General features: G+C 34.1%; 26 protein-coding genes, 2 long non-coding RNA genes, 2 other non-coding genes and 1 pseudogene across 34 annotated transcripts in view; 11 read left to right on the top strand and 20 right to left on the bottom strand.

Annotated features, from left to right (window-relative positions):
* Positions 1–24,637: 24,637 nt before the first annotated feature.
* Positions 24,638–27,896, bottom strand: LOC125587377. The gene is made up of 2 exons (XR_007323648.1): positions 25,333–27,896; positions 24,638–25,044 (listed from the first exon to the last, which is right to left on the bottom strand). It is a non-coding gene; the product is annotated as an uncharacterized LOC125587377 (long non-coding RNA).
* Positions 27,897–29,825: 1,929 nt separating this feature from the next.
* On the top strand, positions 29,826–31,488 carry LOC106401913 (co-chaperone protein p23-1-like). Its single transcript, XM_013842526.3, has 6 exons — positions 29,826–30,017; positions 30,132–30,318; positions 30,411–30,567; positions 30,671–30,726; positions 30,820–30,997; positions 31,132–31,488. The coding sequence occupies exons 1-6, from the start codon at positions 30,013–30,015 to the stop codon at positions 31,230–31,232; spliced, it is 684 nt and encodes a 227-aa protein (XP_013697980.1). The 5' UTR covers positions 29,826–30,012; the 3' UTR covers positions 31,233–31,488.
* Positions 31,489–31,878: 390 nt separating this feature from the next.
* LOC125587376 (nucleolar protein 16-like) lies at positions 31,879–33,056 on the top strand. Its single transcript, XM_048757663.1, has 3 exons — positions 31,879–32,322; positions 32,600–32,721; positions 32,808–33,056. Exons 1-3 carry the CDS (start codon positions 31,977–31,979, stop codon positions 32,922–32,924), a joined length of 585 nt encoding a protein of 194 aa, XP_048613620.1. The 5' UTR covers positions 31,879–31,976; the 3' UTR covers positions 32,925–33,056.
* On the bottom strand, positions 33,035–35,054 carry LOC106401914 (E3 ubiquitin-protein ligase BAH1). 2 transcript variants are annotated; one of them, XM_022703662.2, is made up of 6 exons: positions 34,579–35,054; positions 34,257–34,504; positions 33,904–34,176; positions 33,495–33,632; positions 33,368–33,445; positions 33,035–33,300 (listed from the first exon to the last, which is right to left on the bottom strand). In XM_022703662.2, the coding sequence occupies exons 1-5, from the start codon at positions 34,751–34,753 to the stop codon at positions 33,413–33,415; spliced, it is 867 nt and encodes a 288-aa protein (XP_022559383.1). In that variant the 5' UTR covers positions 34,754–35,054; the 3' UTR covers positions 33,035–33,300; positions 33,368–33,412. The 2 variants fall into 2 exon arrangements, with proteins under 2 accessions (XP_022559383.1, XP_013697984.1); XM_013842530.3 differs by having other exon boundaries at positions 33,368–33,426; positions 34,579–35,050.
* Positions 35,055–38,191: 3,137 nt separating this feature from the next.
* Positions 38,192–40,996, bottom strand: LOC106397871 (beta-glucosidase 11). 2 transcript variants are annotated; one of them, XM_022703683.2, is made up of 12 exons: positions 40,737–40,996; positions 40,538–40,601; positions 40,390–40,445; positions 40,220–40,295; positions 40,048–40,119; positions 39,880–39,967; positions 39,537–39,792; positions 39,347–39,462; positions 38,967–39,187; positions 38,863–38,891; positions 38,605–38,783; positions 38,192–38,530 (listed from the first exon to the last, which is right to left on the bottom strand). In XM_022703683.2, exons 1-12 carry the CDS (start codon positions 40,965–40,967, stop codon positions 38,317–38,319), a joined length of 1,602 nt encoding a protein of 533 aa, XP_022559404.2. In that variant the 5' UTR covers positions 40,968–40,996; the 3' UTR covers positions 38,192–38,316. The 2 variants fall into 2 exon arrangements, with proteins under 2 accessions (XP_022559404.2, XP_013693951.2); XM_013838497.3 differs by having other exon boundaries at positions 38,192–38,527; positions 40,737–40,995.
* A 1,753-nt stretch (positions 40,997–42,749) lies between these two features.
* On the top strand, positions 42,750–43,565 carry LOC106399304 (60S ribosomal protein L22-3). Its single transcript, XM_013839779.3, has 2 exons — positions 42,750–43,116; positions 43,294–43,565. The coding sequence occupies exons 1-2, from the start codon at positions 42,887–42,889 to the stop codon at positions 43,439–43,441; spliced, it is 378 nt and encodes a 125-aa protein (XP_013695233.1). The 5' UTR covers positions 42,750–42,886; the 3' UTR covers positions 43,442–43,565.
* Positions 43,566–44,464: 899 nt separating this feature from the next.
* LOC106402178 (late embryogenis abundant protein 2) lies at positions 44,465–45,200 on the top strand. Its single transcript, XM_013842859.3, has 2 exons — positions 44,465–44,719; positions 44,803–45,200. Exons 1-2 carry the CDS (start codon positions 44,646–44,648, stop codon positions 45,023–45,025), a joined length of 297 nt encoding a protein of 98 aa, XP_013698313.1. The 5' UTR covers positions 44,465–44,645; the 3' UTR covers positions 45,026–45,200.
* Positions 45,201–47,433: 2,233 nt separating this feature from the next.
* Positions 47,434–48,239, bottom strand: LOC106397098. Its single transcript, XM_013837654.3, has one exon. It carries the CDS (start codon positions 48,086–48,088, stop codon positions 47,582–47,584), a length of 507 nt encoding a protein of 168 aa, XP_013693108.1. The 5' UTR covers positions 48,089–48,239; the 3' UTR covers positions 47,434–47,581.
* Positions 48,240–48,893: 654 nt separating this feature from the next.
* LOC106398033 lies at positions 48,894–49,612 on the bottom strand. Its single transcript, XM_013838634.3, has one exon. It carries the CDS (start codon positions 49,565–49,567, stop codon positions 49,118–49,120), a length of 450 nt encoding a protein of 149 aa, XP_013694088.1. The 5' UTR covers positions 49,568–49,612; the 3' UTR covers positions 48,894–49,117.
* Positions 49,593–51,823, bottom strand: LOC106401621 (probable pectinesterase/pectinesterase inhibitor 7). The gene is made up of 2 exons (XM_013842161.3): positions 50,762–51,823; positions 49,593–50,468 (listed from the first exon to the last, which is right to left on the bottom strand). Exons 1-2 carry the CDS (start codon positions 51,789–51,791, stop codon positions 49,774–49,776), a joined length of 1,725 nt encoding a protein of 574 aa, XP_013697615.1. The 5' UTR covers positions 51,792–51,823; the 3' UTR covers positions 49,593–49,773.
* Positions 51,824–53,548: 1,725 nt separating this feature from the next.
* LOC106401622 (exopolygalacturonase clone GBGE184-like) lies at positions 53,549–55,292 on the top strand. The gene is made up of 4 exons (XM_013842162.3): positions 53,549–53,826; positions 53,912–54,214; positions 54,290–54,793; positions 54,898–55,292. The coding sequence occupies exons 1-4, from the start codon at positions 53,629–53,631 to the stop codon at positions 55,147–55,149; spliced, it is 1,257 nt and encodes a 418-aa protein (XP_013697616.1). The 5' UTR covers positions 53,549–53,628; the 3' UTR covers positions 55,150–55,292.
* A 1,140-nt stretch (positions 55,293–56,432) lies between these two features.
* LOC106401624 lies at positions 56,433–57,625 on the bottom strand. The gene is made up of 2 exons (XR_001280495.3): positions 57,242–57,625; positions 56,433–56,759 (listed from the first exon to the last, which is right to left on the bottom strand). It is a non-coding gene; the product is annotated as an uncharacterized LOC106401624 (long non-coding RNA).
* Positions 57,626–58,659: 1,034 nt separating this feature from the next.
* On the top strand, positions 58,660–60,277 carry LOC106401623 (60S ribosomal protein L19-1). Its single transcript, XM_022703560.2, has 5 exons — positions 58,660–58,904; positions 59,265–59,387; positions 59,465–59,778; positions 59,876–59,952; positions 60,049–60,277. The coding sequence occupies exons 1-5, from the start codon at positions 58,793–58,795 to the stop codon at positions 60,074–60,076; spliced, it is 654 nt and encodes a 217-aa protein (XP_022559281.2). The 5' UTR covers positions 58,660–58,792; the 3' UTR covers positions 60,077–60,277.
* Positions 60,278–60,701: 424 nt separating this feature from the next.
* TRNAK-CUU lies at positions 60,702–60,774 on the bottom strand. Its single transcript has one exon. It is a non-coding gene; the product is annotated as a tRNA-Lys (tRNA).
* Positions 60,775–60,875: 101 nt separating this feature from the next.
* Positions 60,876–62,263, bottom strand: LOC106397126 (protein DEHYDRATION-INDUCED 19 homolog 2). Its single transcript, XM_013837683.3, has 4 exons — positions 61,964–62,263; positions 61,727–61,872; positions 61,469–61,546; positions 60,876–61,366 (listed from the first exon to the last, which is right to left on the bottom strand). The coding sequence occupies exons 1-4, from the start codon at positions 62,046–62,048 to the stop codon at positions 61,028–61,030; spliced, it is 648 nt and encodes a 215-aa protein (XP_013693137.1). The 5' UTR covers positions 62,049–62,263; the 3' UTR covers positions 60,876–61,027.
* A 1,179-nt stretch (positions 62,264–63,442) lies between these two features.
* On the top strand, positions 63,443–67,450 carry LOC106401518 (cellulose synthase-like protein D5). Its single transcript, XM_013842053.3, has 3 exons — positions 63,443–64,475; positions 64,580–65,390; positions 65,464–67,450. Exons 1-3 carry the CDS (start codon positions 63,541–63,543, stop codon positions 67,246–67,248), a joined length of 3,531 nt encoding a protein of 1,176 aa, XP_013697507.1. The 5' UTR covers positions 63,443–63,540; the 3' UTR covers positions 67,249–67,450.
* Positions 67,451–67,549: 99 nt separating this feature from the next.
* LOC106401519 lies at positions 67,550–68,562 on the bottom strand. Its single transcript, XM_013842055.3, has 2 exons — positions 68,293–68,562; positions 67,550–68,153 (listed from the first exon to the last, which is right to left on the bottom strand). The coding sequence occupies exons 1-2, from the start codon at positions 68,461–68,463 to the stop codon at positions 67,602–67,604; spliced, it is 723 nt and encodes a 240-aa protein (XP_013697509.1). The 5' UTR covers positions 68,464–68,562; the 3' UTR covers positions 67,550–67,601.
* Positions 68,563–68,783: 221 nt separating this feature from the next.
* LOC106400112 (importin subunit alpha-6-like) lies at positions 68,784–71,961 on the bottom strand. The gene is made up of 10 exons (XM_013840520.3): positions 71,409–71,961; positions 71,063–71,159; positions 70,878–70,972; positions 70,661–70,792; positions 70,143–70,328; positions 69,892–70,055; positions 69,740–69,818; positions 69,528–69,656; positions 69,319–69,446; positions 68,784–69,239 (listed from the first exon to the last, which is right to left on the bottom strand). The coding sequence occupies exons 1-10, from the start codon at positions 71,613–71,615 to the stop codon at positions 68,873–68,875; spliced, it is 1,584 nt and encodes a 527-aa protein (XP_013695974.1). The 5' UTR covers positions 71,616–71,961; the 3' UTR covers positions 68,784–68,872.
* Positions 71,962–73,397: 1,436 nt separating this feature from the next.
* LOC106398034 lies at positions 73,398–73,991 on the bottom strand. The gene has a single exon (XM_013838635.1). The coding sequence runs from the start codon at positions 73,989–73,991 to the stop codon at positions 73,398–73,400; it is 594 nt and encodes a 197-aa protein (XP_013694089.1).
* A 214-nt stretch (positions 73,992–74,205) lies between these two features.
* Positions 74,206–75,306, bottom strand: LOC106400458 (nonsense-mediated mRNA decay protein 2-like). The gene has a single exon (XM_022702636.2). The coding sequence runs from the start codon at positions 75,061–75,063 to the stop codon at positions 74,446–74,448; it is 618 nt and encodes a 205-aa protein (XP_022558357.1). The 5' UTR covers positions 75,064–75,306; the 3' UTR covers positions 74,206–74,445.
* Positions 75,307–79,585: 4,279 nt separating this feature from the next.
* Positions 79,586–80,327, top strand: BNAC05G01360D. The gene has a single exon (XM_013842443.3). The coding sequence runs from the start codon at positions 79,661–79,663 to the stop codon at positions 80,207–80,209; it is 549 nt and encodes a 182-aa protein (XP_013697897.1). The 5' UTR covers positions 79,586–79,660; the 3' UTR covers positions 80,210–80,327.
* On the bottom strand, positions 80,300–81,711 carry LOC106401839 (transcription initiation factor TFIID subunit 13). The gene is made up of 6 exons (XM_013842444.3): positions 81,500–81,711; positions 81,239–81,400; positions 81,097–81,134; positions 80,860–80,919; positions 80,705–80,779; positions 80,300–80,616 (listed from the first exon to the last, which is right to left on the bottom strand). Exons 2-6 carry the CDS (start codon positions 81,342–81,344, stop codon positions 80,506–80,508), a joined length of 390 nt encoding a protein of 129 aa, XP_013697898.1. The 5' UTR covers positions 81,345–81,400; positions 81,500–81,711; the 3' UTR covers positions 80,300–80,505.
* LOC106401837 (probable beta-D-xylosidase 2) lies at positions 81,699–85,345 on the bottom strand. Its single transcript, XM_013842442.3, has 5 exons — positions 84,855–85,345; positions 83,822–84,100; positions 83,567–83,736; positions 83,383–83,480; positions 81,699–83,265 (listed from the first exon to the last, which is right to left on the bottom strand). The coding sequence occupies exons 1-5, from the start codon at positions 85,254–85,256 to the stop codon at positions 81,911–81,913; spliced, it is 2,304 nt and encodes a 767-aa protein (XP_013697896.1). The 5' UTR covers positions 85,257–85,345; the 3' UTR covers positions 81,699–81,910.
* Positions 85,346–90,182: 4,837 nt separating this feature from the next.
* LOC106400089 lies at positions 90,183–92,305 on the top strand (annotated as a pseudogene).
* A 10,060-nt stretch (positions 92,306–102,365) lies between these two features.
* On the top strand, positions 102,366–106,286 carry LOC106397663. 3 transcript variants are annotated; one of them, XM_022703766.2, is made up of 8 exons: positions 102,366–102,623; positions 102,717–102,788; positions 103,564–103,631; positions 103,832–103,955; positions 104,871–104,948; positions 105,103–105,198; positions 105,444–105,532; positions 105,691–105,874. In XM_022703766.2, the coding sequence occupies exons 1-7, from the start codon at positions 102,492–102,494 to the stop codon at positions 105,510–105,512; spliced, it is 639 nt and encodes a 212-aa protein (XP_022559487.1). In that variant the 5' UTR covers positions 102,366–102,491; the 3' UTR covers positions 105,513–105,532; positions 105,691–105,874. The 3 variants fall into 3 exon arrangements, with proteins under 3 accessions (XP_022559487.1, XP_013693742.1, XP_048613619.1); XM_013838288.3 differs by lacking the exon at positions 105,444–105,532; XM_048757662.1 differs by lacking the exons at positions 105,103–105,198; positions 105,444–105,532 and having other exon boundaries at positions 105,691–106,286.
* Positions 106,287–108,866: 2,580 nt separating this feature from the next.
* Positions 108,867–114,745, bottom strand: LOC106398035 (histone-lysine N-methyltransferase MEDEA-like). Its single transcript, XM_048756626.1, has 16 exons — positions 114,737–114,745; positions 114,068–114,154; positions 113,329–113,597; positions 113,080–113,235; positions 112,329–112,416; positions 112,078–112,188; positions 111,952–111,993; positions 111,788–111,859; positions 111,635–111,716; positions 111,479–111,560; positions 110,237–110,368; positions 110,071–110,152; positions 109,933–109,980; positions 109,363–109,491; positions 109,203–109,280; positions 108,867–108,986 (listed from the first exon to the last, which is right to left on the bottom strand). The coding sequence occupies exons 1-16, from the start codon at positions 114,743–114,745 to the stop codon at positions 108,867–108,869; spliced, it is 1,587 nt and encodes a 528-aa protein (XP_048612583.1).
* A 9,713-nt stretch (positions 114,746–124,458) lies between these two features.
* Positions 124,459–126,469, bottom strand: BNAC05G01300D. The gene has a single exon (XM_013838637.3). The coding sequence runs from the start codon at positions 125,855–125,857 to the stop codon at positions 124,955–124,957; it is 903 nt and encodes a 300-aa protein (XP_013694091.2). The 5' UTR covers positions 125,858–126,469; the 3' UTR covers positions 124,459–124,954.
* A 217-nt stretch (positions 126,470–126,686) lies between these two features.
* On the bottom strand, positions 126,687–128,773 carry LOC106401510 (ATP-dependent Clp protease proteolytic subunit 5, chloroplastic). The gene is made up of 9 exons (XM_013842043.3): positions 128,516–128,773; positions 128,320–128,439; positions 128,115–128,229; positions 127,939–128,031; positions 127,823–127,868; positions 127,644–127,716; positions 127,392–127,426; positions 127,204–127,292; positions 126,687–127,068 (listed from the first exon to the last, which is right to left on the bottom strand). Exons 1-9 carry the CDS (start codon positions 128,644–128,646, stop codon positions 126,874–126,876), a joined length of 897 nt encoding a protein of 298 aa, XP_013697497.1. The 5' UTR covers positions 128,647–128,773; the 3' UTR covers positions 126,687–126,873.
* Positions 128,774–129,239: 466 nt separating this feature from the next.
* On the bottom strand, positions 129,240–134,927 carry LOC106398037 (ABC transporter B family member 11-like). Its single transcript, XM_048757661.1, has 11 exons — positions 134,620–134,927; positions 134,000–134,313; positions 133,847–133,901; positions 133,570–133,745; positions 133,256–133,477; positions 132,928–133,166; positions 130,862–132,533; positions 130,517–130,783; positions 130,170–130,433; positions 129,779–130,078; positions 129,240–129,697 (listed from the first exon to the last, which is right to left on the bottom strand). Exons 2-11 carry the CDS (start codon positions 134,303–134,305, stop codon positions 129,344–129,346), a joined length of 3,855 nt encoding a protein of 1,284 aa, XP_048613618.1. The 5' UTR covers positions 134,306–134,313; positions 134,620–134,927; the 3' UTR covers positions 129,240–129,343.
* Positions 134,928–136,875: 1,948 nt separating this feature from the next.
* TRNAF-GAA lies at positions 136,876–136,950 on the bottom strand. The gene has a single exon. It is a non-coding gene; the product is annotated as a tRNA-Phe (tRNA).
* Positions 136,951–137,020: 70 nt separating this feature from the next.
* LOC106402079 overlaps positions 137,021–137,093 on the top strand; it is a 1,586-nt gene continuing 1,513 nt past the window's right edge. Inside the window, exon 1 of the mRNA XM_013842724.3 lies at positions 137,021–137,093. This exon is cut by the window's right edge and continues 286 nt beyond it. The gene's annotated coding sequence lies outside the window, so the exon portion shown is untranslated.

The following is a 137,093-nucleotide window of genomic DNA, read 5'->3' as shown; positions in this document are numbered from 1 at the left end:
TGTAGGGGTTAACACATAAATTTTGAGAAAAAATTAAAAAATATGAAAATACAGTTTTAATGCATAGTTGCATCCTTCACTGACATATTATGAAGCTCAAAGAGGTTTGGAACCTTTGTTGTCTCTGTTTTAATAGAAAATAATGATTTTATAGTGGTTAATCCACCAATTTAGGGCGTATTATGAAGTTTTACTAAATTAATTGACAAAAAAATTAAAACGATTCTCAGGTACCATGAAAGAGAGTTTAATATACATTAATACAAATATACAATGTGTTTAAAAATTTTAAATAACACTAAAGACAATATGCTTTACTATATAGAGCATTTTCCGAAAAACAAAATATTTTTGTAGGGGTTAACACATAGATTTTGAGAAAAATTGAAAAATATGAAAATACCGTTTTAATGCATAGTTGCATCCTTCACTAACATATGAAGGAGGTTAAAGAGGTTTGGAACCTTTGTTGTCTTCGTTTCTCTACAAAATAGCGATTTTATAGTGGTTATTCCACCTATTTAGGGAGTATTATAAAGATTTTCTAAATTAATTGATAAAAAATTAAAACGGTTCCCAAGTACCATGAAACAGAGTTTAATATACATTAATAAAAATGTAGAATATATTTAAAAAATTTAAATAACACTAAAGACAATATGCTTCACTATATAGAGCATTTACCGAAAAACAAAAAGTTTTCGTAGGGGTTAATATGAAAATACGGTTTTAATGCATATTTGCATCATTCGCTAACATATGAAGGAGGTTAAAGAGTTTTGGAACCTTTGTTATCGCCGTTTCTCTACAAAATAGCGATTTTATAGTGGTTATTCCATCAATTTATGGAGTATTACAAAGATTTACTAAATTAATTGATAAAAAATTAAAACGATGGCCATGTAGAATAAAAGAGAGTTTAATATAAATTAATACAAATATAGAATGTGTTTAGAAATTTTAAAACAACACTAAAGATCATAGGCTTCAGTATATAGAGCATTTACCGAACAATTCAATATTTTCGTACCGGTTAACACATAGATTTTGAGAAAAATTCAAAAATATAAAAAATATTGTTTTAATGCATAGTTGAATCTTTCACTAACATATAATGAAGGTCAAAGAGACTTGAAACCGTTGTTTTCTCCGTTTGTCTATAAAATAACGATTTTATTGTGGTTTGACCATCAATTTAAGGAGTATTATGAAATTTTACTAAATTAATTGACAAAAAAAATTAAACGTTGCCCATGTACAATTAAAGAGACTTTAATATACATTAATAAAAATGTAGAATGTGTTTAGAAATTTTAAAACAACACTAAAGATCATAGACCTCAGTATATAGAGCATTTACGGAACAACTAAATATTTTCGTAGGGGTTAACACATAGATTTTGAGAAAAATTCAAAAATATGAAAATAATGTTTTAATGCATAGTTGCATCTTTCACTAACATATGATAAAGTTTAAAGAGGTTTGAGACCTTTTTTGTCTCCGTTTTTATAGAAAATATGGATTTTATAGTTGTTAGTCCACCAATTTAGGGAGTATTATGAAGTTTTAGTAAATTAATTGACAAAATATTAAAACGATTCTCATGTACCATGAAATAGAGTTTAATATACATTAATACAAATGTAGAATGTGTTTAGAAATTTTAAAACAATACTAAAGATAATAGTCTTCAGTATATAGAGCAATTACGGAAAAAACTAAATATTTTCGTAGAGGTTAACACATAAATTTTGAGAAAAAATTAAAAATATGAAAATACAGTTTTAATACATAGTTTCATCCTTCACTAACATATGATGAAGGTCAAAGAGGTTTGGAACCTTTGTTGTCTCTGTTTTAATAGAAAATAACGATTTTATAGTGGTTAGTCCACTAATTTAGGGAGTATTATGAAGTTTTACTAAATTAATTGACAAAAAATTAAAACGATTCTCATGTATCATGAAACAGAGTTTAATATACATTAACACAAATGTAGAATATGTTTAAAATTTTTAAATAACACTAAAGACAATAGGCTTCACTATATAGAGCATTTACCGAAAAACAAAATATTTTCGTACGGGTTAACACAGAGGTTTTGAGAAAAATTGAAAAATATGAAAATATGGTTTTAATGCATAGTTGCATCCTTCACTAACATATGAAGGAGGTCAAAGAGGTTTGGAACCTTTGTTGTCTTCGTTTCTCTACAAAATAGCTATTTTATATTGGTTATTCCACTAATTTGGGGAGTATTATAAATATTTTCTAAATTAATTGATAAAAATGAAAAATATGCCCATGTACAATGAAATATAGTTTAATATAAATTAATACAAAAGTATAATGTGTTTAGAAATTTTAAAACAACACTAAAGATCATAGGTTTAGTATATCAAGCATTTACCGAAAAACTCAATATTTTCGTAGCGGTTAACACATTGATTTTGAGAAAAATTCAAAAATATAAAAATATTGTTTTAATGCATAGTTGAATCTTTCACTAACATATAATAAAGGTCAAAGAGGTTTGAAACCTTTGTTGTCTCCGTTTGTCTATAAAATAGCGATTTTATAGTGGTTAGTCCACCAATTTAGGGAGTATTATGAAAGTTTACTAAATTAATAGACAAAAAAATTAAAAAGAGGCCCATGTACAATTAAAGAGACTTTAATATACATTAATACAAATGTATAATGTGTTTAGAAATTTTAAAACAACACTAAAGATGATAGACTTCAGTATATAGAACATTTACTGAACAACTAAATATTTTCGTAGGGGTTAACACATAGATTTTGAGAAAAATTCAAAAAAATTAAAATAATGTTTTAATGCATAGTTGCATCATTCACTAACATATGATGAAGGTCAAAGAGGTTTGGGACCTTTGATGTCTCCGTTTTTATAGAAAATAACAATGTTATAGTGGTTAGTCCACCAATTTAGGGAGTATTATGAAGTTTTACTAAATTAATTAACAAAAAAATAAAACGGTTCCCATGTACCATGAAATAGAGTTTAATATACATTAATACAAATGTAGAATGTGTTTAGAAATTTTAAAACAGCACTAAAGATAATAGGCTTCAGTATATAGAGCATTTACGGAAAAACTAAATATTTTCGTAGAGGTTAGTTAACACATAAATTTTGAGAAAAAAAATAAAAATATGAAAATACAAATGCATAGTCACATCCTTACACTAACATATGATGAACGTCAAAGAGGTTTGGAACTTTTGTTGTCTCCGTTTTAATAGAAAATAACGATTTTATAGTGGTTAGTCCACCAATTTAGGGAGTATTATGAAGTTTTACTAAATTAATCGACAAAAAATTAAAACGATTCCATGTACCATGAAAGAGACTTTAATATACATTAATACAAATGTAGAATGTTTTAAGAAATTTTAAAACAATACTAAACATAATAGGTTACAGTATATAGAGCATTTACCGAAAACTAAATATTTTCGTAGGGGTAACACATTGATTTTGTGAAAAAAATCAAAAATATGAAAATATTGTTTTAATGCATAGTTGCATCATTCAGTAACGTATGAAGGAGGTCAAAGAGGTTTGGAACTTTTGTTGTCTCCGTTTCTCTACAAAATAGCGATTTTATAGTGGTTAGTCCACCAATTTAGGGAGTATTATAAAGATTTACTAAATTAATTGATAAAAAATTAAAATGATGCCCATGTAAAATGAAAGAGAGTTTAATATAAAATAATACAAATGTAGAATGTGTTTAGAAATTTTAAAACAACACTAAAGATCATAGGCTTCAGTGCATTTACTCAAAAATTCAATATTTTCGTAGGGGTTGTTAACACATAGATTTTGTGAAAAAATTCAAAAATATGAAAAATACTGTTTTAATTCATAGTTGTATCCTTCACTAACAAATGATGAAGGTCAAAGAGGTTTGGAACCTTTGTTATCTCCGTTAGTCTATAAAATAGCGATTTTATTATGGTTGGTCCACCAATTTAGGGAGTATTATGAAAATTTACTAAATTAATTGACAAAAAAATTAACACGATTCCCATGTACCATGAAATAGAGTTTAATATACATTAATACAAATATAGAATGTGTTTAGAAATTTTAAAACAACACTAAAGTTAATTGGCTTCAGTATGTAGAACATTTACGGAAAAACTAAATATTTTCGTAGGGGTTAACACATAAATTTTGAGAAAAAAACTAAAAATATGAAAATACAGTTTTAATACACAGTTGCATCATTCACTAACATATGATGAAGGTCAAAGAGGTTTGGAACATTTATTGTCTCCGTTTTAATAGAAAATAACGATTTTGTAGTGGTTAGTCCACCAATCTAGGGAGTATTATGAAGTTTTACTAAATTAATTGACAAAAAAATTAAAGCGATTCGCATGTAGAATATGTTTAAAATTTTTAAAACAACACTAAAAATCATAGGCTTCAGTGCATTTACTAAAAAATTCAATATTTTCGTAGGGGCTTTTAACACTTAGATTTTGAGAAAAAAATCAAAAATATGAAAAATACTGTTTTAATTCATAGTTGCATCATTCACTAACATATGATGAATGTCAAAGAGGTTTGAAACCTTTGTTGTCTCCGTTTCTCAATAAAATAGCGATTTTATAGTGGTTGGTCCACCAATTTAGGGAGTATTATGAAATTTACTAAATTAATTGACAAAAAAAATTAAAACAATTCCCATGTACCATGAAATAGAGTTTAATATACATTAATACAAATGTAGAATATGTTTAGAAATTTTTAAATAACACTAAAGATAACATGCTTCAGTATATAGAGCATTTATGGAAAAACTAAATATTTTCGTAGGGGTTAACACATAAACTTTGAGAAAAAATTAAAAATATGAAAATACACTTTTAATGCATAGTTTCATCATTCGCTAACATATAATGAAAGTCAAAGAGGTTTGGAACCTTTGTTGTCTTCGTTTTAATAGAAAATAACGATTTTGTAGTGGTTAGTCCTCCAATTTATGGAGTATTATGAAGTTTTACTAAATTAATTGACAAAAAATTAAAACGATTCCCATGTACCATGAAATAGAGTTTAATATACATTAATACAAATATAGAATGTGTTTAAAAAAATTTAAATAACACTAAAGACAATATGCTTCACTATATAGAGCATTTACCGAAAACAAAATATTTTCGTAGGATTTAATGCATAGTTCATTTTATGGAGCATTATATAGAGCATACACATAGATTTTGAGAAAAATTGAAAAATGTGAAAATATGGTTTTAATGCATAGTTGCATCCTTCACTAACATACGAAGGATGTCAAAGAGGTTGGAACCTTTGTTGTCTCCGTTTCTCAACAAAATAGCGATTTTATAGTGGTTATTCCACTAATTTATGGAGTATTATAAAGATTTACTAAATTAATTGATAAAAAATTAAAATGATATCCATGTACAATGAAATAGCGTTTAATATAGAATGTGTTTAGAAATTTTAAAACAACACTAAATATCATAGGCTTCAGTGCATTTACTGAAAAATTCAGTATTTTCGTAGGGGTTGTTAACACATAGATTTTGAGAAAAATTGAAAAATATGAAAATATTGTTTTAATGCATAGTTGCATATTTCACTAACATATGATGGAGGTCAAAGAGGTTTGGAACATTTGTTGTCTCTGTTTGTCTATAAAATAGCGATTTTATTGTGGTTAATCCACCAATTTAGGGAGTATTATGAAATTTTACTAAATTAACATACAAAAATATTAAAAAGATGCCCATGTACAATTGAAGAGACTTTAATATACATTAATACAAATGTAGAATGTGTTTAGAAATTTTAAAACAACACTAAAGATCATAGACTTCAGTATATAGAGCATTTACTAAGTTAACACATAGATTTTGAGAAAATTTCAAAAATCTGAAAATAATGTCTTAAAGCATAGTTGCATCATTCACTAATATATGATAAAGGTCAAAGAGTTTTGGAACCTTTGTTGTCTCCGTTTTTATTGAAAATATTGATTTTATATTGGTTAGTCCACCAATTTATGGAGTATTATAAAATTTTACTAAATTAATTGACAAAAAAGTAAAACAATTCCCATGTACCATAAAAATAGATTTTAATATACATTAATACAAATGTAGAATTTGTTTAGAAATTTTAAAACAACACTAAAGATAATAGGCTTCAGTATATAGAGCATTTTCGGAAAAACTAAATATTTTCGTAGGGGATTAACACATAAATTTTGAGAAAAAAAACTAAAAATACGAAAAATACAGTTTTAATGCATCATTCACTAACATATGATGAAGTTCAAAGAGGTTTCGAACCTTTGTTGTCTCCGTTTTAATAGAAAATAACGATTTTGTAGCGGTTAGTCCACCAATTTAGGGAGTATTATGAAGTTTTACTAAATTAATTGACAATAAATTAAAACGATTCTCATGTACCATGAAAGAGAGTTTAATATACATTAATACAAATGTAGAATGTGTGTAAAAATTTTAAATATCAATAAAGACAATAGGCTTCACTATATAGAGCATTTACCGAAAATAAAATATTTTCGTAGGGTTAACACATAGATTTTGAGAAAAATTGAAAAATATGAAAATACGGTTTTGATGCATAGTTGCATCCTTCACTAACATATGAAGGATGTCAAAGAGGTTTGGAACCTCTGTTGTCTCCGTTTCTCAACAAAATAGCGATTTTACAGTGGTTATTCCACCAATTTATGGAGTATTATAAAGATTTACTAAATTAATTGATAAAAAATTAAAACGATGTTTATGTACAATGAAAGAGCGTTTAATATAAATTAAAACAAATGTAGAATGTGTTTAGAAATTTTAAAACAACACTAAATATCATAGGCTTCAGTGCATTTACTGAAAAATTCAAAATTCAATATTTTCGTAGTGGTTGTTAACACATAGATTTTGAGAAAAATTGAAAAATATGAAAAATATTGTTTTAATGCATAGTTGCATATTTCACTAACATATGATGAAGGTCAAAGAGGTTTGGAACCTTTGTTGTCTCCGTTTGTCTATAAAATAGCGATTTTATTGTGGTTAGTCCACCAATTTAGGGAGTATTATGAAATTTTACTAAATTAACATACAAAAATATTAAAAAGATGCCCATGTACAATTGAAGAGACTTTAATATACACTAATACAAATTAGAATGTGTTTAAAATTTTAAAACAACACTAAAGATAATAGACTTCAGTATATAGAGCATTTACTGAACAACTAAATATTTTCGTAGGGGTTAACACATAGATTTTGATAAAATTTCAAAAATCTGAAAATAATGTTTTAAAGCATAGTTGCATCCTTCACTAATATATGATAAAGGTCAAAGAGGTTTGGAACCTTTGTTGTCTCCGTTTTTATAGAAAATATTGATTTTATAGTGGTTAGTCCATCAATTTAGGGAGTATTATAAAATTTTACTAAATTAATTGACAAAAAAGTAAAACAATTCCCATGTACCATAAAAATAGATTTTAATATACATTAATACAAATATAGAATTTGTTTAGAAATTTTAAAACAACACTAAAGATAATAGGCTTCAGTATATATAGCATTTTCGGAAAAACTAAATATTTTCGTAGAGGATTAACACATAAATTTTGAGAAAAAAAACTAAAAATACGAAAAATACAGTTTTAATGCATAGTTGCATCATTCACTAACATATGATGAAGTTCGAAGAGGTTTGGAACCTTTGTTGTCTCCGTTTTATTAGAAAATAACGATTTTGTAGTGGTTAGTCCTCCAATTTAGGGAGTATTATGAAGTTTTACTAAATTAATTGACAATAAATTAAAACGATTCTCATGTACCATGAAAGAGAGTTTAATATACATTAATACAAATGTAGAATGTGTGTAAAAATTTTAAATATCAATAAAAACAATAGGCTTCACTATATAGAGCATTTACCGAAGCACAAAATATTTCCGTAGGGGTTAACACGTAGATTTTGAGAAAAATTGAAAAATATGAAAATACGGTTTTAATGCTTAGTTGAATCCTTCACTCACATATGAAGGAGGTCAAAGAGGTTTGGAACCTTTATTGTCTCCGTTTCTCTACAAAATAGCGATTTTATAATGGTTATTCCACCAATTTAGGGAGAAAAAAAAATTACTAAATTAATTGACAAAAAAAATTAAAAAAGATGACCATGTACAATAAAATAGAGTTTAATATACATTAATACAAATGTAGAATGTGTTTAGAAATTTTAAAACAACACTAAAGATCATAGGTTTTAGTATATCAAGCATTTACCGAAAAACTCAATATTTTCGTAGCGGTTAGCACATTGATTTTGAGGAAAATTCAAAAATATAAAAAATATTGTTTTAATGCATAGTTGAATATTTCACTAACATATAATAAAGGTCAAAGAGGTTTGAAACCTTTGTTGTCTCCGTTAGTCTATAAAATAGCGATTTTATAGTAGTTAGTCCACCAATTTAGGGAGTATTATGAAAGTTTACTAAATTAATTGACAAAAAAATTAAAAAGATGCCCATGTACAATTAAAGAGACTTTAATATACATTAATACAGATGTAGAATGTGTTTAGAAATTTTAAAACAACACTAAAGATCATAGACTTCAGTATATAGAGCATTTACTGAAGAACTAAATATTTTCGTAGAGGGTTAACAGATAGATTTTGAGAAAAATTTAAAAATATGAAAATAATGTTTTAATGCATAGTTGCATCATTCACAAACATATGATGAAGGTCAAAGAGGTTTGGGACCTTTGATGTCTCCGTTTTTATAGAAAATAACAATTTTATAGTGGTTAGTCCACCAATTTAGGGAGTATTATGAAGTTTTACTAAATTAATTAACAAAAAAAATAAAACGGTTCGCATGTACCATGAAATATAGTTTAATATACATTAATACAAATGTAGAATGTGTTTAGAAATTTTAAAACAGCACTAAAGATAATAGGCTTCAGTATATAGAGCATTTACGGAAAAACTAAATATTTTCGTAGAGGTTAGTTAACACATAAATTTTGAGGAAAAATTAAAAATATGAAAATACAATTTTAATGCATTGTCGCATCCTTACACTAACATATGATGAAGGTCAATGAGGTTTGAAACTTTTGTTGTCTCCGTTTTAATAGAAAATAACGATTTTATAGTGGTTAGTCCACCAATTTAGGGAGTATTATAAAGTTTTACTAAATTGATCGACAAAAAAAATTAAAACGATTCCCATGTACCTTGAAAGAGAGTTTAATATACATTAGTAACACATTGATTTTGTGAAAAATTCAAAAATATGAAAATATTGTTTTAAGGCATAGTTGCATCTTTCAGTAACGTATGAAGGAAGTCAAAGAGGTTTGGAACTTTTGTTGTCTCCGTTTCTCTACAAAATAGCGATTTTATAGTGGTTAGTCCACCAATTTAGGGAGTATTATAAAGATTTACTAAATTAATTGATAAAAAATTAAAACGATGCCCATGTAAAATGAAAGAGAGTTTAATATAAAATAATACAAATGTAGAATGTGTTTAGAAATTTTAAAACAACACTAAAGATCATAGGCTTCAGTGCATTTACTAAAAAAATTCAATATTTTCGTAGGGGTTGTTAACACATAGATTTTGAGAAAAAATTCAAAAATATGAAAATACTGTTTTAATGCATAGTTGCATCATTCACTAACAAATGATGAAGGTCAAAGAGGTTTGGAACCTTTGTTATCTCCGTTTGTCTATAAAATAGCGATTTTATTGTGGTTGGTCCACCAATTTAGGGAGTATTATGAAATTTACTAAATTAATTGACATAAAAATTAACACGATTCTCATGTACCATGAAATAGAGTTTAATATATATTAATACAAATGTAGAATGTGTTTAGAAATTTTAAAACAACACTAAAGATAATAGGCTTCAGTATATAGAGCATTTACGGAAAAACTAAATATTTTCGTAGGGGTTAACACATAAATTTTGAGAAAAAACTAAAATATGAAAATACAGTTTTAATGCATAGTTGCATCATTCACTAACATATGATGAAGTTCAAAGAGGTTTCGAACCTTTGTTGTCTCCGTTTTAATAGAAAATAACGATTTTGTAGCGGTTAGTCCACCAATTTAGGGAGTATTATGAAGTTTTACTAAATTAATTGACAATAAATTAAAACGATTCTCATGTACCATGAAAGAGAGTTTAATATACATTAATACAAATGTAGAATGTGTGTAAAAATTTTAAATAGCAATAAAGACAATAGGCTTCACTATATAGAGCATTTACCGAAAATAAAATATTTTCGTAGGGTTAACACATAGATTTTGAGAAAAATTGAAAAATATGAAAATACGGTTTTGATGCATAGTTGCATCCTTCACTAACATATGAAGGATGTCAAAGAGGTTTGGAACCTCTGTTGTCTCCGTTTCTCAACAAAATAGCGATTTTACAGTGGTTATTCCACCAATTTATGGAGTATTATAAAGATTTACTAAATTAATTGATAAAAAATTAAAACGATGTTTATGTACAATGAAAGAGCGTTTAATATAAATTAAAACAAATGTAGAATGTGTTTAGAAATTTTAAAACAACACTAAATATCATAGGCTTCAGTGCATTTACTGAAAAATTCAAAATTCAATATTTTCGTAGTGGTTGTTAACACATAGATTTTGAGAAAAATTGAAAAATATGAAAAATATTGTTTTAATGCATAGTTGCATATTTCACTAACATATGATGAAGGTCAAAGAGGTTTGGAACCTTTGTTGTCTCCGTTTGTCTATAAAATAGCGATTTTATTGTGGTTAGTCCACCAATTTAGGGAGTATTATGAAATTTTACTAAATTAACATACAAAAATATTAAAAAGATGCCCATGTACAATTGAAGAGACTTTAATATACACTAATACAAATTAGAATGTGTTTAAAATTTTAAAACAACACTAAAGATAATAGACTTCAGTATATAGAGCATTTACTGAACAACTAAATATTTTCGTAGGGGTTAACACATAGATTTTGATAAAATTTCAAAAATCTGAAAATAATGTTTTAAAGCATAGTTGCATCCTTCACTAATATATGATAAAGGTCAAAGAGGTTTGGAACCTTTGTTGTCTCCGTTTTTATAGAAAATATTGATTTTATAGTGGTTAGTCCACCAATTTAGGGAGTATTATAAAATTTTACTAAATTAATTGACAAAAAAGTAAAACAATTCCCATGTACCATAAAAATAGATTTTAATATACATTAATACAAATATAGAATTTGTTTAGAAATTTTAAAACAACACTAAAGATAATAGGCTTCAGTATATATAGCATTTTCGGAAAAACTAAATATTTTCGTAGAGGATTAACACATAAATTTTGAGAAAAAAAACTAAAAATACGAAAAATACAGTTTTAATGCATAGTTGCATCATTCACTAACATATGATGAAGTTCGAAGAGGTTTGGAACCTTTGTTGTCTCCGTTTTATTAGAAAATAACGATTTTGTAGTGGTTAGTCCTCCAATTTAGGGAGTATTATGAAGTTTTACTAAATTAATTGACAATAAATTAAAACGATTCTCATGTACCATGAAAGAGAGTTTAATATACATTAATACAAATGTAGAATGTGTGTAAAAATTTTAAATATCAATAAAAACAATAGGCTTCACTATATAGAGCATTTACCGAAGCACAAAATATTTCCGTAGGGGTTAACACGTAGATTTTGAGAAAAATTGAAAAATATGAAAATACGGTTTTAATGCTTAGTTGAATCCTTCACTCACATATGAAGGAGGTCAAAGAGGTTTGGAACCTTTATTGTCTCCGTTTCTCTACAAAATAGCGATTTTATAATGGTTATTCCACCAATTTAGGGAGAAAAAAAAATTACTAAATTAATTGACAAAAAAAATTAAAAAAGATGACCATGTACAATAAAATAGAGTTTAATATACATTAATACAAATGTAGAATGTGTTTAGAAATTTTAAAACAACACTAAAGATCATAGGTTTTAGTATATCAAGCATTTACCGAAAAACTCAATATTTTCGTAGCGGTTAGCACATTGATTTTGAGGAAAATTCAAAAATATAAAAAATATTGTTTTAATGCATAGTTGAATATTTCACTAACATATAATAAAGGTCAAAGAGGTTTGAAACCTTTGTTGTCTCCGTTAGTCTATAAAATAGCGATTTTATAGTAGTTAGTCCACCAATTTAGGGAGTATTATGAAAGTTTACTAAATTAATTGACAAAAAAATTAAAAAGATGCCCATGTACAATTAAAGAGACTTTAATATACATTAATACAGATGTAGAATGTGTTTAGAAATTTTAAAACAACACTAAAGATCATAGACTTCAGTATATAGAGCATTTACTGAAGAACTAAATATTTTCGTAGAGGGTTAACAGATAGATTTTGAGAAAAATTTAAAAATATGAAAATAATGTTTTAATGCATAGTTGCATCATTCACAAACATATGATGAAGGTCAAAGAGGTTTGGGACCTTTGATGTCTCCGTTTTTATAGAAAATAACAATTTTATAGTGGTTAGTCCACCAATTTAGGGAGTATTATGAAGTTTTACTAAATTAATTAACAAAAAAAATAAAACGGTTCGCATGTACCATGAAATATAGTTTAATATACATTAATACAAATGTAGAATGTGTTTAGAAATTTTAAAACAGCACTAAAGATAATAGGCTTCAGTATATAGAGCATTTACGGAAAAACTAAATATTTTCGTAGAGGTTAGTTAACACATAAATTTTGAGGAAAAATTAAAAATATGAAAATACAATTTTAATGCATTGTCGCATCCTTACACTAACATATGATGAAGGTCAATGAGGTTTGAAACTTTTGTTGTCTCCGTTTTAATAGAAAATAACGATTTTATAGTGGTTAGTCCACCAATTTAGGGAGTATTATAAAGTTTTACTAAATTGATCGACAAAAAAAATTAAAACGATTCCCATGTACCTTGAAAGAGAGTTTAATATACATTAGTAACACATTGATTTTGTGAAAAATTCAAAAATATGAAAATATTGTTTTAAGGCATAGTTGCATCTTTCAGTAACGTATGAAGGAAGTCAAAGAGGTTTGGAACTTTTGTTGTCTCCGTTTCTCTACAAAATAGCGATTTTATAGTGGTTAGTCCACCAATTTAGGGAGTATTATAAAGATTTACTAAATTAATTGATAAAAAATTAAAACGATGCCCATGTAAAATGAAAGAGAGTTTAATATAAAATAATACAAATGTAGAATGTGTTTAGAAATTTTAAAACAACACTAAAGATCATAGGCTTCAGTGCATTTACTAAAAAAATTCAATATTTTCGTAGGGGTTGTTAACACATAGATTTTGAGAAAAAATTCAAAAATATGAAAATACTGTTTTAATGCATAGTTGCATCATTCACTAACAAATGATGAAGGTCAAAGAGGTTTGGAACCTTTGTTATCTCCGTTTGTCTATAAAATAGCGATTTTATTGTGGTTGGTCCACCAATTTAGGGAGTATTATGAAAATTTACTAAATTAATTGACATAAAAATTAACACGATTCTCATGTACCATGAAATAGAGTTTAATATATATTAATACAAATGTAGAATGTGTTTAGAAATTTTAAAACAACACTAAAGATAATAGGCTTCAGTATATAGAGCATTTACGGAAAAACTAAATATTTTCGTAGGGGTTAACACATAAATTTTGAGAAAAAACTAAAATATGAAAATACAGTTTTAATGCATAGTTGCATCATTCACTAACATATGATGAAGGTCAAAGAGGTTTGGAACATTTGTTGTCTCCATTTTAATAGAAAATAACGATTTTGTAGTGGTTAGTCCACCAATTTAGGAAATATTATGAAGTTTTACTAAATTAATTGACAATAAATTAAAACGATTCTCATGTACCATGAAAGAGAGTTTAATATACATTAATACAAATGTAGAATGTGTATAAAAATTTTAAATAGCAATAAAGACAATAGGCTTCACTATATAGAGCAATTACAGAAAAACAAAATATTTTCGTAGGGGTTAACACATAGATTTTGAGAAAAATTGAAAAATATGAAAATACGGTTTTGATGCATAGTTGCATCCTTCACTAACATATGAAGGATGTCAAAGAGGTTTGGAACCTCTGTTGTCTCCGTTTCTCAACAAAATAGCGATTTTACAGTGGTTATTCCACCAATTTATGGAGTATTATAAAGATTTACTAAATTAATTGATAAAAAATTAAAACGATGTTTATGTACAATGAAAGAGCGTTTAATATAAATTAAAACAAATGTAGAATGTGTTTAGAAATTTTAAAACAACACTAAATATCATAGGCTTCAGTGCATTTACTGAAAAATTCAAAATTCAATATTTTCGTAGTGGTTGTTAACACATAGATTTTGAGAAAAATTGAAAAATATGAAAAATATTGTTTTAATGCATAGTTGCATATTTCACTAACATATGATGAAGGTCAAAGAGGTTTGGAACCTTTGTTGTCTCCGTTTGTCTATAAAATAGCGATTTTATTGTGGTTAGTCCACCAATTTAGGGAGTATTATGAAATTTTACTAAATTAACATACAAAAATATTAAAAAGATGCCCATGTACAATTGAAGAGACTTTAATATACACTAATACAAATTAGAATGTGTTTAAAATTTTAAAACAACACTAAAGATAATAGACTTCAGTATATAGAGCATTTACTGAACAACTAAATATTTTCGTAGGGGTTAACACATAGATTTTGATAAAATTTCAAAAATCTGAAAATAATGTTTTAAAGCATAGTTGCATCCTTCACTAATATATGATAAAGGTCAAAGAGGTTTGGAACCTTTGTTGTCTCCGTTTTTATAGAAAATATTGATTTTATAGTGGTTAGTCCACCAATTTAGGGAGTATTATAAAATTTTACTAAATTAATTGACAAAAAAGTAAAACAATTCCCATGTACCATAAAAATAGATTTTAATATACATTAATACAAATATAGAATTTGTTTAGAAATTTTAAAACAACACTAAAGATAATAGGCTTCAGTATATATAGCATTTTCGGAAAAACTAAATATTTTCGTAGAGGATTAACACATAAATTTTGAGAAAAAAAACTAAAAATACGAAAAATACAGTTTTAATGCATAGTTGCATCATTCACTAACATATGATGAAGTTCGAAGAGGTTTGGAACCTTTGTTGTCTCCGTTTTATTAGAAAATAACGATTTTGTAGTGGTTAGTCCTCCAATTTAGGGAGTATTATGAAGTTTTACTAAATTAATTGACAATAAATTAAAACGATTCTCATGTACCATGAAAGAGAGTTTAATATACATTAATACAAATGTAGAATGTGTGTAAAAATTTTAAATATCAATAAAAACAATAGGCTTCACTATATAGAGCATTTACCGAAGCACAAAATATTTCCGTAGGGGTTAACACGTAGATTTTGAGAAAAATTGAAAAATATGAAAATACGGTTTTAATGCTTAGTCGAATCCTTCACTCACATATGAAGGAGGTCAAAGAGGTTTGGAACCTTTATTGTCTCCGTTTCTCTACAAAATAGCGATTTTATAATGGTTATTCCACCAATTTAGGGAGAAAAAAAAATTACTAAATTAATTGACAAAAAAAATTAAAAAAGATGACCATGTACAATAAAATAGAGTTTAATATACATTAATACAAATGTAGAATGTGTTTAGAAATTTTAAAACAACACTAAAGATCATAGGTTTTAGTATATCAAGCATTTACCGAAAAACTCAATATTTTCGTAGCGGTTAGCACATTGATTTTGAGGAAAATTCAAAAATATAAAAAATATTGTTTTAATGCATAGTTGAATATTTCACTAACATATAATAAAGGTCAAAGAGGTTTGAAACCTTTGTTGTCTCCGTTAGTCTATAAAATAGCGATTTTATAGTAGTTAGTCCACCAATTTAGGGAGTATTATGAAAGTTTACTAAATTAATTGACAAAAAAATTAAAAAGATGCCCATGTACAATTAAAGAGACTTTAATATACATTAATACAGATGTAGAATGTGTTTAGAAATTTTAAAACAACACTAAAGATCATAGACTTCAGTATATAGAGCATTTACTGAAGAACTAAATATTTTCGTAGAGGGTTAACAGATAGATTTTGAGAAAAATTTAAAAATATGAAAATAATGTTTTAATGCATAGTTGCATCATTCACAAACATATGATGAAGGTCAAAGAGGTTTGGGACCTTTGATGTCTCCGTTTTTATAGAAAATAACAATTTTATAGTGGTTAGTCCACCAATTTAGGGAGTATTATGAAGTTTTACTAAATTAATTAACAAAAAAATAAAACGGTTCGCATGTACCATGAAATATAGTTTAATATACATTAATACAAATGTAGAATGTGTTTAGAAATTTTAAAACAGCACTAAAGATAATAGGCTTCAGTATATAGAGCATTTACGGAAAAACTAAATATTTTCGTAGAGGTTAGTTAACACATAAATTTTGAGGAAAAATTAAAAATATGAAAATACAATTTTAATGCATTGTCGCATCCTTACACTAACATATGATGAAGGTCAATGAGGTTTGAAACTTTTGTTGTCTCCGTTTTAATAGAAAATAACGATTTTATAGTGGTTAGTCCACCAATTTAGGGAGTATTATAAAGTTTTACTAAATTGATCGACAAAAAAAATTAAAACGATTCCCATGTACCTTGAAAGAGAGTTTAATATACATTAGTAACACATTGATTTTGTGAAAAATTCAAAAATATGAAAATATTGTTTTAAGGCATAGTTGCATCTTTCAGTAACGTATGAAGGAAGTCAAAGAGGTTTGGAACTTTTGTTGTCTCCGTTTCTCTACAAAATAGCGATTTTATAGTGGTTAGTCCACCAATTTAGGGAGTATTATAAAGATTTACTAAATTAATTGATAAAAAATTAAAACGATGCCCATGTAAAATGAAAGAGAGTTTAATATAAAATAATACAAATGTAGAATGTGTTTAGAAATTTTAAAACAACACTAAAGATCATAGGCTTCAGTGCATTTACTAAAAAAATTCAATATTTTCGTAGGGGTTGTTAACACATAGATTTTGAGAAAAAATTCAAAAATATGAAAATACTGTTTTAATGCATAGTTGCATCATTCACTAACAAATGATGAAGGTCAAAGAGGTTTGGAACCTTTGTTATCTCCGTTTGTCTATAAAATAGCGATTTTATTGTGGTTGGTCCACCAATTTAGGGAGTATTATGAAAATTTACTAAATTAATTGACATAAAAATTAACACGATTCTCATGTACCATGAAATAGAGTTTAATATATATTAATACAAATGTAGAATGTGTTTAGAAATTTTAAAACAACACTAAAGATAATAGGCTTCAGTATATAGAGCATTTACGGAAAAACTAAATATTTTCGTAGGGGTTAACACATAAATTTTGAGAAAAAACTAAAATATGAAAATACAGTTTTAATGCATAGTTGCATCATTCACTAACATATGATGAAGGTCAAAGAGGTTTGGAACATTTGTTGTCTCCATTTTAATAGAAAATAACGATTTTGTAGTGGTTAGTCCACCAATTTAGGAAATATTATGAAGTTTTACTAAATTAATTGACAATAAATTAAAACGATTCTCATGTACCATGAAAGAGAGTTTAATATACATTAATACAAATGTAGAATGTGTATAAAAATTTTAAATAGCAATAAAGACAATAGGCTTCACTATATAGAGCAATTACAGAAAAACAAAATATTTTCGTAGGGGTTAACACATAGATTTTGAGAAAAATTGAAAAATATGAACGGTTTTAATGCATAATTGCATCTTTCACTGACATATGAAGGAGGTCAAAGATGTTTAGAACCTTTGTTGTCTCCCTTTCTCTACAAAATAGCGATATTATAGTGGTTAGTCCACCAATTTAGGGAGTATTATGAAATTTTACTAAATTAATTGACAAAAAAAATTAGAAAGATGCCCATGTACAATTAAAGAGACTTTAATATACATTAATACAAATGTAGAATGTGTTTAGAAATTTTAAAACAACACTAAAGATCATAGACTTCAGTATATAGAGCATTTACTGAACAACTAAATATTTTCATAGGGGTTAACACATAGATTTTGAGAAAAATTCAAATATATGAAAATAATGTTTTAATGGATAGTTGCATCATTCACTAATATATGATAAATGTCAAAGAGGTTTAGAACCATTGTTGTCTCCGTTTCTATAGAAAATAGCGATTTTATAGTGGTTGGTCCACCTATTTAGGGAGTATTATAAAGTTTTACTAAATTAATTGACAAAAAATTAAAACGATTCTCATGTACCATGAAATATATTTTAATATACATTAATACAAATGTAGAATGTGTTTAGAAATTTTAAAACAACACTAAAGATAATAGGCTTCTGTATATAGAGCATTTACGGAAAAACTAAATATTTTCGTAGGGGTTAACACATAAATTTTTGAGAAAAATTAAAATACGAAAATACAGTTTTAATGCATAGTTGCATCATTCACTAACATATGATGAAGGTCAAAGAGGTTTGGAATCTTTGTTGTATCCGTTTTAATAGAAAATAACGATTTTGTAGTGGTTAGTCCACCAATTTAGGGAGTATTATGAAGTTTTACTAAATTAATTGACAAAAAATTAAAACGATTCTCATGTACCATGAAAGATAGTTTAATATACATTAATACAAATGTAGAATGTGTTTAAAAAATTTATATAACACTAAAGACAATAAGGCTTCACTATATAGAGCATTTACCGAAACACAAAATATTTTTGTAGGGGTTAACACGTAGATTTTGAGAAAAATTGAAAAATATGAAAATATGGTTTTAATGCCTAGCTGAATCCTTCACTAACATATGAAGGAGGTCAAAGATGTTTGGAATCTTTGTGGTCTCCGTTTCTCTACAAAATAGCGATTTTATAGTGGTTATTCCACCAATTTAGGGAGTATTATAAAGATTTACTAAATTAATTGATAAAAAAATTAAAACGACGCACATGTACAATGAAAGAGAGTTTAATATAAATTAATACAAATATAGAATGTGTTTAGAAATTTTAAAATAACACTAAAGATTATAGGCTTCAGTATATAGAGCATTTACCGAAAAATTCAATATTTTCGTAGCGGTTAACACATAGATTTTGAGAAAATTTCAAAATTATAAGAAATATTTTTTTAACGCATAGTTGAATCCTTAACTAACATATAATGAAGGTCAAAGAGGTTTGAAACAATTGTTGTCTCCGTTTGTCTATAAAATAGCGATTTTATAGTGGTTAGTCCACCAATTTATAGAGTATTATAAAATTTTACTAAATTAATTGACAAAAAATTAAAAAGATGCCCATGTACAATTAAAGAGACTTTAATATACATTAATACAAATGTAGAATATGTTTATAAATTTTAAAACAACACTAAAGATCATAGACTTTAGTATATAGAGCATTTACTGAACAACTAAATATTTTCGTAGGGGTTAACACATAGATTTTGAGAAAAATTCAAAAATATGAAAATAATGTTTTAATGCATAGTTGCATCATACACTAACATATGATGAAGGTCAAAGAGGTTTGGGACCTTTGATGTCTCCGTTTTTATAGAAAATAGCAATTTTATAGTGGTTAGTTCAACAATTTAAGGAGTATTATGAAGTTTTACTAAATTAATTAACAAAATATTAAAACGGTTCCTATGTACCATGAAATAGAGTTTAATATACATTAATACAAATGTAGAATGTGTTTAGAAATTTTAAAACAGCACTAAAGATAATAGACTTCAGTATATAGAACATTTACGGAAAAAACTAAATATTTTCGTAGGGGTTAACACATAAATTTTGAAAAAAAATTATAAAATATGAAAACACAGTTTTAATGCATAGTTTCATTATTCACTAACTATGATGAATGTCAAAGAGGTTTGGAACCTTTGTTATCTCCGTTTTGTTAGAAAATAACGATTTTATAGTGGTTAGTCCACCAATTTAAGGAGTATTATGAAGTTTTACAAAATTAATTGACAAAAAATTAAAACGATTCCCATATACCATGAAAGAGGGTTTTAATATACATTAATACAGATGTAGAATGTATTTAGAAATTTTAAAACAACACTAAAGATAATAAGCTTCAGTATATATAGCATTTACCGAAAAACTAATTATTTTCGTAGGGATTAACACATAGATTTTGATAAAAATTCATAAATATGAAAATATTGTTTTAATGCTTAGTTGCATCATTCACTAACATATGACGGAAGTCAAAGAGGTTTGAAACCTTTGTTGTCTCCGTTTCTCTAGAAAATAGCGATTTTATAGTGGTTAGTCCACCAATTTAGGGAGTATTATAAAGCTTTATTAAATTAAGTGACAAAAAATTAAAACGATGTTCATGTACAATGAAATAGAGTTTAATATACATTAATACAAATGTAGAATGTGTTTAGAAATTTTAAAACAACGCTAAAGATCATAGACTTCAGTATATAGAGCATTATTTTCTTAGCGGTTAACACATCGATTTTGAGAAAAATTAAAAAATATAAAAAAAAATATTGTTTTAATGCATAGTTGAATCTTTCACTAACATATAATGAAGGTCAAAGAGGTTTGAAACTTTTATTGTCTTCGTTTCTCTACAAAATAGCTATTTTATAGTGGTTAGTACACCAATTTAGGGAATATGATGAAATTTTACTAAATTAATTGACAAAAAAATTAAAATGATGGCCATGTACAATGAAAGAGACTTTTATATACATTAATACAAATGTAGAATGTAGAATGTGTTTAGAAATTTTAAAACAATAGTAAAGATCATAGACTTTAATATATAGAGCATTTACCGAAAAATTAAATATTTTTATAGGGGTTAACACATAGATTTTGAGAAAAAAATCAAAAATATGAAAATATTGTTTTAATGCATAGTTGCATCATTCACTAATATATGATGATTGTCAAAGAGGTTTGAAACTTTTGTTGTCTCCGTTTCTCTAAAAAATAGCGATTTTATAGTGGTTAGTCCACCAATTTTGGGAGTATGATGAAGTTTTACTAACTTAATTGTCAAAAAATTAAAATGATGCTCATGTACAATGAAAGACAGTTTAGTATACATTAATACAAATGTAGAATGTGTTTAGAAATTTAAAAACAATACTAAAGATCATTGGATTCAGTATATAGAGCATTTACCGAAAAATTCAATATTTTCGTAGGGGGGTTACACATAGATTTTGAAAAAAAATCCAAAAATATGCAAAATATTGTTTTAATACATAGTTGCATCCTTCACTAACATATGATGTAGGTCAAAGAGGCTTGGAACTTTTGTTGTCTCCGTTTTAATAGAAAATTACGATTTTGTAGTGGTTAGTCCACCAATTTAGGGAGTATTATGAAGTTTTACTAAATTAATTAACAAAAAATTAAAACGATTCCAATGTACCATGAAAGAGAGTTTAATATAAATTAATACAAATGTAGAATGTGTTTAGAAATTTCAAAAACAACACTAAAGATCATAGGCTTCAGTATATAGAGCATTTACCGAAAAATTCAATATTTTCTTAGCGGTTAACACATAGATTTTGAGAAAAATTCAAAAAAATAAAAAAATATTGTTTTAATGCATAGCTGAAGCCTTCCTTAACATATAATGAAGGTCAAAGAGGTTTGAAACTTTTTTTGTCTCCGTTTCTCTACAAAATAGCTATTTTATAGTTGTTAGTCTACCAATTTAGGAAGTATGATGAAATTTTACTAAATTAATTGACAAAAAATTAAAATGATGCTCCTGTACAATGAAAGAGACTTTTATATACATTAATACAAATGTAGAATGTAGAATTTGTTTAGAAATTTTAAAACAACACTAAAGATCATAGACTTCAATATATAGAGCATTTACCGAAAAATTAAATATTTTTGTAGGGGTTAGCACATAGATTTTGAGAAAAATTCAAAAATATGAAAATATTGTTTTAATGCATAGTTGCATCATTCACTAATATATGATGATTGTCAAAGAGGTTTAAAACTTTTGTTGTCTCCGTATCTCTAGAAAATAGCGATTTTATAGTGGTTAGTCCACCAATTTAGGGAGTGCGATGAAGTTTTACTAAATTAATTGACAAAAAAATAAAATGATGCCCATGTACAATGATAGAGAGTTTAGTATACATTAACACAATTGTAGAATGTGTTTAGAAATTTAAAAACAATACTAAAGATCATAGGATTCAGTATATAGATCATTTACCGAAAAATTCAATATTTTCGTAGGGGTTGTTAACACATAGATTTTGAGAAAAAATCAAAAATATGCAAAATACTGTTTTAATGCATAGTTGCATCATTGACTAACATATGATGAAGGTCAAAGAGGTTTAGAACCTTTGTTGTCTCCGTATCTCTAGAAAATAGCGATTTTATAGTGGTTAGTCCACCAATTTAGGGAGTACGATGAAGTTTTACTAAATTAATTGACAAAAAAATAAAATGATGCCCATGTACAATGAAAGAGAGTTTAGTATACATTAACACAATTGTAGAATGTGTTTAGAAATTTAAAAACAATACTAAAGATCATAGGATTCAGTATATAGATCATTTACCGAAAAATTCAATATTTTCGTAGGGGTTGTTAACACATAGATTTTGAGAAAAAATCAAAAATATGCAAAATACTGTTTTAATGCATAGTTGCATCATTGACTAACATATGATGAAGGTCAAAGAGGTTTGGAACCTTTGTTGTCTCCGTTTTTCTTGAGAACAGCGATTTTATAGTGGTTAATCCACCAATTTAGGGAATATTATGAAATTTTACTAAATTAATTGACAAAAAATAAAACGATACTCATGTACAATGAAAGAGAGTTTAATATAAATTAATACAAATGTATAATGTGTTTAGAAATTTTAAAAACAATACTAAAGATCATAGGCTTCAGTACATAGAGCATTTACCGAAAAATTCTATATTTTTGTAGGGGTTAACACATAGATTTTGAGAAAAATTCAAAAATATTCAAAATACTGTTTTAATGCATAGTTGCATCCTTGACTAACATATGATGAAGGTCAAAGAGGTTTGAAACCTTTGTTGTCTCCGTTTTTCTTGAGAACAGCGATTTTATAGTGGTTAATCCACCAATTTAGGGAGTATTATGAAATTTAACTAAATAAATTGACAAAAAATAAAACGATGCCCATGTACAATGAAAGAGAGTTTAATGTACATTAATACAAATGTAGAATGTGTTTAGAAATTTTAAAACAACACTAAAGATTATAGGCTTCAGTATATAGAGCATTTACCGAAAAACTAAATATTTAGGGGGTTATAACACATAGATTTTGAGAAGAATTCAAAAAAAATTAAAATATTGTTTTATGCATAGTTGTATTTTTTACTAACATATGGTGAAAGCCAAAGAGAAATCTTTATTGTCTCTGTTTTTCTAGAAAATAGCGATTTTATAGTAGTTAGTCCACCAATTTAGGGAGTATTATGAAATTTTACTAAATTAATTGACAAAACATTAAAACGATGCCCGTGTATAATGAAAGAGAGTTTAATACACATTAATACAAATGTAAAATGCGTTTAGAAATTTTAAAACAACACTAAAGATCATAGGATTCAGTATATAACCCATAGATTTTGAGAAGAATTAAAAAAAAATAAAAATACTATTTTAATGCATAGTTGTATATTTTACTAACATATGATGTAGGTCAAAGAAGATTAGAAACTTTGTTGTCTCCGTTTTTATAGAAAACAGTGATTTTATAGTGGTTAATTACTCCACCAATCTAGGGACTGTTACGATTTTTTTTTAAATTAATACTAAAGCCAACGAACAAAAGCTCTTTATGTTCAAAGCAACATATAACACTCATGTTATCAGTCAAACGTTACTTAAACATTGCTTATTTGTCTTCGGCCGTCCGTTTGGGTAAAGTATAAATTGAACATGGGCCAGAAGAAAGGTCGCTATCCGTGGTTCAAGAAAATAAAAAACGCACTGCTTTCCTGCCCAAAAGGTGAATGAGTAGAGAGTACAATCACTCTTTAAGACTTAAATCAAACAAACAAAAAAACTCTTTATGTTCAAAGCAACATAACACTCAATGTCATCAATAAACATTTTATTGTCTTTGGCCGTTTACAGGAGTTGTTGAACGAGTTCAAGTCAAGCGAGTTTTTGCCGTATGAAGAAACAAGTAAGATAACGTAGAGCCCCACGAAAGGGTTTAAGAATCTTGTCCTTTGGTTAGAGTCTTGCACTATGTTGTTGTAATAACAACGCCCTTTCAGTTAGACAAGAAGCCTAAGTTTATGTCAGTGTTTAGTCGTTTTTTACAAGTGGCAAAATGTACAAGCTTTTTCCTCTTTGGCAAAAAAAAAAGGTCGAGATTTGACTGAGACTTTTGAAAAATCATTATCATCAAAAACAATGGTGACAATACATGAATGAGTTATATCCATTTCAGGTGAAACCTCACTCCCTTAGGCTTCAACACTCCAGAAACAACTCATAACGTTTCTGGTGTGGAAATGTGCAAGGTTACAACTTGTACAAAAGACATTTCCCTCACCACAAATTACAACTCAATCAGTTCCTCTATACTCTCTAATCTCTCTCTCTCTGTTTTCCCAATCGCTCAAGAAGATGATGATAACAAACAACTCAGCTTGAAACCTTCTCTTGCCACCAGAAGCTTTCAACACTTGCTTGGTTTTAATCTTCAATGGACCTCTCTCCTCCTATACCTTTCTTCAAGTTCCAATTACAGCTTCTTTTTCTAAGTCAATTAGGCTATGCTGAACTGTAAAATCAAATATCAAAATGAGCTCCAAAAGCAAATGACGAACGTGACCAGTAAACAACAATCAGAAATGACACAAACCAACAACGAGAACAAGACTAACACTAGTTTCTGGAACTTGAATGCAGAGGACGTATAACCATAAACACAACCGATCCTTGACATAACTTAATAAATCTAATACGATCAATCAACATTCTCTCACAGATCAACAGAGACTCAACAACCACAAGCTTTTGAAACACAAACAAGATAAAGGAAGGAAACAAGGGAAAAAAGATAGAAGACCTGACAAACCGCCAACAGAGAAGGACCAAACACCAAAACAGCCATCATCATCAATCAAAGCAAGCATCCACCGGAATCCTGAAACAACAAAACGACAAGTCGATCATATGGAACAAACAAAAGGCAACAAAATATAAAAGAAAGAAATCAAAGAAAGAACTGAAAACAAGGGAAACTTTTTATAATAACTTTAATCAATTATGAAAAAATTAGTGATCATAAGTGTTAAACCAAATAAAGGGATACTACCAGCTTACAAACACAATGACTGGAGAAAGGATAATACCTCTAACCATCATATATAGTGATAGGATAGCCCGCTCTATTTATTTCACAAATTTACACTAACTTTCCATGATCAATGAAGCTCTATAAAAAATTTCCCCAAAACCTTGAAAACGTATTTTTAAAAAAGAAAATTTTATAGTTTCTAGATTGATTAGAAGAATTTAGTGATCATAAGTGTTAAACCAAATAAACATTTACAACATCTAACGATACAAAGACTGGGTGTTCTGTTCAAATGTTGTCACAAATTCACACTTAACTCTCCATTGATCAATCAAGTTATACAAAATTTCCCTAAAAACATGTTTTTTTTAAAAAAATATTTCAATTCAAAACAGAGAAACATGTTTGGCAGAAAGAAAAACAAAGTTTGTATAATAAGAAAAGAGAAGACCTGATAAACCGCGTGAAGAACGATCAGAGCAAGCGTGATGCTGGACGGGAAGATTCGCGGTGGGTTGGCGACGGTGGAGAGTTTGTATGGTTTCCATTGTTTCTTCTTCATCTGAGCCGCCCTCCTCTCAAACCGTGATGATGGACGGGAAGATTCGCGGTGGTTCGGACCAGTGAACAGCATGATGGCGGACTGAAGATAACGGTGACGGATCTGTGCTGGGCTTGGACACCTCCGCCTGTGAAGTCCCGGAGTCCGACTACGACGCTGTCGGTGTTCACCGGAGGAGGGGGCTTCGTTCCCCTAGTCGTATCACCCTCTCAACCTTTTCTTCTTGGCTAGCTTAGATTAGTTTCGTTGTTGATCTCTGTTTTCCGAAGCCCCTAATTTAGGGAAAGTATAAATATAATATATTTAAGAAAGAAAAAAACATAAGGTTCTGTAAGAGAGGAAGAAGACAAGTGTAAGGTTCTGTAAGAGAGGAGGTCTTTATTTATAGGCGAGGCTGGAGATTTGATCGTCTTGTCCCCAACGGTCATGAATTAAATTCTATTATTTTCTCTTTTTTTTTTTTAATTTACTCTAACGGTAACATGAATTAAATTCTATTATTTCTCTCTTTTTTATTTGCTCTAACGGTAACTTGGTGACTTAAACTACGAATTATTTTTTACAATATCGAGATTTCAAAATCCACCCCAAATATATATATATCTAGGTCCGGGCAAAAAAACCCAGATCCGAAGAATCGAACCGAACTCAATCCGAAAAAATAGTATTGAATCTGAACCGAAATTGATTAAATATCCGAATGGGTTCAAAATTTCTTGGTATTTAAAGAACCGAACCGAAGTATTTCGGGTACCCGAATATATCCGAACTAGATTTATATACTTATATATATTAATTATTTTTAGATTTAATGTATATTAAAAACATTCAAAATATATAAAGAAGACAAGTGTAAGGTTCTGTAAGATAGGAGGTCTTTATTTATAGGTGAGGCTGGAGATTTGATCGTCTTGTCTCCAACGGTCATGAATTAAATTCTATTATTTTCTCTTTTTTTTTTTTTAAATTTACTCTAACGGTTACATGAATTAAATTCTATTATTTCTCTCTTTTTTATTTGCTCTAACGGTAACTTGGTGACTTAAACTACGAATTAATTTTTACAATATCGAAATTTCAAAATCCACCCCAAATATATATATCAAAAGTGTAATTGGGTAATTTAAGTTTAATGTTTCCTAATGGGCCTCAAAGCCCAATTTTTAGAAGTTTAACATTTTAATAAATTGCGACTTGACCTTCGTATTATCTGAAATTACTCATCCAAAAACATTCACCCAACATAAGGTAAAATGGTATATTTCAACCTCATGACCAAAAAAAAGGGTATATCTCAACCTGAAATTTAAGCATTGTGCTTATTCTTTTTCGAACTTCGTAGGAGTGCGTATGTCATATTGAACTAAACCCAAAAATTTAAAAATACTACATAAACTTTATGCGTCGTGTTTTTTTCATTCACAAATTTTATAGTAATGCATATTCCATATTGAACTAAGCAAAAAAAATAAAAAATAATAATATAATATGAACTCTCACAATCGTGCTTATCCGTCAAAAGCATTAGTCATCCGTTAATTTATCAAAACGACGTCATTTTGGATGAATTCTGTAAAATTAGAAAATTTGAAAATATTACGTAAACTCTCTAAATCATGCTTATATATATTAACTGTGAAAGTTGTTAGTCATCTGTTAATTTATCAAAACCCGTCATTTTAGATAATTTCTGTAAAACTAAAAATTACTTTTTTGGGAAATTCGAACTCTCACACTCGTATACAAGTTTAAAATAAATATTTGAATTAATAATAAATAATTTAAACTTATAAAATAATGATTTCTAAAGTTAAATTTGAAAACATAAATAATTATAGGTTTATTTGATAAAACTAAAACAATAAAATTTAGATAACGTTTATTTGATTAAACTAAAACTTATATATAAGTTAATGTTTACACAATCTATACAAGAAAGTTATTTTGGTCTAGCATATAATATGCTCTTACTTGTCCACCAGTGTGAGAGTTCAAACCTCTCAAAAAATTAGTTGTTTGATAGATTAACAGAATACTTAATTATACCTTTGACAGTCAAAAAATTCCAAAACGGCGTTATTTCGATAAAATTAACGGATGACTAACACTTTTGACAGTTAACATATAACAAGCATGATTTTGAGAGTTCATGTAGTATTTTTTCTTTTTTTTTGTTTAGTTTAATACGAAATATTCACTGCTATAAAGTTCAGAAATTAAAAACATGACGCGTAAAGTTCATGTAGTATTTTTAAAATTTTGGGTTTAGTTCAATATGACATACGCACTCTTACAAAATTCAAAAAAGAATATGCATGATTTGTAAAGTTCAGGTGGAAATAAGCTTTGTTTCTGCACTATGTATTCTAGAGACTCCGCTTCTCTCCAAGGCTAGTTCTAAAAATTTAAGTACTGTAAACGATTTCGTAAAAATTTCAGTTAAAAAAATTATACAGATTTAAGAGCTATATCTAATATTCATGTAATTTTTTTCAAAAATTTGAAACCTCGAGACCAATATTTTATTCGGCTTGGTCATGTTTCTCCCTTCTTGAATATGATTTGTTCCCATAAAGCTTTTAGTTGTTCCTCTGAATCAGTCTCTTTGGTTTTACTATGGATTATCTATTTTCTTAGAGCATCTCCAACCCAAAACCTCAATTTTAAGAGGAGCAAAACCTCAAAATGAGGATTTGAAGAGTGGTTACTCCAACCACGAATCTTCAAAAAAATCCTTAAAAGTTTATCTATTTGCATTATAGGCCTTGACATTAACAAAAGTTACCAATAAAAACATCACAAATACATATAAAACATACATTTAATATATTATACAACACACAATATTACAATATTATATAACAAAAGATGATATAATTTCATATATAATAAAACAAGACACATACACACAAATTTTAGAAAATACATATAAAATACCAAATTCTCGCACTGTTCCCGTAAAACTCTCATATGTGCTTAATCAACGCATTCCAAAATGATAAATCTCCTTATTTTTAATTTGTATATTGCGAGCTAGAAATTGTTGAAATCGAGTATGTTCATTTACTGCTATTTCAATTGTTACCTCAGGCGCTGATCTTGCATCTTGCTAAGCTTGTTTAATGTATTTTTATTTTGCGTGAACTTTATTTTATGTATTTTTATTTTGTGTGAACTTTAATTTAATGTTATGTAATATTTATCTTATTTTATTTTATTTTGGTGTACGTAAGTTATTCTAAATTAAGTTTAGTATATGTATTTATGAAAAAAAATAACCATAAGGACCAAAAAGAAAATACAAGATAGTTTTGAGGATTTGAAGTTGGGTTTGAATGACACAAAACCTCAAAATTTGAGGATTTGAAGTTGAGTTGGAGATTCTCTTAGCTCTAATCGCTTACCGTCTCAAATTATTTATTTTTAACTAAAATTAGATATCTTATAGAAACACTGTTACATGCGCATAAAGTTCAAAAATATTTTGCTCTTTAATTAAAAACTCAATTGTTGACTGTAATTACATGCTTTACAAGGACAATTCGATTTATGATTGATACCAAAACTATAAGTTTGGGTAAAGTATATAAATTGAATATGGGCCAGAAAAGTAAGTTATCCGTGGTTGAAGAAAAGTAAAAAGAGCTCCGCTTTCCTGCGCAAAACAACGCTTAAATCTGAACCGTTAAACTCTATAGCACTTATCAACCTCTCAGCCGTGGATTAGCATATGATTAAACACTTAAACCTAAACTCTCTGTACACTAGCACCCACACGATAATCACTCGGGGGACTATAAACGTATAGTCTATCTGTAGTCGGAAATAAAAATATCTTCATCGTCCTTCTAGGGTTTACTCAAAGCTCTTTCCTGCTCCCAGTAACCATGAGGTACAATTAGATAATCGATTTCTTCTAGGTTCCAGTAACTTGTATGGTAGTTTCTTTAGCATTGAATGTGGCCCTAATTTTTGCAATCTGATTTGGGGTTTATTGTCGTTACAGTCACCATCCGGAAGTGAAGTGGGCAGAGAGAGAGGATAAGGTTTACTTGACAGTGCTATTGGCTGATGCTAAGGATGCGGATGTTAAGCTTGATCCGGAGGGTGTTTTTGAGTTCTCTGCCAAAGCTGGACCGGAGAACCAGGTTTATGAGCTTAAGCTCGAGCTTAATGATAAGGTCAATGTAGAGGTGAGAGAGACTTACAAGACCTTGTTTTTTTTTTGGTTCCGTCTGTTTTGCTTATTGAGTTATGATCTTTTGATGTTTTCTTTGGATGTCAGGAAAGCAAAATCAACATTGGATTGAGGAGCATATTCTGCATCGTGGAGAAAGCAGAGCCGAGATGGTGGAGTAAGCTGTTGCGTGGAGGGAAACCTCCTCACTATGTTAAAGTTGATTGGGACAAGTGGGTTGATGAGGATGAAGATCCCGCCACTGGTTAGTTAGCACACTTCTTCACCATATATATCTATTCAACATTAGCTCTCTGCACTTGAGGCATTGTTCATTTTTGGTTGTCTTATTTCTATTTTTTGTATAGGTCCTGGAGATATGGATATGGGCGGAATGGGTGGAATGGGCGGGATGGATTTCTCGGTATTGCTTTTTTTATCTTATAGTGTTGACTATCTTTTGTTTCGTTTAGTTAAGATTTGAGAAAGACTCTTACATGGTTCTTGCTTCTTATAGAACTTTGGTGGAATGGGAGGTATGGGTGGAATGGGCGGTATGGGAGGTCTCGAGGGGCTTGGTGGTATGGGTGGAATGGCCGGGCTTGAAGGGCTCGGTGGGATGGGCGGTCTTGGTGGAATGGGAGGGCCTGGTGGAATGGGTGGTATGGAAGAATTTGAAGATAGTGATGATGAAGGTGAGATCTTTTGTTCAAAACCTCTTTTCTTGATTAAGTTCTGTCAGCTCATTTTTGTTGATATGATATGTTCTCCGGGTTTTATGTTGGCGTAATCCTTGATTTATACCAAATGAATGAAATTGTATGTGCAGGAGAAGAAGTCAAGTCTGGAGAGAAAAAGGAGGAAGCTCAAGCCCCTGCAACAGAGGAGGCAAAAACCGAAGAGCAAACAACTGTCAAGAGTGACAAATGAAGACACTATCCTGGAACCTGGCTAACCAAGAGTTGTTTATGCGTTTATGAAAACCGCTTGTTGGTTTTTGTTTGTTTTAAATCTTTTCCCTCTGCTTATTTTTACTTGTTGGATTGTTGAATTCCCGATTCGGGTCTTATATGGTTTGCTCTTCTTATAGCAGTATCATTGTTATTGTTGTTGTTGAACTTGGAATATTTTTGTTGCTTGTAGTGAGTGACTTAAAAGAGTTTGCGAGAAGAAGCTCTTTATAATATTGTCTATCTCCATAAGTACTAAAATCTAACCAAAATGCTAAATACAAAAACTTTATACATACAAAGCTTTCTTTTTACTTTGGAATCACATCTTAGTGGACTGGATCCGTTAATCTTCCATGGAAGAAATGAATAAAGCGAGGAAGATCCACTGACCCAATCAGTGTTTGTTAAAGAACACGAAAGACATCAAAATCGGTGTAGAATGTAGATTTAAAGCTTATATAGAGTTACATGTGGGTTTAGTTATCAAAGAAGGCTTTTTTATTTTAATAATGGGCCTATAGATATAATAATGGGCCTAGTAATAAGACATTCTCATTCCCGCGAACTAAACTAACAGACAAGGAAAGGTTAAAGTCAGTAAAACGTCGTCGTCCCGAGGGGAGACTTGACAAAACCCTTGTGGTTAGTAGTTCCCTTAAACCCATTCTCCGCCGCTTGAACTTTCATTCTCCCTTTCATCTGAACAAAAAGAGAGAGAGAGATGGCGAGGTCAAGGAGGAAGTACAAGAACTCGAGGGCCAAAGTACGCGTCGCTCTCCCCAAGAAGAACCCAAACATCTTCAAACCAGCTTTCAACTTCCCTCCCAAGCTCCGAGCTCTCATGGCCGACGACGTCCCCGAGTGGGACGATCAAGCCAGCGTCATCCAGAACTACAAATCCTTCGGCGTCATCTCCAACCCTAACTTGCTCGGCATCCGATCTCGCACCGATCATATGATCCAGGACGACTCCCTCAACGTCCCCCCACCTCCTGAGCCGCCGTCCGATGATCCCGTTGCCAAGGAGTTCGAGCCCATCGATTCCGGTAGCGAGCTCGAGGAAGACGGTAACGTTTCCTCTCTCTTTCTAACGTTTGATTTAGAAATTAGGGTTTTGGGTGGAAGTTTTGGGGGAAACTGAAAAATCTTAGCTTGTAATGCAAGTATCACGCTTTTGCTTATTAGATTATTATCTATTGAGTATTATATGATCACTTTAGCAACTACACAAGAATCTGCTTCATTACCTTTTAAATCTCTTTAAAGTAGTTTAAAGAGTTTGGTGAAAGTTTGTTTTTTTAAGTAGCTAGTTATACTCTAATGCTTTTGATTTGAGATGTGTAGATCTTAAGACAGCACTGGGTAAGCAAAGAAAAGATGGAAAGAGTGCTCCTTTACAGCCACTTACTACTATGCAACGTACTCATATTAGACGCTTGGTCGAGAAACATGGTGATGACATTGAGGTTAGTTAGTTATAGCTACTTCTCTAATGATCTACTACTACCAAATGTAACTACTCGTCTTTCTAACTCCTTACTTGTTTGAACAGTCCATGTACCGGGACAGGAAGCTAAACTCGATGCAGCATTCGGTTGCAACTCTACAGAAGCTGTGCACAAGATATCACATGTACAAGGATAAGAACCCTGTTTTAGTTCCATTCTGATGGAAATTAATGTATTACATCGTCTTTCTCTCTTCTGCGCTCATTTTTCCGTCTAAACTTACAACAACAACGTTATAACAATATGCTTATCCAGTTGTTATAAATTGAAAAAAAAAAAAATCTTAGTTTTTAGAATCGGTTTTAAGAGTTTTCAAAATTTTCACAAACAAATGGTATCACTCTGTCACACTCACAGGGGAAAGCAAATCACAATGAATTTAAGTTTTCTTTTTATTAGCTTATAATCAATCAAAACATATCATCAAGCTGCTATATTCCAGTGAAGCTTCGGCATTGATAATCCCAATACTCTTTGGCTTGTTTTAACCTCTCTGCTCTCTCTGTTTTACGCCTCTCTTCCCAGTACTCTCGGCGGCTGCATGTATCACAGGGTTTAAATATCTTGTCGTTTAGTACAAAGACTAGTTTACAAGTCAGCTTACCTTCGCTTAAGCAAGATACTGAGCTCGTCCAAGTGAACAGCACCTTTATAAACACAAACCTGTCATCGAATGGGTGAACTACAGGATTAGACTAGATCAATAAAAGCAGTGAAGAATAAGTCTTAACCTCACGGCAAAGCGGGCATTTTTCGGACGGGTCTGCAGTTTTCAAGCCATCTACTACGTTCACTGATGCAGCAGAACAAGCACACATGTAGCAATATATGTGACCGCAGGTTAAAGATATCGGATCAAACACCGTGTCCTGTTTTTTTTTTTGTACCATCAGTTTTTAACACGTAAGTTGAAGAATCTTTTTACATTTTAGATATAAACATTCATATTTTTGGCAAGATTCTTTTAATAAGATACTAAAAAGAATTAGTCTGGAATCTGCAAGAGAAGAGTGGAATAGCACTTTGACACACAACAGAGCGAAGACTTTATCATAATAGGCTTAAGATTAACTACCAAGTCAACTAATAGTTTTTATTTGACACTGAGATTCTATGAAGTCATCTTAATTTTTTGCTTACCAAGCATATTGAACAAGTCAAGTCGATGTCAACTTTTACAGAATCAGAGAGCTCGCAGGAAAGCAAAGGCTTTCCATCATCAAACACCAAAGAGCAACCATCAAACAGTGCAGGAGGAGGAGAAGCCAAAACAGCTCCAGAGCAGTCGTTCTGAGTCTCTTTCAGGTTGATGTGAAACGCCATGAGCTCGCATAGCCACGGTGATTGAAGGATTTCGATATGCATTTTCTGGACCTGTGTCTTAAACGCTTGTCCTTGGCTAGACTCATGAATCTGCATGACCAAAAATATTAATTATAAATAAATTGAATATTAAAGAATATATTGATAAATCTTTGGATGATGAAATGAACCTTGTCGTATTTTTTTAGGATTTTTCTAATGGCGACCGAGTTGATGAGGGCGTAGCTAACCAAGTCTTTGCCTTCTTGGATCAAACCGAGATGGCTCTTTTTGCGGTTATTGCCTTTGAGCCAAGTAAGACATTTTTTGAAACGAGAAGCTAAATGTAACTCGAGAAGCTTCTTAGCATTCTCGTTAAACCATCCCACAACATCTTCCATCTCCTTGAGAAGCTCCGGGAAGAAGGTTCCATCACAAACTTCACAAAGACAAATTAAAGAAAAAAAAACAAGAAAGGGATTTTTCTAGGTGGGGGGAAGAACAGTTAGTTACCTGTGCATTCACGAGGACAGTTGTTGCCATGTTGGTGATTGATTGAAGCAATCCGATGATCTCTTCTTCTGCATCTCTTGAGAATTTTCTTGAGCTTCTTGAATCCGACGCCAGGTAGATTCTTCTTCTCCTTTTGTCCTTGCATGTACTCCTCGTACTTCTTACAAAACTTCATTTCTCCAAAACGTAAAAAATAAAATTAATAAAACACACACAAAAAGAGAGGTTATAAGTTTTAGATGATCATCAACAAATCTGATCAAGAAAAACGAGTTTTATCTTATTCTATCTCTTTCACTTGCGTCTCGTGTTAGCTTTATAGGAGAAAAACAGAGGAAGAGGAAGAAGGAGAAAGAAAGAAGGTGGTGATGTCGGCGGAAAACAAAACTAAAAAGAAAGCAAAAGTCAAATTGTTGTTTTTGGGAACATATCAAAAGTTATTAAAAGGGTACTAATATTTGTGTTATTGGAAGGAGTTATTGAGATAATATCTGACTATTGGTTGATTTCTATTTCGGTTAATTTTTGTTAACATTAACTATGTATTGACAGACTCGTTATATATTCAAACAAGTTTTTAGTTTTGAGGAATGACCACATTTAATACACATCTCACATTAGATCTCTTTCTAAATGCCGCGTGGATGTGAATGTCTGGTTTCTCTACCCCATTGATTGAAGTTATTTACATGAATTTTTGTTTCTAAAAATTTAGAAAGAATATAATCTCTCCCTTTTGAGTGTATGATTCTCGGTGACTTATAGTAAGGAAGAGCTTCTCTCTCTTCTTCGTTCTCTCTCTAGGATCCTTCACGAAGAAAAGATCGAGATAAAGCTTCTTTGATTGTCGCCGGTCTTTTTTGGCGACTCTGCCTCTGGTATACTCAGTCAGTTCGACGAGTATAGCCAGTTTTTACCTCCGGTGGCTTGCGGTCTCTTCGACAGAGCTGTCCGGCTTTTGACTCCGCGTCGCGCTTTTCTCGATGGCGACGACGGCTTTAATCAGGGGTTCTCCCGGTTTCGTTGATCGATGTTTCCCGTTCTTCTCTGCCCAATCGCCTCTCTTTCCTCAGCCTCGATGTCATCGCTTCCTCTCCTCCTCGTGAGCTGGTTCATCTTCGAGCTTCCACCTATCATTAAAGGTGACAGTTTTTCTAGCAGGAAGATCGACGTGGTGGGATCGATTGTAGGCGATTAGTTCTTCTGGAAACATAGATCCGGTGTGCGACTTGAATAATCGTGAAGATGGCTCCTTAGTGAGCTGCTCTTCATCGGTAAGGTTCTGCTTGACGGCGGAGTTTCGTCGAGTCTCCCCTCTTCGCCGGTGGAAGGCGGTCCGCTCTCTCCTTGACGCGTGTTTCAGGACGCCGGACGTTCGTCCACGTGGTGGGACGCGTGGATGCCTTCCTCAACGGTTTTCTTCCTTTTGGGTTTACGGCCCAAGGAGTTTGTTATGTTTGGGCATGTAGTTTGGGCCTTTGTTTGTTTTGTTATGTTGGGCTTGGTCCAGTTTGGACCATGACCCGTTTAATAAAATTTCAGTGAAAAAAAAAATCTCTTCCTTTCTAAAAGATCCACTAGAAAAAAAATTGTTATAAAAAGATACATATTTTATATTTTCAATGTAATTTTTGTCAACTAATAATGAAAAATTTTGAAAATCAAAAACATTAATTAGATTTTTTAAAATCTTATTGGTTTGAAAATATAGGAAATATAAAATTACAAAAAACTATGCATTTATAGATAAATTTTAATATGTTTTATTAAAAGGTGTAAAAATTCTAAAACATGGAGTATAATTGAAACTAGAATTTTAAGTTTTTGATCTACAAATAATAATAATATGTGTGGGAGATATTTTGCAGTTTTAAGAATTGGTGTCCTTATTTTTATGTCCTCTCGCGTAAATTCTATCGAATATTAGTAAACAATTGTTTTTCTTATTGCCTTCTTAGTGGGGTCAAATTAGCAACTAAAAAGGGTTTTAATACCATTTCAACGAAGTTTAGATTGATTTGCATATTGCCACCAAATCTTTGCTTTTATCATTGTCAAGCCGCCCATTTTGTTTATTTTTAACTTAATGACTCCATTAAGATTTTGCCACCAAAGGGTTATAGTTTCTTTTGCTCAAAAAAATGTGATTTCCTTATAGCTTATAAGCAAAAAAATTGGAGGGATATGTACATTTGCATTTTTAAAGGATCAAATCCTTAGCTTTACTGTTTGAGCCTTTGAGGTACTGTGAAGAGTCTGAAGACATATTATCATGATTTGGCCAATTGCATTTTGGTGAATTTCAAGAAAGTATCAAAATTTTAATGAGGATATATTGTAGAAAGTGTAATTATATATTTGTTGAAAAATCTAAATAAACATATCATTAACTACTGCTAAAAAGTTCCAAAATATCTCCAAAAGTTAACAGGAAAGAGGAACACCATTGATTTACAGCTCAAGTGTCATTTTTTTTATTCAATTCCAGTGGTTGTTGGTTGTGAACATTTAGGCCCAGTAAACAGTGGGATTAAAGTTTTCAAAAGAAAAACCGAAATAAAAGTTAGTCAAAAGATTTTCGAATTATGTAATAAACTTTTTTTTTTATAATTTCTAAATAAAATACAACAAGGAGCAACAAAGTGTATAAACAAATATATAATCAATCCAGTAAAAATTGAACTTGACGAGAAAGCATCGTCTCTTGTAGGGCTGGGACTTCGGATATTCGGTTCGGGTTCGGATAAGATCCGATCGGGTCCGGGTTTTTCGGATAAATGAATTCTATACCCAATGGGTACTTAGTAAATTTCGGTTCGGGTTTCGGATTGGGTACTACCGGTTTCGGGTCGGTTCCGGGTACCCGTTTCTTATGTGAATTATATAAATATTTACAAAATAAAATAATTATATACCAGTTTTTTATTTATTTATTTTATTTTTTAAAAAAAAGTTAATAGAAATCGTATATATATTAGTAATATGTATTAAATACAACGAAGTTGAACTAGTCTAGTGGTATTGCAGTTGTTGCTTTGCCTATCCAACCCGGGTTCAACCCTCGAAAGATACAAATCTATGTTTTTTAAGTATAGAATTCGGGTTAAACGGGTACCCGTTCGGTTTCGGGTAAAAACCGGAACCGAACCGATACCCATGGATAATTAACACTAATACCCATCGGATAAATTGCCTAGAACCGAAACCGAACCGAACCGGTCCATTTCGGGTCGGTTCCGGTTCGGGTATTCGGTTATGGATAAAAATCCCAGGCCTAGTCTCTTGCGTAAATGAAATGCAAAAGACACACAAAAGCAATAGTTTTTAGTATGGCTCTTATAAGAAAGTGTATTTTCTTACTTCATACGCAATGTCTTATTAAAACTAGGTCAAACAAGCTAATATCCAGCTTTTATTTGAATCCGAAAGAACGTTATCATATAATTTGGTTATATATACTGTATTACACGAGCCATAAGACTGTCATGCATATATATATGAGCTAATTTTTTGTATTGGAAAACTAGATTTTGTCCGGCAGATTCATTAGTCCTGGCAAGTGAAATAACAATGACTACACGATAGTAATTAAATTGATTATAAGAGATTGATATCCCAGCAAAAGTATTCAATTAATCATAAGACATAAATGTTGCTTCATACGCAAGTCACACGTCCACTGAAGCCTAGGGATTATTTTAAACCATACAGTATAAAATCGTCTCAGACATTAAATGATCAGATAGCTGAAGATAAAGCATGCGACCGATGATGAAGAGTTCCTCCCAGAAAGGAAGAGTACCAGTGAGCAGAGAGTTTAGGGTACCTCTTTAGATATGGATCCTTGAAGTCCACGTAATATAATCCATAACTCATGTTATACCCTCCAAATACCTCATACAAATCCATCAACGACCACTGAAAATACCCTCTTACGTTCGCTCCTTTCCTGCTTTTGGTATAATTGGAATCTTAAGAGTCTTGACACATTCATGGAACTTGTAAACGTACTACAGTAAAATTTACCTGAGTGAATGTAGCACTGCTTCAATGTGTGAGCTCAGATACTGTATTCTCGACGTGTCCTCGAGTGATGAGCTTTGAGGAGTCATCTGACCATTCTCTGCGATGTAGATAGGAGGGTTGCCATAGTTTTCTTTGATATACAGCAGTACTTGTTGCAGACTCCATGGTGTATTTGCATACTGAAATAAGCAAAATCACCAAAAACATGAGTCTCTCTCTCTCTCTTTAAGTGATCACTTAATGGAATATATAACAAACCTCATTATTGAAAGATGTGTTTTCAACCACTGAAAGGCAAAATAAGAGCAATCAGTGAGCTACATCATTAGCTTTAATCTTCCCCACAGTATGATCTAACTTACAGGTCAGTTCCACAGCCATGTCTATGTTGAAATCATGGAGACTTTGTTTCAGAGAGGAAGAGTTATCCTTGACGTAAAGTGCCATGTAGTTTATCACTCCTACAAAATCGATTGCACCCTTAACTTGTTCAGACTCATCCTCTGTAAAAGCAGGTAATCTAGACCCAACATTGGTCTTCATCGTCTCAGGATAATCTCCAAACACCAGCGGATGTAAGACCCTTACAACAACAAAAAAAGAAAATCAGTGATCAAAATATTATAGATGCTTCCACATTTGATTCTTTTTTTTTTTAATATTAGGAGGTTCCAGGTCGAATCTCGTAATCTCCCATGCCCGAAACCACAACATATAATATTAGTTTCGTCTTTAGACTTACCAACCAATAAAGAAGTCATTTAATCTAGCTGTTGCTTGCTTGTCCTCTGTAGAGTTACGTAAGGGGGCAGCACCGTATGTGTATATGCTAAGGCCCACCGAACCGTGCTGCTTATGCTGTGTAATGAAGTGGAGATACTGTCTTAGCTAAAGACGGTAGTGAATATGGAAGACAGAAAAAGAAGAAGAACCTGGTACTGTTTCTTGTATAAGTTTGTGGCAGAAGCGTGTGCAAGCAACATATTGTGTACAGCAATGTAAGGCTCAGTGGAAGAGTTTCCTTCGGTACAGTTAAGTCCAAATGGAAGAGAGCATCGACCAGGAGGTGTTACTCCCTGGTCATACCCACCAAGTGCAAACACGTTGAGTTCGTTCAATGTAGTCCAGTGCAACACTCTATCTCCAAACTCCTTGAAACAAGTATCTGCATAAGCTGTGAAGTCTCTCCTACAGTCATTACAAGAAAGATTGATAGAGAATCAAAATCAGAAAAAAAAAAAAGTGAAAAAGGAAGAATAATCAAAAAAATCATACACGCTTTCTCGGCTGAGCCAACCTCCATACTCATCTTCTAGGACTTGTGGAAGATCAAAGTGGTGCAATGTAACGTGCGGCTGGATTCCTGCTTCAGTTAAAGTAGTAAACGCCAATTTAGTCTTGTAGCATACTAATAAACAGGATAGGTATACAAAAGTTAATAACCATGAGTGATCAACTCATCAATAAGATTGTTGTAATATTGTAACCCCTTGGGATTCACTGGTCCTCTTCCACCTGAAAATAAAATCCAAAATGGATTAGAAAATTTTCATATATATAATCGAATGCTTGTAACATTTGGTTTCTTAATGAGTTTCAGGACAAACAACTTTACTTGGTAAAAGCCTAGACCAGGATATGGAAAATCTGTAAGCATCCAATCCAATGTCTACCATGAGCTTCACATCTTCCTGCAAGACAAATTTGGTTGGTGCAGCGGTTAATGAGATTAACCTGTCACACGTAATATATAGAGAAATGTTATAATAGATGCGAAAAGGGGACCTTGTATTTGTGATATTGGTCACATGCAACATCCCCTGTTGCTCCTCCAGAGTGTCCTGCAAATGAAACATCGAGCTTATGTGTACATCTCTTGTTAAATTCTCTATAGAGAGAGAGATCGAGAGAAGGAATAGTAGATAATAAAAACCTGTATGAGCAAAAACATCCCAAATGCTACGAGTTCTCCCGTCTTCCTCAGCAGCTCCTTCTACCTGTTTGTTCATCATGGAGACAATAATAAAAATACTGTTTTATCTGATAGTTTGTGATCTTTCATCGCAACATGAAAGGTGAAAATGTAAGGTTGCAAAATTCAGGAAAAAAATAAGAAGTTGAAGAAGGAGAACCTGATAGGCTGATGTGCCAGAACCAAAGACAAATCCTGGAGGGAAATCATCTCTGCTGTACCCTTCTTCAAGGGATGATACTTCGGTAAATGCCAAAATCAGCAAAAGAAGGAGAACGATGAGACTATTATTGTTCAATAGCTTCATCTCTGTGGTCTCGTTGCTGCTGTACAGACGAAGAAAATTAAAACCTAGTAGAAACTTTGGTAAGGAAAGGACAGATATACACATGCGATTTTCTTTTTATTTTGGGTCAAGTGGAAGAGTTTGGTAGCAACACGACATTTCATTGTTTGTTTCTTCTACAGTCGGTCCGTTTCGATTGATAAGTTTAATGAATAAGAGCCAACAAGGTGTGGCTTTCAAAAAGTCCTAATAGTTTCTTTACTTTCTTATCGGACTTGTTCTGAAGAAACATCACACTCAAAGTTGTATCCTATCCCCAGTTAGTAAAACCAGTGTTTTAAAAATCGGTCTACACTTCCGGACTAGTCAACCAATTGGATCTAAACCAAACAATTTTTCTAGACCGATTTTTTCAAATATCAATTCAGACACAACAAATAAATATGAGTCAGCCGCCTAGCAGATTTCATGAAACATTGAATAAAACAGAGCCGGCCTGGGCATTCGGGTCTTCGGGTCGGATTCGGGTCGGGTCGCTGCGGGTCCGGGTCTTTCGGGTCTAAGAGTTTAGGACCCGATAGGATAATTTGAAATTCTCGGTTCGGGGTCGGTTTGGGTCTTCTTTGATCCGGATCGGGTCTTAAATAGTTGGACCCAATAGGGCAATTAGAGTTTGTCGATTCAGATTCGGTTACGGATCGGGTTCGGTTCGGGTCATGTCGGGTCCAACCCAAAAAATACCTAATACACACAGAAAATATTTAAATACTCAAAAAACATGAAAAAATTTATGTAAAAGCTGATCCAAGAACATGAAAAATATCTGAAATTTTATCTTATTATCCCAATTATATTTTTGAAAATCTAAATTTTTATCTGAAACCCAAAACCATACCCAAAAACTAAAATTTGAAACTTAAAAAATACCCATAATACCAAAAATAAACTGAAACATCCATATCTAGTACATATAAAAGAAAAAAAAAAGAGAAAAATGGTAATTTGTAAGGTAGTTTATACATAAATTTTTTGTTGATTAATCATGTGCGAAATTTCTTTGGTACCTAATATATACTAGAAATTTCGGATTTTCGGGTATCCCATTCGGATCTCGGATTCGGGTTGGGTCGGATCCAAGACCAGCGGATCTTTCACAACAAAACCCAATAGGGTAAAAGGATCGGGTCGGTTTCGGATCGAATCAGTATTTTTCAGGTCGGGTCTTCGGGTCCGGATAAAATGCTCAGGCCTAAAACAGAGGCAGTGGTCAGATGAGAGTGGATTAAAATGATAAAGTGTAAAAACAACCACGTCTTGAAAGCCAATCAATGTCAACGATATATCAGCCACAAAACATCCCAAAAAATACTAAAGAATCTTGAAACACGAGGGAGGGGTATAAGAGCAGCATTAACTCGGGTGCTTATCCCGGTGCTTAGCTTTAAAAAAAAAAAAAAAAATGGAAACAGAGCGCTTGTTTAAGCGCATGAAGGGCCGTTTGTTTCCACTGTTTGCGAACCCCACTTACACGTGGCGGCCCGCGAATGTTCATTTTTTTTTTAATCAGCCAAAAACCAAAAAAAAAAAAAAAAAAAAATTAAGCACCCCAAATGGGGTGCTATGGTTAATTATGCTCTAATTTTCTTATAATCGAACTGAACGGATCCTATCCGAAACCGATCCGAATACCCGAAGTCCCAGCCCTAAGAGGAATAGTTACCGTAGACGTAAACAGTGAGACTACTTAATAGAGTGTGAAGATCTATACTCTACAATGTCGGAAGCAGAGACGTCAAGTTGACAAGAGTAGAAAAGTTATGTAGTAAACCAAAAGAATTATGAACCCAAGATATTAATGGAATAAGCGGGCCTAAAGCCCATTGGGTCTTAACTGTTTAAAATCTCTCCACTAAATTGAAAACCCTAGGGACGCCGTTTATATTCTCTCTCTCTCTTAACCTTTTTCACCCAAAACTGTTTCAGCGGTTAAGCTAGAGTTTTAGAATTTGCGTAGAGAGGGAGAGATGGCTCGAGGAGCGGCGGTGAAGTCGAGTGCGAAGAAGAAAGGAGTGTCGTTCGTAATCGACTGCTCTAAACCAGTGGATGATAAGATCATGGAGATCCCCACGCTCGAGAAGTTTCTTCAGGAACGAATCAAGGTCGGAGGCAAACCCGGAGCTCTCGGTGACGCCGTTTCCATCACAACCGCCAAGGGAAAGATCACCGTCACCGCCGATTCCACCTTCTCCAAACGGTACATCACGAGTTATAAACTTGCTTGAGTTATTAATTATTGATTCTTTAGTTGAAATGTATCAAAAGACTGTTAGTTTTATAACTACAATAAACCCTAGCTTGCACTCCAAGCATTCGTCTCTCTACTTAAATATTGAAGCTCTTTGCCAAATTTGTTTTCGTTTTTTAAAATTAGGTACTTGAAGTATCTGACGAAGAAGTATTTGAAGAAGTACAACATCCGTGATTGGCTCCGCGTGATTGCGTCGAACAAAGACAGGAACCTCTATGAGCTAAGGTACTTCAACATCGAAGACGATGCAGCTGGTGAGGAAGAAGATTAAGGCACTGTCTTCTTCTTCTTCTTCATTTCTTTTTTTTTATATATTTGTCAGAGATTATTGTTGGCATTGGTGTTATTTGGATTGTTCGATCATTGAGTTTAATGAAAGAATGATGTTTGACTAAGTTTCATTTTACACCTCTCATACGAGAACATTTGATAACCACTCGATTGGAGCCTGATATTTTTTTTGCCCTGGTTGGTCCGACGAAAATTTTGATTTGACGTCTCAATTTAGGAATCAAATATCCTGATATATAAATAAATTTTTATCTTAACAAAAATACATTGACGATATATCCTTTTGCTGAAGTGAACAAAATAAAAATTTATATATCATTTTTTAATAAAATATAGTAAAAATTTATTTCTCATTTTTTTAATAAAATATAGTATTGGTTTATGTATTTTGATTGATTTAGTTATTTATCTAGCATATACAGATCTTTCTAGTATTTACAAATCTAATTAAAATATACAGATTTTTAAATGTAACATAAAATTTTTAATAAGTATTTATAAATCTGGAAGTTTTCATTCGGATTTGAATTTTTATATTTTTTAAGAAAGAAATTCATTCAAATCTCCTATGAAATCAAACTTATTAAAAATATATATGTATAATTAAATAATACCTAATTTGAATTAGTGTATATAAATCATAAAATCAATAACATTTGATTTCAATACGAATTTTAAAATTATAGAATCAATAGCAGTGGATTTAGTTGAATTTCCAAATCCATAAAAATAATACACTAACCAAAAAAAAGATACATCAACCAATAACCCCCATTAATCTATGTGTGTTTTTAGTTTTTTACTTTTAAATATTAATTTTTGAGATTTTAGTTTTGGCATATTATAACAAAAGGCCGTTTTTTTCAACCAGACATAGCAGAACCGTTTAAAAACAAATTAATAGTTAGCTTACAAGTTACAAATTATTATTAATTAATTGGATAATTACAATTTTAAACCCTAAAACCTTGGTTACTGTATATTAAAAAGAAACAGAATATAACAAAAGGGTGAGAAGCCTAGATTGACGCAGCCATCATCTCTTCTTTCCTCTATATAAACCCTCCTCCCCTCTTCCTTTCTCCTCATCCCACAAAGCAAGTTGCAACTCAAGCAAAGAGAGAGAGAGAGAAGAAAGAGGTGATCAAGTTTCTTCTGCTAAAGATCAAGTTTCTCACCTCACAATGGCTCGCTCTCTCTCTACAGCTAAGACCCTCTCCGTCATCGTGGCCGGAGAGTTCTCCAACGCCATCTTCAGGTAAACAGTCTTTGCAAAATCGTATGTATAGCTCTTTTTTCGTCACTGAGACTAAATGGTGACGTTTATTGGATACGTTTCAGACGAGGGTTCGCCGTCGCAGCCGACACGGCGTTGCATGGGAGCGTTGGGAGCGGTGGAACAACCGCTTCTGCGTCGGCGATGAAGAAGAACGTTGGGGAAGAGTCTAGCGAGAAGGCGCCGTGGATCCCAGACCCTAAAACCGGTTACTACAGACCCGCTACCGTTTCTCAAGAGATTGACCCGGCGGAGCTACGAGCTGTTCTCTTGAACAACAAGCAATAATTAATTTCCGAGAAAAAACAAAAACGCTTCTAAGATAATTATGTTAATGTTGTTTAATCCCATATTGAGAAAACGGGTCATGATCCTTTGCGGTGAACCCCCATCTTATTCTGTTGCGAGTTTTGTAGTGATCGTTTTGATCCATCCTAATAAAGTTATAAAAGCGTTCAATCTATCAAGTTTTTTTACTATGCTAAAAACGTTACATGAAGTTATCTAACAGAAGTAGAAACTGACTTGTCGGAAAACCACATTGAATGACATTATTTTGTATTGAAAATGAATAGCAGAAAACGGATTTAAACAACTCTCTAAAATCCTGTGGTTGGTAAAACGAAAATTGGAGAATCACAAACGTGATTAGATCGTTTTTACTATTTAGTTAACAACTAAAAATGGTCATAGTGCTTATAGATGATGATGAAAAATATATGTGGTTAGCCTATTTTTCGTAAGATCCTAATAATATGGCTAGCACGATCTTGAAGCCCAAGATTTAACTACTCACAAAAATATTCTGTGTTTTCTTTGTTGCAACAACAAAGATTCTGGTTATCCTCTCCGTATCAGGCAGGACCATCTTCTTGTTATTAAAACCAAAGGGAATAATATCCATGAAATGTCATATTTTAGATATTTTTAACATTAACGAATTAATGTGATAAGAGGATTCAACCACCTGGCATGTCATGTTGCAGTAGGAGAAATGGTGATCAAGGAATAAGTGAACTTAATGCAAAAGAAAAATAAGAAGACGAGAAAGCTCTACTGTGAGCCTCGTATAATTACTTTCGAGTATGAAAAAGACCACATAACTTGCGTGTTTATGGTTGAGAGGTAATGGCTCAAACTAAATCCCAAAGGCCAAATTGCGGGGGAAAAACGACGTAAGGAGAGTTTGTAACCTCGCAATCCCAACCAAGTGGCGTTTCTTTAGGCTAATTTGAAAAAAAAAATATCAGGTTGTTTTTCCATCACAATCCAGATTTATTTTTTAACAATACTAGAAATATAAATGTATGACAACTGCAAAAGTCGGAAGAATCATCGATACTAATTACATGGAGGAATATGGTCTGGAAAAAATGACAAACCGGTTTTCAACCTGAATAAAGACCCGAGTTCAACTGAGATCAGCTCAATATAATATCCGTACATATGCAGTAGAATCTCTATAAATTAATACTCGGTAAATTAATAATCTCTATAAATTAATAAATTTTTTCGGTCCTAATTTGGACCAGTTCAAAATTTGACACAAATCGATAAAATATTAAGATAATAAGTTTTTTGAAAATTTTATGTAAACATATGGTCCCATTAAAATTATAAATTGATAATTTATATGTATACGTATTTTATATAAGTAAAAACCGATTATTATATTGTTTGTTTTATATTCACAATAGAATATTATCTTTATATTTTTTGAAACTTAATATATTTTTGATGAGATTTAGTAATATTATATCTAAAAACCACATTTAAGTTCCATCCAATATATATTATATACACCAAATAATATAAAAAATTAATATAAATATCAAATTTTAAAAAAAATAACAATTAATTTCTATACACTAAAATCAAATATTTTTCTTATCTTAGAATAAATATATCTTAAAATAAAAAATCTAAATAAGGAAACTTTTGTAAATTAATATCTCTACAAATTAATAAAATTTCAAAGTCCCAACATTATTAATTTATAGAGGTTCTACTGTATTCAATGAATCAGAATTTATCTTCTTGATATCATGCCACCATTAAAATTACATAAAATATTACTCCATCTGTTTCAATATAGACGATGTTCTAGGTGATTGTTAATGTTTTCACGTATCTAGGTAACTTAAACTTTATAAAAAAACTGTGTAACTAGATGTGTTTTTATTTTTTTTGTTTATAATTAAATAAATTAGTTTTAAATTATATTTTAATGATTTTTTGTTAAAAAAAATAAATTTTTAATACGTGTGCAAAGAACCAAAACTTACGAAACTGAGAGTATATCTCAGCTACATCTTCAAATTACTATTTCCAGATTCCTGGTACCTTCGAAGGAGGAAATATAATCCATATCAGAGTCTTTGATGAAGAATATGCGATCATGTCAGTGGTTAAGAATCTTGAACTTTCAATTAAAAAAAATAAGAATCTTGAACCATTACTCATTTAGCAAGAGCTCATGAATCTGACTCACAAACCAACAAAGGTCAAGAACCCACTGATCTCTGAAAAAATAAATCTATTTGATTCATCTTTAACCAGAGAAACTCTATCAAATTGTTGCTTCACTTACCTGAAGTCTAGCATACCAAAGGTCTATACTTGCAATCCATCCTAACTATGTACACTAGAGAAGCTCATTAAGGATCCAAATTCTTAGGATGCAACACTCAAAACCATTCATCGATGTACTTTTATTGATTGTAAGTACAATACATACGTTGATTGATAGAACGATCCTAAGAAGAGATGAACAATAAACCAATTGTTGAAACAAAGAACTTGTCCAATGATTGGAGCAAGAACAAAAAAAAGCATCCAAAGAGTTCAGGTTTTGTAAGAAAGTCCCATCATTTGCAAATTATCTGTTTTCGACTTCAATCCATTGCAATCGAACCCGCACCCACACCGCGGCGACTCGTAAAACTCCTCGATCGCGAAGTTCGCCGACGTGATCCCGACGGAGAACTCGAGCTCGTCTCCGTCCCTGATAACCTCCACGATGTTGAGCCACAAGAAGAGAACTTTCACCTTCACGCCGGTGAGCTTCGTGAGCTTGTTCTCCGATATGACGCCGGAGATGGTCGATTTGTAATCCAACTGGTAAGAGCCTTGGAGGGCGAAGCTACACGACTTGTCGAAATACGCGTGGAACTTCCCCGTGGGTTCGTCCAGATCGTACGACAAGACTCCTTTGGGGAGAATCCCGACGGGGAAGTTGTAGCTTTGGAGGAGGGTGTACGCCGTCGGCAAATCGCCGTCTGCAGCTGCGGTGGTGAACGGAACGCAGAAGAGGAAGAGAAACGAGGCGGTTAAGATCGGGAACAGAGACATGGGTCTTTCAATCTGAGCAAACAATACTGAATAGGATTTAGGTTTATCCCGTTTGGATTATCGTTTTCCCGACAGTTTCTCGGGAAGGAAGAAAAATAGAGGTGTTGAAGTGAGAGACGTGACAGAGTTTAAGAGCGGGCCCATGTGAAAATATCCAACTTGATACAGACCAACGACGCCGTCATTACCAAACAACTGGACACATGTTATCTATCCAACTTGAGGTGTTCTTTTGGGATTGTTAGGTAATTACCAAAGTGATTAACATGCTGTCATAAAATTAAAAACGTATTGAAAAACAGCAAAAATCATGTTTTAATCAAAACATAACTCTGAGAATTGTCTAATCATATTTTATAAAAAAAATGGTAGTATGTTTTATGTAATACTCTCTCCGTTTTCAGTAAAATACATGTTCTTTAACAAATTGTTGAAAATATACATTTTATATTTTTAATACACATTTATGATCTAATAATAATTAATTGTAAATTTCAAAAAAATGTACTCCCTCCATTTCATATTAAGTGTCGCTGTAGAAAAAAATTTTGTTACAAAATAAGTGTCGTTTTTGACTTTCAATGCAAAATTTATTAATTTTATTCAGTAATTTATTTTTCTATTGGTTGAATATGGTTAGGTGTATAGATAATTGTATTTTTATATAAAAAAATATACAAAAAGGTTATTTATTCCGTGTGTACAAATCCGAGACGACACTTAAAATGAAACGGAAAGAGTATTTATTAAATTTTATTGACTTACAATAATGAAAAATAGATAATCACAAAAATACATTTATAGCTAAAATTTAATATGATTTATTAATATTTGTGAAAATTCTAAAACTTGTGAGAGTATCATTCTAAAATTACTGCATTATTCGGTCACCAATCCATAGCATCACAAACCACTCAAATTCTAGTCTAGTCTAGTCTAGTATATATATGAATACTACAATTTATTAAGCTAATAGGTAAAGTGGTTATTTATTTATTTTACTCATGACAACTTGGAGGTTGATGAGTTTCATGAAGAGGATAATGTGAGCTCGCGACAATAAAACCCACAACCACACTGTGGACTCCTCGCGAATTGATGCGCCGAGAATTCTTCCGAAGCAGCACCAACTGAGAGTTCGAGTTCTTGGCCGTCACTAGTCACCTCCCCGATGCTCAGCCAGAAGTAAAGCACTTTGACGCTTACGCCCTTCAGCCTACTGACCCGTCCGTTTTTTATGAAGCCCGAGACGATAGGCTGGTACTTGACCTTGTATACCTCGATGGGAAACCGACACGTGTTGTTTAAATAGACTTTGAAAAAGCCAGTTTTGGGGTTTAGGTCGTAGTCGATGACACCTTCTGGTAATATTCCTCGTGGTAACTTGTATTTTTGGACAACATCGTAAGCTGTTAGGTTTGTGCCTGAAACGTACAAAGAAGTGGCAAAAAGGAAGAGTGACAGAACGAGTATGGACATTGTTTCTAATTAGCGTCGTGTCTCGTTTTGGGATTTCTCTGTGTGTTTATATATAATATCAAACTTAGATTATAAGGCCCTACATTTCTTTGGCGTTGAGCTAGGTTTTCGGTTTGTTACAGTTCCAACACAAAGAATACAGGTTCTTTCTTCAAATTAATTAATTGAAAAAAGAAATAACTAAGAGCAAGTAACAAAAATGTATATTATGAAATCAAACCGCTGGTATAAGGCACTCCGGTCTTCCAAATCCAATCATCTTCGAGAAATAAACCAGTGACTGTGAAATTAGCTGCATCAGTCGAATTAATCACGTGGTAACCGGGCCATGTAACTCGGTTTGTAGTGTTTGAACCAGGTCCTGTATTATTATACTCAGCGTAGTATAGCGTACTCAATGCGAAATCGCCGTTCCATTCTCTCCAACCAACCGGTTCGACAAAACCATCAATGTACGATTCCATGATAACCGTCCGTGAATAATTCTTCCACGGTCGACCCAAATACGTCTCGACCGTATAGTTACTAAAAGCAAGATCAGCCGCTGGTTTAATAGTACAGTTTTGAATCGACGTACCCGTGTTCTGGTTCGGATCAGACCTGCCTTGTGCGGTGATTGCGTTGAACTGGTTGGGCATCGGTTTTCTCGGATATAGATTGCAATTCTGAAACACAACAGCCGCGTTTCCAAATATAAAATCGACCGTTCCGTAGACATCGCATTCTCTATAAAACTGTCTTAGAGAATGCGTGTAGAGCGTATCTTGATAGGCCTCGAAACTACAGCTATAGAAGATTGAGAAATCTGCACCGCTCCGTAACGCAACCGCCTGGTGCTTCTCTGGTCCGGCTGTGTTCTGGAAAGTTATGTTCACCGCAACGAAGTTCGGTGCTGTCACAGCTGAATAATTCACGTGCAAAAGATAATTATCAATCGATCCAAAAATATTACAGTTGCATCTCGCCACTAGATAAATAAAGAAACAAAATGAAATGGTTGTTAGTACACATTCAGTGATATTTAATGTATCTTGTCTCCTATTCACCACTTTCAATTTATCTTTTTTGACCTATAGTTGAAAATGCAATAATTAAAGTGGAGCTATTGACGTACTCGATGCATTAAATATTATGGGAAAATTACTTTAAGATCTCGAGACATTTATCACACATAACATGTGATGTCTGACGTACCAAAGGTGGCGGAGTTAAAAGTTGTCCAACCGTCGACGACGCTTCTATTCCCCGTGACCACCGTCTGGTTTATCCCGTCGCCGATCATCATCACGTACCTTTTGTTCTTCGCGATCGAAACGTATTCTTCGTATATCCCCGCCGTCACGTAAATCAAGAAGAACCCGCCGCTCCCGTCGGTATTATTCGGAGCAGCCGCGACGGCCGCCGTGATATTGGTGAAGTTCCCGGTTCCGTCTTGCATCACGGTGACGATGTCGCTTATCAAAACCATGCTTCCGTCGTCTCCGTCACCGGCACCGTCGGCGAGTTTTCTCCTGCTGAGAGATTCGTAAACGGCTTTCGTTCGTTCTGTCATTTTTAACGGCAGAGCTCCGTTTCGGAACAGACGGAACGGTTTGGTGTGAGTGGATGTTCCGGATCTCGGGTGGGCCCAAGGAAACCCGGCCCGTTTCTTCTTTTTTGGGACCCATCCTTTGGTGAAGAGAGCGAGCGAGACGCTGAAGAGCTTCGTGTCATTGACGAGAGGCAAAGCGACGCCGTTTCGCACTGTCCACGTGGCTGAGGACGAAGCGGCGGTGGTAAGTCCCTCCAGACACGTCTGCTCGTTAGTTAACGCCGCGGAGAGAAGCGTTTGTACATCGTCCGCCTTTGGAAACGATAACGTTTTGAAGGTTGACGTTTCGTTAACGGTTTCAAACGACGTTAAGAGATAATCCATGGTTAGACCGGCTAGGAAACGGCAGTCTTGGAGAGCTCTAGTAACGGCGGGTGGAGATGCATGAGCGTTGCGTTTTAGATATTTATCGACCGTGCGGATGAACTTTCGCGATTGAGATAGCGATTTGCGGATTGAGAAACGGCCGTATTGCTGAACGTTGCCTTGGCTGTGTGGGAAAACTGTTTTGCAGTATTTTGGATCCGGCGTCGTTTTGCAGATGGTTGAAGACTTTGATAGGTTGTGTGAAGCAACAAGGAGTGACTGAAGAAAGCATAATAGTGTTATGAGAAAGAGCAAGGGAGATTCCATCGTTACTGGACTTTTTAGTTTTATTTTTATGTGAATAAAAAGTTTAGGTTTAGTGGTTTATATAGAATGTGTTGATTGATGATGAACAGGGATGAGGTGGGTCCATTTTTTTATATATTACCATAAAGTTTATTGTTCTTGCTTTCATATCAATCTAATGGCATATCCAATGTATATGTATAGTATAATATTGAACTAGATTTGTTTAAGTCAACTCGTTTGGGAGTCTTGAAAACGCGTAGGTTGTTTCAGGATTATATAATAATCATCGGATACTCTTGTCAGCTGATTCAGACTTGCTTAGCTGTTAATACAGAACCATGTGATCGTTCTCAATATGAATCTTAATAACAGTCCATTACATATATAAGCACAAGATATGACTTGCATATTTAGTAGTGATTTAGTATTACTAATAGTAAGTAGTTCGTACTCTCGTTTCCCTCAAGCAATGCGATTTCGAAGTAGCGGTTATGCTGTTTGGAATTGTTTTCATTTCTCCATACAAGTATAAATCACTTACATATATATTTTGTTTAATGTAGTACATCATACATTCAATATTTAACGTCACTTTGATTAAAAACAACATTAATACTAATCAATGACGAGATGTTTGCATTAACATCTCCACAGTCAGATGTAATTGTAATTTAAGTCTGCTTAATAATCGGCTGGTGCAAATGAAGTTATCGACGTCGCGTTGTTCCTAAGAATTAGTGATTGTAGCCGTTGAGATTCGATCAGCTTCACAATAAGCCTCTATAATTATGATTAGTCAGTTCTGGATAGATTACATAACCACCAGCAAGTAATCGTGTGTTAGAATTAATTCTCTTGTTAAATTATCATAGTTTTTGTCAGATATATAGAAACGTTAAAATTAATTGTCATGAAAGCCATCTCAAGGCAGAACGGTCCAAAAACGACCGACTGTGACCTAGATTTGCAAAACATTAAATATCTAGTCGCATTTTTTTTAGTACGTACTATTTATTCAAGAGTCTTTAAGATACTTGCGAGGTTAAAATCTGTGTAAAGAATGCCACCAGAAGTAACTAGTCACTCAAGTTACTGTGGTTACTCCTGAGTTTTAAGACATTCATATATTTAGTTCTTTAGCTAAGATAATACTACGACTCGGTTGATTCATATCATCTGTTATTTTAATGCCAAACCATGACTTTGCTATGAGACCATATAATGCAAACATGATTAATGGAGGATAATAGAAAACTTCACTGACTGAGATGAAGAATTTACCAAGTTAGAAAACATGATTCCAACCATTTATGCGGTAGATCATTTGCAAGTAATTGCTTGCAATCTTAGATGGGTAATTAACTGAGTTTTGCTGATAATTTCTAACCACTTAATCAACATATTTAGTTTTGATGCAGCGGCAGTTTGAAAGCTAGCGTAGGAGCCTCAATGGTAGAAATAGAATCTAAGTTATTTTTATATTCTTATGATGTCGAATTTTTCATATTGAAAATATTACAACTTATATTTTTTTTCTTTCTGTTGATAATAGATTTAACAATTTTTTTATAAAAGGAGTAGGCTCGTTTTTTCCTCTCATATGCAAAACTGACCGTGAAATTAGATTTGTTATTAGCTAACATTAGGTGGTCAAACATCCGCAAAAGAAGATGAAACCACACACTCTGGTATTTCCCTAAAACCATTATCTTAAAAATAGATTTGAATCCAAAAATAGCATACCCACTAACCTATATAACATCATGAATCCTCCTATGATCAAATCACTTTTAAATTTGTGTATACTTGTTTAAAAGTACAAAAAACCAAAAACAAATAAAAAGATATTATCACCATGGCTAACGCAAGAATGTTAGCCGCTAAGGCAAATAACACTAATATTGGTTCATTCATTATAATGGCCTTGGTACTTGGTTCTTGCGTGGCTAACGGTGAATATCTTGGAGGCGGCCGTGAACTTACTGGCAACCCTACCGTATTTGATATAACTCAGTTTGGAGCAGTGGGAGATGGTCGCACCAATACTTTCAAGGTAAGATTTCTTAGATTCTTTTTGTAATTACTACTAGTATTTGTGTAATTTGGAACTTTTCTAATATAGAAATACAAATATGCAGGCGTTTTTGAAAGCATGGATCCAAGTGTGTGCAAGTCCTGTACCAGCAACGCTACTAGTCCCTAAAGGAAATTTCTTGGCTGGTCCAATTATTTTCGCCGGTCCATGCAAAAGCAAAGTGACCGTCAATGTTCAAGGCACGATCAGTGCTACAACAAGCGGATTCGCAACCCCTGAATGGATCTTATTTGAGCGTGTCGACAATGTCCACCTCACCGGACCTGGCATAATTCACGGAAGAGGTGAAGCAGTATGGGCAGCAGATGGTTGTGGCAAAAAGTTTAAATGCAATCTTCCCCCAACGGTAATAATTAGTTAATGTACACATATATCATCCAAGTATTAATATGTTGTGTACTAATCACATGTATACATGCAGTCTCTAAAATTCAGAAACATAGTAAATCTTGAAGTCAGCGGCATTAGCTCGGTCAACGCAAAGGCCTTCCACATGTTCTTGGTGAAAACCGTGAATGTCAACATCCACAACATTAAGATTATCGCCCCTGCTGAAAGTCCCAACACCGATGGTATCCATTTGAGCAATGCCGACAACGTTAGGATCCTAGACAGTTTTATAGGGACCGGAGACGATTGTGTTTCAGTCGGTCGTGGTTCCAACAATGTAACCGTCGAACGTGTGGTTTGTGGCCCTGGACACGGCCTCAGTGTTGGTAGTCTTGGTAAGTACCTCAACGAGGAGGACGTTAGCGGCATTCACTTTAGGAACTGCACAATGAGAAATACCGACAATGGTCTTAGAATCAAGAGTTGGGGTGGTTCGACACCAAGCAAGGCTGTGGACATTCATTTTGAAGATATTATCATGGAAAACGTCAAGAACCCAATCATCATTGACCAAAACTATGGTTCAAGAGGCGGGGTAAGTATACATATTTACCGGAGAAAATCTTAAAACCAAAACTGATATTAACATCTTCACCGTTCAGCAGCTTACCGAAATATATATTTTTTTGTGTTTTGTAGGAGTCAAGAGTTGCCATAAGCGATGTGTTGTTCAAGGGTGTAAGAGGAACAACAATTACAAAAGATTTTGTTCAGTTCATGTGCAGCAAATCGGTACCGTGTAAAGGAGTCAGAGTCGAGGATGTGAACTTAAACTTCGTAGGCAACAAAGGAGGACATCAATCGGCGTCAGGTGGTTTGATCGGATCTCTTTGTAACAACGCCAATGTTATACTTGGTGGAAAGGTTAACTTCCCTCTGTGTCCAAAATAAGCTTTTTGGTCTAAATAATATAATAAAGGAAGAAAAAAATCAAAAGTTTCCACAAACATTTGTTTTGTTTGTGGATTAGTTTGGAAAGTTTATCAACATGAAATAATCATTGGAATATCAGACTTTTGATAATGTTGTTTTCCTAACTTGTTTTTTTTTTTTTTTTACTTTTTCTGAGTTTGGGTAATGTATAATACATAGACGCTTCGGCTGGTTGTATCCATTTTGCGTATAAAAATCCTTTTCTATTCAAAAAGCACCGATCAAAAGAAACAATTAAAATAAACCATCAGTTTCTATCCTGAATCGCAATATTGTTTCTTAAATTCAGCTTAACCTACAAGCAGATACAAAAAGTCACGCTAGCTGAGATTATCGATTTCTCCATCTTGAGAACTTCTCCAATTATCTTTGTTCGGTTCTTTTGGTTTTCTACCAATCATATCATTGGAAACCTGTGTTAAAAAGAATATTTCTTCACCCTCTTACATTGCCACCTGTAAATGTCTTAAATTCAAATTGACATCCCCTATGTAAAGGCAGCTTTGGTTTCTATTTGTTTCAGATACAAAGAAAAGTGGTGACTGGTTTCACGAATAAAACAAAAGTTGTATAGTGATTTGTTTGATCGATACTTGTTAGGAAACAAAAATTCTAGTAATTTTAATTTTAATATGCCTCAATATTTTAAGCTATGCAGTTTGAGACGATCATATAAGTTATTACCAACGTTCATCATTCGAAACAATTTTGCCAAGTAGCTAGCTTTTCTTCTTAGTTTTGTGTACAATTTCAAAGACAACCAAACTATCATTAGATTAAAGTTATAACTTGATAAGAGTTCACCTTAAAAAAAAGATAAAACATTTGCATAATTGCATATTTATGAATATATTTTCATGATTTTTAAATTTTTGTAAACAGTTTCTTTCTTCAGAGTGTTTGTTGAGTAAGGTAACGTGTGATCGAGAATATTTCAAACGAAAACAAACCTTAATAATAAACGGGATTAGAGCATATGCAACGGTGAGGTTCACCAATGAATCCTTAGGAATATTTTAGTAATATATATATATTTTTTTGAATAGTTAAGGATTCGAATCAAAAATGGTCGTCCAATGGTGTTCCCGAAGATGGAGTTTTGAGGAAAAAAAAATATTAATTTTTTTTTTAAAATTGAAATTTTATTAATTACATGATTAAAAATAAAGATACAATGATTAAATATAAAGATATAAAGATACACTAATTATTAATCTTCATCACCAAATTTCTTCCAAATATTTTCGATTAAATCATTCTTCAATCGTTCATGCATATGCTCATCATGAAGATCATTCCGATTGGGAAACATATTATTCAGATTTGTAGGCCTCTTGGTTTCCACCTGTGAACTTCTGGTGACGTCTCCTTCTTCAAATTAAGATATATTGTACCGCATGTATCCATCTCGTTCATTTTCAACTATCATATTGTGTAGTATGATACATGCTCTCATAATTTCCCTATCTTTTCTTTGTTCAATGTACGAACCGGGTTTTTGACAATCGCAAATCGAGCTTGAAATACTCCAAAAGCCCGCTCCACATCTTTTCGGGCTGCTTCTTGAACTTTAGCAAATAACTCTTGTTTAGGACATTGAGGGAGTTTGATAGATTGGATAAATGTTGATCATTTTGGATATATACCGTCTGTGAGGTAGTATGCCAACTTTTACATGTGTCCGCTCTGCATCTTTTTATCTATAACTTCTTTTTTTTGTATTACTATAAAATTATGTATAGTTTCTTTTATCTATAACTAGTTTTTTTTGTATTACTATAAAATTATGTATAGTTTTTTTTATCTATAACTTATTTTTTTTATTACTATAAAATTATGTATAGTTTTTTTTATCTATAACTTTTTTTTTTTGTATTACTAGAAAATTATGTATAGTTTTTTTATCTATATGAGAACACCCAAACTTAGTTCAAATTGGATTTTTATGAGAAACAAAAATGTATATATAAGTGCAAATTGGATTTTTATGAGAAGCAAACTCTTATAATAAACAAAAGCAGCAACAAGACTACAACTTTGGAGAAGTTACCTAAAGAGAAGCAAACTTCTTCGAGTTTGTAGCAACAAGATTACACTTCGAGTTTGTAGCAACAAGATTACAACTTCGGATTACAACAAAAGGAGACAAGTTTGATAGAGAGGAAGCACAGCAAAAGAGATATCTAATTCCGCAAGCAAAGAATGATACTTATACAACCTCAATGCACACCCGTGACTCTGGTCACTTGAGGAAAACAACAAAAAACTTCGCAACTCCAAATACACCCGTGACTTGGTTCACATGTCCTACTGCTGAACCTGAAACAAGACAAAGACAAGAGTTAGTAAATAATAAAATCAATGCGCACATGTAACAAATACTTTGAACATCTAACTACTCAATGCACCAGACGAGATGTAACTACTCGAGCGTACCTCTTACGGACATTAATACCTTAATAGCATCATAACATCTCATACATGAGTTTCAGTTTTAGAGATTCTTCCATCTCAGATAGTGGATCTTTTTTGGCAAGTAATGAGTTTAAGTACACATTAACTTAGATTGATAAGCAACTAAACAGTTTACTAGCTACACATATAGCTAACAGAGGGATCGAGTAATGAGTTTTCAAGCTAAATATAAAATAAGATAAGCAACAACAAACCATACAGATACGTTTTGTATAAGGCAAACACATACAAAACCCGAGTATAAGAAAACAAATCGATGTCGAATCTTCACTGAAAACAATTGGTGTTTCGAAACCGTAAGAACAAACTAGAAGATCGTTTGAAACCGAAAAACGAATTGAAACACTGGCTACATTGATTGAAACCGAAAACGAAAATGAATTGAAACCGAAAACGAGTAATGAGTTTTCGAGCAAACTAAATCGATTGAAACCGAAAACGAATTGAAACCCTAACTACAAACCAAAAGATCCCCAATTGAAAACGATTTGAAAATGAATTGAAAACCAGAAACTTTTTGAAACCCTAAATCGAAGAAATCCCCAAATTGATTCAAACGGAAAAACGAACAACAAGAAAGCTAACCTATCCTTAAATCTACCACAGAAGAAGGCTATTTACCTTTGAAGATCACGGGAGAAGACGATCGACGATGGAGAGAAATCGCCTTTTCGTCTCGAGCTCTGATTTTTTTCTTCTCGCCTTTGGTCGCGAATGAATTTTTTTTTCACAAAACCGAACACAATAGCTCACCGAGCCAACCATTAGATGCCACATGCACAAGGACTTGATCCTTCTACCCCTTATTTACGGACTGATCCGTCAAAATCTAAGTCTAAATTACAATATTATATTCCATTTGGGCTAAGGACTTGGGCTAAGGACTCGTCTTGGACCTCCGTTGGGGATGGTCTTACCCAACAGATGATGTCAACGCAAGTACGTAGCGTGTATTGTTTATAAGGCTCATAATGGGCTTTTAAGAAAAGCCTGTATTATTAACAAAAGCCCAAAGGATTATCTCGAAGAGGAGAAGAAACCCTAGAGAAATGATATATAATACACACAAACTCTTTCATCCGTTCTCCGCCACACTAATCTTCCAGGTAAGGGAGCGCAGCAAAAAATGGTGTCTCTAAAGATCCAGAAGCGGCTCGCCGCGTCGGTGATGAAGTGCGGGAAAGGCAAGGTTTGGCTCGATCCGAATGAATCCTCCGACATCTCCATGGCCAACTCTCGTATGTTTTTGCTTCTCTCTTGTGTTACATTTTGTCATGTGTTTTGTCTGCGATCCAGCGATTGTAGTAGTAGAAACATGAGTTACTTAAGACTTTGTAGTGTAATCCATTGGCTATGCTGAATCACTGTCTCGTTGTAATGATCTACAAACACAAAGCTCATAGTTATTACAGCTGTTTGGTTTTATTATTTAATTATAAGCTTTTTAGAGCTGTGCCTTGAGAAAGTGGAAATGGTTTATGTATCACTAATGTATAAAGAGTTATGTTTTATTGTTTTGAGTAATGATATTTATTATTAATGCGTCTGCTCATGTTTAAATCTGATTAACTAAAGCTTAGTATTTGTAAAATGATTAGGACAAAACATCAGGAAGCTGGTGAATGATGGTTTCATCATCAGGAAGCCAACCAAGATCCACTCTCGCTCCAGGGCTCGCCGTATGAAGATCGCCAAGATGAAGGGTCGTCACTCTGGATACGGTATGTACTCTTCAATCCCTTAAAAACCCTATTTGGCTTTGTCTCTTATTATTCGAGAATAATGAGTTTTTACCCAGGTAAGAGGAAGGGTACCAGGGAAGCTAGGTTGCCGACGAAGGTACTGTGGATGCGTAGGATGCGTGTTCTAAGGCGTCTCCTGAAGAAGTACAGAGAGTCGAAGAAGATTGACAAGCACATGTACCATGACATGTACATGCGTGTCAAGGGTAACGTGTTTAAGAACAAGCGTGTCTTGATGGAGAGCATCCACAAGTCCAAGGCTGAGAAGGCAAGAGAGAAGACCTTGTCTGATCAGTTTGAGGCTAAGAGGGCTAAGAACAAGGCTAGCCGAGAGAGGAAACATGCTAGGAGAGAAGAGCGTCTTGCGAAGGTATAAACTTTAACTTCATACCGCCATATTAAAGAGGTTTCTTTGAATTTGTTTACAGTGCTCTTATACCTCTGGGTGTGTTATATTATTGGTGTAGGGTCCTGGAGGAGATGTTGCGCCTGTAACTGCACCACCAGCTGCTGCTGCTGCTACAACTACTGCTCAAACCACAGAGTAAGTGTGGTCTCAACTTGTATATTAAATTGAGCATTGTTTCATTTTGTTTTTAACGTATATTAATTCTTTTATGGGTCCTCTTTGCTTGTGCAGGGTACCGAAGAAGAAGTCCAAGAAGTGAAGAGGATATAGTCGTCAAGCTATATAGACCAGTGACTTTAAGAAGTTTTTTTTGAATGTTTTATGAATTTTGGTTTGTTGAAATACTTTTGTTGCCAACAAAAACATATTTGTTATGGTTTCAGATTTTTAGCTTATCAGTTTACCTACTTTTCGAAACTATGTCTTTTTTTTCCTGAATGTTACTTCTTAAATTGCTTTACGCTGTTCACTTAAATCTGATTCACACGCACATTTGCATCAATATAACTAGCTGCAGCTTATTAACCTTAAATTTAAAATCTTTATGTGGAACGTTTCCTTTGAGTCTTAATAGCAGCATTTCTCAGTAGAAAATGCAAAACCTTTTAAAGTCCTTTACTAGTTCTTGATCGCGGACGACAAGCAGATTGAACAGAAAGGGGATTTTATCAAAGACCGCTGTATTAACAAAGACACAAAGTTGTGAGGTCTTTTTCTGGGGGAGAGCTATATATAAAGTCAACGCAAGTTTACAACTTCGTAGAAACCCTTTATCAAAAGAAACATAACACTTCACAGGAACTTGAGTTTCTTTAGCTTTTGGAACAGTTGAACTGCAGAGAATTGGTTTTTCAAGTTCCATCAGAAGATGCTAAAAAAACAGACGCCCACCGTGGGGTTCGAACCCACGACCACAAGGTTAAGAGCCTTGCGCTCTACCAACTGAGCTAGACGGGCTTGATGGCTAACTCATGCTTGTTACTTATCTAGCGTATATAGTTTTAACTTATACCTTCGAGGCAATAGATTAGCGTGGACAAGAGCTGTACAATGGAAGATTCTTGGAAAGATAATGAGGCTTGTATTATGAAACTAGTCTACTCTCGTGTCTGAATGAAAGATAAATATACAATAAATAGACTGAATAAAATTACAACAATGTCAATGACCAGCCTTTTATGCTATTACAGCCTTGGGCATCTTTATTTTCTCAGAAGAAGTCACATCCATCGTCAAACATGGCTGATGACAATAGTCCCTGTACAAACTCACACTTGTTTGCCTTCTCCAGCTGTTCACTATCCGACAAAGGCGTTGACAGCTTCCTGTCTTTTCCTGAATCCTCAACCAAAGCCTTGTCTTCAACACTTGACTCAACCTCCTGCGCAGGCTTGGTTTGGTTTGGCAATGGAGAATTGTTGAGGAAAGACAAGAACTGATCGGTTTTAGAAGTATGATGATGATGATTCATAGATGGAGACAGATCATCTTGAAGATAATTATCCGATGAAGAATATGGATCTTCCTCGTAAGTCTCCTTCTGCCCGCTGTAAAATTTTCTGTCAAGGGAACTCAAATAAATTCGCATCCATTAATCACTATTAGTAATGAATTATGCTTAAAGAGACACTCTTGGGAAGAAAAAGGATATCTTCAAGACATCTCTATGGTGTGTGGTAATATGATCCACCATATGCATCTTCACCCTTTTGCTACAAACCGGACATACCTACAAAAATCACAAACAACACAAGTAAAGCATTCATCTTTCTAAACCAATCAAAGCTTCAATTCAAGTGTTCCATCACACAAGCTTAACTGATCAATGCCTCTAAAGCAAACATATGTAAGCTCTAATCAGAGGCTAAACTACTTGAATGTTGTAGATTAGGATGTGAATCAGACATACCCCATGGGTAGCTTCAAGATTATGTTCTTCGTCGATATGGTGACACAACTCGACTAAATCATAATCATCGGAGCAAAACGGGCATGGGTAATCCACTTCAACATCGTCTTCATCTTCCTCAAAATCTACCGAATCTAGATAAGAACCTGAAATTGACAAGAAAATTAAAGCCTAAAATAAAATCGAATTTTGACCTAGAAATCAAAATTAGGGATTTGAGGGGATTTGGATAATAACCAGATTGGTACTTAGCAGTGGTTGCTGCTGATCGATGGCTTCTGGAAGAGCCAGAAGAGGAAACAGCCCACATATCGTCGTCCATCTTATTCGATTCTGAATCTCCCCAAGAAACCTCGAGCTTCTTTATATAGTCTCTCGGACAAAACTACTTTTGATTAGGTAAAGTAGAACTCTTCGTCGTGTGGTTTACTTGCACATGTCAGCTTTTAGGAGAAGCGTGAGAAAGAAAACGCCAAATAAAATTATATTAAAAAAAAGGGATGCCCGACCTTTCCTTTTTTTTAATGGAGCTAGACTTAATTGACAAGAAGAGTTCGTGGATTGGGAAATTATTTAAATAACCTTACACCGACCCTTTTGTGGACTTTTCAACCCGCGTGGTAGATCAGGGGCGTTTGTGTCTTTTAGTGTCTTCGGTCTTATAAAATGGAAGGATATTTATTCATTGCATTGTTCCCCAAGTAATTATCAAACGAGGCCTGGTTTGATAACGTTTAAATGGGCTTAGTCTAAGAAAGACCTATATATAAAAGCCCACTAGTGAGAGTATAAAGATGAGTCTCTGTTACAGGTAACTAACTAGACATGCATCATTTGGTGTTAATAGTCTCGTTATGATGTCAGGTTTATTCTTTCCGTCACTACATTATTTGCATCTGCCGTTTTTTTTTTTTTCCCATAAAATTTGAGCTTCCCTATACCAAGTTTATTCCATTTGGTGATTCTGTTGTCTGGGATGCGTAATGTAACGAGAGCTGGTTTAAAGTTTTCTAACTATAGATTCGGTCTCGGTTATGAAAATGGTTAACATCGTTATAACAATAACTTCTTTTAGTTTTTAAATTTGTTATAGTGACTTTCTGAAGTTTGCTGATAAAAAACACGTTCATGATAACATTATAAGATATATACATAATACATTAGCCAATAGTATATGGCATGAATTCAAATTTTTTGGTGTTTATCAGATAAATTAGTTTTCTTTTTAAAAAAGGAAGTTTTCTTGTCGCACTCAAGGAACCAAATTTTAAACCATTTTAGGATATACAAGCAGACAAGTGTGAGTTTAAAATAAAAAAAATTATCAAGAAGTGTGAGTTATCATTCATAAAACTACCATCGTATTTCAAGAAATGATTATCTACTAGATTAGCATCACAATACCATACAAAATCCAAACCAATGAGTTCAAAATTATGAAATCACATGGGATGAGAAAGCATATACTCCAATATAAATTATTTGACCGTTGCAAAAAGAGAAATAAAACACTTTTCTTTCTTTTATTCCACTTATATTTTGACTTTGTGCTTTGTAAATCTCCCTGGGCCCACAGGATCTTTCAAACTTACCGTTTAGAACAGATAACCACCGTCCGATCTCACAGTTTGCAACGCGAAGAAAATCAACGGTTCAGATCTCTCGACCGTTTATAGCAACTCCCTTTCTCCTTTTATATCCCTCTCCCTCTCTCTAGATTTCGAAACTAAAATGCTCTGCTTCCAACTAGCTTCACCAGATCTGGATCGTTGATTTTTTTTTCTTTCTTCTCTCATAACTCTCCGAGGTTAACAATGGTGAAACCACCAGCTGGCTCTTCTTCTCCGGTGACTATCACCGTGACGCCATGTAAAGGCTCCGGCGACAGGAGCCTCGGCCTGACGAGTCCCGCCCCACGCGCCTCCGTCTCCAACAACCAGAACTCTCCTCTAAGCTCAAGAGGACCTCGCCGCAGCTCCCTCAGCGGCGGGAACCGGAGATCCAGCGGCGCGGGAAGGTACTGCTCGATGTCGGTGGAGGATCTAACCGCCGAGACGACGAACAACTCCGACTGCGTCGTGAGCTACACCGTTCACATTCCGCCGACGCCGGATCACCAGACCGTCTTCGCTTCGCAGGAGAGCAACACCGCCGAAGAAGGAGGAGACTCGCGGAACAGAAGCTTCCTCTCGGGAACGATATTCACCGGGGGGTTTAAATCGGTGACACGTGGCCACGTCATCGACTGCTCGATGGAGAAAGCTGATTCGGGGAAGAAAAAATCAGGTCAGATCTGTTGGTTGAAAGGTTGTGATGAGAAGGTTGTTCACGGGAGGTGCGAGTGTGGCTTTAGAATCTGTAGAGATTGTTACTTCGATTGCATCACGAGCGGTGGCGGGAAGTGTCCTGGGTGTAAAGAGCCGTACAAAGACATCAACGATGATGATCAGGATGATACAGAGGAGGAGGATGAAGACGAGGCGAAACCTCTTCCTCAGATGGCGGATTCGAAGCTTGACAAGAGGCTTTCGGTTGTGAAGTCGTTTAAGAACCAGACGGGGGATTTCGATCACACGCGCTGGTTGTTTGAGACTAAAGGGACGTATGGGTACGGAAACGCGGTTTGGCCTAAAGACGGGTATGGAATCGGGTCGGGTGGGTATGAACAGCCACCTGAGTTTGGGGAGAGAAGCAAGAGACCTTTGACTAGGAAAGTCAGCGTCTCTGCTGCTATTATCAGTCCTTACAGGTATAACAAAATGTTTCTAATTATAAAAAAAAAAAACAAATCTTTCTAATTTAGTTATGCTTGAGGGAATCGATTTAATATATGGTCTGATTTGGTTGAAACAGATTACTCATTGTGTTGCGTTTGGTGGCACTTGGTTTGTTCCTGACGTGGAGGATCCGCCACCCGAATCGAGAGGCGATGTTTCTGTGGGGAAGCTCAACGGTCTGTGAGCTTTGGTTCGCCTTCTCTTGGCTTTTGGACCAGCTTCCGAAGCTCTGTCCTGTCAACAGACTAACCGATTTAGATGTTCTTAAAGAGCGTTTTGAGTCTCCCAACCTCAGAAACCCCAAAGGAAGATCCGATCTACCCGGTATCGATGTGTTTGTCTCGACCGCAGACCCTGAGAAGGAGCCGCCTCTGGTCACAGCCAACACCATCCTCTCCATCCTAGCCGTTGATTACCCTGTGGAGAAGCTCGCTTGCTACTTGTCAGACGACGGAGGAGCTTTGCTGACGTTCGAGGCCTTGGCTCAGACGGCTAGCTTTGCTAGCACGTGGGTGCCGTTTTGCAGGAAGCATAATATAGAGCCGAGGAACCCTGAGGCTTACTTTGGCCAGAAGCGTAACTTCCTCAAGAACAAAGTGAGGCTTGATTTTGTGAGGGAGAGGAGGAGAGTGAAGAGAGAGTATGATGAGTTTAAAGTGAGAATCAACTCGTTGCCTGAGGCGATTAGGAGGAGGTCTGATGCTTATAACGTGCACGAGGAGCTAAGGGCTAAGAAGAAACAGATGGAGATGATGATGGGAGGCAATCCTGAAGAGGCTGTTAAAGTTGCAAAGGCCACTTGGATGTCTGATGGTTCTCACTGGCCAGGGACTTGGTCCTCTGGAGAAACTGATAACTCTCGTGGAGATCATGCTGGAATCATTCAGGTAACGACATTGTTTTATTAGGTTTGTGATTTAATTGTGTTCCAATACTTATGCTTTTATGGGGTTGTTGCAGGCAATGTTGGCTCCTCCTAATGCAGAACCGGTTTATGGATCTGAAGCAGATTCTGAGAACTTAATTGACACAACAGAAGTTGACATCAGGCTGCCCATGCTAGTCTATGTGTCTCGAGAGAAGCGGCCAGGTTATGACCATAACAAGAAAGCTGGAGCTATGAATGCTTTAGTCAGAACCAGCGCAATCATGTCTAACGGACCGTTCATCCTCAATCTCGACTGTGACCACTACATCTACAACTCCATGGCCTTGAGAGAAGGGATGTGCTTCATGCTTGATCGTGGTGGCGACAGAATCTGCTATGTTCAGTTCCCTCAGAGGTTTGAAGGTATCGACCCAAATGATCGTTACGCAAACCACAACACTGTCTTCTTTGATGTTAGTATGAGAGCTTTGGATGGACTTCAAGGTCCAATGTACGTGGGAACTGGCTGCATCTTCCGCAGAACGGCTCTTTACGGTTTTAGCCCGCCGAGAGCAACCGAGCATCATGGCTGGCTTGGGAGAAGAAAGGTGAAGCTGTCACTAAGGAAACCAAAAGCTACTGTGAAGAAAGATGATGAGATTTCGTTGGCTATGAATGGAGAATACAACAACGGAGAAGAGAACGATGATGGAGACATCGAGTCTCTCCTTCTTCCAAAGAGATTCGGTAACTCAAACTCTTTCGTCGCTTCGATCCCTGTTGCTGAGTACCAAGGGAGGCTCTTACAGGACCTGCAAGGCAAAGGCAAGAACAGTAGACCAGCTGGTTCACTTGCTGTCCCACGAGAACCTTTGGATGCAGCCACGGTAGCTGAAGCAATCAGTGTGATCTCTTGCTTCTACGAGGATAAAACCGAGTGGGGCAAAAGAGTTGGATGGATCTACGGTTCCGTAACGGAAGATGTGGTCACGGGGTATCGTATGCACAACAGAGGATGGAGATCTATCTACTGCGTGACGAAACGAGACGCCTTCAGAGGAACAGCTCCGATCAATCTAACGGATAGGCTTCACCAGGTTCTGAGATGGGCAACAGGGTCAGTAGAGATCTTCTTCTCAAGGAACAACGCTGTGTTCGCTACGCGTAGGATGAAGTTCTTGCAGAGAGTAGCTTACTTCAACGTGGGGATGTATCCATTCACATCGCTTTTCCTCATCGTCTACTGCATTCTCCCGGCCGTTTCACTCTTCTCGGGACAGTTCATAGTCCAGTCCCTCGACATAACGTTCCTCATCTTCTTACTCTCGATAACACTCACTCTCTGCATGCTGTCGCTCCTTGAGATCAAGTGGTCTGGGGTTACTCTCCACGAGTGGTGGAGGAACGAGCAGTTTTGGGTGATTGGTGGAACAAGCGCGCATCCTGCAGCCGTTCTCCAAGGTCTTCTCAAGGTCATTGCAGGAGTTGATATCTCGTTCACCTTGACTTCCAAGTCATCTACGCCTGAAGATGGAGACGACGAGTTTGCGGATCTGTACCTTGTGAAGTGGAGCTTTCTGATGGTTCCTCCGTTGACGATCATGATGGTGAACATGATTGCTATTGCGGTTGGGGTAGCGAGGACTCTGTACAGTCCGTTTCCGCAGTGGAGTAAGCTTGTGGGTGGAGTGTTCTTCAGCTTCTGGGTGCTGTGTCATTTGTATCCGTTTGCTAAAGGGTTGATGGGAAGAAGAGGGAGAGTTCCAACGATTGTGTTTGTCTGGTCGGGTTTGTTATCGATCATCGTCTCTATGCTATGGGTTTATATCAACCCTCCTGCAGGGAGACGGGACTTTTCTCAGTTTCAGTTCCCTTAAGGCATGAGAATCCTTCTTTCTCTGCTTCATATTCATGTTTGTAATCAGATTTTATTGATACAGTTTCTCTAAGTAATTCATATTCATGTTTGTACTCATTTGCTTAAGACCGTTTCAGTTCCCTTAAGGCATGAGAATTCTTCTCTCTCTGCCTCATTTCATGTTTGTAATCAGATTTGATAAAATACAGTTTTTTAAGTAATTCTGTAATCGAATTTTATGAATACAGTTTCTTAAGAAGTTCATGTTTGTAATAACCATTTGCTTTAAGACCACCTCTATGTTTGTTATAAGAAGAAGATTCAGAGAAACATGACAAGTTTATTCAGACAAAACATTTATTATTATTTAGTTTAGAACCATTCGCCTCTCATTTCTCTCAAGATTCTAGAATGAGGAAACGTTTCAGGATCCCCGCGCTCTGCGTTACGTTTGAATATCATTGTAGCTCTCTGTAAAGCTTCCTCCGCCGTGTCAAGCTGCTCCGGCAACCATCCGATCACATCTTTTCCCGCCGCATACGCCGTTCCATCCGTAGCTTGCGTGATTGGCTTCCTAGTATCTGCAAACTCGATCTCGGATAACGGAGACGCTTTGTGGTGTGCGTAATACTCTTTGTCGCTCTCTGTTTCGTTCTCTCTCCGCCTTCGCTCCTCCTCTTCTCCCTCGTCTAAGCTGACGCAGCTCGCACAATCAAGTGAAGGTGGAGAGGCCTCGGTGCTTCTTCTCCGCTTCTGTTGGAAATTAGGCTCGGAAGGACGACCCACTGGAGTGCTCTCTAGCTTGTGCGCGGTGGCGCGTGGAGATTTTGGCGGGTTAAGCGGTTGTTGTTCTAAACTTGACCGTGGTTGTTCGTCGACGATTTCTTCTGCCGCCGTCTTAGGGTTCGCCACGTCATCCATACCCTGAAGCATAATCAATAACAAAACAATATTTAAAAGAAAAAATATATATTTTAAAATCAGTGATTATGTAAAACAAATTTATTTTGGTTTAGATAAAGTTTCAATAATTAGAAGATAAAGATTAAAAAAACATTTGTACTTCGGGGTCTCTCGGATAAACAGCTGGATCAGCTCCATCGTTTCCGGAATGAAGCTCCGGATCAGCAGCTCGGCCGGACGTTGAAGATCCAAACGCTAAACGACTTTGAGCGACTGGTCGGACGCGGGAACGCGCCGCTGAAGCAAACGCTAATAATCGGGACTGCATCATCTTCTTCTTCTTCTTCTTCACAATGTTTCTGTGTGTTCTCGCTTAGAAGTAGTATAGTGATTCTTTGCAAGTTAGTTTCTACTTTGGTTTCTTTCTCTGATATATTTAGATGACAAAGGAGAGAGCTTTTGAGAAGTGAAAGGACCCACGTGTCGACGAATTGTCATCGTTGGTAATGACGTGGCGCATGACTAGAAAAGCTTAGAAGCTGCTCGGTGTCACTAGATTTGTCTGAAACATAAATAATTCTGAATTTGCCCAAAAAACCGCAAATTACTAAACTTAAGCAAAATCAATGTTGAACTATTAAAATCTGCAAAGACAACCTTCTATCAAAATTTTCTGCCAAGCTTAAACATAAAAAAAAAAACAGGTTGCTTGACCTACAAGGCAATATATGATTAGACCTTCAACCAAAGTTGAATCCACCTGTAGAAGCATTGCCACTTTGGTTTCCAAATGTGAAACCGTTGTCATCAAGAGCGTCATGTTCATTGTCGTCTTCTTCAGTCCAATATGAAGAGAGTATTTTAACAGCTTTCTCGTAAATGTCATTATTGTCGTGACTCTGAAGATTCTCAATCTTCTCCAAACCTTCAGCGTCGTCAACCATCTGCACGTAAATGTTAAAGCCTCCGGTGTTGCCTTGATTCATCTCGGCTTCACCTACTTTAAGAATGTTCTCCAGAGCTTCTAAGATCACTGTGACGGCCAACGGATCGGGACATGTGAGGAGATCACAGAGCGGTTTGATGCATCCTTGGTCCACAAGAAACCTTCAAAGAACCAATTAGTACCTCAGTTGAAAAGAACTGAGGAGACGGTAGGAAAAAAGAAAAAGACTACTCTTCTTACTTGATTTGGTCATGATTGCCACCAGAAGTTAAATTACTGACTGCCCAAACAGCTTCTTTTTTAATTTCGAATTCCGCGGTATGAAGCATGTAAATAAGAGGCTGAATAATGCCGGCTTCAATCACTTGCTGCACAGCAAAATTTGTTAAAACATCATGAAGGAAAGAGTCAGAAAACTAATTGTTGAATTTGTAAATGTATATACTCACTTGTATCTGACTAGTGTTTCCAGCTGTAATGTTAGAGATAACCCAGCAAGCTTCCTTCTTGATACTCCTCTTGTATGTACTTGTCAAAATGGGCAAGAGACGAGGAAGCGCTTGATGGTTAAGAACCTCCTGTTACAAAGATGATTAAGCGCCATGAGACGTTTTTATTATATTTATACATATGATGGGTAGTTAATGGATAAAACTGGCACCTGAGTCAGCATATCATCTCCGGTTACAATATTACCAATTGTACGGAGGGCTGGAATCAGAACTGATGGCAAATGATGACTTAAGTAGACAAAAGAATAAGTTAGGCGAATTCAATAACATTGAATTCAATAATAATGAGAGAGATACTAACGCTAGGAGTGGGACGAGGCTAGGGATGACACCAGCATTGATAACAGTTTGTATTTTCTCGTCGTTACCGTCTGAGAGATAAGAGAGAGCCCAGCATGCATCTGTGAGAACTTCGTCATCGTTTGAATGCAAAAGGCGCTCAAGAACTGGTAAAGCTGGTTTTGTCTAGGCTCAATGAAAACATTATCAGATTATTGAAGAGACTTGAAAATTATTTTCCAAAAATTGGGTATAAATGAAAAATGTAACAACCTGCTCAAGTGCAGGCGCAGGCTTCCCTCTACAGAAGTTTGATAAGGTCCATGCAGCGTTTCTCAGCATGGAGGGCTTTGTGTGCTCGTTGAACTGAGCCAAAAGAGGCCTCATGGCATCGCATCTTAGGACAAAATCACGGAATTTTGGCGAGTCACCAGCGACGTTGCCCACTGCCCAGACAGCCTGTAATCAGGAGAGAAGACATAGATAGAACTAAAATGTCAATAACTCAATAAAAACAATTGCTAGTGAACAGAGCCGGAAATTCGAAGTCAAGGGGCTATTCATTTAATTTGTATTTATGAGAATTTTACTACAGGAGAATTATTCCTATTTGGTCCGAAGGCTACTTAGTAAAAGATTTTTTTAAATAAATTTGGGATTTTTTTTATAAATTTGGGAGTTTATATTTATATAATTTATTTCAAAAAATTTGAGTGCTTTAGGCGAATATTTTATCCAGATTTGCTCAAAACGGGGTCTGGTAGTGAACCTAAATTTTTGATAAAACATACCTGTTCACGGACTTCGAAGCAGGGAGAAGCGAAAAGTTCGATAAATAAGGGGATAGCGCCACTATCAATAATGACCTCAGTGTTGTCAGATGTCCCTGAAGCAATATTAGTGAGCGCCCAAGCTGCCTCAAACTATAGTATTAAAAAAACAAACAGATTAGCATATTAATGGAAACACAAAGCTACACGTGAATATAAAACGACGCATGCTTCTAACCTGAAGTTCGGAGAAGTCGACGACACTGGAAAGAAAATGGACAAGGCGAGGAACAACACCAGATTGAATAACTTCATCGATGGGTGGACTATGGTCTACAAAATCAATTATATAAGCAAAACTAAATAATATATGCAGTAAGAAAGATATTTGGTACTATCATCATCATCATTCAAATCACAAACCAACTGAGAGTAATTTTCGGATGCCAATAGTTGCCTCCAGTTGCAAACTTCTATCATCTGAATTAACTCCAGCAACCAACTGTGTTATATTTTCCAACTGCATTAATAACGAATGCTTAGATCTAATATGCATATATTAACCAAACTCTAACGAATTGATTCAGATTCGAATTAGGGTTCCATATAGACTATGCCTAGTAATTCCAATATACATAACCAACATGTAAAGATGAGCTCGATTCAATACAAACAATTAAAAAAGGTCTTTAACTAACTAACCATCATCTAAATTAGAGTCAAATCATGAACGAAGAAAGAGAATTAGAGAAGACGAAGAAGCACATACTCTCTCGTAGGAGTATAAATCGTGCCCCTTCTGCGCAAAGCGAGCAGTCAGGCCTTCACGTCGCTTCTTCTGCAAGTTCTCCTCTCTCTTGTTCTTCCGGATCTCCACCATGTCACCCTCCCTCCTCCTTCGACCTTCATCGGCATCCACAGATACCTTGTACATATTCCTTCGAACCTCCGTCCTGGCGCTAGGTTTAAGAGACATGCTTGCTCGCTGATCAATGGAGATTTTGATTCTCAAAATTTAGAGCGAAAGAGAAGTAAGACGAAGAGAATCAGCAAGGGTTTTGGTTTTGGAGTCGAAGCTAAGTATAAATACTATTTGTACAACGTGACGTCATGTGTTGAGGAGGCGGCTTTGGTTCATTGTAAGTACGAATTGGGCCTCGGTTTTAGAGCATTATTAACGGAGAGTTCTTATAAAAACCTTTGTTAACTTTTAATCACGGTCTTAGTATTGATCACGATACTAGGTGTTTTCCTGCAGTGATAAAATTTTAAATTATATTTAAAAATAAAAATTTGTTAATATTTTAGATTTTATTATTTTAAAATAATATTTTAATAAAAATATTAAATACTAATTTAGTTAAACATAGAATTAAAATAAATAATTTGACTTATTTTAAATTATATTCAAGTTATATTTAAAACTATAATTTACATAGATTTTCATTTATTTATTTTGGTTAAGATAAATTAAATTACTTTAAAACAGTAAAATTGATATAATTTTTTTTTATAATGATCAAAATTAAAAATTAAAATTAATTCCTAAAATTTGTAGATATCAAAAATAAACAAATGATATTACGATTAAAAATTTATTTTTATTTTTTAAAAAGATTGTATAACATTTTGAAAATATTTTTTAATAATAGAACTTTAATGATTATAAAAATATATTTAAATACTATTTCGAAATTTTAAAATCTTTTATATTTTCCTTGTCATATTATTTAATGATATATTTGAATAGATTTATTTTAGTGATGATGTATGTGTTATTACCATATTATTAAAAGTTACCAAAAATTGAAATTAACATTAAATGTAGTTGTCCATGTCACTTTTAACCATAAGTCATGTCATCAATTTTAGTATGTCATGTCACAATTTTTTGGTGAGAGTGATTATGGAGAAGACATGTGTAAAATCACTTCATAAATAATGTCTAAGGGATTGCCACAAGTTTTTGATATTTTAACGCCATGTTTATTTATTTATTGTTTGTTATTATGAGCTGGTCTTTTTGACTTTATGATAATGAACAGGCTTTTAATATGGATTAACCAGCACAGTCTCAAGCCTGTATCACTAGATCTTGTAAATTATCTATTTGTAACCTAAAAAGGAAAACATCATAAGGACTTTCTTTGTTTTTCTCCTCGTCAAATCTTTGTAATATATTTAATTTCGGTAGGAAAAAACCTACTAAGAAATCTATTGTAATCCGGAGTTGCCTAATAACTCCATTATATAGCTTATATTTAGCAGGACCAGCTATGAATCATGCTAAGTGAAACATTTGCAACAGATCCCTAAATTTTTCGAAGAAAAGTTACATAGACATAAACTCATAAAAAATATATTAGGTCCCCAAATTTATAAAAAGATAATCTTTTGCATATACATTGCCAGAAGCCTTCAAAATTTCGGGGCTGGCATTGGATTTCAATTATTTTTATTTTTTTTGCTAAATGTTTCGATTTTGGTTGCATTAAAATGTTACTAAGCAGAAAACCTTATATATGATTCGACTCTAAGACAGTCGTCTCTGAGGATCAAGCAACTGATCAAGCAACTGATCATGCAACTTTGGAGTGATCTCATCTTGCAGTTGCTTGAGAAGCAAGTCGAAAGTTTTCTTGTCATCTCCTTCCTTTGCTATAATTACATATAATCATTTCATATTGTTCATGCACTTTAAATAGAGAGAATGGACGACAAGAATATATGATTTATATAAACCCATTTTCTAAATCATTTATTGTGTAAGCATCTTAAACCCAATTTCATAAGACACATAAGCATCAATGGACAAAAACTTAATCACCTCTTCATCAAGAACTCTCCTAGCCAAATCTCTCGGACAGATCTGCCTTTTCGGTTTCCACGAACCAAAACCCAACAACTCACTAGCCATTGCCTTCAAGCTAAGCCTTGATCTCACACCATAACTAATAGGATAATTAACCTTTACCAGGTCACGAACATCAACTTTCTTAACAACAGTGACTAGACCGTTCAGCTTCTTGGCCGTTACCGCAATACCTATACCCACAAAAACAAATTTCTCATCGCGAAATAGATCACCAAAACATTCTTCGAGGTTGGTGTTTTGGTTCACATGAAGGAGTTGGAGTATGAGACATTTGTTTTTGATGCATAACTGAACGGTAGCGGCCTTTGCACCATCTTGAGGGTTTGTCTTGGAGTTCAGAGAGATGATCACCGGTGGATCTTCTTGGTTTTCTGATAGTACGTGGAGTATCCAGCTCTTCGCAATGCAAACTTCATTGGTCACCGTCGTTTCAATGAGTATTTCATGAAATGGAATCAAATTTGTGATTGTTACCATCGTTCAATATGAAAGCGAAGAACTACTAACTTGTGTTATATATAAATACAGGAAATTAATTGTTTTGTCCATGTTCGTTGATTTTTGTGGTTGGAAAAAAAACAATATCGTCAATTTTCGAAAAGAATTTAACACAGTATAGTTAATGAATGAGTCAAATGTGATGTTATTGTACATAACCAATTTCCAACTAATAGTAAATGTGAATTTAACACACAAAATCAAATAAATATATTGAATAAGACATACACACATACATATTTTTCGTTTTTCCTATTTTCATTAATTAACTGAAGTGCACTCACAAATTAAAGAATAAAAAGTTACAATACCAAAAAATAGAATCGACCAAGAAAACCTGAAGATCCTCCGTCCGAACAAATTAATCAAATAACGAGACATCTCCATAATCTCATCTCCATGCATGCATGATAGCGACGTAAACGATAGATCGTCAGTTTATTATTATCCCTTTGGCCTTACAACGTTCAGTATAAACCTGTTTTTGCATTTTCATTTGCTCATAAAATCTCACGATGAATTCCTCAGCTTTCTCATCTATCATTTCATCTCCTTCTTCAACATCGCTATAACAATCAACATCATCATCATCTTCATCCTCATCATCATAGTGATGATCCAAATCACGTAAAGACATGGCAGATGCATATCCGGAGATTCCAGATGATGATGATGAAGATGCCGCCGTGAAAATCTCAATAGCCTCCGTTAAACGATCCCCGGATTCATCATTAATAACATCAGCATCATCCCCACCGTCTTGGCTAATCTCCGTCGTCGTCGCCGGAAGAGGAGCCGGAGGAAGGAGGATTGTGTTAGTAGACTTAGACGTAGGCATTATCGTAATCTCGGAATGGACTTTGCGTACGGACTCAACCACACGCCGCCAGAACCTGGTGTTGAAAGCCTTTCTCCTCCGGCGACGACGTAGCATGAACATGACAACGGAGAAGACGTGCATCCCACGTGATATCTTTTTGGTCTTCATGGTCGGACTCTTGTTTATTTGCTCTATCTCTAATTGGTCATCTTTATCATGTTTTGTTTCCATACTACCAAAGAAAGAAAAAAATAGAAACAAAATATCAGAAAGATAATGAGAAATCAATGAAAATGCAAAATCTTTCTCCCCTGGATTCAAAGGGAGAGAGATTTTGTTTTCTTGATTTTTGAGGATTGATTCAGGGGAGGAACTATTTGTGACCAACGGTCTCTATTTATATGTGTTCTGTCTAAAGGGGGTGTAAGCGATAGTTATTGAAATATTGAGGTTAAGTAATAAGAGGTTATAATGTTTAGGGGTTAAAAAGAAGTAGGATATTTAACGTTATAACTAGAAACAGCGCGTTTTTTCTGCCTTCGTTATGGGAGGAAGAGATTATATAAGAAAAGAAAAGAAAAGCAAAGACAGCATAAAATAGTCTACATTTTATAATTATTGCGGTTGTTAATTTAACTAAAGAAAAAAGGTTGGTAACATGCCAGATGAGTTCCGTAACTGTGTATATTTAGAGTTTCCTAAATTTTACAAGTAAGTGAAAACTAATTATGTTATTTGCAACATAGTCAAAGGAAAGGAAGATTTCTTCTAGGGTTCTGTTTCAGTCTTGAACAGAAATTATATTCAAAAACCAAAAAAAAAGTCTTAAACCAAAGCATGCAGCTCATGAATTTCATCAGCCACAGGTGAACTGCAAGCACTGCCATTGTGAGATTAATTAAGTGTTGTGCTTTTGATTGAAGTTGGTATCTTAACTATAGTAATTAAAAATCGTATAAAATGATCAAGTTAAATCTTTAGTCCTTATCCCGAAAATCACAAATGCCACTAGGACTACGGACTTCCATCTCATCTCTTGTCTCAACACTGTCTACAAGGTTATTTCAAAGCTATTGACTAACAGACTGAAAAGCATCCTCCCGAAGGTTATCTCCAATGCGCAATCGGCTTTCTTACCTGGCAGACTATTAGCTGAGAATGTTCTACTGGCCACTGATCTGGTTAAAGGGTACAAAGCGGAAAATTCAGAACCAAAGGCTATGCTAAAAGTTGATCTCCGCAAGGCCTTCGATTCAGTCCGCTGGGACTTCATAACTGCCACTCTAAAGGCTCTCTCAATCCCTGAGCAGTTTATTAATTGGATTGTTGAATGCATATCGACTCCCTCCTTCTCTGTATCTGTTAATGGTGTCTCAGGCGGGTTTTTTCATAGCACGAGAGGAGTTAGACAGGGTGATCCCCTCTCGCCTTACCTCTTCGTGCTTGCCATGGAGTCTCTCTCACGGCTACTCCAATCCAGGTTTGACTCCGGCTGGATCTCCTATCATCCTAAAACAGCTGAGTTGATTATATCTCATCTTATGTTTGCTGATGATGTGATGATTTTCTTTGATGGTTCCACCAACTCACTTCATGGAGTATCAGAATGTCTGGATGATTTCTCTTCTTGGTCAGGTTTGGTAGTGAATACGGAGAAGACAGAATTATTCACCTCAGGTTTGAGCCCAACTGATTCTATGGCCATCGCTCGATTTGGATTTCCTAGTGGTACTCTCCCAGTTAGATACCTAGGACTTCCACTCTCTAGCAGGAAGCTTAAGGTATCTGAATACGCTCCACTAATTGCCAAGATTACTACAAAATTCAGAATGTGGGCATCCAGATCTCTTTCTTTCTCTGGCAGGCTAGTATTGCTATCTTCAGTAATTGCAGGCCTAGTGAGCTTCTGGATATCAGCTTTTGTGCTTCCAAAAGGCTGCATCCGGCAAATAGAATCGTTGTGCACCAGATTCCTCTGGTCTGGTAACATAGATACTCCTAAAATGGCGAAAGTAGCTTGGAGCACAGTCTGCCTCCCAAAGGATGAAGGTGGGCTAGGGTTGAGAAGTTTCTTGGTGTGGAATCATGTTCTATGCTTGCGTTTCATTTGGCTACTATTCTCGGAAAGTGACTCGCTGTGGGTTGCTTGGCACCGCAAGTACCATTTGCAGAACAAGAGCTTCTGGGTTATTACGGAATCTCAGAATGACTCCTGGATGTGGAAACGATTACTAAAACTAAGACCAGTGGCAAAATCTTTCTGTAAAGCAGAGCTGGGAGATGGCAGAAAGATTAGTTTCTGGTTCGATGTATGGACCCAATGGGGTAGTCTGATTGATCACATAGGAGAGCGTGGACCTGTCAATACCCGAGTGCGTCTCCACGCAAAAGTATGTGATGCTGCAACGGATTCTGGTTGGTGTTTAGGAGGAGCCAGGTCGCAGGAAGAGCTTAACCTGCAAATTTATCTTACATCCGTTCCTCTTCCAACTGAAACAAATTATGAGGACAAATACGTGTGGGAAACGAACGGTACATCCTCTTCAACTTTCTCGTCAGCTCTTACTTGGGAGGTGCTTAGGCCTCGCTCTCAAAAGAAAGATTGGGCAGATAAAATCTGGTTTAAAGGCGCTGTTCCAAAATTCTCTTTCACTATGTGGACTGCAACTCTTGACCGCCTTCCTACTAGAATGAGGCTAGCATCATGGGGCCTTCAAATGCCTACTTCTTGCTGCCTTTGCTCCGCTTCAGCTGAAACTAGGGACCACCTCCTGCTATCTTGCCCCTTCTCCTTTGAGATTTGGCGCCTCATCTACCAACGACTCTCCCCTGCGACGCAGCAGCACCTCACTTGGTCGGAGCTCCTTTCATGGCTTCGAGGACCGTCCAAGGACCCGCAGACTACTCTCCGCAGGCTCGCCGCTCAGACAACAATATTCCATCTATGGAGGCAGCGTAACAATGTGCTTCATAATCAGATATCTATCTCTACGGATGGGGTTTTCAGGTTCATTGACCGAGATATTCGCAGCACCATCACAGCTAGGAGAGCCAACAAGCTCTTCAGCTCCTTAATGTCTCTTTGGTTGAGATAGCTCACTCTATCTTCTCCCGTATGTAGTTCTGCTTTGTTTTTAATCTTTTTTTGCCAAAGTGGAGCTTCTCTTAGATTTAATTTTGTAAATCTGACTTTTTCATTAATATGAATATTAACAGTTTAGCAAAAAAAAAAAAAGTTAACTCGTTTTGGTCAGAAGAACAAAACGATTATAACTAAAATAAACAAAGTCCTTAAAATGATTGACCTAAGTTAGTAAGTTACTTGCACGAATAATCTGACTCAAAACATGGTTCATGGAACTTGCACTACGTTCCAACCTGTTAATTATTCTCAAGCATTGTACTTATAATAAAGATGCAATGTACATCGACCATATATTTGTGTGAATGGCTTCATAAGTTATTACATATATAAAACATTTTAGTCAATATTTTGTTGATCTAAGACATTTTTATTTTTTTGAAGGAGACGGTGATCCGTGATCAGATATAATAATCACAGTGATCAGCAGAAAACAAAAATATAAAAGGAAAATAAGAGCGGTTCATGTAGACTTTTAAAATTTGACTAGCTAAAGTGATAGTTGTCCGAAAAGAAAAAAAAAACTAACGTGATATATAATTTATAGTTTAAATTTCAGGTAATTTTATATTGTTGCAGTATATATTTTTAGACGAACATATAAGCCCAGTTGAGCTAAATCAAACTGGATTTGAGCTAAAGTTTTGAATAAAAGCCGAATCAAATATTGATTCTTGTTATTGAACATATTCTATGGTTTTCTATATAATGTTTGAACTAAATCAAACAGAAACCTAGGAAAACACACACACACAACAAAATCTATGATAGGACACGGTTCCGTGGAAAGTAAAATAACCGAGACAGCAGTAAGACATTATTCAACGACAGCGCAACTAAACCAATCACCTTCGCTCTTAAGTCTTTTGCTAATTATTGATCAAGTCTCTGATTATTTCTACAATTATTATTTGATTACAACGAAGGTTCTATTGTACGTACGTATATCTCTATTATACTTGATTATTAATCAAGTCCAATCATCTAAATTTGATTGAAATTAGTCACTAAGTATTGTTCAGATCGTATTTATTACAATTACGGATAAAAACATAGTAGTACTATTTAGACAACTTTGTGTGCAAGTGTAAACAAGCTTGTAAGCTACCTTATATACAGACCGACCACGATTCTTTACTTTGTCACGAGCTTCATTAGTTCATTGTGTTAGTTAATCACCCACTTTCGAATCTCTAATAACTAAAACTGTAACTTTTGACTGATTAGAGAACGGTGATAATGAATCTTGGATTAATAGAAGAATACTGGGAACGGTCTAGTTACATACGTCTCCTTAATTGAGTCTACGCGTCTATATTACACTCAGAAGACACGTAATTAGAAAAAAATCAATTACTAATAATCAACTGTAAAAACACCACAAGAAGTTCTGAAGAAACAAACAAAAGGCTAAACAGCTCAGATCTTTCCCGCGTACAGCCCTGATAGGTCCCACTTGAAATCCAACTTTATGAAAATAAGTTTTGATGTTCTTTTCTTTCTCCGTAAACAACTTTATTTTATTGAATATTTATGTGTAAAATCTCTCTCTCTCCGCGTAGACAACTGCTAAAAGCTGCTAGCTTCTTGTATAAATACACACACAAGTGTCCACACCTTCTCCCATCAACACAGCCACCTGAAGAACCATAAGCAGCAAAAAAAAGGCAGTAATAAACCAAACTCATGGGGGAATCAAAGAAGAAAAGCAGATCAGTCGCTACACAAAGAGCTTGGAATCTTGTAAGAATGGCTCTTCTATGGGGAAGAAAAGGTGGCATCTTCAAGAAATGGCACATGTTCGAGCTACGTAACTTGGTCCCCAAGCATCTTAAAGCCCTAGCTCATCATTCTAACAGCGTTGATGATAGCGTCCGTTACCTCGGTGAGAAACAGCTCTCTTTCGACGAGACCCCGGTCTTTAACGTAAAGATGCATCGTCCTGCTTCGATGAGGTTCCTATTGCCTTGCATTGCTCCTCCCGTTGACTTTGATTACGACTTTGAATTGGACCGTCAAGATAATGATGCCGACGATGTTAGATCCTACGGCTACTATAACGATTATTGCAATGAGAAATGTGAACGTGCGGATGGTACTTATCAAGATGAAGAAGAAGATGAGAAAGGGGTTGATGTGAGAGCAGATGAGTTTATTGCTAACTTCTATCAACAGATGAAGTTACAGAGACAAATCTCTTACTTGCAATACAAAGAACACAATGACGTTGTATGATGATCATAACAAGTGTTCTAAATTTTTCACATAGAAATGTTTCTCTTTTTTTTTTTTTGTTAATTCTCCATTTTTTGTTTTCAATTTTGGTTAAATAAATGGTTACTTCATTGTTATAGACTTTTAGTTTCTTTCTGCAACCCACAAACACACAATAAAACAGAGACATATGAGTTCACTGTTACATTGAGTTACAGTCTTGATTTCAAAAGGTCACTGACTAACTTTCAGAAGATTTATCACAACAACAAAAAAAGAAAAAAAAAGCATACTCATAAGAAAGAAGGATCAATCAATCAGTCGAGTGAAGTAATCTTCTCTTCGTCAACATCAAAAGCTTTACGAGCTTGTTTCAGCTCTTCTTGCATTGCCAATAGTTCTCTACAACGGTTAAGTTTTGGCAAATCCTGCATAAAACCATATCACAAGAACATAGTCATATAGATAGAACACAAAACCATAGCCAATCTCAGGACTTCATTTTGAGTAAATTACCTTGCGGATTAGATACAAGAAGTCATCAACTAGTAGCCTTCCTCTCTTTGTGCCTATCTCTTGAGCCTTATGTGTCTTTAACATTAAAGAAAAACTCTTCTTGGATTAAAAAGATGAGAGAGAGTGAATAAATATAGATGAGAGAAAGTGAATACCAAATCAGTGACGTATTCCACAACAATGTCTTCTACAAGCGCCACAGTCTCTGGAAGCGGCTAAAAGACAGAGGACACATGAACTTTAGCATAAAAGTATATTAATAAAAAAAAAAACATGCAAGATTCTAAAGAATGTTTGGTTAGATATGCATCATGAGTTAGTACCATTCAAAGCAACACCTTGTAACTGAATAATATCCACTTATATGATATGTAGAAAAGAAGAGAGCTTACGTTTTGCTCATCACCAAATCCATACATCATATGCTGCACTGAGAATCATCAAAAAAAAAAAAAAACTCATTGTTACCACAAACACCAATTGTTACACTGTAGCCTAAAGAATGTTTAGAAAGAAAAAAAAAATCAAAATTACATTCTTTTTGAAAGAGGGGTTTGCGTTTCTCCGGCGCTTGAGAACCGCCCGTAGCTTTAGATTTCGACGACGACGAAGCCGCCGTTGCTCCTGGTGTGCTACTCATCTTCTTCTTTTCTCTCCGAATTTCTCTAACCCTAGTGTGAGTGTTTTAGGGGAAAACTTCACAAAAAAAGCATCCAAAGGCAGAATTCTCAATTCCTCTAAACCAGAGAGCTACCGGACGATAGAAGAGTCGAAAAGGGGAAGAGAGGAACTCACCGGAGATGAACAGACGGGAGTAGCAAATCGGCGACGATGACGGAAGAGAAGACTTCCGCTTTTGATAAGAAAATAAAATATTCACTTTTTTTTTTGTTTTAACGTTTGGGCCTAAGAAAGGCCCATTCATATTATATGGACATATATGGATTGTTTCTTACCTTGCAATAAACATACCCACACATATACAAACTTTTCATAGTAAAGAGCTATAAGATTTATTTTCAACAAATCATAGGCCATACAACTCAATTTCAAATATTTGATTGAATCATAAGACTCACTTTTCTTTTTTTTTCCCTTAAAAGGTTATCCTCACATCAATCGATATGATACAACAATCCAATTTGTTTCTTTAGAAACTTTTCAATTTTCTTGATAGTTATTCAATAACAAAAAAAAAAAACAGAATCAAGACTTGATGACTCCAAGAGTAGAGGCTTGAAGCGAGACGGTATGACTCTCATCTCCAATATGAATCCCATGATCACCGATCGGTATCCTTCGGATCCCGGCCCGGTCCACCACACTTAAATACTTACACACGTGTATATTCACCTGCACACGCTTGCTCTCCCCTGTCGCCACGTGTACCCTCGTGAAAGCAACCAGCTGCTTTCTCGGGGCCCATTCTCCACTTGGCGGAGCTGAGAACACAAGCATCGTGTGAGTCCCGTCTCTCGACCCAACGTTCTTGATATCAACGTGGACTCCAAGAGAGAGACGGTTACACCTAGCGTGCGTCACACGTACAGACTTCCCTGATACGGTGCCGTTTCTACCCCGTACAGCTATAGGAATCACCTTAGGCGCGTCGGCTATGCTGTGCGTGAAGCGGGTGTAACTCAAACCGTGACCGAACGGGTAAACAACCGGACCGTCGTAAAACCGGTATGTTCGACCCGGTATACGCTTGGACCGGATTGCTCTCATGGACATTTCGGTCATCGGTAAGTTTGTTAGATACTCTTGCGGGTACCACGTCATCGGAAGCTTCCCTCCGGGGTTAGCAGCGCCGAATAAAATATCACCGATTGCTCTTCCGCCTTCCTGACCCGGATACCCGGCCCAAACAATTGCTGAGATCTTCGGGTCCTTCTCTGCGAAAGATACATCAATAGGCCCACCAGACATTAAAACTAAAATAACTGGGCCTTTAGAGGCCCGGGCAACTCTAGAGATAAGCTCTTGTTGTTTCCCAGGCAAAAGCAAACTGTTTCTGTCTTTGAACTCAGCTTCAATAGACTGGTCCAAACCCATCAGGAGAACCGTCGCATCAGATCCACGAGCTGCGTCAGCCGCACTATCGAACAATCTATCGTCCATGCAGTGCACGTCCGCACAACCTTTGTTGTGAACGGTTCGTGCATAACCGGCTATTCCTTGAACCGGACTGGTATATCCACAAGCAATACCTGCGTAGTTACCAATCATTGTGACAGTTGCGTCCGAGTTTGGTCCGATAACGGCTACCGTACGGTGGCGGTGACGTGAGAGAGGTAGAGACGGGCCGAGGTTCTTGAGGAGGACGATTCCTTGATGAGCTGCTTCGAGAGCTAGTCCCTTGTGAACCGGTGTGCACACGTGCGCTGATCCAAGGTGTCCGTAAGGCTGAGTCGCTATATCGCCGTCGAACATTCCTAGTCTCATTTGTACTGTTAGCGTGTTGATTACGGCATTGTCGATGTCTGACTCACGCAACAGGTTTTTGTTCACCGCATCGATGGTATGAGCTCCTAGAAACGGTCCACAATCCAAATCCAAGCCTACAAACAATTCACATGATTAGTTATAAACATACATAGAAATTTTGGTCAGTGGTCACAATCTACATAGATATCAATTTTTATTGATTATAAAACAATGTTGTAGCCATTAAATACCAGCTTTGATGGATTTAGCGGCTGCTTCTTCAGGAGTGCCAGTGTAATGTTGTGTGTCGTATAGAACACCAACAGAGTCACAATCGGAGACGATGTATCTGTTAACAAAATATAAGTCAACGGTCAGCGATGTGTATCAAATATATTATAGAAGTGTATTTTAGCTAACGTAGCATGAAATTACCCGTTGAGACCCCATTGGTTACGTATGGTTTTTTTCAGGAGGTTAGGATCGGCACATGTCGGAACGCCGTTAACTTGATTGTACGAACACATAATGCTCGCCACGTTTCCTTCCTTCACACACATACGGAACGGAACATCGAACGTGTCTTCTATATCTTGCTTGCTCACCTGACAATCACGTGCGAAATTCTCCCATGAGAAAATTTGAAATTATAAATTAAAAATCGAAGTGAGAAAATAAAAAAAATAAAACCTTAGCGTTGAAGTGGAATCTATCGACGCCGTTCCAGTTGTCGAGATCATACGCCGTGAAATGTTTGCAACAGGCGGCGACTTTCAACCGGCTACGGTCGTTTCCCTGTAAACCTCTTACGTAGCTGGCGGCGTATTTACCAGCTAGGACAGGGTCTTCACCGGGAGTTTCCTGTCCACGTCCCCAACGCGGGTCCCGCAATATGTTAACGTTTGGGCTCCAGTATGTGAGCCCACCAACTCCACCGTTATACATAGCCCTGGCCTCATTTGACACAACCTGCGCACCCTCTCGATAGCTTAAGTTTGTCGTATTAATATCAGCATTAATAAAATGCGCTATACTAATGTTGCAAGTTGATACCATGTCGTGCAACTTGATGCCTCGTTCTTATCAAAAGGTGTACGATACGTTCAGATTTCATTTTCTCGCCTTTTTAATGTTTTAATATCGTACTGTTATTTTGCTTTTTTATATACTATTCGAGTAATCAAGAGATATTTTTTTGGTGTAAATAATCAAGATATATTATAAGTCAATTCAGCTGTTTAAAATAAAATTTTATTTAGAATCAGATCTTTGTTACAAATTGGAGGCATAAAAACAAACAAAACCAAAAGAAGAATAATATTTAAAGCAAGTTACTTTAAATATATTTCTATTACTTTAAATGGCGTAGGCTAATAAGAGATTCGTTCCTACGTTTTTTTTGCATGAACTACCAGACATAACAAAACAAGAGAACCGTCGAAACATCACCTCTATTTATTATTCTCTATCATATACAATAAAATAAATTAAAATATCAAAATATAAGTTATATTTCGAGAGAAGAGAATATTTCGACCCACCGAAAGTATTCCGAATAAATTATACTAGCATCGCTACTGAATTTAATAAGTTAGATTTGTATATAATAACACTATTACTTACGTCATTTTCACAGTGAAGATATTGAGAAGTGTTTAATGCTAGCTAGATCGGTGTTTTGAGTTAATGGATAAAAGAGAGAGAGAGAGATAAAATATCTGACCCGTCCGATGGATTCCCACAAGGAGGCATTGAAGGAAGCAGCAGTGGTGATAACTTGAGGGAAACTGGTGGCCGCAGGGAAGGTCCCACCGAACTTAGTACCGGGACCCACATTTGAAACGCCGTGTAAGGCCTCCGACCACCACTCATACCCTTTGATTCCTAGCCGTGGAATCGCCGCCGCAGTGTTTCCTAACAAGCTTACTTTCTCGGCCAACGTCAGCCGTCCAATCAAATCTTTTACTCTCTCCGGTATCGGAACTGACTGCTGACAGAATCTCAGCGTCGCTGTTGCTGCGTCCTTTGTATCGCAAGCAAACGTTTCGCGGCTGTGAACGTGAATGCTGCTGCTTACAAAGAAGAAAAGAATAGCGGCCAAGAACGCCATTTTGTGGAGAATCATTTCTTTAATTTTTATTTTATTTTCCTCTTCCGGTTAACTTTGTGGGGTGGAAGAGAAAAATGTAAATGTGATGAAGGATTGTGAGAGTGAAGTTTGTGTGCTTATATAGAGAGGCAACGAAGTTATGATAACGAGTAGCTCTCTTCATGATTTTATTTATTTATTACGCTACCATTGCAATATTATATTTTAAATACAAATATTGCAAAATCAAACATATGAAGATCTAAATAACTTTTCCTTATATTTTAAAAAATAATTTTTTTATTTATCTAATTCGTAAATAATCTATTCTATTAAAACTACTGTATGACCAATTGATATTTGTTTGGTCTAATTATTTATAACCATTTTCTTAAAAATTTAACTGCCATGACATGACATGTATATATATATTATAACCTCCTCTTTCTTTGGTATTTTATAACCTCCCGATGAAAAAAAAATGAAAAAAAATAACTTACTCTTCCCTTTACTTCCTATCATTTCGGGATGCATTACTTTGAGTGGAAAAAGTATTCGACTACAATCATTGACAGCAACCAATTCATCTATTAGATGCTTTGATTTTCGCATGCCTGATACCATTATGTATATACATTATCAATAACAATTAATAGCATTTATATTCATAGTATCAAAACTATGTTTACAAATAAATAAATAATTATACCAGCTTTAAATATCGGACGGTTTGAATAAAAATATCAAATAATTTAGATAATTTTAAATTTATGGATAAAAATATTCGGGTAATTTTGTTAATAAATAGTATTTTTAGTATATTTAACTATTTAAAAATTAAGTATAATTAATATTTATGGGTATATAATTCCATTTTAAAATTTTGGATACCTATTTGGTTATCGGTTTGGTTCCGTTCAATTCAATTTTTTGGTTCCAGAGATATATGATTCACTTGATTATTTATGAATTACGTTTACATTTGGTTTTAGTTTTTTGGTTCTGGATAAATGTGTCTAAACCTATACAATATCTTATACATAAATTAGGGGTGGTCGTTCAAATACTCATTCCGATTTGGTTAGGATCTAATTCGGATTTCGGGTTTTCGGAGTTTAATATTTTAGCCTCATTCAGATATTTTTAAATTTTAGTTCTGGTTCGAATAACCCATTAAAATTATTTTAAAAACCTTAAAGTTCATATACTAAATAATATTGATAACTAAATTGTATATTGATATGTTTGTTGCTTCCTACGAGCAAAACACATACCTATTTCATTTAACTACTTTTTACATTTAACTGATTTTATGAATGTGGAACGGGTGATATTCTTTTTTTTTGTTCAACCAGGAACGAAGTGATATTCATTTTAAGCTATATATAAAAAATATACCGAAAAAACAAAACAAACAATATAACCGCGCTACATTTAGTTTACATTTAAATTTGAGGAACAAGTGGGGAGATTTGATGAGTGAACTAACCTGCTATTTTGGATATGTAATGGTTAGATAATGTTGGAAGACAGTTGTCTCGGCGTGGGTCCCGATTCCTTAGAGATATTATATGTCAAGTTAGATTGATTTTAGGGATAATTTGCAAAATACCCTATTTAGGATTTGAAATTTGATAATTGCATTTTCTATTTTTTATTTTTGAAAAATACACTTCTTTAATTATGAATTGACTTTTTTACCCAAGATATAATTCAAAATTAATATATAAATTCGAAATTAATAAAATAATATCATTAAAATAATAACAAAGATAAACATGTGAATTATGACTTGTTTTGACTTTATCACGAAGTTTATACAGATTTCCTTTTATTTTATTTTCTTCAACTTATATAAACAAGTCACGTTGTTAAAAAAGAAAATCAAGTCACGTTTGTCTCTACAAAATTTTTATCTTCTCTACCGGAACCAAGTAAGTTCTAGCTAATATGATGTATTCGGATATGTGTTTTTTTTTTATTTTGAATATGAAAAAGAATTGCACTGATTATTATTCATCGGTTTGTGCTTCTTTTTTCACGTGTCATGAAAATCCAATAAATCTGTTTGAGCCAATGATTTGATTCGTGTATCTTACAATTTTTTTAATTTATGTTGTTTATACAGAGATGAAGTACAAGATTCAAAAAGAAAGTAATGGGAAAAGAAAGGCAGAGGAAGAACAAACACATACCAACAGTTTAAAGTCACAGAAAACAAATGGTGTTGCTCGCATTGAAGTCTTATCAAACGATTACTTTCATTTGTATATGAAAGAGTTGGAAGAAATTCTGAACGGTGGATTCACAAATAATTTTCTATCTCTAACGATTTTCTTTTAAAATAAGTTTTTTTAAAATTGTTTAATAGGAATTGATAAATATTAAGATTGGGCAATTTGGTAAATTTATATATAGATAAGTGTATTTTTCAAAAAACTTAAACAAAAGTGTAGTTTTCAAATTATATTCTTATTGAGGTGCATTTATCCAAATTTTCCCTAGATTTTATTCTAATTCAACATTTTAAAATGGCGTAGTAACTCTCTTAATTTGGTTTTGATTATTTTTTTGACTAACTATTTCGTTTTGATTGTTCTTTATTTTAGATCGTAACAAAGAAAAATGTTGATTTATATTCGAAGCTATCTATTTTGCGATACGGTTTCTTTTTTCTTCAACATGTTTCCCACTTGCAGGTAAAGATAGTAGTAACTTGGCTTATACGAGATGTCACCATTCTAAATTCCTAACGATCTTTATTTTATTCTGCTTTTTCTTTTAATATACATTTTGGTTCTTTTTTTTCTTACATGTAGATGTAGCCGGTGAAGTGGAATTCCACGAATCATTTATTATATGCATATAGATATGAGAATATTTATATATTACGAGTACTTCTTTGTACCATAATACCATTTCATCGAAGATCAAATGACTTATGGAACAATCAGAGCCCGACCTGAGATTTTGGGAGTCCTATTCAAAAATATACATATAACATATATATATATATATATATATATATATATATTGCATTTCAGTTTTTATATTATAAATTTTTGGTTATATATATTTTCAAATAAAAACAATTGAATCTGTTGAGATTCAGATGTTTAAACAATAAAATAATTGTAAAAGTAACTAGAATTTTCACTTCTACCAAAAATAAGAATTTTCTCTATTTCTAAAACAAAAGTTTGAAATAAAACGGTTATAGTGAGAATAAAGTGGACATCTAGTAAGTTTCATGAGAAAAATAGAATGCGTTTTAGTTATGAGCCCCCTTTAGTTATTTATCATCACTTAAATCATAACTACCCACGACCCAACTATTATTCCATTTTTGTCACCTCTAAACTTCCCTTAAAACTTTTTACACTTCACATTACATACGTAAATATACATCTTATATATTAAAATAGAAGTCACAACCTTGATTCATGCGTGATTTTTAAAAAAATGGACCAAATAAACATATTCATAGAAAGTCATGTTATATTTAATATCTAATCTTATATTTAAACTTTGGACCTACCAGAAAATTGTATTGGACTATCAATAATTGGATTTAAACAATAGATGATCCATTGGATTTATAGATAGTATAAATTAAATAGATATAATTTAATGTTATAATACTATACCTCTATATGCTAAATATTAAAATATTTGTCGATGTTAACTTTTAAAATTATAAAGATTTTTTTTTTAAATAACAAAAATCATATTATCTTACAATGATTAATCTTTACTATCTTAAACCAATGAAAACAAATTTTAAACTATATAGTTTATTTTAAAAATTAAACAAAAACTAAATGTTTAATTATTTACTCGATAATATAAATCTATGAAGAGAAAAGTTTAATTTTTAAAAAACTTTATAAATCTGTGAAATGTTACAATATCTTTGAATATGACAATAAAATAATATTTTACTAATCTTTATATATATAGTTACGATTTTAATAATGAAATAATAGTGCAAAAATATATATATAGAAGAAGATACAAATACATGTGAAAGTTTAAAACAATCTATTCAATGAAAAAAAATATACCGTAAACTTATTATGTTTTAAAAATTGTTAGACACATATATATTATAATATATACCAATTTAGAATTGAAAACAAAATATTTATATAAAAATAAATGAAAACAAAAATCTGTGCGGTTGCGCGGATCGAGATCTAGTAGGGATTTATAATTACACAAAAATAAAAATGGGGGCCCATTCAAATGTTTCGTAGGATTGTGTTCAAGTCCGGCTCTGGGAACAATGTTTGCGGGTGATCAATAATTACATACGATGCTAAAACAAAGAGAGATCGAAAATTTTCTGTTTTCTATACACCAATCTTTTCTGGTTGTATATTAGTGTTATATTCGATATAGATGCATTAATACATTTTATATGGTTTGTATGATCTATGAGAGTTGTATTATATATTGAGTTATTGACCATGCTACAATACGTAGATGGTATAATGAGACATTTATAGTGCAAGATCATGGGAATGTATATTTCGAATATTCAAAAATTAAAAGACGACTAAAATTTGAAAACGCAACCGTGAAAATGGGCAGAAAAATCCGTGAGAAGAGGAAGGGTAAAATTAAAACAAAAATTCGAGTCACTAAGAGGTCACGAAGAAGAAGGCACCGTAATTAAAAAGAACTGAAAATAAGTATGGGCTGGGTGTCGGAAACAGACAACAAGTTGTGCTCCCGTTACTTCAGTGTCCTAAATCTCACACTCCATTGGCTCATATCATCGGTGCTCACTAAGTAAGGAGTATTTTTTCTTTTCTTTTATGAAACTATAATACTACTACTAAAGTAATAACTCATTAATTATTGCGAAAACCTTGGGAAGCATCTAATCAGCAGCAAGGAACTCCTTACTTAGTGAGCACCGATGAGTTATTACTTTAGTATTATAGTTTTACTACTACTAATACTATAATACTACTACTGAAATAATAACTCATTAGTTAAGATTTTTCTGCGGTTGTTTTTCGTCGCCTCATTGGTGAAAATTTGAAAGTAGGCATTAGAAGAAGAAGCCGATTTGGTAGTGTTGAGTCTGCAGTAAATGGAATATAAGGTTATCGAAAAGACGAGTCCCGACCAATGTCATGCCCAAGTAATTCTAACCCATCTGTTTTATGTCCCACCAAAAATCATACTATACAGTTTCTTGTTTCTTTGTACTAGCTCTGTGATCTCTAAAGCCATCAAAGAATCATAATCCGAATAATAATTGTTAAGATGTATGACTCGTGTTGGTCTTCCACCACCAAACAACACAACAATCTAATCAAATCACCACCACCCTTGCTTTATAATGAAACCAATATCAGAAAGTTTTCAAGAACCTAAAGCAAATTAGTGAGAAGAGAGAATGGTGGATGAGAAAGTGATTGTTAATGAAGTCGAGACAAGAGACTCTTATAGAGCTGCGTACGTGATCCATTTTTTGCTGGGTGCTGGTAGTTTAATACCATGGAACGCTTTGATCACAGCCGTTGATTACTTTGGCTACTTGCATGCCGACAAGCATGTGGAGAATACTTTCACCGTGGCTTACATGAGTTGCTCGGTCTTGGTTCTGGTTTTGATGATGACTTGGAACACAAGATTGAGCTATAGACTGAGGATGAACTTAGGGTTTTCCATGTTCATCATTTCCATGATGGTTTCGCCAATCATAGATTGGGTCTGGAAAGGCGAAAACAACGAGAATGTGTCTTACCTCTTGATGGTTGGATCAGTCGTTCTCTGTGGTTTAGCTGATGGGTTGGTTGGAGGAAGTTTGATCGGTTCAGCCGGAAAGCTTCCTAGACAGTACATGCAAGCAATTTTTGCCGGGACTGCCTCTTCAGGTAATTAACCTCTTCTAATTCCAATTATAATATTGCAGTTAAAATTGACACAATACTATAATTACCTTAAAGGACTTGATTCCGAACACCATATAGTATATTATTTTTAGGGTAGTTTTTCAAAGGTAGCTATAATATCTGTATATGTAATTCCATCATATCTTTACTGTAAGTAAATACTTTTTTTTTAATATTTAGATATCTCAAACAAATAAAGCTCCTGACCGTAGCTAGATTTATATCATAGACAAACAAAGGTTAATTATGATAAGAACAAAAGCTGAATTTTTTTTATCTAATTAAATTTTCTCTCTGTTTTTGCTAGGTATTACCATTTCCATCCTAAGAGTTACAACTAAAGCTTCGCTGCCACAGACGACACCGCAGGGGATGCGAAACAGTGCTCATTGCTACTTCATAATGAGCTCGACCATCCTACTCTCCTGCTTCATTTGCTGTAACGTGCTATACAAGTTACAACTGATGCAACAACACCTTAAGTTTCAACAACCTTTATACTCGAACCTGACAATATGGATGGTTGGGAGGAAGATCAAGTGGCCAACCTCGGGTATCCTAATAGTATATACCGTCACCTTTATAGCTGAGAATTTGAAGTCCCAACTTCTCCAGAGTTGGTATCCTATTTTGCTCATCACAGTGTACAACATCTCGGATTTCGTTGGCAAGTCACTCGCTGCACTCTATCTATGGTAGAGTGTAAAATCTGCTACTTGGGCTTGTATCATTAGGCTTCTCTTTTATCCTCTCTTCTCTGCGTGTCTACGTAGACCGCACTGGCTTAGAACAGAAGTGCCCGTGGTTGCTCTGACCTTCATGCTAGGCCTCACCAACGGCTATCTCACCAGTGTCCTCATGATCATGGCTCCCAAAACGGTTCATGCATCAGAGGCAGAACTTGCGGCAGTTTTCATGGTTGTTTTTCTAGGAATAGGTCTTGTTTGCGGTTCAGTTCTTGGGTGGGTCTGGCTCATATGAACTTCTTATTGTCTGAGTCAAAAAGTTCACTATGGATATGTATTATTAATAGTATGTATCCAGTTTCTAACTCACAAGTGAGAAAGGTGCCAGTTTGAAGAGATGGTCCAATAGAAAAGTGGTAATGTGAAATAGTCTTTCAGAAAAAGAAATGATAATCACTCTTGAACCAATAATTTCAGTAAAACATTTACGGAGTACAATACATGGGTTAAATACCCAAGATGACGTTATTCGATAACTTAGATAAGCATAGTTATAAATACTACATGTGCCACTGTTCTAAACTAGTAAACTTCTAATTACAATTTCATCAATACCTATAATAATGGGGTGAAAGGGAATCCAAATCCACTTGCAGCTAATCTACCTTGTCTCATTGGGTGGAACTTAAATAATTATTTGAGGCCATGTGAAATGTTTTATACTCTCTTTATATACCCCTGTATATTTGTGTGTTAATAAATTTAGTCTACATCATTATCTTATCTTTTTGGATTATAAACTTCCCTGTAAACTTATGAAATCCTGTATAGATATATAAAACAATTAGAGGATATCCCCACCATTCCCCACACATTTTTTTTAAACGGGCTATTAGCTAGCTTTTTTTGTTTGAAAAAGGCACATTAGCTAGCATATTATTTGGTAATATATATCTATACTATTATTTGAGAATTGAATTTGCTTACTTGTCATCTTCTCCATAATTTTAGTGAATTTGCTTATTTGTCATGATTTTAGGATAAATCATTAGTATAATTGATATTATTATTTAAAATTTTATGTTAATATACATATTTATCATGATATTTAGATAATTAATAATAAACATTAACTTATTCTACCGATATATATACTATTATTTTTAAAAATATATTTTAATATAGAGTTATCATCATATTTAGAACATTTAATAATTAAATAAAAATAAAAATTAATATTCAGAATATCTACCGATAATATTATAATCACGTTTATCTTATATTAGTTTACGATTTAATGATCTATACTATTATTTGATAATTGAATTTGCTTATTTGTCATCTTCTCCATAATTTTAGTGAATTTGCTTATTTGTCATGCTTTCTATGATTTTAGGATAAATCATTAGTATAATTAATATTATTATTTAAATTCTATGTTTATATATATTTATCATGATATTTAAGATAATGAATAAACATTAACTTATTCTACCGATATATATACAATTTTTTTAAAAAAATATTTTAATGTAGAGTTATCATCATATTTACAACATTTAATAAGTAAATAATATTAACAATTCATATCAACAATATTTACTGATAATATTATAATTACGTTTATCTTATATTAGTTTATGATTTAATGATTAATATTCTAGCAAGTTCTCTAATTTTTATTGGAAATATTGATCCAAATACAAATTATTATAAAATTTATATACAAGTATACTAACATATTTAATAAATCAGTTTCTTCGGTTTATTCGGTTGAATCAATTAATATATTGAACCATATCTATATACTGTGAGTTTTTTAAAATAACATCCATTTGGTTTATTCGCTACTACAAAATCCAAACTATTTTTTCTATTTCAGTTTGGTACGGTTTTAAATGGTTCAATTTTACTGGATTGAACGCTCCTAGACTATTGTTATTTTGTTGACGTTTTATACGTTGTAAATATTTATAATTTCTTTTAATACCACTTGACTTTTTTTCAGTCCAAATACAATAAATGTTGAATTTCAAATCCAAGTTTTCTGATTTGATTATTACTATAGAAAATGTTTTGATCCAATTCACATCCCATAAATAAATTATAAAGCAAAAGAACATAATTTAATATATTCATTATCAATATGAATATTGAAATTTATTTTAATATTATTAATTTAAAATTGTATTTAATTTAATAATTTTTAATAAAATGAACATTAAAATTTAAAATTGTTAAAATATTATATATATATTTTTTTAATTTTAATATTTATTATATATATATTAGACCGCACAAGGTGCGGGACATGAGCTAGTTGTTAAGAGTTAAATTACAACTGATGAAACATAAGAATCCAATATATATTAAAATATATACATATATGCATAATGTATTGGTAAATATGGCCAAGAGTTAAATTACAACACATGATCACATATAAAGTATACAATCAATGTTAATACAGTATTTAGCATTTGACATATATATCTTAGCACATGCACCGCCTATTTATTTAATATGATTAATATATTAGGTATATGACAGTCGACAGACAGCTTATTGACGCGTATATGCTTGACATAATAGCTACACCATAATTTACTGTTGTAATGTAAAAACGAAGAACCACAGCTCCACACCATAACTAATTATCATCATCTGTAGTAAATAAACAAAAACCAAAATGGTGGTTTAAAACGGTTTTGTATAAAGTATCAAAACATGTTTCAAATTAACAATTCTTCTGACAAATGAAATTAACACGACGAAGCGTATAAACAAATTAAAACTTAAGATCATACTTATCCAACAAAAAGAAAATCTACATACACCAACTAAAACGTGAATCTGAAATTACTGCTTGAACGAGATTCTAACATTCCACTAAATGATTTGGACCGAAGCACTCTTGAGATCTTTTGTAGGAGTATCCATCATGGACCATGATTATTACATTAAATTTCAAATATTTATTTTACATATTTTATCTGAGTTAAGATTTGTATTTTTAAGAAATGCACTGGATCTCGATCCGCGCAACCACGCGGATTTTTGTTTTTATTTATTTTTATATACATATTTTGTTTTCAATTCTAAATTAGTATATATTATAATATAAATGTGTCTATCAATTTTTAAAATATAATAAGTTTACGGTATGTTTTTTCATTGAATATATTGTTTCAAACTTTCACATGTAATTTGTATCTTCTTCTATATATATATTTTCAGATTATTATTTTATTATTAAAATCGTAACTATATATATAAAGATTAGTAAAATATTGTTTTATTACCATATTCAAATATATTGTAACATTTCACAAATTTAGAAAGTTTTTTAAAAAATAATATTTTCGCTTCATAGATTTATATTATCGAGTAAATAATTAAACATTTAATTTCTGTTTAATTTTTAAAATAAACTATATAGTTTAAAATTTGTTTTCATTGGTTTAAGATAGTAAAGATTAATCATTGTTAGATAATATGATTTTTGTTATTTAAAAAAAAATCTTTATAATTTTAAAAGTTAACATCGAAAAATATTTAAATATTTAACATATGAAGGTATAGTATTACAACTTTAAATTATATTTATTTAATTTATACAATCTATAAATCCAATGAATCATCTATTGTTTAAATCTAATTATTAATAGCCCAATAAAAATTTCTAGTAGGCCCAAAATTTAAATGATAAGATTAAAGATTAAATATAACATGACTTTTTAAGAATAAGTCCATTAGGTTCATTTTTTAAAAAATCACACATGAATCAAGGATTTGACTTCTGTTTTAATATATAAGATGTTGCATAACTGTTTTTTTTGGTGTAATTTGCATAACAGATTTGTCTTATAACATCTCCAAAAAACACTTTATAACTTTAAATATGAAATTTTTTGCTCTCCAAAAATAAATTTTAAATCGAGGAGTGAAACTCTATATTTGAAATTTTACTAATCAAAACTTTAAATATGAAGTTTCATATTTTTGTTTGCATTTTTCCCTACAATTATACATCACATTTATGATCCACAAATATTCTTTACATTTATCGTTTTAATCCTTAAAATATTCATGAGATATAAATTAAATTTTTACACATAAAATTAAATAAAACCTTAAAATAAGATTTAAAATATTTTAAAACTAAATTTATACGGCAACAATATACAAACAAAACTTAATAAATTTTTTAAAAAAAAATTACATGAAGACATAACTATTAAACAAATCTATATATTATAACAACACTAACAGTCAGGTAAACTTGATCCGAGACCTCCAAAATCTCCAAAATATTGTTCAAACAAATTTCGTGTAGCCGAAGATGGTTGTTGTTATTTTTTTAATATATTTTTCGTAAAATTCTTTATTGTTCAGATTGAATGTATTCACAGGTATTAATATTATCGGTAGAAGTTAAGTTTTTTAACAATAATTTATTTTTCTATTTTACTTTTTTAAATCTAATGTACTTACAAGTATTAATATCACTCGTTTTTAATATTTTTTAGCTTGTAATCTACAGATTAAAAATAAAGAGAGTTATTTTTACTTCAAAATGCACTGGATAATCATATATGCATTAAGAAAATAATTTTATGGAACATTGTGGTATTTCTCTTAAATTTTAATATTAATTATATTATTTCTATTTAAATTTTTATATTTTAATATACTATTTTACTATCTAATGTTGTTGTAATATTTTTATATGTGCTGGTAAAAGTTTTATGAACTTAAATTAATTATGACAAATATAATGATCATAGTATAACATACAAATAGTTTAAAAGTTATGTATGAAGTTTTGATTTTGGGGAACAACACATTTAAACTTCAAATATAAAGTTTTAAAAACTTCAAAATAAAGTGTGTGTTTTAGAGATGCTCTTATGACACTAATTAATTTTTTGATATTGGTATTTATAAGAAAAGGGCAATATATTATAGTAGTATATTTGTAGGAGGTTTATATGAGTGCACACCCAAGAAATACCCTGCATATTGTAAAATATTTGGGATAATAACAAAACAAGGTAATCTGACGAAAAGGGTGAATATCTTATGAAATTTAGATGGAAAGCAACAAATCAAATTGATAGATTGTGAATAAAGCAAAGTGTTAGAAACAAAGGAGGGACTACAATGTCTTTTGATGTAATAAGTTGGGTATTAAAGGGGGAAAAGGAGCCGGCAGTTGTAATGTTAAACATTATCCACCACCATCATATTCATATGATGTGACATTACTAGATAAGATCTTCGTGTGATTGCTGATTAAATCTTAACTCCCATCATTCTTTTTAACATAAAAGTACTAGAATTATTTAAACGAAGAAAAAGCTCAACAAATGTTTTTTTTTTTTTTTTTTTTTTTTTTTTTTTTAATGGTATATTAAAATCAAAGTCGTAGTGAAACAGAAAACCGAACATACTTTTTATTGGGAAATAAAACGAGAAGTACTGTTAATATAGGGCCATTCTGATAGGAATTGCACAAACTCAATAATCCAGAAAAAAACAATGTTTCATTTTTTGTTAAAGGTAAAACTGAAAAGCAAAAGAAAAGATGGCACGTAATGGGCATTCTTATTCTTATCCATATTACACTTGCATCATCGATTAAAGGAGGGATAAGGAATGAAAAATGTCATCTGTTTTTGTTTCTTCTATATAAATTTATGTAGAGATTGTTCATCTGTCAGTGGACCTACGAGATACAAAAAAAAAATATACCATATAAGATAATCTTATTTCCATAATATTTTCATTTATCTATATCAGAGTTCTTTAAATATTCAATTTTCATTTGATACGAAACACCATCTACGGAACCACTAAACAAGTGTATACACATTTCGTGTGAGACAAAAATACCTTTCATATTTATCCTCTTCGAGCTATAATAATGTGTTACATTATAAACTATACTATTTTAAAAACTATATTTAATTATTATGGGAAGATGGAAAATAGATACGGATCTATTAACAGAATGCTTGTGAAGAAGGCAAAGCTAGGAAAGTAGGAAGTGTTGAAAACAATGCAGCAGTAGCATTTGGTAAGATATCTTCAATGGGAAGAAAAAACAGAATGAATGAAAACCATTTCGGAAAACATTCTCCATTATTGTCAAAAAAAAAAAAAAAAAAAAAACATTCTCCATTAACTAAAGAGATGAATTAAACAAAAAAAAAAAAAAAAGAAGGAAACAATTATGTCTGGATTGAAAATTCAGTAAGATAAAAGTCTGATTGGGTTCAAAGCTACTAGGTCATTCCCATTGGATATAATATTATGTGGTTATTTTGATTGCTTATTTGGCAATGCCGAGAGCAGATAGCCTACCTATGGGCCTTTGGATCATTAATTACCATCACCGAATTTGAACACCCCATGATGACCATCGCCTAATTGGAAAAGCCCATTTCAATTCGACTAAAGTGGGAGTCAATCAAAAATGTAATTTGTTAATGAAATTTGCTATATGCTTCATAAGATTATACAACACACATAAATCCGCGCGATTTTATATGTTAAAAAAAAACTTCAGTACAGAAAACAGAATACGACGTAGTATATTCTGTAAAAAACTTCATGCGTTGATTAATTACATGAAACTGGTGAAAGAATATAAAACTAGATCTCGATCCGCGTAACCGCATAGATTTCTTTTTCTATTTATTTTTATATTTTGTTTTCAATTCTAATTTTATCAATTTTTAAAACATAATAAGTTTACTGTATATTTTTTTCATTGAATAAATTGTTCAAACTTTCACATGTATTTGTATCTTCTTCTATATATATATATTTTTGGATTATTATTTCATTATTAAAATCGTAAGTATATATATAAAGATTAGTAAAATATTGTTTTATTGTCATATTCAAAGATATTGTAACATTTCACAAATTTATAAAGTTTTTAAAAAATTAAACTTTTCGCTTCATAGATTTATATTATCGAGTAAATAATTAAACATTTAGTTTTTGTTTAATTTTTAAAATAAACTATATAGTTTAAAATTTGTTCTCATTTAAGGTAGTAAAGATTAATCATTGTTAGATAATATGATTTTTGTTATTTAAAAAAAATCTTTATAATTTTAAAAGCTAACATCGACAAATATTTAAATATTTAGCATATAGAAGTATAGTATTACAACATTAAATTATATCTATTTAATTTATACTATCTATAAATTCAATGAATCATCTATTGTTTAAATTCAACTATTGATAGCCCAATAAAAATTTCTGGTTGACCCAAAATTTAAATGATAAGATTAGATATTAAATGTAACATGACTTTATAGGAATAGGTCCATTAGGTCCATTTTTTTTAAAAAACACACATGAATCAAAGTTGTGACTTCTGTTTTAATATATAAGATGTATTAATCTTCGGCCATAGATCTAACTAGTCCATATCATAATAAATCAGCGTTAAAAAAGACCTAACTAGCCCTGCGATTTTTGTCCAAACCAGCCGAACCGGACCGAACCGAAATTTTTGGTTTTCGGTTTCGGTTTTGAGTTCGGTAGGATTTTGAAAAATAATTTGGTTTTCAGTTCGATTCGTTTCGATTTTCGTTTTTTAAGTTAAAAATAAAAAACAAAAATAACTAAAAATAACCGACAAACCGAACCGAATTTAATCGAAAACCCCAAAATAACCAAATTTAATCGAAAATATCTGTTTTTTAAAGAAAATTAGACCGGAATTAACCGCAAAAAAAACTGGTTATTTTCAAAAATAAAATTGAAAATCGAAATTAACTGATAACCGAACCGAACCAAAATTTATTTCGGTTAATTTCGGAATTGATTTTCAAAATTTTGGTTAACCGAAAACTGACGGTTCGGCTCCGAAATCGAAGGGCTAGACCAAACGAAGAAAAAATATATGGAATTCGTGAGAACACAAGGATATTCTGTAGGAAACGACAACCAGTGTATAGATTCTATGTATAGGGTATTTATGTTAAACGGCGAGAAGTGTGTAGAGATTCCTAACAAACACCCTTCACAAACTAAAAGAATCTGAAATTTGCAGTTTGATATATTTCTTAGTTCCACAATCTATCATTCGAATTTAGATTCTAGCTATGTAGAGAGTATTTGAAAGGGAGTAAGGGACCATTCCACTTGCTAAGCAAATATCTCCTCCTCTCTCCATGGGCCCTCTAAAAGCTTATAACAGCTTTATCCAAATGCGTAAACTCGCACGGGGCCGTTACGTGGAGGACGATACATAGATAAGATCAATACAATACTTATTAGGATAAGCCAAAATGTCTGCATCCAAGTGTACTCAAAAAGTGGAGAAAAGCTAATAGTTTCTGATATGTATTACATATATTCCTATATTATATACTCTTATTTTCCAACAACTATAACATATACTACACATTTTGCATTACCATCATCACGGTCATATCAATAGATAGAATTCACTGTTATGGTAAGACAAGAATTCAAATTCCATCCTTTTGCTTGGACCGAGTAAATCTAGTTAAAAGCTATTACATCCAAAAAAAAAAAAGCAATTACATCCAAATGGGGCCATGGAAAGGTTTTTAAAACGTCTAAATGAGCAAACAAATAAAACAATAGACCCCGTAACTCGAAGCCTTGATAAAACGCTAAACTAATAGTGGGAGTCTACGCATTTAGGTAAGCTGTAGAAGTTTTTGGACGAACTAGAGGGTCCATGAAGAGGAGATATTTGCTTAGCAAGTGGAATGGAAGTTGTTTAATACTAATAGATAACTCGTTAACAAAGATTAATAAAGTCCAGTAAGTTGACACATAGATCACAAAATATGGTAGCTATCTATATGAGTTATTTATCATTGTTCGAATGGTGGAGAATCGGTTATATTCAGTGGCGGATGCAGGTGAGCCAAGTGGGTGGCATTTGCCCTCATGAAAAATTCAAATTCGTAATAACATGTATGAACTTTTGTTGTTTTGCCCTACTAAAAATCATATTTTAGCCTTGTTTTCTATGTTTAGATTTGATTTGCCTCCAACAAAATAAACCTACATTCGATGTCAAAAAAAAATAAAAATAAATAAACCTACATTCCACCACTGGTTATATTATACTCCCTCCGTTGCTAAAAGATTTATGTCCTGGAAAAAAATTTTGTTTTAAAAAGATACATTTTTTATTTTTTCAATGTATGATTTTATGAAAACTTGTAAGTTTCAAAAAAATTAATGGTGTTTATTGAATTTATATTGGGTAAAAATTATGAAAAATTGTTATTCACAAAAAACAATGCATATTTAATGAATTTTCTTAATATATGTAAAAAATTTAGAATATGCATCTTTAAAAAACAGAGGGATTACATCTAATATCCGTCTGGGCTTGTCGCTGTCGCACTTATGTGAACATTGTGACTAATGACGATTATAGTCTTTGGCATCTTATAGAATATCGGGACACGCCAAACGGAAGTCGGAATATAGTAAAAAAAAAGTTTGAATATAGTAAATTACCTAATTACATGACACATCAGTGTAAATAGTAAATACATAGAAGTAACCCTCAGTGTAATTTTCTCTAAATTAAAATGTGCTTTCCAATACAATATTAAACAAAAGATTAGATGACAGAAGATACAGCGTATGCTTTGACCTGTCTGATCTCGGAATATAGCAAATTGTCTTAAATACATAACACATCTAATTAAAATGTGCTTTCCAATGTTAAACAAAAGATAGATGACAAAAGACACAGCGTAATGCTCTTTGACATGTGTTATCTCGGAACTATACAGCCTTTTGTATATCCATTGTTACAGCTTTTGGCAAAAGCGCATTGTGGTTTTCATTTCACAAAACCCTTTTAAGTTATTTCTTAAACATGTTCCATTACTAAGATCTTTTGAGATCCAAGTCCAACTCATTAATTCTTAAATCTGATTTCAAAGATAATTACCTAATTAATTTGGTTCATGTCAGAAAAAAATGTTTAAAGTATTCAAAATACCAAAGCTATAAATGAATGTGTTACAACTACATAGACTGGAATTTTCAAAATGGTTCATCTACCATATTTTCAAAACAAAGCATATATATGCTTTATACTTGTATGTTATAATTTCTCATATACGAGTGTTAAAAATACATATTAAACGAAATACGTAGTTGTTCTACTATGATATTGTTAGTTGTAAAACAATAGCTTAGACAAGTATTTTTAATTAATGTACAGGTCAAACACACAAAGTTACAACTATAGAATCTATCTGACCAGGCAAAACAAAACCCCCGAGGTCAAAGCTTAGACTACTGAAATTTCAAATTTGTTAATTACAGCTGACTACTACTTACTGCCTCCGTTTTTATAATACATTACGTTTTATAAGAACTTTTTTTTTCCAAATTACATAACGTTTTTAATTTCTATTTAAAAATGAATAATTCAGTTATGTAAATAAACAATGGCAATTCAAAGGATAAATTTGTAATTCACTCCTTAGGAACACCTTTTTAAGTTGGACTCTTCCTCTCTCCCACCATATTATGTATTCTTCTCTCGGAGAAAGGAAAAACAGAGTAAAGCTTTTGAAAAGCAGAGCTTAATAAGAGCGCCTTTTTTCGTCAGCTAAGTTCAAACGCAGAGACGAAGGATCGGAGAGATGGGAGATGTAATAATATTCATCGAAGATACAGATATAAATTCGAGTTTCTCTCGCTGCAGAATATGTCACGAAGAAGAAGAAGCAGAGAGCTACTTTGAAGCTCCTTGTTCTTGCTCAGGCACCGTCAAGGTATTAAAAACAACATCTCAATCTTGAAACCAGCTTCTTTCTTTTGGGTTTTGTAATCTGAATTTTAATATATAATTTGCTTCGTTTGATCAGTTCGCTCACAGAGATTGCATACAACGATGGTGCGATGAGAAAGGAAACACGATTTGTGAAATATGTCTCCAGGTTTTGTTTCTTCTAAGCTTTATTATACATGTTTTATTCAATAATCAAAACGATAATACGTGTTTCAAAGACGTGTATTATTATCCTTCGTGTCCTGTTATCTTTTTGCATTATCAAAAAAAAAAAATATTCGATTCGCGTAAAAAATCGTAATCAATAAACCAATACATCCTGTTAATAATATCATAACCGATTTTTTTTAATATAATTTTATTTGTTTAATTTCGATGGATTAATACATTCAGAAAGTGTTTCAACAAAAGAAAAACATTCACAATAAAAAATTGGTAACTGGATGATCCATCGTTTTATGGGCCCCATTAAACTTGGTGCACGTATTTTCTAATTATGGCTGGATGATTAAGAAAAAACGATTTTGATGCTATTTATTACTAACTCTGTTCCCGAAATTAAGATTTTTTAAAAAAATTTATTGTTCCACAAATATAGATTTTCTATATTGTTAAAGTATTTTTTTATATTTTTGAAAAACATTAATTGAAAATATTTGAATTGATTAAATTTCATTGGTGGAAAGTTATTGGAAAGTGTATAATAAAGTAACAAATAAATTAAATTATAAATATTTATTAAATTCTTAATAAACGTGAATACTCTAAAAAATCTTATTTTCGGGAACTGAAGGAGGATGAGAAAATTCATCCAACGGTTTTGATTTTATTTTGTTAGTCCTCATTCCTCAAGGTTTTCGGTTTAATAAAAAAATTGGTTTAGTCTCTGGTTTGCAAAAGAAGTTTATAGTCTTGCATTGCAGGATTATAAACCTGGATACACCACAACTTCAAAACCATCTCGTTTAGTTGAAGCAACAGCCACGACCAGGTAATTAATTTTCTTTTAAAGCAAAAAAGTAAGATTCATTAAGCTTCGAAGATTGTAATTACATTATAGATTGAGAACTTGTTCAAAAAAAAAATTATAGATTGAGAACTGAAATTGTTTTTATTTTACAAACGTTTCTTCACAGACGTATTAATCTTTTTATTATTTCTGATTCAAATAAATAACAACAATGATCCTAGGACGAGGAGACAATACGGAGGAAGAAGAAATCGAAGATTAGTGGACAGAACTGAATCAGAATTTCCAGAATGCAACTCTGAAGCTAACAGAGGCGATTCTTGTTGTAGATACTTGGCTCTCATTGTAAGTACTTATTCATTTGTTTCTATATATATGAGATACTCGTAATATGATTATTATTTTCGTTTTTTAGGAATAATTAGATTATTAGATGATATAGACATTAAAAAATTAGTTAAACTGAATGATGCGAGGATAAGAAAATAATTTGGTTTAGTGAGGTGAGGTCCAAATCAGAGATGGGAACTACTACTATTGACTAAACATAACATTTAAGGTTTGCATGATTAATAACCACAAACGAGATAAGACATCCACTTGGTTTATCATTTTTCTAAACTTAGTGAAACGGCTGTTTGATAAATGATAACAACATATACCACTAACCTTTTTTAACAAAAGAAAAATAAAACTTTCGTTTATTATCCTTTTGAGTACCGTTTGTCACCCACCACCAATTGCATCCACTATCCAACCGGTCTTTAAAAAACTAGGTTTCTCTATATGAACGATATCTTTGAAACAACCTATTAAGATTATAATACACTATTACACTGCATGCTATCTTTCATTCTCTTGAAGTTTGAACGACTTCAGAAAAATAAGATTAGAGAGATTGTTAGGATTCGTGAAAAAAAATAGATACTTAGGTTTGGTTAGTTTGTTTGGTCGACCAGGCACCTAAGCCTTCAACAAGAGGAACTCTTTGGTCTCACCTACCAACAAATATGGTTTCTTCTTTTGGAACCCAAAGAATGTCTGTTATGGTTCACAGTTGTTAGTGGATCACGTTGCCCATGTGTCGTGTCGTTTAATAGCTTTAACCCATATTTGTTAAAGCTATGCCCAAATTGAACCTGGCCAATTTTATTTGGACTAAATATAGTATCATAACATGTATTTATTCTTATGATACATCTTTTACGGCGTGGCCTTTATTTTATTGGAATTATTTTTTTATATTTATTATTTTTACAGCTATCGGTGGTTTTGTTGATAAAGAATGCGTTTGATGTGGTTTATGGAACGGACGAGTATCCCTTCACGATTTTCACGGTATTTTGCTCTTCCTTTTCTACCTATAGTATATAACTTAATAAACAATAAATGATTGATTAGATAATTTTAGACTTTTAGTAGTCTTTAATTACTACTCCATCTAGTTTTGTATGCTTTAAATTTTAAATTAGTTGGGGAAAATTAATGGCAGCTATTAACACTGAAGGCCATTGGTATACTATTGCCAATGCTCGTAATCATTCGGACTATCGCAGCTGTCCAGAGCAGTCTCCGACGTCAGTTTATCGTAAGCTCCTAGAAAAAATTTCCACTTCTTATCATCATCGTTTACCATATTCTAAAATAATTGGGTCAAATATTCAGAGATTTGGTATAGTTTGGTTTAATGTTACCCAAAATTTGAATACAATAATAAATATTGTAGCACTTCTCTGTGTAACAACAATAAGAGCAGCATTAACCATAGAGCTTAAGGGGTGTTTAAAAAATAAAAATAAAATAGTGGGTGGATCCCATCATTTTCGAAAATAGGGAGGTTTCTACTGCCTAAATAAGCAGCGATTTTGGAGAAGTTTTTCAACTGTTCGCGGACCCCACTGACACGGACTGACCCGTAATTGGTGGGTTTTTAATTTTTTATTTTTAATCAGAAAAAAGAAAGAAAAAAAATAAACTAGGATAAAGATGCTCTAACTGACTGAAAATATTATGAATTCTGATATGATATCGTCTTTAGTTGTATCTCTATGTTCACTTTTTACTGTTGGAATTTAAATAGGAATCTGAAGAAGATACGTTAAGCTCTGAAGATGATGATGGCTTGGAGGAGGAAGAGCAACAGCAACATTTGGTTTGATTTTTTTGCTCTCCGTCATCATCATGTTATTACTCAACACATATACAAATAGGAATCTGTAACCACTAGAAACTGTTAATTAATATTCATAAAGATCTTTAAGCTATAAAACAAGATTAGAGGTGAAATAAAGTACCTCTCATATTTCAACTTCATCCAACATCTCATATACTTGGTTGGGAGAAAATAGATACGTTTTGGCATTTAAAGTAAATATAGCGCGAAATTTAGCGGACAGGTGGAGAGATGGACGGTAGCGATCTAATAGAGATTTACATATTTAAAACCCATTTTCCGTACATAAAAAGAGTGTGGCTGCCGGGATTCGAGCCCGGGTCTCCACGGCCACAACGCGGGATACTTACCACTATACTACAGCCACTTTGTTGGTTATTATTTACAATTCCTTATGTATTAATTGTATAGATTCAGAACAATGTATTTTCACATGCAAATGCTTTTCCAAATGCAAAATAACTTTGTCATTCATATTCGTATATGTTTGTTTTTAGAAGACACTTCATAGTAGCTAGCACAAAAATTAAAGACAATATGTTTTCTTCTTCGAATTATTACCAGTTTTGTTAGACGCACGAGACTTTTCTTTGTTGTTTTTTCCGACTAAATAACATATGTTCCATATATTACCAAAATCCATATAATTTTTATATCAACAAATCAATACCTAAGTTTATATAAACGTAGCTGCTGAATCAATTTATCCATAGCTAATTGTTATTGAATTATAAATTCATAAGATATGTCTTTCATAGGCAAATTAATTGTTAAAATTACTCGTACCAAAAATGATAATTGTTTAAAGCGTATCATTATAATTTAATTTTAAGAGAAAAACAGGTTTTGATTTCCCAAAGAAAAATGTATTTTAAATTATTGGCAATGAAAACTGTAATCAATTTGGACGACAAATTGAAAATCAAACTAAAACCTAAAACATATTACAACTACCTATGAAATACTGAGAGAGTAAAAACAGCTGTAATTAGACCCAGAGATTGAAAATTTCATACCGTCTCAAATAACAATAGCATTTTCCATCCATTAGTGGAGCTAGCTTTTCGTTAAGTGGTTTTCACTTCTAAAATGTACTGAGGAAAAGAGTTCCCCTTTTTTCATTTTACTATTGTTAATTATTATAAATCTATATTTTTTTGAAAAAAGATAAATATATATTTAGAAGGCCATATATAATAAAAGTTTACATAATTTATAATGGATGGAAAATGTAAAATACCAGATGAAAACATGTGCTTTACTATTACCAAAGAATAGGTTTGTTCCACATTGATAGGATTTTGGAGTGAATCCTAACTAAAGTTTTTCATACCTGAAAACAAAGAATAAATACAAAATCATGATAATTATAGTTTTCAGATCTGAAACAAAGGATAAATATTGACAAAGAACAACATGAATATAAGAACGTCATTTACATCAAAATCATACAAAAATAATATTATTTGATGAATCATATTAGCATTCTTGCACTCTCGACAACAATAATGCATGTTTAGCAAAGACTTTTAAGCAACCATGGTTAAATGAGGAAGATGATCACTATAAATGAGAGATAAATGAGAATATTGGGTTGAAGTTCTCTACGGGAGAAGTGTATACATACCTGAGTGGCGATGCAGCGCAAGTGGGTTGGGCTCCGTTGGTCTGGATCAAGAGAGGGATCCCAAGGCAGAGCTTCCATGTCTGGCTGGTGGCTCAGAATAGGCTTCCAAAAAGGGATCGGTTATTGAGCTGGGGAATTCAAACCGATCATCTTTGCCTGCTTTGCAACAATCACAGTGAGTCTCGGAACCATCTGTTTCAGGAGTGTGACTATAGTTATGAACTGTGGATATTAATAACAACGAGACTAGGAGTACAGCCAAAGAGAACCTGGGAAGAAACGACGGCTCAGCTATTGTCCCTCCCGTCTTCTTCTACTCATACTAGGGTCACTCTTCTAGCTTGGCAAGCTATGACCTACTGGATTTGGACTGAGAGAAACTCTAGACTTCACACTAACAACTTCAAGCCGGTTGACTCCATCTTCACCAGTTTGGACTGGCAGATAAGGAACAAGACACAAAGTTTTAGAAATGCAAATCCGAGTTCCTCCTCAAAGATGTTTCAGATTTGGATTCGATTCACCTGATTCTTTCACGATTGGCAAGAGACAACTAAACAGGTTCTAGGGTTGGTTAGGTTTCAACTAGGTTCTTTAACTATGGGTTAGTATAGTAAGGAATATGTAATGGGCGAGGCCCGGTAACTATAGCCTATGGGCTTGGAACTCTTTTTATTTCTTTTGCCTTTATATATGAAAGCCTTTTTTCAAAAAAAAAAAAAAACCATGGATTTTTAAATGCAATTTAAAAAATTTAGCAATAAAAAGGGATTACCTTCTATTTGTATCTCCAATCGTTGACCAGATAAAACATTCGAGTGATGATTGAAAACAATTGACATAATATTTATAAAATGAAAGGAAAGTTAGTCATCCGATTGACATAATTGTGAGACCTGGAGAAGTCAGCATTTCTTTGTTGTCATTTTCTTCAGAGGTTTGAAACAACAGAAGTGAAAGTTAGTGCCTCAGTGGGAAGTTACTAACTTGTAGTGGAAATTTTGAACGTGATACATAAATTAAGGGATTTAGATTTTGGTTTTTAAATAAATCGATTCACAATTGTTTTTTTTTTATTTATTGATATTAGGTTTTTTAAACATGATTATGTGTCAAAATTTTATTGGTGAAGTTAGTTCTGCTTTAATATATAAGATATATATATATATATATAGACACACATACATGCATACTTGTTTTTGATTATGAGCATAGATGCAATTTGGCTATAAGATGATTACTAAATGTAAATTATTCAGTCTTTTTCTTTCAAAGTTCTAGAAAACGAACATAAAAAATTTAGGTTTTCAAAAACATGAGACAAAAGAGAAAAACCTTAAAACATACAAGGTAGATAGTTAGAAAATTTGGTGTAGTAACGCAGAATAGCATTATAGTTTTTTTTTGTTTGTAAAAGAGAATAGCATTATAGTTTCCTCAGATCCACGTCTATTGTCTATTGAGACCAATCCGCATGTCCTGGTCCATAGCAATAATGGAAGAAAAGCTCCTCACCTTCGCCGATATTTTTATCCGCAAACAAACCAATCCTATGATCTCCTCTGACGACCATCAACTGCACACGAAACCACAAATAAAATTAGGAAGATCATCATTTTATCGGTTTGAGTTTATCGGAATGTTTTGGAGATATGATTAATTGTATATTAGAACCTGTCACCAACGACTTAGTTGATACACGCATGATTTATCTTCTTTTTTTTTATAAATGAATCAGTATTTTGTCTATGGTTTAATATATGTCTGAGATTAAAGTACAGTGACTTGGTACCTTGGCATAGCAGTTTGGCTTTGATGAGTGATTGAGAAATTTAAGCTTGTTCCCTTTACGGCGAGCATCAATGCAGATCTGTAATGAGAACAAATCTGTAACTGGGGACTGATAAACATGCAAGTACCAGTCTGAAGAAGAGGTCGGAGACTGAAGTTACCTTATCATTCAAGGTAAAGAGATAGGAAAAACCATTCTTTCTTTCTGCTCTCCCACGTTCCTCTGCTTCCTCATAAGAAACCAATTCGCCAGTATATTCTCCGAGAAACTCGTTTTTCTTTAGAGAGTGCTGATAGATCAACTCAGAGTATATCATTAATGGTCTAAAATTTGAGAAAAACTTTAAATAAAGAGAGAAAGAAGAAGTTATATTCACGCATATAGGAAGTTAGTATTACTGGGACCAAGCTAGTCCGAATCTTAACACTTCTAGATTGACATAAAAAAAAACACTTCTAGCAAGTTTTATAGTATGATCTAACCTAAAATTGATTTCAAGAACATAAACAATTAAGAAGAATGCATTATAAAAAGTTAATTCTAATGTTCGTTCAAAAAAAAGAAGTTAATTCTAATGTCTGAAGAATAAGTTTAGCAAATCGTTAACACTATTTTTTTGGTTAATTTTATTCCTATCATGAAAACCTTATATAGTTATATAGGTGTTTTAGACCCTTGGTGTTAATTAAAAAATTAAAAACCATATTCTGACGTAAGTATGATAACTTACCCGTGTGAATGCACCCCATCCATGAACATCCGACATTGCAAGGAGAATCTAGTGAATAATAAAAAAAAAATGGCGAATAAATTAGCAATATTAATTATCGATAAAAAAAAAATAGAGGATGATTATGTCGATGGTTACCTTCTTGTGTTTCTTAAGGAGGAATTTCATGTTCATGCATTGGATTGGCTGTGATGCCTCACCGAGAGAGCCATCTCCACAGCTAATATAAAACAAAGTTTTCTTAGAACTTTATTTTTTGTTGAGATTTAGTCATATCGAATTTGATATTAAAATGAAAAGTTACCTAAGCGAACAACTGCGACAAATATCTGGATCGCATTCACGAGAAATAGAAAAGCAAGGACATTGTCGGTTACTGCATTGACCCTTTGCACAGTTACATCCCCCAAAACGATTCTTGCATGTCTTTAGACACCTGATAAAAACATGAACTTATGATACAAAAAGCCTGTAGCCTATTGGTTTAGGATACTGTCATTGATGTGCCTTTATTTTGGACTCAAACCGGCATACTATATATCATTGCTAAAAATATTTTTTTGCTGAATATACCCTCGTTAAGGTTTTCTCCCCGAAAACTCAACATCACATAAAGTGGTTAGAATTAATAGTCTAACCTAATGTAATGGAAAAATGAGTGTGCGATTAGTTTTGGAGAGTGAATATGAAGAATTAGTGACACATACCCGCAATACTTCTCACAGACATTTCCGCTAGTTAAACAAGGGCATTGATCTCCACATACTGGTTCGCAAGTGCATGGTGTGTACTGCTTATACTCCTTATTTAATTCCTTAGCTGAATTTTTTATAGCAGGTGGATAACAAACATGCTTTTTGAGTTTGGCTCTTTTTCTGGCAAACTTAGTTTTTTTCCGAGATATCTCTTTATTAACCTTTAATGAAAGCATCAGTAAGATTTAACCAAGTAAAGATGAATGTCATGAAGACTGCATATTTAAATTTACCTGATTGTCTATTTCTGGAGTTTGATCTTGCTCCCGCATGTAATTGTAAACCTCTAAACACGTCTTATGTCCGGAAAGTAAGTTTCTTGTAATAAGACAACTGCGGCCAGCGCATGGACAAGGAACACAACTAAGCTTTAGTATATATATTGGAAAATCAACACTAGATAAGATAAAAATATCATATCTATATATATATATATATATATATATATATATATATATATATATATATGATATAGGGAGAGAGAAAACTTATTGCAAATACCTCTACAATGTATTATACTATCAAACCTAACATATCATGTCATTTTACGGAGTCCTTTTTTAATTAATAAAACTCTTGACCAAAAAAAAAATTAATAAAACTAAACTCAGTGAAAACATGATACCGGGTGTATAAATGTAACTTTTTCCGGTCTAACGTACATTTGTAAATTTGTGTGTGACCAAATGTTTCAGTTTTGATAAAGAAGATTTTTTATGAAGAAATATTTAGGGAATTGTCATTTTAGATTATTTGTGTGTTAATAACATGGCTTTATTTTATATTTTTACCTGTTTCTCCCAAAGATTTCAACTCCTTGCAAGTAAAGATTCTTGTCTACAGGGCTCCACTCATTATATGTCTGTGACATGTCTGTAATATTTTTTATTAGTTCATTAGGATCGATCAGTTAGTACATGTACAGTTTACAGTTTCTGTGTTTGTACCTGTGACCACATTATTCCCTTTATCGTTTGATATAGAGTTATCATTATCCACCACATGATCAGCTTCTATGAAACTCCTTGGCTATTAAACCAGTAATAAACATAATTAAGATATGAACAACTATTGTGTGTGCGAAAGAGGGAGAGAGTTACCTTAAGGTAACAATGCTTACTGCATTGTTTTTCAGCATCTTCCCTCTCAAACAAATTAGATTTGTTTTCTCTCTGACAAGCCAAAGTCATCAAATTAATTAATCACTAAGCTTTAGGCGTATGCAAGGCGTATGCAACGCAAAAATAAATAAATAAAAGCTTACAGGCAGAGGCTGATATTCTTCATGAAGATGACAGTCGAATATCTGTAAAAAATAGTAGTAAAACATGTGTGTATATATATATGTATGTATATTTTGGTGACAAAAAAATAAAGATTCAAAAGTTACCAAGCAACGACGGCAAAAGTGCTTATCAGCAGTTGCCGGAACAGAAATAAATTTGCTTTTGTCAGAAATTTCACCAATATCTCCATCATTCTTAAGCTTATTGTATCTCTCCTACATTATATTCGAAATTAAAACATTTTTCACGAGGATGAATGAGAAAAAATAAGCAGAAAGATTATATATTGATCGATCATTAACAAAAAGAAAAAGATTATTCATTGATGGATCATTAGATTCAATCATATTATTACCAAAATATCTGAAACCTTCAGCTCAAGGAACTTGGATAGAGTCCTCTGCACCACCAGATCATCCAGACTATATTTCTGACCAATCTTCCTACAAAATCATTGACTAAATTAGCATTAACAACGTATATTAATGAACCGTACGTCTCAATATCTATCGGTAAAGAAAAGTAAAGGTCTTAGTTCATGTACATATTTATAAGAGAAAAAGACAAAAATAGCACTAAATCAAGTTTATGTTCCCAAACTAGCACTCAAGTTCAAAAGTCACAAAAATAGCACTTAATATTTTATCAAAAGTCACAAACTTAGGGTTTAGAGTTAAAGGGTGGGGTTTAGGATTTAGGGTTTAGGGTTTAGAGTTTAGGGTTTAGGGTTTAGATTTTAGGGTTTAGGGTTTAGGGTTTAGAGTTTAGGGTTTAAGGTTTATGGTTTAGGGTTTAGGGTTTGGAGTTTAGGGTTTAGGGTTTAGAGTTGAGAAATGAGGTTTTGGGGATAAGATTTCAAATTTTGAAAAATAAAAAGATTAAAATTTTCAAAGGATAAACTTAGAAATGTGCTATTTTGGTAATTTTAGTTTTTGAGTGCTATTTTTGTGATATAAACTTAGAAAGATGCTATTTTGAAGATTTGTCCTATTTATAAAGTATCGTAAAATTATTTCAGAATCGAAGTTGTGTATGAATGCACTACTTGCATGCATATATAAGTGATCACTAAATAACCAAAAACGTATGTAACGCAAAAAACTAACCATATAAACCGATCAACCTCTTTGGAAAACTCCATTTTTTGTTTCCTGGCGTCTTCATACTTTTTCTTGTCAGGACTCAATTCCACTGCCTCGCCATCCACATAATGGAATTGTTTCTTACCAATCACAGACTCACTTGCAGCCATTAGCTGATTTCTGCAATGTTAACGAAATATATAGATGCAATATAAGTGCTATATATTGTATATGATTGATTGTTGAATTTAATGTGAAATAAAACAAACATGCCTATCCGTGAAAACCCAGGTAAGGGATCGAGGTAGCTGTTTAACAGATAGAAGCTTGGTAACCTCTTCATCAGGAATTTTAAATGTAACTTCTTCATAAGAAATATCATCATTTTCATTGAAATGATGGACTAGAGGTTCCATTCTCGAAGAAAGCATTTTGATGGCTGTTTCATTGTTACCCTTTCCATTGGGCCGGGTTAAGGGAAGCAAATGATTATGGGCAGCATGAGCAGTCACACTCGGTAAGACTCTCGACTTGAATTTATTCTGTCAATCAAATATGGGAAATTATCTTAGAAAATGAATATACAATGTTCATGTGGTTTCACCCTTAGCTTTTAATATATAGTTGAGCGACTTCTGATGATCCATATAATCAAGCGTTTTATCGATATTTGGCATTTAAAGCTATCTTCGGGTTTTAATATATTAGACCATCCGCAATGGTGAGATTCATTGGAGTCCTTAGCACAAGGTCATTTCGGATTAATTTTGGATATTTAAGATTTTAAAAAAAAAAAAAAAAAAAAAAGATGATCATTCACGGGCCGCCACGTAGTCAATGTGACCCGTGAACAGTGTAAGGATCAATCCTTATCAAAGGATTTTAAGAATTCTTTTTTGCACAAACTCTAAAAAAGTAAGCTCCACACCCTTTAAAGATTCTCTTAAGAGCTTCCATCGTAGATGCTCTTAGGCTGAAAATAGATGTAAAGAAGCAACCAAGAGTTACTTACATTAATATGATCAAATCTTTCTTTTCCGATTTGCGCTTTGACCTCATTCAAGTCGGGTAGCAACTCCTTGCCATCTTTACGCCTTTTCTAATATAAAATCAAAATTAAATCAAAATTAAAGAGAAGCAAATCACGAAAAATTTTATACACAGGAAAGATAAGCAGAATCATTTATACACCACAAACCAAATAAAAATGACGAAATTTCTTTTAACAGTACCGGATCTGAAAATTTGGAAGCAATAAACATTTCTTAAGAATTTTTTTAAAACAATTTTTCTTCATAATTTGAAAACTTATGCTTGTATAAAAAATCTATAAAAAATTTGGGGGTCAAAACCAATGTTTCATTAAGTTTGGCACAAATCCAGTCATGTCTATTAGTGCTCGCATCTGAGCAGTTTTATGGATCATCGGACGTATAACATAAATCTATCAGAAGGAATACCTATCGTTACTACCAACTAAATCCTATGTTACTACACTAGTAAATCAGATCTGTTTTGCGCTGCATAGTATTGCTCAAATTCTAGATTATATTGCTGATTTAGATCCTAGTCGACTCGAATACCAAAGAGTTTTGCCGATTTTCAAACAATCTTCGATTCCACTTTAAACAAGTCAAATAATGAGAAAGCTAGAAATGGTGTAACAAACATGTAAATTTACCTTCTCCATTACCCCCTCGCTTCTTATTTTCAAGTGCTTTCAGATGTTGGAAGCCAATGTATGTGGTTTAAATAGGATACATAAAAGAAACCATGGCAAAGAAAAATAACAATGAAAAGTCTGACCAGGAATAAACGTATATATGGAACTGCATGGATTGAAAGGAAGATAATATGAAATGTTTTATTGTAGATTTAATACTTAATATGTATTGTTTTCTACCGAGCCCGTTCTGGATATGGCCGAAATAAAATATTCGATTTTACGAATAAATCTACTGGTACATTGCATTTGTATTTTGCGAAAATGTATACACGGTTATATGCACATGCACGAGTTCGCCCTAATCTCTCAGACACAATTCCGAGCAACCTCCTTTGAAATCATTTTTTGGCGTCGGTGACGATTTTGCTCGTCAGCATCGCGGCTATTGTTTTCATTCTCTGTTTGTTTTAGTTATGTGTCCTTTTCGGATTTTCTCTCACTTTTTATTTTGTGCTTAGTTTCTTTCTTGCCTGAGATTATGCGGGTGATCTTATTGCTCCCTCTCCTCGCTGAAGTCTCTTTATTGGTTCTGTTGGGCCAAATTATTAAGCCTAATGGCTCAAATAATATATGACAAAATGTGAAAATGAAATGGGCCTATGGGTTCTTACAAAAAGCCTTGTTGGCTTTAATGAAATGAAGTTAACAACATCCCACATTGGTTGGGAGAGTTGATTTTGAGGAGTATATATATGTCTTCATGACATGAGAGGTTAAACAGCTCAGAGGAAGAGAGAGCTCCCCACGCACGCGCCGCCGCCGCCGTCCGGCCGGCTCGGCTCGGCTCGGCTCGGCTCGGCTCGGGCTCGGGCTCGGGCTCGGGCTCAGGTGGAGGGCCTTGGCCCGATAAGAATTATTCTTTTTGGACCAAGTTAAGCTCAACGTTTTGCCAGTTATTTTGGGAAAAAAACAGCATACAATTTTATTTAAAACGACAAGTAGTTTGTCTAAAAAATAAAAAACGTCATGCATGTTATCCTCTCGAAAATTTAAAACGAGATAAGACAGAGTCTTGAGGAAGAAGTTTCGGAACTCAACTTCCCTCGATCTCCGCGAGATTCTCGCCCACGTGCAGCAGCTGTTGCGGGAAGTGGGTCTTCTCCGACTCTTTAAAATATCGTCTCTCCTCTTCCTTCATTTCAGAATTTTTTTTCCTGATCGAAATCCAACAGCAAAAAATCCCTCTGCGTAAGTCTATATTGCGAGAGTGTTTCGTAGAGTTTATAGTTCGATAGGGCGATCACGAGTGAGGCGTGATTCGTCTGCCATGGTTGTATCCTGGGACTCTATATTCGTACAGTCCCGTCTCACTAACGGAGCGAATATTTTGAGTTAAGGAAAGAGATCATATCTCGCCTCCATGTCTATTTGCGAATACGGTTTCTTATCGTCCTCGTATTCGTTTTTATATATTCGTCTATTTCCTCAATTTCGCTTTTATTATATCGTTTACATCGGTCCGGTTTTCCGGCTTCTACAATCTTAACTCAAAATCGCTTTATGTTTTAAAGCTTTAATCGGGTTGATAAACGATTAATAGAAACGGGTTTTGGTTTTTGAACCGTGTTTGCGATTTGCTTTCTAGCATTTCCGCGAAACGTTTTGTTCTTATCTCACAACGATGTTTGCGATTTGCTATACGCTTATCCGCGAAACGTTTCTGCCTAAATGTGTTTACGATTTGCCTTAGAGCACTTCCGCGAAACGTTTCTGGTTTATTTCATTACGCTTTGCGGATTGTTTTCTAGCATTTTCGCAAAACGTTGATACATTCTTCAAACGTTATATACTTGAATCGTTTCAGTAACCGTTTTCTTAAGCGAGTTTGTGAAACATTCTAAGTCTATAAAAATGGTTTCTGCGAACGCTTTTAAGCGAGTTTGCAAAACGTTTTTTCCAGACTTATATCGATATGATTTGGTTCAAATACCAAAAATGAACATCGTTTTTAGACTATTATTTTCTTTAAAATAATATGTTATTTGTTGAATGGAGTACTAATCCGTGTTTTCATGTTTTCTCTACAGAAAAATGACAAACGATAACAACACCCCCATTGACACCACGGATGTCATTCAGACTCCACTCAACGCTGCAGCAACTGATGCAACTGGCATAACAACCGCTGCAGCAACAACGAGCACTATCCTCCCTGCGGGAAATGCTGCTGATGAAACCACTCGCCGTAGCATATTCGGTGCTGGTCTTTATCAGACAGGTTCAGGATCAGCAACTGCAAGTGGTCCGGTGGCAGTTCAAACTCCTCCGGCTGTACCTAGCTTGTTCACTCAAGGGCTGATGCCAGACAAGTTTGATGGCAAAGGCTTCAAAACGTGGCAGAAGAAGATGATGTTCTTCCTGACAACGATGAAACTGGACAAGTTCATCCAGGAGGACAAGCCCCTGATTCCGTACGGGATTGATGATGTCCACAGTCTTGCAACTGTTGACATATGGGTGCATTCCGACTTCATCTGTAAAGGTTACATTTTGGGTCGTCTCATTGACCCATTGTACCGTGTCTACTGTGAGATCCCCACGGCGAAAGAGCTATGGAGATCACTGGACAAGAAGTACAGAGGTGAGGACGCTGGCTGCCAGAAGTATGTGGTCTCAAAGTTCCACGACTTCAAAATGGTGGATTCAAAACCCATCATGGATCAGGTGGAAGCGCTTCAGCTCATTTGCCATGAAATCGCTGCTGAAGGAATGTCCATCTGCGAGACATTCACAACTCTCAGCTTCATTGAAAAGCTTCCTCCAAGCTATGCGGATTTCAAGAACTACTTGAAGCACAAGAAGAAGAAGATGGGGCTCGAGGAGCTCATCATGAGGCTTCAGATGGAATCCAGAAACCGAATTGCTGACAAGGTCACTGCTAAGGAGCACAGTGTCAACATGGCTGAGCACAAAGGCAAAGGAAAGGCACACGCCCATTCTCCTGCCAAGCCTTCCAAAACTGCTGCAGCCCTGAAGGCTTCTGGAAAAAACTTCAAGAACAAAGGCATTGAAATCAATGCGAATGCGAATGTGGAGAAGTTCAGGGGGAAATGTCACTACTGCCACAAAGTGGGGCACAAGACTGTTGAGTGTCGCAAAAAGATCAAGGATGAGAAGGCTCAGGCAAATCTCACAGAGGAGGATCTCGTTGCTGTGGTGACTGAAGCCAACATGGTTGAAAGCAACAACCCCAAGGAATGGTGGTATGACACTGGTGCAACCACCCACATTTGCACCGATAGGGCGATGTTCAGCACCTATCAGAAAAGCATGACTGAGGAGAAGCTCAAGATGGGAAACACTGCAGTCTCCAAGATTGAAGGACGCGGCAATGTGATTTTGAAGATGACATCTGGACATGAGGTCACTCTGACGAATGTGAAGCATGTGCCTGACATGAGGAAGAACCTGGTCTCGGGAACCTTGCTCAGCAAGAATGGATTCGCCACAAATTTTGAGGCGGACAAGCTCGTGATTAGGAAAAATGGGATGTATTTGGGAAGAGGGTATGTTAAGGGTGGACTTGTCAAGTTGAATGTAATGACAGTCCCTCCGAAAGTTGTAGCTTCAAAAGTTTCAATGAATAAGAAAGAGCCAGTTGCTTATTTGGTTGAGTCTTTTAATATATGGCATGAAAGATTAGGCCATGTAAACTACAAATCTATACAAAGATTAATGAATTTAAATCTAATTCCTAAATGCAAAACAAGTAAACAAAAATGTGAAGTATGCGTACAGGCTAAGCTCACGAAAACGCCATCACCTCGTGTTGAAAGAACTAATAAACCTCTAGATTTAATTCACACAGATTTATGTGATTTAAAATACTTACAAACTAGAGGTGGTAAAAAGTACTTTGTGACCTTCATAGATGACTGCACAAAATATTGTTATGTATATTTATTACATAGCAAAGACGAAACCTTAGAAAAATTTAAAGAATTTAAACTCGAGGTCGAAAATCAGCTTAAAACAACTATTAAAGTAGTTAGAAGCGACAGAGGAGGCGAGTATGATGGTCCATTCAATGCATTCTGTAAAGAACATGGAATAATCCATCAAACTACAGCTCCTTACTCACCAGAATCTAATGGAGTTGCTGAACGCAAAAATCGAACTCTAAAAGAGATGATGAATGCAATGTTGCAGGAATCTGGGTTACCCCAGAACATGTGGGGGGAAGCATTGCTTACCACTAATTATATCCTCAACAAAATTCCACACAAAGTAACTGGCAAAACTCCATATGAATTATGGAAAGGTAATTTACCTTCGTATAAATACCTCAAAGTGTGGGGGTGCCTGGCAAAAGTTGCAGTACCGCCACCAAAGAAGGTCACTATTGGACCTAAAACAGTGGATTGCATCTTCATCGGATATGCACATAACAGTAATGCTTATCGATTTCTGGTACATAAATCTGAAATATCAGACATTCATGAAAATACAGTCATGGAATCAAGAAATGCATCTTTCTTTGAAAATATTTTTCCATATAAGGAAAAACAAGGTTCAAAACGAACTCGAGAAGAAAGAGACAATGACAAAAACTCAGAAACTGAGACAAACGTCGAGATTTCTATAAATGATATTTCAGAAAATGAAGAAAAAAATGAACCTCGAAGGAGCAAAAGAGCTCGGAAGGAAAAATCTTTTGGAGAAGATTTCCTAATGGCATTTTTAGTAGAAAATGTTCCAAAAACTTTGGCAGAAGCCATGGCTTCACCAGAAGCTCCATTTTGGAACGAAACGGTCAGGAGTGAATTTGATTCGATCATGCAAAATTATACTTATTACATAACGGATTTACCACCTGGCTGCAAAGCATTAGGGAATAAATGGATAATGACACGAAAACCTGGTGGAAAATACAAGTCTAGGCTTGTAGTTCAAGGATTCCGACAAAAGGAAGGCCTTGACTATTTTGATACATATTCTCCAGTGACGAGAATAACATCAATAAGACTGATGATAGCAATCGCAGCCTTAAGAGACCTAGAAATCCATCAAATGGATGTAAAAACTGCTTTTCTAAATGGTGATTTAGAAGAGGAAATTTACATGAAACAACCTGAAGGTTTTGTCATTCCCGGACAGGAAGACAAAGTATGTCGACTTGTAAAGTCACTTTATGGGCTTAAACAAGCTCCTAAACAATGGCACGAAAAATTTGACAATACAATGATGTCAAATGGTTTCAAAATTAATGAATGTGACAAATGCATATACTACAAAACTACCAAAAATGCGTATGTTTTGCTATGTCTATATGTAGATGATATGCTCATTATTGGAAGCAATAAAGACATTATCAATCAAACAAAGAACATGCTCAAAGGGACATTTGAGATGAAAGACTTGGGATTAGTAGATGTAATTCTCGGGGTTAAAGTCACAAGAAATTCAAACGGAATTATCTTAACCCAATCTCATTATGCTCAAACAATATTAGAGAGATTTAAAAATTACTCTAATAGTACGGCGAAAACTCCGTTAGATCCCCAAATGCACTTGACAAAGAATTCAGGTGAAGCGGTTTCACAAAACGAGTATGCACGTGTGATCGGAAGTCTCATGTACTTGACCAATTGTACTAGACCGGATCTGGCGCATGCAGTAAACGTACTTAGTCGATATACAAGTAATCCAGGTCATACACACTGGAAAGCTATAACGAGGGTACTCAATTACTTGCGCTACACCAAAGATTTTGGGCTTCACTATGGTAAAGAACCAGCAGTTTTAGAAGGATACAGTGATGCTAACTGGATATCAGATTCTAAAAACTCAAAATCCACGAGTGGATATGTCTTTACACTAGGAGGAGCAGCAATATCATGGAAATCTACCAAACAAACAGTGTTAGCCAGATCTACCATGGAATCTGAGTTCATAGCCTTAGACAAAGCAGCAGAAGAAGCTGAATGGCTTAGAAATTTTTTGGAAGATATTCCTATGTGGGAGAAACCTGTGCCAGCTATACGCATACATTGTGATAGTCAATCAGCAATAGCTCGGGCTCAGAATAATCTCTACAATGGAAAATCTCGTCACATCAGAAGACGACATAAAACCATTAGACAACTTATCTCAACTGGTGTAATCACAATAGACTACATCAAATCGGCTGACAACCTAGCGGATCCATTTACTAAAGGTTTGCCACGAGATGTTGTTGCTAAATCATCAAAAGGAATGGGTTTAAAGCCTATAACGAATGAGGATGCTTGATGGCAACCCTACCTATCATGACTGGAGATCCCAAGACGTAGGTTCAAAGGGAAAACAAAATCAAACAGAATCTAACCAAAGCACTTGAGACAAAGTAGTCTATTCCCAGCTCCTAAGATGATAAAAGTGCTAACAAATGTGTGAAGGATAAGCATAAGCTTTTAATGATTCCATAGCTTCTAAGCGGGGTATTACTCAATACTTTTCATGGTCAATCACCTAATGAGTGTGAAATGGGGCCGTTTCTAGGAGAATGAATGCAAGGCTATATTCTCTAAGTTCACTCATGAAAACCAGGAATAGTTCAGGGCCACAATGAACACAATAGAGAACTAAGTTCTACGAGAAAATGAAGCTACGTTATGCCTGTTGTCTCGGTTTACATAAAACATCGGTTGGTTCAAGACATCATGTTCACCTTCTGGTAAAGTAAACCCGACAGATATTAACTATGAGTGGTTCAAGGCTTAAAAATGCCACCAACTCAAACACAGTGAATTTTTCGTAAACACTCTCGATAAGTCTGTCTAGTCTAATCATGATTAGAATAAGTATAGTTTTTCTTTAGAGTCTATCGAGTCTGCATTTAGTCTGCATATGTTTTAGAAGAGTCATTTCTATTCATGTGGGGGATTGTTGGGCCAAATTATTAAGCCTAATGACTCAAATAATATATGGCAAAATGTGAAAATGAAATGGGCCTATGGGTTCTTACAAAAAGCCTTGTTGGCTTTAATGAAATGAAGTTAACAACATCCCACATTGGTTGGGAGAGTTGATTTTGAGGAGTATATATATGTCTTCATGACATGAGAGGTTAAACAGCTCAGAGGAAGAGAGAGCTCCCCACGCGCGCGCCGCCGCCGCCGTCCGGCGTGGGCGTGGGCTTGGGCTTGGGCTTGGGCTTGGGCTTGGGTGGAGGGCCTTTGGCCCGATAAGAATTATTCTTTTTGGACCAAGTTAAGCTCAACGTTTTGCCAGTTATTTCGGGAAAAAACAGCATACAATTTTATTTAAAACGACAAGTAGTTTGTCTAAAAAATAAAAAACGTCATGCATGTTATCCTCTCGAAAATTTAAAACGAGATAAGACAGAGTCTTGAGGAAGAAGTTTCGGAACTCAACTTCCCTCGATCTCCGCGAGATTCTCGCCCACGTGCAGCAGCTGTTGCGGGAAGTGGGTCTTCTCCGACTCTTTAAAATATCGTCTCTCCTCTTCCTTCATTTCAGAATTTTTTTTCCTGATCGAAATCCAACAGCAAAAAATCCCTCTGCGTAAGTCTATATTGCGAGAGTGTTTCGTAGAGTTTATAGTTCGATAGGGCGATCAAGAGTGAGGCGTGATTCGTCTGCCATGGTTGTATCCTGGGACTCTATATTCGTACAGTCCCGTCTCACTAACGGAGCGAATATTTTGAGTTAAGGAAAGAGATCATATCTCGCCTCCATGTCTATTTGCGAATACGGTTTCTTATCGTCCTCGTATTCGTTTTTATATATTCGTCTATTTCCTTAACTTCGCTTTTATTATATCGTTTACATCGGTCCGGTTTTCCGGCTTCTACAGGTTCCTCGCTCATATTTGTGAGCTATGTCCTCCTCAATGTCTTGCAGAGGCTTCTAACCAAAAATTTTCACTGGAACTCTATTTTTTCTCACTGTAAGTTCTCCCCTCTTAGTGACCAGATGAGTGTTGTTTGTGGGGTTCCACGCTTGAACCATCGTTTACGTCTGGAAGTTCATAGTAAAAAGGATGAACACTCTCAAATCGAAACAATCATCTCCATTCCAGAAAATCCTCCTCTCTAGATGTGTTAGTGGTGTGTCTCCTTCACTTCTAACATATCCTGCTGTGAATCTTGCCGACTCCAGTGAGGATATATAATATATTACCACTTTCCCTTGCTGCATGACTCTCATGCGGCTCTCATGCGATAACCCTTTTGACTCCAGAAAAAACTCGAATCTGTCATATCTATCGATCAAGCGTTGTTTGCTCTCAAAACCGAGAGTGCTAAATATGTTGGCCTAGGCCTCTAAGGTTTCTGATTCTGTAAACCCACATATTGGCCTACCAAATCTCAAGTTCATGGTTATGGATTGTGCAAAAAATTTAAGAATTTTCGGTAGGTTCACGAGAACCTTTAATTTGAGCATCATGTCATATTTTATTTTTTTGAAGAATTTACATGTGGTCTCACCGGGATCATTTATGTCTACATCATCCTCTTCCCTGAGAAGAATAACTTGTCACCTTTTCTCCTTTCTATGAAAAGAGATGATCCCTCGGTTTTGTTGCTGAGTTTTGGTTTTGTCTTCTTCACCAATTTATCATCTTATGTAGCAGTCTACACGGAATCAGAAGATATCGTTGAAATTTCCTTAGTTTTTTTTATCGTAGGTGAGAGCTGGTTTGCAACGTCACAGAACCACACCATGTGACTATTTCCTAGCTGTCCGACTTAGTCGTGAAGGCTTTATCGACGCATTTAAGCAATCCGATGTCAGTTTTTGAAGATCTATCCAGTTTAATTTCTATGTTTATTGTAGTTTATGCTCATTATCAAAAACGGTGTATAATTCTCTCTAATCATTGTACCTAAAATTGTTGAATGATAATGAAAGTAAAATGTGTTCAAAAAGTATACACAGTTATATTTCGCTATTGCAATTCTTCCATCTCTGTTTCATTTTCTTATTATGAGCCTACAAGATTCGAATATTTCGAATTCAAATCATTTTTAGTACCAGTGTTTAGTCAGAATTTTCAAAACACTGACTTCGGATATCGGATCTGGGTTAAATTATGGGCCTACGGTGATCGTGTTAACAAAATAACAATGTGAACACCCATTTATCGTTAATATCAACAATCTCCTGTACGTTAAAAAAGAGAACATATTTATATGTCAATTAGGGCGTCAATTTAGCTTACGTAACAACTTAGGAATCAATTAAAAGAAAATGTCGGTCCAAATCCAATTACTAGAGAACATTATATTGACTCAAAATGTAAGAAATGTGTATTCTTTCCTTAAATAAAAGCTACAGAATTACCTAATATGATTAACAAATATATGACAATTAATGACTATGAATAATAAATATTTGATAATAATTTTTGCATCTTTCTTCGTTTTTGTTTAATTTTGTATTATTAAAAAAATTAAACAATCACATTAATCATATAATAAAAAAAGTTAAATTTTTTCTTATATGTTATATTTTGAATTTTTTTAAATGATTTTAAATTTAAAAAATGAGAAAATCTTATATGTTATATTTTAAAAATTTTAAAACGAATTTAAATTACAAAAAAAAAGAGGAAACCTTAGATGTTATATTTTTCTTATATGTTATATTTTTTCTTATATGTTATATTTTGAATTTTTTAAAACAATTTAAATTACAAAAAAATAAGTTTTCCTTAAGCATACGACTAAAAGCATTAAAATGACATGTATCAATTCAACGGTTGATCTGAAACCTTTCAAAACCATATGGAAGATAAATGTCAAAATAATTCACTGTGGAAACATTATTGTTCACTTTTTTCAAAAATATGTTCGGTAGAAAAAGATAAGGTTTTTGTGTTATAATTTATTTAATGTCTAATCCGATTAACCCATGATATATTAATTATAGTTTAGTTCCACAATTTTTAATGAAAACTGATCTGGTCTATCGAAAAAAAATTATATAATAACAACAAAAAATATTGTATATATATATATATAAATAAAATGATTAAATATATAAATAAATTATCTATAATATATAAATAAATTCACCATGCGCAAGAAGCATGTTTTATCCTAGTATTCTACTATTTGTTGACATTCTAGTCAAGTCCGTCAGAAATCAGAATGATAAAAAAACAACTGAATGAGTTTTTTGAGTTTAAAAAAAAACTTCAATTGACACTAAAAAGTGTCGAATGTCTTACACATGATCAACATCAACAACAACACAAGATTCACATCCTTTCCTCGACCTCTTAATGGTCAAAATGAACATATTCACAAAATACGAAACACCTTTGAAGATCTTCACCATACCAATCACAACACATATGTAATACATCCACCAGTTCAAAAAGTCAAAAGCATCCAAACTAGCCAGAAGCTTACGTTTAACCTCTGCAACTACCACCAAACTTTCTACCTCGTCTCTAAGCCTCCACCACCACATTAGACCAAAAGTCACCGCCACGACCGCTCTCTCCGACCATCTTTCCTCCTCAACGTAAACCCCAAAAACGGTGTCGTCGACCACCGGCTTAACCACAACTCTAAACCACATCAGCATCACTTGGTGTAGCCCTAAAAAGAACATAACCCTAACCAAGACCCACCTTTCTTGTGACGCAAGAAATAAGTTTTCGTCTGCATTTGTTGGCGTGGTGGTGCTCATGATTCCTTCGATTCCGAAGGCGACACAAGCTTGGACGAGGAAGAGAACGATCCAGCAGACGTAGAGATGGGAATGCAAAAGAGAGCATTCTGGTTTTCCTGAGAGGTTGTTGACTAAAGTGGAGACGATCATGAGAGATAAGATTGTGTATAAGACTCCGACATCGGCTTGATGGAGAAAGGAGGATACGCGGGGGACGGTGACGGGAACTGAGGAGAGAGAGAGACGCGAAAGGAAGAGGAAGGATAGAGGGACGAGGAGGCTAAGAAGACTAATGGATATCATCTGAAATGGTCGAAGCAGTGACCAGCTGTCTCTTGTGTTCTTCTGTGCTACTTCGCCTTCCATCTTAATCGTAAAGAAATGAAACACTGAGGAAGAAAATGAAAGACACTGTCGCTTGGATGAGAAGAAACTTGATATATATAACATATATCTCTTGGAAAGTGTGTTTGGCAACCACGTTTATGGACGTCTAACTTCAAAGGTTCCTTTCTCAATTCCTCTTTTTGATCTAATATTTTAAAATGTCCAGTTTTTCTTTTCTTTTTTCTCCTATGAAAACAACCCACAATTTTCATATATGTTAGCCGGCCGATGGATATTCTTGTTGGTTTTAATTTATTTTGAAAAATAATATTAATGAGGACAATGTTAATACTTTAAACTAAGGCTCGCGTTAAGCGTGGTGGACCTGGTGGTTACTACAAGTTGGTAATATTTATATATTGAAAATAATGTGCCAGTGGACTTTGACCAATATGCATCCGACGGACCCTAACATATCTTAGTGTTCGACCATTACATGGACAAACTTGCTTCACATCTATTTTAAGAAAACTCGACCGAAAATACGTGTATACAATACTATATCCAGATTAAACATTATATTAGTATTTCATGATTTTTCTTTTAAAATAGAAGATAAATTCAAGATCTTGAATGACAGGTAATAACTCAATAGAAAGTTAGTTATAAATCCTTTTGTTGAAAATTGACATCATTAAGAGTAGTGGAGTTGTAACTTTCAGTTTCGAAATAAAAGTCAAATAAAAAATGCTCAAGTTGGTAAAATCTTGCAAGTTCTATCCATTAGTCTAAAATTAACAAATATCAAGGTGAGAAGTGAGAACACACAAAGAAAGCTACCAGAAGCAGCCGACAAAAAAACGGTTAAAAGGTAAAAACATAGGCGGTAACTTCTTAGGCACAGCGAATATCATCAGTATAAGCATGAAACTAGAATACTGATACGAAGAAATAACAATGGCCAATAATTCGATTACAAAGGATCAAAACATTACAATGTCATTGTTATTCAATCAAACAGCAGAGAAAGAAAACTTTACTTGTTCATGTATGTATCAGCTACTGATTTGTTTTCATTCTAAGTTCAGAAAAGGCCCACCAAAATGTAAGTGACAAGCTGAAACATTACCTTCAGGCGATCAAGCTGCTGCAAGTGGCTGAAGGGCCTTAAGAGGGTTCATGATAACACCATCGATAAGCCCGTAATCTTTTGCTTCTTTAGCACTCATGAAGAAATCACGGTCTGTGTCCTGGTTTATCTTCTCTAGGCTTTGACCAGTCTGGTAAGCGAGGTAACCGTTTAGGTTTGCCTTGTGATGCAGCATTTCATTTGCCTGTTTTCAGATCATGAACTTGCCAGGTTAGGTTTAAAAAATCAAACTGAATATTGAACTCAATCTAGTCCCTTCAAAACACTTAAGACAAAGACTGGAAAACAAATATAAGAAGATGTTGTTTAATGAAATGACCTGAATGTCGATATCGGTTTGGCCACCTTGAGCTCCACCAAGCGGCTGATGGATCATTATCCTTGAGTTTGGCAGACTGTATCTTTTCCCTACAAATATGACAAATAAAGCTAAGCTCGCACCGGGAAATTGAGAAGAACAGAGCTAAACCAAAGCTTTTACTATGAGTGAGAGGATTATGAGCCTACCTTTGGTTCCAGCACTAAGCAGAAAGGCTCCCATACTGTACATTAAATAAAATCGTATACACAGAAGAAAGGAGGGTATTACAATCCATGCAAACTCACATTATCCACACACACAAAAAAATATTTCCATAAATGCTTTTGGTCATGCATTCAACATAAAGATCAGCTAATCACATTGAACAAACTATCAATTTACCAAAGACCCTAAAACATAAACGCATAATGAGAGTTAAAGGATGGAGAAAGTTTTACCTAGCAGCTAGACCGACACAGACAGTGGAGACATCAGGTCGGATATGCCTCATAGTATCGAATATAGCCATGCCTGAGGAAAGTGAGAGAGACAAGACTCAGTAACAATGAAACCCCAAAAAGTACATAAGAGGAACGATATCTGAAACAAGTAGAAGCTAACAAAGAGTTATTATTACCAGCTGTAACTGATCCACCAGGAGAGTTCACATACATGACAATATCCTGTCCAACGTAAATAAACACAATCAGAAGTAAAGAAGAAGGAACAAGAGATAAATTTGAGTTTTACGACCTTAGTAGGATCAACAGCATCAAGGTAAAGAAGCTGAGCTACGATTATGTTGGCCATATCATCGTCCACAGCACCACCACAACGAATAATCCTCTGAGGAAAAAAAAAGAAACCAATTCATCAAAGCTTGAAACTTTGATAATCTTAAAAACAAAAGAGAGTCTTATGAGTCTTGCATATTGGAAGAGCTGGCTTATGATACTCTGGAAACGCTCTTGCACCATAGGAGGTGGTCCTTGTCCTTGAGCGTACGCAGGAAAATACGGCGAAGAAGGGACTTGTAAATCATCTCTGCCAAGTAACAAACATAGTTCCAGATTCAACCATCAAAAAAACAATCACAGCTCAAGAACAAAAAATCGTCGAGCTCAAAAGCTTCACCTGATGGACCAAACTCCTTGAGGCGAAGGAGTCTCCGGCGTCCAGAGATTGCCGGAGTACACAGCCTTCGGAGACGAGCTCTTCCAATTCTTTCTGACGCTAACTAACTTCTTCGTCTTTCTGCAAATCAAATCCGTACAGTTCCTTCAAATCCCTAAATTAACCCTAAGATTTCGCGAAGGAGAAACACTACTACCTTGAACGAAGAGGCTCGAAAGGGAGGGAAAGCTTCTGAGAATCGAAAGAGGAGGCGTTGGGACTCGCGGAGACGAATCCGGCTGTAAACCTGAGTGAAGAAGCCGATGTGTAGACGCAAGCGTGAGCCATCTTCTTGTTCGATGAAACCCTGATTTCGTCGCCGGCGAGGCTTATCCTTCCGCAATTTGGGGTTTTTTTTTTTGGCTTGCGAAGAGTGACTAATCTTACTTCAGTAGAGAGGCTCTGATTGATTATTATCTGTTTTCGTATCGGGTCGGGCTAAAACCCAATGGAGCGGGTCAGTTTCCGGTTTGGAGAATGTATAGTTCGGTTGGTTTATTCATGGTTTAATCTACCCCTGCGATTTCAGATACTTCGGTTTATTCGGAGGATCAGGTATTTTCGGTTTCGGTTTATTCGGTCCAGCCACAATTCTACCGAAGTGAGCCCAAAGGATTGGTTCAATTTTTAATCTTCCGAACTAACCCATTTTTTATTTCAAATAGATTTCGGTATAATTTTCTTAAAATATTGGACATTTTCGGTTAAGTTCAATTATTTTCAATTTTTTTGGGTATTTTTAGTTATTTGTATTTTTTTAAAAAAATTAAAACCAAACCATTTTCAAAACCCTACTGAACTAAACGAAATCAAGACCATAACCAAATTTGGTTCGATTCGGTTCGGCCTGATCGGTTCAGATAGTTTAATCACTCATTGTATAGTTCGGTTATTGGTTATGGGGTTTTGATGATATTTTTATGGAAAACAAAACAAAACTTTCATTTAGTACATAGACTAGGTTTGACTCTCACACTGATATACATCAGTTAGAAGCGGTCATGTGAAGCTGCACAAGCAACGCATAAACCCCACCCTCGATTTTGATCAGCTTCTCGTGAGTGCCTTTCTCAGCTATCACACCGTTCTTCACCACAGCGATCACGTCAGCGTTTTTAATAGTCGATAACCGGTGAGCCACAACGACCGTGGTCCGGTTCACCATCACTCGGTCAAGCGCGTCTTGAACCACACGCTCTGATTCCGCATCAAGAGCGCTCGTCGCTTCGTCCAAAAGCAATATCTTCGGCTCTTTCACTATGGCTCGTGCGATAGCCACACGCTGTTTCTGTCCTCCTGATAGCTGAATCCCTCTTTCTCCTACCACCGTGTCGTAGCCCTAAACAAGTGTATTGCGTGTCTCGTAAGTAAACTTTTAAAAAGCAGAATAAACAAAACAAAACAAAACTTTTTCTCTTACCTGTTGAATGCTAGAGATGAATTTGTGTGCGTTGGCGAGCTCAGCAGCTGCTATGATCTCAGACTCGCTCGCTGCCTCTTCGCTTCCTTTGCCATAAGCAATGTTGGCTCGGATGGTGTCGTTGAACAAGACAGGCTCTTGTCCCACCAGTCCCATTTGTTGTCTCAACCATTTCAACTGCAGACTCTTGAGCTCAACTCCGTCTAGAGTTATGTTACCCGAATCCGGATCGTAGAATCTTTGTAACAGCGAGATCACCGTAGATTTCCCTGACCCACTCTCTCCAACCAAAGCAACGGTCTGAAAAAAAAAAAAGAGAAGAGACAAGAAACTTTTCATAAAACTCGAGTGATATTAAAAATGGCTAACGAGAAAGTTTGAGTGATATTACCTTTCCTGCACGAATGGTTAAGCAAAGATCACGAAAGATCTGAATGTCTGGTCTTGCTGGATAAGTAAAGCTTATGTGACGAAGCTCAATATCTCCCTTAACGTTCTCCAGCACCGTCCCTGACTCATCACTCGAATCTATCTTCGATTTTCTATCGATGATTCCAAAGATGGACGCAGCAGCAACCTTAGCTTTACTAGAATCAGGAGCGAAAGTACTCGACTGAGAGATCCCAATAGCTGCCATCGTTAACGCAAAGAACACCTGCAAAAGATTTAAATCAAGATCCATCCTTAGGTCACAGAGATTTTTCAAACATGGAAATTAATTTAGGGCAACTACTTTACCTGGAAAACATTATTGAAAGTAGTCCTGCCAGCTTCAACCAACCTAGCACCAGCGTAGAAGCTTGTGGCGTAGACAGAAAACAGAATGAAGAAGGAGACTCCAAACCCTAATCCACTGATGAAACCTTGCTTTATCCCATCTTTTATCGGACCTTCGCATTGCTTCTTATACATCTGCATCACTTTCTCCTCTGCGCAGAAAGACGCCACTGTTCTTATACTCCCCACTGCATCGTTGGCCACCTGACTCGCATCCTCGTACTTTGTCTGCAAAATTCTCCAAAGCCAAAATAAGTTCCTTGACTGACAAGAAAACGAAAAAAAAAAGAGAGGATGGTTACCAACCTTAGCGTCGGCGGTGAATCCCTTCATGAACTTGACTTGAATATAACCATTGATACCAATAAGAGGAAGCATCACTAATATTATAAACGCCAGCTCCCAGCTCGCGGTGAACGCTATGATCAATCCAGACGCAGCGGAAGCAGCGTTTTGAACCGCTAGAGACAACGCGTCCCCAACCAAAGCCCTGATCAAAGCTGCGTCGGCCGAAAGCCTCGCGCCCATCGTACCGCTCGAGTTCTGTGGCTCGTCGAACCACCCGACCTCCATGTGAACGGCCTTCTCAAAACACATTGATCGAATCCGTCGAATCAGCTTCCCTCCAGCTACTGAGAACAAATAGGTCTGAACCGGTGAGACGATCAGCGAAGTCACTCCAAGAGCTACGAATATAATCGCCCAGAATCTCGAATCTTTCTTGAGCTGGTCGGCCGGTTTGAAAAACGCTTCGATGACTCGAGAAATCAAAATCCCGAAAAGCGGGAAAATCGCGCCGTTGATTGCTGCTGCAACGGTCCCTAGAAGCAGAACCGGGATCTCGGTTTTATTCAAAGCCGCGATCCTGGTTAAAGATACTTTCGGAACCGGTTCTTGACTAGTTTCCTCTTGACCTACCCTCTGGCTCACGCCACCTCCACCAAGGTCTAATCCAGCAGCTAAACCAAGAACATTCAGAGAGTGGTGACGGCTACTATTCCCAACGGAGGACGTCCCGCCGCTCATAACCGATCCTCCTTCCATTGACTTCTTAAGATTCGAAGCCCGGAAAGACGATCCGGGCGATGTTTTCGCATCGTGTCCTTTGTTAATCTCTTGTAAACGAATCAGCTGCGAATAAGCTCCTTCAGGATCTCTCAACAGCTCGGAATGTGAACCTTTCTCCACCATTTTCCCGCGGTGGATAACCGCAATCATATCCGCATTTCGGACCGTGCTTAACCGATGCGCGACGATAACCGTAGTCCGGTTAACCATCACTCTATCCAAAGCCTCTTGCACCACTCTCTCGGATTCCGCGTCGAGAGCGCTCGTCGCTTCGTCGAGGAGAAGGATCCTCGGGTCTTTGAGAATGGCTCTCGCGATGGCTATCCTCTGTTTCTGCCCTCCCGAGAGCTGCGTCCCGTGCTCTCCCACCATCGTGTCCAACCCCTGAGGCAACTTATCTATAAACTTGGCAGCATTGGCTAGCTCCGTGGCGGCTTTGATCTCTTCGACCGTCGCGTTGTCTTTCCCGTAGGCTATATTCTCCCTGATGCTGGACGAGAACAGAACCGGTTCTTGGCTAACCAAACCGATCTTGCTTCGGATCCATTTCAGCTGAAACTCCTTGAGGTTTACGCCGTCGATTAGTACTTCTCCGGATTTCGGATCGTAGAACCTCTCGATCAAGCTGATCACGGTTGATTTTCCGCTTCCGCTTTCTCCTACTAACGCTGCCGTCGCGCCGCTGGGGATGAACAGGGAGAAGCCGTTGAAAATGTCCTCGTCTGGCCTCGCCGGGTAGCTGAAATGCACGTCTTTGAGTTCGATGTCTCCACGGATGTCTTCGAGTACCTTTCCGTTTACGTCGTAAGCATCTATCAGAGGCTTTCTTTTAATCGTCTCGAACATCTTGTACGCTGCAGCTTGACCCGCTGCAAACGCGGTTAGACATGGAGATGTTTGTCCTAGCGACCTATAGGAAAACAAACAAAAAAACAGAACATAACTGTTAGGAATCACACAAAGGTAAGTAAAAAAAGATAGTATCTTACACTTCCTTCATATACACTATCCAATATGTTTTAGTTTTTGTATTTAAAAGATTAGTTGTTTAAACTTAATTAAATACATTTTGATTTTAAAGTAAAACATAAATTAAAATCTAAAAGTATAAGTGTTGCAATTTAATAGGAAGCAAAAAACTTAAAAACAAAACTAAAAATTAATAGATTAACTGTGTGTTTAAATTTTCTATAGATAAAATACGTATTTAAGTTTTACTAATGTGTATGCAAATTTTATAACAACAATCTTTTAAATACAGAGGATGTATCTACTGTAAATGACCATCTCGGCATTTTACTTACATTGAACCAGCGACCACAATGATGATCACGTTGATCACAGCACCACCAGTATACCCTTTTTCAACAATCATCTTCCCTCCAAACCAAATGGCCAAAGCATAGCTGCTAAAGAACACCATGAACATTACTCCGAGTCCCAAACCAGTAGAGAAGCCTTGTTTAATGCTTTGATTATAGGCCGAAGTTATGTACTTCTTGTAGCTGTTTATGGCCTGTTTCTCTCCCGTGAAAGAAGCAACCTTTAGAACAAAAGAAAGAATAATTTTTAGAAACAGATCTCAGTAGTGTCTTGTAAGTTTATGTAACTATGTTAGTAGAATATTATTACCGTGCGGATAGACCCGATTGTCTGTTCAACAACAGTTGCTGCTTTGGCATAAGCGGCCTGTCCACGGGAAGAAGCTCTAGTGATTATAATCGCCATGGCTGCACCAGCCATAGCCAGAAGAGGAATTGAAGTTAACATAACCAATGTTAATAGCCATCCTTTAACAAAAGCTAATGCAAATCCACCGACGAATGTAGATACCAGCTGAATAAACTTCCCAACCTGCAAGATTCAAGAAAATATAATCTCTTTGTTAAAAAGAAAAATAATAGTCATTATTTTAAGCTTCAAAGTTTTATTTATTGTGGTATTACCTTCTCACCCATGGCGTCTTGTATAAGAACAGTATCTCCAGACATTCTACCAACAACCTCTCCTGTGTTTGTTTCCACATCGAAGAATCCAATGTCTTGTCTGAGAATTGTTTTCAGATACATACTCCTTATCCTCGCTGCTTGTCTCTCTCCCGTGATCATCCAAGAAGCCACCTCTGCAACAACAACAACAAAATAAAAACTTGTGTAAAAAGCAACGAAGAAACAAAAAAAAAACAATCAGAATTTTTAAGCTAGAAAACGGATTATGACTTACGAAGAAAGGCTGCTCCTAGGGTTCCAAGTCCAAGGTATACAAATTTAAGACAAACCTGTAAGAGAATGACATTATTAGTAACACTCATGTATTAAGTCGTGAACACATAACTAAAGAGTTAAAAAGGTTATTTGTGTTCTCAAGACTACTTACTTTTGAGATGACGTCAACAATGTCTTTGTTGTTCTGGTTTTGACCAAATGAATCTATGAGATCACCAAACAACAATGTCATGAGAGGTAAACAAACACCGTTCCCCATAGCTCCAACAGAGCCACAGATCATCAAGAACACATCAATGGAATCAGCAAATGCAAATAGCTTGTAGAACGGAACTGTCTTCGTCTTTTCATCGTTTTTTTCCTTCTTAGTATCTTCTTTTTCTCCTTCTCTGGGAGTTTTAGAAGTTGAAGGTTCGTGTGAAACAGAGGCGCCTTCTCTGGCTTCGCCGCCGTTCATCTCCGGCTCTGGCAGAGAAAATAAATATTTCTAAAAGTTATAAATCTGATAAGACCCAGATCGAGAGAGATCAACGGTATATTATGAAAAAAAGTTTGATAATATAAATCTAAAAACCAACTTGTGGAAAAAGAAAAGATTTGTCCTTTTTTAAAAAAATCTTACTAAAGAGTTCCCAGAAACTATCACCAATGAAACCGAGTCTGTTAGTGGAAAAGAGTCACATGCTTTAGATTACCCGAAAAATCGGTGATCAATAAAAAACCATTCAGAAACTGAAAAGGAAAGAAGTTAAAACTTAAAAGAGAACAGACCTGAAGATGCGAAAAGCGGAAGGTTTTGGAACTTGGAGGGAATAAGACGTGAGAAGACGAAACTGTGAACTTGTTATAAACTTTGTTTAGTTCTTATATTATATTCAAACTTTGTAGATTCCATCCAACTTGTATCTGCAGAAATTAAGAGCCTTTCTTGCCTTTTTATATGCAATTCTTATTTTTGGGTTTTGTGAAAATTGCTTGAGGAGCAAGGGGAAATGGGAATAAACTATTGTTATGGATCAGTCAAAAAGCATCATCATTATACATTTTGAAGTTTATATTCCAAAAAAAAATTCTTTCTTTTTTCCTGCTCCCAAGAAATATTGTTTTGCCTCTCAAGAACACACATATATATACTGTATATGAAATAAAATTATTCTGTAAATTCAAAAAGAAAAACTATAAGAGTTTTAATACAGAATTTATTGAACGTCAATTTAGGTTATTGTATAAAAAGTAAAAACCTAATGATCAACTAATGTTTTGGACACGAGCATTGACTGACTATTATAAGAAATGTTAGATAGGATTAAAACTTACCACTACCAGACAGAATTTGTGGTTGGTTTTCCTTTTTCCCAACAACAAACATGATAATCTTAAAAGTATCATATTATGCACACACAAAAAATGCCGTACCTCGTGAGATAATATGTAAAAGATTATGTTAAGAGAAAATAAAAACAGTAACCACATAAAATGTTTATTTAGCGAACAAAATTTGTTGTTAATTTTTTTTTAAAAATAGCTGTCAAACTAAATTATAATATCATTTAAGAGCTACGTGAAATCACATCTAGTCTGTATCAAACCAACGCATATTCTTCTAAAACCAAAGAAATCATGATCAAATACTCTTATCAAGGAGCCAATTGCATCTTGAATAATCACGTCCGATTATTAAAACAGTGTCATTATGTGTCAAATGGTACAACCACGCAGATAATTTAAACAAACGGAGATGGAGAGAATGTTCACTCTAAAGGACCTTTGACTAATTATAATTCCTTGGCAACAAAGCAACAAGTCAACTTTATATATTGCAGTAAAACATCCTTGAGAGATAAGACATATTTTCTTGGCCGCTAAAGCTTTTTAATATACTCCACTGTTACATTATTAGTATTTATATTGGAGCACCGAAATAATACAAATTAGTGAGTGATTATAATCATTCGTCCGTCTATGTTGTCTTCTATAATAAGGAACACATGGCATGGTGAGTCCATATTGTAGAATAAATTATAATAATGTTCAAAGCTTTGTAACCAAACCGATGTCATATAAGTTTACTTGTATGCGTCCAAAAGAAGAAGTTAACTTAATGCTGACTGCTCCCTTGTAAGACCTGTGAATTAAATATAATATGTCAATGGTTTGATACAACAATTAAAAAACAAAATCAAATGTCAGATCAATTGAAAGCCTAGGCTATATAAAGATGTTGCAGCTTGCAGAGGTGGTTAAGTGCAAGAACATCTCATAACCCTATACAGTGGTTTCCTGTATTAAGATTTTGAGATTTTCATGCAAAACGTGAGATTTAGTTAAACTCTTTTGTAGGAAAAATGTTTACTAAAAGAATTTATGTCGAAAAACTTCTAATTAAAGAGAGTGTTTTCGTGTTCAAAAAAAAAAAGAGAGTGTTTAAGAGATCTTAATATACGTATTTAATTTAATTAAAAATATAAGTCAGTCAAAACGAACTAGAACAAACAGAACCGTCACTGCTTGCGTCACCATTACAAACACATCACACATGAGAATTTTTGTTGTACTACTATCTTGAAAATCAGACCGAATGAATATATTAATGTATACATCCGACGTGGTTGCGGGGGCCGCCCCCGCAATTCCCAATTCCCCGCGAGATGCTATTTGCATTAACTGACTGATTACTTTCACGTTGTCGTATTTCAAATCAAGAGAATGTGATACAAAGCTCTGTGGCTTGAACTTTGAAATTTTAACCAATCATATTGGGTCTTAATGGGCCTTATTAATTAACTGTTTTACTAAGGTTCAAAATAAAAGAAAGGTCCAACGGGCTGAAAGGAAACAAAATAAAAAAAATTAATTGCGGTGAATGTGATACAAGAGAATGTGATACAAAGCTCTGTGGCTTCAACTTTGAAATTTTAACCAATCATATTGGGTCTTAATGGGCCTTATTAATTAACTGTTTTACTAAGGTTCAAAATAAAAGAAAGGTCCAACGGGCTGAAAGGAAACAAAATAAAAAAAATTAATTGCGGTGAGCGTGGGGATCGAACACGCGACCTTCAGATCTTCAGTCTGACGCTCTCCCAACTGAGCTATCCCCGCTTGTTGACTAGGTATTTAAACTATTGTTTTCAATACAAAGTTTAATCTGTGCTGACGAAGATAGTGTCCTAAAACAGAGCAAATCTCCGACGCCATTTGTGTGGTTGTGAAAGGTTTTTAAACTCTTTTTTTTTTAGTTCATC

Source organism: Brassica napus, chromosome C5 (genome assembly GCF_020379485.1).
Source record: "Brassica napus cultivar Da-Ae chromosome C5, Da-Ae, whole genome shotgun sequence".
Lineage (NCBI taxonomy): Eukaryota > Viridiplantae > Streptophyta > Magnoliopsida > Brassicales > Brassicaceae > Brassica > Brassica napus.
This window is presented reverse-complemented; position numbering and strand designations above follow the sequence as displayed.

Coding starts and splice junctions, on each gene's coding strand:
- LOC106401913 (XM_013842526.3), top strand. Junction 30,319..30,410: donor ATGATAAGGTCAATGTAGAG/GTGAGAGAGACT, acceptor TTTGGATGTCAG/GAAAGCAAAATCAACATTGG. Junction 30,727..30,819: donor TGGGCGGGATGGATTTCTCG/GTATTGCTTTTT, acceptor TGCTTCTTATAG/AACTTTGGTGGAATGGGAGG.
- LOC125587376 (XM_048757663.1), top strand. CDS start 31,977: ATGGCGAGGTCAAGGAGGAAGTACAAGAACTCGAGGGCCAAAGTACGC. Junction 32,323..32,599: donor TAGCGAGCTCGAGGAAGACG/GTAACGTTTCCT, acceptor TGAGATGTGTAG/ATCTTAAGACAGCACTGGGT. Junction 32,722..32,807: donor AACATGGTGATGACATTGAG/GTTAGTTAGTTA, acceptor TTGTTTGAACAG/TCCATGTACCGGGACAGGAA.
- LOC106401914 (XM_013842530.3), bottom strand. CDS start 34,753: ATGAAGTTTTGTAAGAAGTACGAGGAGTACATGCAAGGACAAAAGGAG. Junction 34,505..34,578: donor CTGTCCTCGTGAATGCACAG/GTAACTAACTGT, acceptor GTCTTTGTGAAG/TTTGTGATGGAACCTTCTTC. Junction 34,177..34,256: donor TCCTAAAAAAATACGACAAG/GTTCATTTCATC, acceptor TTGGTCATGCAG/ATTCATGAGTCTAGCCAAGG.
- LOC106397871 (XM_022703683.2), bottom strand. CDS start 40,967: ATGTGTATATCTGTCCTTTCCTTACCAAAGTTTCTACTAGGTTTTAAT. Junction 39,188..39,346: donor AATGACTTCTTTATTGGTTG/GTAAGTCTAAAG, acceptor TGTTGTTGTAAG/GGTCTTACATCCGCTGGTGT. Junction 38,892..38,966: donor CATGGCTGTGGAACTGACCT/GTAAGTTAGATC, acceptor TTTGCCTTTCAG/TGGTTGAAAACACATCTTTC.
- LOC106399304 (XM_013839779.3), top strand. CDS start 42,887: ATGGCTCGAGGAGCGGCGGTGAAGTCGAGTGCGAAGAAGAAAGGAGTG. Junction 43,117..43,293: donor GATTCCACCTTCTCCAAACG/GTACATCACGAG, acceptor TTTTAAAATTAG/GTACTTGAAGTATCTGACGA.
- LOC106402178 (XM_013842859.3), top strand. CDS start 44,646: ATGGCTCGCTCTCTCTCTACAGCTAAGACCCTCTCCGTCATCGTGGCC. Junction 44,720..44,802: donor TTCTCCAACGCCATCTTCAG/GTAAACAGTCTT, acceptor GATACGTTTCAG/ACGAGGGTTCGCCGTCGCAG.
- LOC106397098 (XM_013837654.3), bottom strand. CDS start 48,088: ATGTCTCTGTTCCCGATCTTAACCGCCTCGTTTCTCTTCCTCTTCTGC.
- LOC106398033 (XM_013838634.3), bottom strand. CDS start 49,567: ATGTCCATACTCGTTCTGTCACTCTTCCTTTTTGCCACTTCTTTGTAC.
- LOC106401621 (XM_013842161.3), bottom strand. CDS start 51,791: ATGGAATCTCCCTTGCTCTTTCTCATAACACTATTATGCTTTCTTCAG. Junction 50,469..50,761: donor TTTTAACTCCGCCACCTTTG/GTACGTCAGACA, acceptor TGAATTATTCAG/CTGTGACAGCACCGAACTTC.
- LOC106401622 (XM_013842162.3), top strand. CDS start 53,629: ATGGCTAACGCAAGAATGTTAGCCGCTAAGGCAAATAACACTAATATT. Junction 54,215..54,289: donor AATGCAATCTTCCCCCAACG/GTAATAATTAGT, acceptor GTATACATGCAG/TCTCTAAAATTCAGAAACAT. Junction 54,794..54,897: donor ACTATGGTTCAAGAGGCGGG/GTAAGTATACAT, acceptor TGTGTTTTGTAG/GAGTCAAGAGTTGCCATAAG.
- LOC106401623 (XM_022703560.2), top strand. CDS start 58,793: ATGGTGTCTCTAAAGATCCAGAAGCGGCTCGCCGCGTCGGTGATGAAG. Junction 59,388..59,464: donor GGGTCGTCACTCTGGATACG/GTATGTACTCTT, acceptor GTTTTTACCCAG/GTAAGAGGAAGGGTACCAGG. Junction 59,953..60,048: donor ACTACTGCTCAAACCACAGA/GTAAGTGTGGTC, acceptor TTGCTTGTGCAG/GGTACCGAAGAAGAAGTCCA.
- LOC106397126 (XM_013837683.3), bottom strand. CDS start 62,048: ATGGACGACGATATGTGGGCTGTTTCCTCTTCTGGCTCTTCCAGAAGC. Junction 61,873..61,963: donor CACTGCTAAGTACCAATCTG/GTTATTATCCAA, acceptor TGTCAATTTCAG/GTTCTTATCTAGATTCGGTA. Junction 61,547..61,726: donor ATCTTGAAGCTACCCATGGG/GTATGTCTGATT, acceptor TGATTTTTGTAG/GTATGTCCGGTTTGTAGCAA.
- LOC106401518 (XM_013842053.3), top strand. CDS start 63,541: ATGGTGAAACCACCAGCTGGCTCTTCTTCTCCGGTGACTATCACCGTG. Junction 64,476..64,579: donor GCTATTATCAGTCCTTACAG/GTATAACAAAAT, acceptor TGGTTGAAACAG/ATTACTCATTGTGTTGCGTT. Junction 65,391..65,463: donor ATCATGCTGGAATCATTCAG/GTAACGACATTG, acceptor GGGTTGTTGCAG/GCAATGTTGGCTCCTCCTAA.
- LOC106401519 (XM_013842055.3), bottom strand. CDS start 68,463: ATGATGCAGTCCCGATTATTAGCGTTTGCTTCAGCGGCGCGTTCCCGC. Junction 68,154..68,292: donor TTTATCCGAGAGACCCCGAA/GTACAAATGTTT, acceptor ATTATGCTTCAG/GGTATGGATGACGTGGCGAA.
- LOC106400112 (XM_013840520.3), bottom strand. CDS start 71,615: ATGTCTCTTAAACCTAGCGCCAGGACGGAGGTTCGAAGGAATATGTAC. Junction 70,329..70,660: donor GCTTCGAAGTCCGTGAACAG/GTATGTTTTATC, acceptor TCCTGATTACAG/GCTGTCTGGGCAGTGGGCAA. Junction 69,447..69,527: donor GAAACACTAGTCAGATACAA/GTGAGTATATAC, acceptor TTTGCTGTGCAG/CAAGTGATTGAAGCCGGCAT.
- LOC106398034 (XM_013838635.1), bottom strand. CDS start 73,991: ATGGTAACAATCACAAATTTGATTCCATTTCATGAAATACTCATTGAA.
- LOC106400458 (XM_022702636.2), bottom strand. CDS start 75,063: ATGGAAACAAAACATGATAAAGATGACCAATTAGAGATAGAGCAAATA.
- BNAC05G01360D (XM_013842443.3), top strand. CDS start 79,661: ATGGGGGAATCAAAGAAGAAAAGCAGATCAGTCGCTACACAAAGAGCT.
- LOC106401839 (XM_013842444.3), bottom strand. CDS start 81,344: ATGAGTAGCACACCAGGAGCAACGGCGGCTTCGTCGTCGTCGAAATCT. Junction 80,780..80,859: donor TGGAATACGTCACTGATTTG/GTATTCACTTTC, acceptor TTAATGTTAAAG/ACACATAAGGCTCAAGAGAT. Junction 80,617..80,704: donor TCTTGTATCTAATCCGCAAG/GTAATTTACTCA, acceptor GGTTTTATGCAG/GATTTGCCAAAACTTAACCG.
- LOC106401837 (XM_013842442.3), bottom strand. CDS start 85,256: ATGATTCTCCACAAAATGGCGTTCTTGGCCGCTATTCTTTTCTTCTTT. Junction 83,737..83,821: donor GATTCCACTTCAACGCTAAG/GTTTTATTTTTT, acceptor CGTGATTGTCAG/GTGAGCAAGCAAGATATAGA. Junction 83,481..83,566: donor AACCAATGGGGTCTCAACGG/GTAATTTCATGC, acceptor TTTTGTTAACAG/ATACATCGTCTCCGATTGTG.
- LOC106397663 (XM_013838288.3), top strand. CDS start 102,492: ATGGGAGATGTAATAATATTCATCGAAGATACAGATATAAATTCGAGT. Junction 102,624..102,716: donor CTTGCTCAGGCACCGTCAAG/GTATTAAAAACA, acceptor TCGTTTGATCAG/TTCGCTCACAGAGATTGCAT. Junction 102,789..103,563: donor TTTGTGAAATATGTCTCCAG/GTTTTGTTTCTT, acceptor CTTGCATTGCAG/GATTATAAACCTGGATACAC.
- LOC106398035 (XM_048756626.1), bottom strand. Junction 110,153..110,236: donor TGTCGCAGTTGTTCGCTTAG/GTAACTTTTCAT, acceptor GTTTTATATTAG/CTGTGGAGATGGCTCTCTCG. Junction 109,492..109,932: donor GATGGGGTGCATTCACACGG/GTAAGTTATCAT, acceptor TTGATCTATCAG/CACTCTCTAAAGAAAAACGA.
- BNAC05G01300D (XM_013838637.3), bottom strand. CDS start 125,857: ATGTTATATATATCAAGTTTCTTCTCATCCAAGCGACAGTGTCTTTCA.
- LOC106401510 (XM_013842043.3), bottom strand. CDS start 128,646: ATGGCTCACGCTTGCGTCTACACATCGGCTTCTTCACTCAGGTTTACA. Junction 127,427..127,643: donor TGTGTCGGTCTAGCTGCTAG/GTAAAACTTTCT, acceptor TTTAATGTACAG/TATGGGAGCCTTTCTGCTTA. Junction 127,069..127,203: donor AAACCGATATCGACATTCAG/GTCATTTCATTA, acceptor ATCTGAAAACAG/GCAAATGAAATGCTGCATCA.
- LOC106398037 (XM_048757661.1), bottom strand. CDS start 134,305: ATGAACGGCGGCGAAGCCAGAGAAGGCGCCTCTGTTTCACACGAACCT. Junction 130,079..130,169: donor TAACCATTCGTGCAGGAAAG/GTAATATCACTC, acceptor TTTTTTTTTCAG/ACCGTTGCTTTGGTTGGAGA. Junction 129,698..129,778: donor TCATCTCTAGCATTCAACAG/GTAAGAGAAAAA, acceptor ACACTTGTTTAG/GGCTACGACACGGTGGTAGG.